Here is a 133,026-nt window from a genome sequence, read left to right as displayed (position 1 = left end):
ATTCTTTTGCAATTAAATACTGAGATGTTGGAGGACAGACTGGGACATTTGAAAACTTGTACTCCTTGCAAAATGTGGAATGATATAATATAGTGTCAGCACTCATGTGATTATAGCAATGTAATAACCACACTATTGGAACAGCAGGCTCACTATGTCAGAACACCTACATTGTAAGTTGTTCATATATTTTCAGGGGGACTTAAACAATATAATATTAATCTAACTCACATTCTTCCCTTAAGACTTTTCCACTAGTAGTGCAATAGGTAAGCTTTCATGTTTAGAACTTTAAAGGTGTGTGGAACTGCATTGTATCTGGGTCAGTGTTTTGGGACATATGCTCTGAGTCCAGGATATGCTGAAGGACCTAACCTAGAGTTTAGGTTAGGCATAGGGGCAATAATTGGTCATCTTGACCAACTGCTACACATCAATTTCTCAGCATCTCTTTACTATTGAGTCAACCGTGAACAAAGTGTCTCTCTATGACCTTAGATCTACTCATGACCGAATCAGATACCAAGTTTAGGTGATGGATGACTTCATCTCAGCAAGACAACGCCCCTTTGAGAATCCGGTTCGCCCCTGCATTACAAATGGCTTCCTAATAATATTCCATCACCCCATTCTGTGTCTGTCACTCATGTTGCCCACAATGCCAGAGACCTCCCCTGAACTTCCCCTGAACCTGTGTGATCAATCACAGCTCAAATCTAGCCCCAGTCATACCTGTCTGACAGCATTTAACACCCAGTGTGTACACAAGCATATGTGCATGTGTGTGTGTGTGTGTGTGTGTGTGTGTGTGTGTGTGTGTGTGTGTGTGTGTGTGTGTGTGTGTGTGTGTGTGTGTGTGTGTGCGTGGTCTGACACACTGACAGGTCCCACACTAGCTCCTACCTCCCCTCACCTTATCTCTACCAGCATGGACCCGCTCCACTGCTGCTGTTCACCCACCACTGACACCCAGCCTGACTTCATCTCCATCCTCCCATCCTTCACCCATTTATTCCCAGTGTATGTGGGTGGTGGTGGTGGTGATGGTGTGTGTCGGTATGTGTGTGTGTGTGTGTGTGTGTGTGTGTGTGTGTGTGTGTGTGTGTGTGTGCGTGCGTGCGTGCGTGCGTGCGTGCGTGCGTGCGTGCGTGCGTGCGTGCGTGCGTCTGTCTGTGAGATCAGTGTACAGTATAAGATTTTGAGTAACTTCATGCATTGATGTCAATGGGACATCAGCACACAGATGCTGTGGTTTCTTATCTCCCAAGTTTGTCTTGATGAGTGTTTTTGTTTCACACAGCTGCACTTCTCTCACCTGGCTGCGTAAGGATTTTCCGGCCCCATAGTTTTAACAGATTTTATTTAAAGTGTGTGTCCACTGCTGTAGTAGCATACTGTAACAAACATGTGTCTTTGTTAGTTTTTTCTTTTTTTTCTTACTGTATCCACTTGTGGCTGTGGTAGCCCTCCATCATTTTCTGCAAGAAAGCAATTAGACGCATTGTGTTGCACACCCGCTGTGAAAGCGGAAAACAAAGACACATTGATGTGCGTATACCTTGAGCTACATCTGATGTTATCAAAGACGAGGTATAATGAAATCAAATCATGCATTTGTTCCCTGAATTTTAATTGCAGACAATGTTCTCATATGTATTCAACGGTGAAACATGTTTCTTGATGTTCGACGCATACAAACATGTACTTGGACATCAATCAGTCCAAACAGTTTGTTTGTCCAAAATTGCATAACATGATTTCATTTAATCTATTCCTTTTGTCAATCGATGTACTGTATATTAATGCCATTGATCCATTCATGTATTCTGTAGTAGCCTGCAGTACCTTCGCACAACCATTAGCTTATCAGTCTGTAATCTCTTTCCAAAGTCAATGTGTCTAACCTAGGTTTATGAGTCTGGCATCAGAGACTAATCACTCTCGTTATGTAAATTACATCTCCCACAACAGTCTGTTGTGCTGTGTGTGTATAAGATCATTGTGTTCTGTAAACTAAACAAAAACCCTAGACACAACCTGTTTGTGGATTGACATATTTCAGCAAATTGGAGTTCCAAAACTCACAGAGAGCAGTTTCACCTCCCTGACTGTTTCCAATATCGCAACACAGTACTACTCATTTGCATCTTGTGGTTCAACTATTTAGTTACGCAGGCTTGCTACAAATCCGTGCTGCATAGGCAGTCTAATTAAAATGCACTACCCATGATGAAAGCAGGAAGGCCTGGGGAATCCAAACCTGTTTTTGATTCAAAGCTGAAATTTCATGTGAGACGGACAGCCGGTGATTGAAGTCTTGAGAGTCATAATTTTCAAAGTAGAACAACAACATATGCATACTGTTAACAGCAGATGCTAGGATTTAAAAAAAATCAAATACATATACAGTATAACCCAGTTAGAAAACTAAAAAGAACAAAGGGCTCAATTGGATATCAAACTGTATTACAGTACTATTAGTTATGCACAGGAACTTTGTATTATCAGGATTGCCTTTGCACAGTTTAGGTTAATTTGAAATACACTAATTTCTGACAAAGACGTCTGCACAGGAAGTCAGGTTTTGACTAAAGTCGACCATGTATATACTGTACAGTGTAGGATTTTAACAGAACATTTAAGTATGGCAAATGTCTTTGTTCTTTATTAATATTTGTTCTTTACTATGTCATTCACTGTAGTAAGCATACATTACATGATACTACGGTATGAAAAAAGCTAGTTTTGAAACAAAGGCAAAGATTGTCTCCGCCAGGAGAGGCTGGTGGTGGTAGAAATCAGAGGACGGGCTCATTGTAATGCATGCAATGGAAATAAGAAATGATTGATACTGTGCTCTGATTTCTACCTCCACCAGCCTCCTCTTGTCTCCACAGAAGTATAGTACAGTGTAACAGGCTGTTCTACATTCACAAAAAGTTAGGAGCGTGGAGGGACCCCAGTTTGTTTTGCCTTAGGCCTGAATGTAAAAGATGATCATTGGAGCTTTTTGGATAAGGAACAGTACTACTACCTTTGATTGCATATTCCCTGCACAAATACACCATGGACACTTCCACAAATTGAATCACATCAGTAGTAATACTTTTCACAACCTTATGGCAATGTTAGCGAGGGGAATTCAATCAGGTCTAGAACATTAAAAAGGCCTTCACATTGCAAGTCATAATGTACCTTTGTGGAGCCAATTTGAATATATGTTCCTTTATAGCACGTTTAAGGGTTACAGTAGTATTTGTTGGTGTGAGTATTGAGCGATAAAACTTGCAAATGCAATTCCAGAAGTAATCTGCCTTATTGAGTGCTTTGCACCTCTTGTGTACTGTACATTGCAGTAAAAGAAAACTAACATGCCAGTTTAATTCCTCCCACACACAAGGAACGATTATTCTTAAAAGCTCCAGTTCAGACACTGAGGGAGCCATTGAATAATGTTTTGTTGTTTTTGTTGTTGTTGTTATTGTTACATTACCTTACTGAACAGTTTAGGTTGAAGTTAAGTACTCTATTTCTACCATACAGGCTTATCCAATTTCATCAAACAATAGCCTCAATATCTACAATAAAATATACAGTATCCCCATATTGCTCTGGCACAAACTGACCCCATTAGTCAATGTGAATGTTGATTGTGGTGTCTGGCAAAGAGGAGAGGGTATTGTTTATCATGATGAAAAGTACATTTTAACCCCACAAATATCCATAAGAACAATCGTTCTAACATTGAGCCGCTTGACCTATTTCCTCTCATGTAATGTATCGTTAAAGCAGCCTGCTGAAAATGACTTAATTATTCATGCTTGATTTCAAAATGAAGCGCTTTAAGAACATGGTTCCACTGGAGGATTGACACACGCAACAGTGCTCTTACAAGCACACACACTGAGGCTCTCTGGGACCAGGCTGGTTCAAAAACACACCCTTGACTGACTCCATCCAGTGTGTTGTGCACTAACGCATTAAAGCAGGAGTGAAGATAAATGCCCTGTCAGTGTCTTTAATGATTTATTTTAGACGTTTCACTTGATCCTATAAGGTTACCCTATTGCAGGTAATTGCATGCAGAAAAAAAGGGCATTTGTTTGTTAAATCACTGAGCAATGAACACCTAATGAGCACAATGAACACCTAACCTAGAACTGGAAGCATTGTTAGAGAGTTTGTACATCAACCGACTGTACATGTTAGTACACGGTACACTCAGGTACTGTACAGTAAGTGTGTGTGTGTGTGTGTGTGTGTGTGTGTGTCTCTTTGGTATCTGTCTGTATGTCTATGTAGACATGGATGCATGTGAGTATATCCATGTGCACATCTATGGCTCCCTGTTTGCATGTAGTGCAGTTAGGTAAGGCATCAGAGCAGCCTGTCACTTGTCCCTTGGCATTGCTTTAGTCTGTGTCGACAGTGTGTCCACCCTGGGTTTGTCAGTGTCTGTTCAGACCTGACCTGTCTTGTTCAGCACATGGCAGAGGATGCTGATGGACATTTCCAGTTCTCCTTCTCAGTGTCCATCACTCGGCGCAGGATACATCCTTGACGTATCTTAGTTTGAGCTCCTGAAATTTGTTGACAGTTGCAGAGGGTGGTCTGCAGTTCTGCCACCCTCAATTACCGTAGATCTGATCTGATTCTGACTTGAGGAATTTAGGTTGCCTGCTGTGCATAAATGCTCAGTTGATGGTCAATCGATATTTCTCTAATATATTTAGAAATGTATTTAGAAAATAAATAAAATATGTGAATCCTTTTATGAGTTTGAATCTCAAATCTTAAGGGTGGATGGAAGATATGATATTATATTTATGTCATGATATCATAAGTGGAATAGACATCATGAGGATATATTTGATCCATATTCCATGTATATGTCTGTGTCTTTATAGTAACAATCCTAAATCGAACCCTCTGTTATCTTGAATGCTTTAGAATACAGAAGCTCCCTTAAAAAGAAAGAACTTTTAATCAGCATTGCCACTTTTCTAATAAAACGTTAATTTATTTTTATTGGACCAGGAAATGAATCCCAACTCTTTTATTTAATGGAGATGGAGGCAATCAGATTAGCGACACTACCACCCAGACTCTCTTTCCCTCTTCTTGAAGAGGACAACAACTCCAGCTTTTAATAAACATGTAATAAGAAAGGAAACAGCTGGTAGCTGCATCACAGATGGTGCCGTTCTTGCCATCTCCAAGGAGAGGACCACACATACAGATGGCTCATTATTCCAGCATTTGGTTATGCATATTGCACAAAATTTTATTCCAATGCTTAACAACCAGTATAAGCAATACAGGTGTTACTATTTTTCACGTGGCTTGAGATCTGCTGCGGCAAAGTAAGCAATCGGGGATCTTGTTGTGTTCATATCGTTGGTGTGGATCAATTGCATGTGTCCTGGGCTGTTCTTGTATCCATTTTTCAGTGGCGTCTCTGTTTTGTGAAGTGCACCACGTTAATCTTCAAAGGGGAGTGATTCATTGGAAAACTAGCTGTCAATCTATCTCTGACTGCAACTTTGTGTCTCAAGCTGCACCATTGTGGCTGTCATTAAGGCAGCAGCCCACACATCTCACATCCCAGTCCTTGTTTAAGAGGGGGGAGGCTGGGGGGGAGGGGAGGGGGGGATATTGATTACAGAGAGCAATAGCCAAACAAGTCAGCATGCTGTAGCTAGCCAAACACCAGCCCTTACTTCTGCTTATAACCTTGACCTCGTATACAAAGTTATTCATTCTCATTCTCTGTCATCTGAAGTGACTAACTTATAAGCTACTGTATCTACATACTTCTGAGCCTTCATTACCATAGTACTGTACACTTTATTCACTCCCATATAAAATGTGTTACTGGTAAAACTTAATTTGAATGAAAACAAGGCAAAGATTGAGTCCCATGAGGAAAATGTGTTCTTGGTTAAGTTTTTTTTTTGGTTGAATGTTTTAAATTACAGATGCTCTCTAATTGGCTACGGCCAAATAAAACCCGCCTAATGAGGCATTGCATTCGTTTGCTTACTTCCTTTCAAGTCGTCTCTCTTTGTATCTCGGAGCAAAAGTCTGCTCACACACTCACTGTAGCTCCAGGCAGGGTACATTCTTAGTCGACAGACTATTATACTTGCAATGAATATGTAGATAAACTAGGATACATTCAGAATAAATAAGACCTCAAGATTTGCACAATAACCAGGCATGTCTTTGAGCAGCCATGAAATTAGCCACTATGAACTATAACTGTTCCTGTGTGTGAATGCATTATTTTAATGACCCCTGGCAGATTTCAGCCCTCCATGGTGCAGACAGTGAAATCAGAGGGTAGTTGCTTATTTCACATACAGTCGTGGCACGACATCTCCTTTCTATGATGAACTGGGTAAAGACTTCTCCTTTAATTTGATGATTAAGTGTGTGTTAATCACAAGGAAGGAGAGAGAAGTCTGTCTCTGTCTACGTGTGTGTCCTGAGCGATCCAAGGGATTTTCTTTCAGACTTCCTCACACTTGACACTCCATGTATACTGGAGCTGTCCTGTCTAATTTATACCAGCAGCCAATGTGACCTTTATTGAGGCAATAACTATAATGCACTTTAGCACATGTCAGTCTTGAGTCAGGATCATCCCTTGTGTCATATGTTTTGTCTTGTATGCAAATATCATGGGGAATAGATTTGGTACTGCATTTACTTCACTTACTGTAACATTGAATTAATCCTAATGCAATTAGGTGTAATATACAGTACTACATACTGACTAGATTGTTTGATATATATTTGTATCATATTTGAATAGTCACTGCATCCTTTAAGGAAGTAGGAAGAAGAGTATCACAATACTCTGCTCTGTAGTGATGAGTTGTTGTTTTTTTTGTCACTGGTAGTGATTCCATGTACTACTGTATATAGCATACAGTATGTAAGGTGCACACAAAATAACTGTCACATGCTTTTTGGCTCTAATTCCCCCCCTCATGCTCATCCCATTGCTCATCAGCTACGTTGTCAGGTCTGCTACTTCCCTTTGATGGCATCACTGACAATTAGCAAGATGATGCCACACAAAACCATCTGGACAGGCACATCTCTCTCGTTGCTGAGAGAGACAGTTTCTGGTGTGACAAAAATAAATCTCAAGGTCACTCTTGTCACTTTAAAAGTATCAGATTCCTTCAGAGGTAGATTTATGAGATTGAAATTTATTTTGAGAAGGCTTAGTTACTGATGAGGTCTTTCGACAGTCAGTGTGCTTAACACACACATTAAAAAAAAAATGAATCAGATTAAGTATTCAATATGCAGTATTTTACACTTTCAGATATCTTAGATATAGTACAGTATACAGACAGACAGACAGACAGACAGACAGACAGACAGATATATACAGATATATACAGATATATACAGATAGATAGATAGATAGATAGATAGATAGATATGAAAACGTGAGACAGTGATATTGACACTTTGGAGTGATTCCAGCTCTGGTTTGATGAATGAGTGCATGCTCTAGGCAGTTAAGAGAGACACTGGGTTGCTCAGGGGTCAGAAGCCTCCAGGAAATTAGGCCTTGGCAGCTTTACTACCATTCCAAATATGATAGACCTGCCTTGTCATCTTTCCCTCCAGGAGCTCACTCAGAAAAGCCATCAATTACCAGGAGAGGCGGGAAATTGATTCCTCCTTCTCCATACGCAGCAAATGTTCCCTATAAATATACACTGGTTTGACATACCACGGCTGTATTAAACATGTAATAACGGCCATAGTGTAAGATCATAGTTAGGTGTACATACATGATGATTAGCTTGACTTGACTTTAGATGCCTTATTTGCTAAAAATGTCAATAACTGAACTGGATGGAACTAGTACAGTGTGTGGATGTGGGCAGTAGTATATAAACATTACAAATTTAGGCTTATTGTTCTACAGTTTTTGGAGAGGAATGTACTGTACTGTATGCCAGCTGGTTCAAACATGTGTGAGTTTGTGGTGACAAAGGGACAGAACTCTACCAGGTTAGACTAGGTAACCATTTAAACCATTATGGTGGGGGCAAGGACATACATTATTGTTGTAGGCTTTTAATCATTCACCCCACAGAAGCTTTTTGCTCATCACTTTAGAAAAACTCTGTTGAATGCAGATGGACAAACCTTCAATTTGTAAAGAATTCTTGAATACAGTGTTTGCTTTTTTTCTTTGATCGCTTTTTATTGCACATTGTACAGGCTGTACAAAATGTGCTATACAAATAATGTTTGAGTTATTGTTTATGAGTCATGTGCTACCCGTGTAGTCCTCCTGTCTGTCCTGTACTGTATGTGTCCATACATTGTACATCATGTTAGTACGTTGTGTACTCAGGCAGGGCCCCAGAACACAGGCACCTGAGGAGTGTCATCCAGACAGAGTTATCCCTCACTACAGGCTGACCATGGCATTATTCCGATGGGGATTGTTTGACTAATAAGCATTTTCACTTCACAAGTGCTGGCTCCAGTCAATGCCGTTCTGGGTGTGTACTGTAGAGGACACCTTGCTGGAGAGAGAGAGAGAGAGAGAGAGAGAGAGAGAGAGAGAGAGAGAAAGAGAAAGAGAGAGAGAGCGAGAGAGAGAAGGTGGCCAACACCATTAAATGCAGCCACTGATCCGGAAAACACACTGTGATTTCATTGCAAAAATCATTACAAAAATCTAAAACACAATAACGTTGCACTTCGTAAAAAAGAAAAGAAAGAAAGAAAACTAAAAATGCCTTAAAGAATAGCCCTCTCCAGACAGGTTTTGACAAGCTAAACCTGAGTGCGTAGCCTGACCCTTATTGAGATTTGCAGTAAGAGAATATTGTTTGGGTTTCTGATTTCTGAAGGTTGTTATCAATCATCTACATCATTGAATATGCGTAGGTTGCCCTGAGACAGACACTCACCCTTAAAAGTAATTTACTGCAGTAATGTTGTCAAAAAAGGGAAAAGTAAGGATCTCAATTTCAAAGGAATGTAGCATCCAATAAGAAAGCAACCTCAAGGACAAGCCTACAGTAGGTAAAGTACAGTAGGGTGCACATGTTTAATACCATCCATCATTCCATTTCATGCATTACAGTCAGCCTGTCCTCCGATTTCTACCTCCATCAGCCTCCCCTGGTAGGGTGGTCCTGTTTGGTCCACAGATCCTCTCTGCAGAGTTTCCTGTTGGTCTACAGTATATCTGTAACATTCAATACCTGCAGCCAAGAGACACTCCCTCCCCCCTCTCTCTCTCTCCTTCTCTCTCTCTGGAGTTCTTTTCAACCAAGGACCATCTTCTCTAACTGAAGTAAGGAACTTCCCTCCCCAGACTAGAACCTCAGCCATGAGACTCATTCATTCCAGGGAGGTTTCTACAATCAGATGGTGTACAACATGCCATAGTCTCTCATGGTAGGGCTTTGGTAGAGGATCAGCACACACGGGACACCATCATTTGAAAAACATCTGTCACTCTGACAAATAATAAGTGCACTGGCCCCCTAGGGAAAAGGAAGTGCAAGCTCCATGTTTTATTTTTCTCTTCTGTGACGCTAAGCCTGCTAGTGTGTGTGTGTGTGTGTGTGTGTGTGTGTGTGTGTGTGTGTGTGTGTGTGTGTGTGTGTGTGTGTGTGTGTGTGTGTGTGTGTGTGTGTGTGATCTGTACTTCATTCAGAATATAATATTTTAGGGACGTTACCTTTCTCAGAGCAACCTGGACAAATAAATACAGTACATTGAGCAGAAAGATTTGGTAGGAGGATTGAAAACATATTTACATAATTCATTTGTATTCTGTGATATGTCTGAAATATATCCCATAAAATGAATGCCTACACATCCTTGTATCAGGCCCAGTGAGTTGTCTTCATGTGTAGCCTGACCCCAGGCCTGTATAAGATATCTTTCCCTCCGGCACTTGCAAAGCCAAGACAACACTGCACTGCACTGCTCTCTTTTTCTAATTCTCCCAGTTCCTCCTGGCTTAATTGAGAATTTGAACAAACAAATTAATCATTCCAGCCCATAAAAATGACAGGATTCATGCAGTAGCATTCTTCATTCTCTCTAATTTGTTGTGCGTTGTCCCCCCCCCCACCCCTTTCCCATCCCTTTCTTAAACCCCCACAGCATTTTTTTGTGCTGAATCTGCGAGTTTACCCCCCTTATGAAAATTACAAATACTTGTCAAGGTTAACGAGTTAATATTCTCATTCAATATTTATTTTATGGGCGCGAGAGAGCGTCTCCCTTCAGCGCGTCCTCTTCCAGAGCAAGGATGGGTTTGTTAATCAAAATGACAAGGACAGTGTCCTTTTGATAATCCCCTGAATCATCGAGAATAAAAAATGAACTTTATTAATCAGCGGCCTCTGATTAATTGTTATGAAGTGTTGGTCGTCCATTTCCCCTGCATTTCCGTAATTTCCACAGAAGCCTAACAATCTCCCCAATGATTTGAAGCCTTTTGGTCCGTTGTTTGTGCACTCAGCAGCACAGCAATAAATAGCCGGGCAGCACCACTGTCTACTGCCTTGGCTAGGCTTATGCACAGTCGACTAATACAAACATGGTCTCTTTGAATAGCCCACTTGTACAACATTCCTGTACCTACTGTAGGGTACTGTACTATTATGTAGCCTACTTTACCTTCATTTGGTCCCCATTTTAAGTCTTTAACAGAATCAACAATGATGGTCCAAATCATTGTATTGTTCAATTGTTGTATTATTAAATTGATTAAAGCATTTGATCACTAAACTGAATTATGACATAATGGACCATTGTGACAGTTTGGTACTTCCTGTAGTCCATAGATAGGCTCAGTCTACATACTGTACAATACAAGGTGTGTGAGAGAGAGAGAAAGGAAGAAATAATATCTCACTGGTTTTGACACACTTGCATAAAGAATTGTGATCCAAAACTCTCCAACAGACCATCTTAAATGACAGATTCTTCAAGAAGTAGGGCAATTAATACTGCATACATTGAATGTTGATAATTAATATATAAAATGAAATGCCGTTTGCATAGAGAATGGCGCCAGGTTGGGGGGTTCTAATCTAATTTACATGAGCATTTCAGACGTGTGGCACTCATTTGCTCTGAAGTTCTGTCCATGAAACGGAATTTACAAAACCAAGGAAAGTTTTCATATCTTAAGGGTGCCCATCTTTCTTTCTCTTCAACGCTTATTATCACTGGAAGAGACCAAGATGAAGAAAGACAGCGACGTGAAACCTCCACTAAGAATGTGTCTCCCAAATATCTGAGATAATCAATTTTGCATCCAAAGAGATGTTTTCATAATAATGTTGCTGTTTTGATTAATTTCTAATAAATACCCTTCAAAAATGCAAAGATATTAGTGGAGAGACAGTATGCTGTGAATATCAGCCCTACCGTCGTTTAATAGGGTAGGTTGGCGGCACGCATGCAATTAATTGTGGAGGTGTTTTATCCATCAGAATGAATAATTTAAAGGGATTGTTAATAGGTATCTCAGACTAGGCTTGGGGAAGGGAGACAAAGCGTTGTTGAAGGACTTATCATTACTTTCCTTCTGATCAGAGACTTCCTCAGTCTCCTGGGTCTTTTTGTGTCGCAAGCCGAGATTGGATGGAAAAAAAACAAACTGAACACTAGGAATTCATAAATTCAAAAGAGGATATAGACACTGGGAGATGGAAACTCTGTTTGCCCATTGCAGTGAATGGTGTACAGCAAGTGTACCGCACTAACACTCACATGAAAGTCACTAAACTTTCTAATGAGAATGTGCCTTCATTCATCAATCACTCAAAATAGAAAGCAGTCTGAATCTTTCATGACTTTGGAAGTAGCATCAAGAACTGTGTAAACAATCCAGGTATACAGGTCCTGACTCCACACCGTCACAGACTGCCATAATAACAACAAAAGAAAGTGATATATGGACTACCAAGAAGTGAAAGGTGTTCATATTTATCACCCTAAGTCATTCTGTGTCATCTCTACAAACAAGATCCTCCTGGTTTGAATTATAGTACTATATATTCAAATCTGTTAACACTTCAAAGCATGATTTCAATTTCACAAAAGCAAAACACTAATTCAACGATGGACAAAGTTTTTTTTCTTGTGGCAGCTGAGCTCTGATTGATTCCTCCAGTGTGTGTTAACTCTTCTGGTGGGAAAGAATGTGAACTACAGACTTGGTTGGAACTCCCACATGTACTGTGCAGAAGATGATGACATTAAAAAGTCATCTCTGTCAGATGCAATAAAGGGAAGTCCACGGGCGCATACTTTCCCATCCTTCACACTTGTGTACACCCACTCCAAGACATAAATTAGGTAAGGTGATTATATTCCTTTTTATTAACCATTCAAGACAAAGACATCTGGAGAAAGAAAAGACCATGTGCACAAGGCCAAGTTTTTCAAATTTGAACAGTAAATTCAGCTGAGAAATTGCAATATTAATATTATGACAGCACAGTGTCTCTCAACTCAACAACACATGTTTTGTCCACTTTTTGTACTCCACTTTTCCCATAAAAGGTTTCACAAATCTATCAGTCCTCCCTGCAGTCCCTCACATGTTGATCTATGGGGTAAGGCTAAGGGAACAAAAGACACTTCTTCAATGACAAGTGCAAAGTACATCAGCCAGTCCCCTCTTTTCAAGTAATTCCAGCCCTGGCTATTCAGGGTTTGCCCTGTGGCGAGACCGAGCACTTCATTCTCCAGAAATAGCCATAGCTCATCTTTCACAAGGACTCAGGTCGTCTTATCAGAGAGATGGGAGGTTCATTTGAATTTCTGTCTCTTCAATGAGCCTGGAGATTGTGATACTCAGTTAATATTGAGGTTTTGGGAACGCTTGGTGTTGTCCTCCCCCAGGGTCCATGGCATGCAGAAGGAACACGTAGCTTGTCATCAAACATCTTATCACAGAACTTTATCTGCCAACAATGGCCGACATTTGCACTTTAGCATTTCCCCACTTTGCACAGTTGGTGATCTTCCGCTAATAACTCACCGTTTCCTTTCAGATAATTCTTCTCTAAGAAAAACTGAATTGAAGTGTTTATATTGTTGAATAAGCCAAGACATTTTTCACTGGGTGTGTATCATCAAAATATTAACATGAAAGTCTAAACAACAATTGACCCCGGTAAAGGAAGATTTTTAAATGATTGGCCTCAGGCAGGACATAGTTTCCTCTTGTGACTTCCTGTTTATTTGTTCTCCAATGGACCGTATGAAATTTGAATTCCCTCTGCCCCCCATTTCATTTACAGTAGAATAACAGGCCCAGCTTATCCAATACAACTTGCAAATTTGCAAGACACACACACACACACACACGCACACACACACACTCACATATACACATGTACGCGTGCACACACACATGCAGGCACACAAGCATACATGCACACACACACACACACACACACACACACACACACACACACACACACACACACACACACACACACACACAAATCTCATCAGAGAATAAAACATGCATGAAAAAAATCTCACATTTCCATCTGAAAAGAAAGCCATTTTGATAAATTTCAGATAAAAGATGTGACAGTCATTTTCCCTGTGACATATTTGTTCTTTAACAACAAATCAATGGCTCAGGAAGCTTGGCACCTGAATACAGAACAACGGAGAGATGAAGCAAAGATTGTCTTCATTAGGCACATTAATATTCATAGAAAGTACAAAATCTGACGCCAGAGAGGACTTGGTAACCTTTTCTCATATTAGATTTTTTTTTATTATTATTTTTTTTTACTTCTTAACACAATTAAAGTCCAGCAATGACTTAATTAATGCCGCTTTCTGTCAGGCGCTTTAAAGAACTGTCAATTTGGCCTCGGTCTGCCTGTCAGTGGGGAAGAAAGACAGTCATCCCACTCTTTCGGGAGACAGTCAGAATCACAGTGCCGGATAAAGTCACATTCCCAGACACCTTGCCAAATTGATTCTTTTAAGGGCTTTCTTGCAGATTATCATTTTTCTCTGTCTCTTCTTCTGCACGAGTGTCAAATCTAGCGTAAGTCTAAATCGCATTTTGGTTTTGGCCATTACCATTGTCTTCTGTTGTGCTCAGTGTTCCTGATGCTGTATTCTCTCAAGAACAATACGAAAATGGTTATAATGTCATTATGATGGCAAATAATATTCAACAATAACAGTATCATATTGTTATTAGCTATAACTAATTAGACATTATTTTGCCCACCATGCACTTTCACAACATTGTCTTCTGACAAAAATACCAACAATTGTTGTGTCATTAACAACAATGTATTGTGTATGGACAGTGTATTTCCTGATAAATCAGAATCCCCACTCTGGGATTAAATGGTTAAAAAAAACAGCAAGAAGGATGGAGAGGGTGCATTTCCTTGAGAACCACAACTGTCTTCAAGTGGAAACCACAAGCTGTCTAAACAAGATGACAGTGTGAATGGCTGCTGCTAATGACTTATTCTCCTCCTGCCTGGGTTCTGATCAAAAATAGCTCTTCACTTCCGCTTGCTTGGGAAATGGCAGTGGCCAGAATTGTTGTAATGGCTCCACAGACTCTAAGTGGTGGTTTGTTATTATACCCAGAGACTGGTCCCACTTACAATAGTCGACCTAAAACCATTGTAGTTACTTAGACATATATAATAGTGTAATTACAGTGTAGGTACTTACAACTGTGATACCATTATTTATAATTTGTGTAACTATTGTGTAACTGTTACAAACTAACATTGTTAGACCAAGGGTATCTATGTGTGTCACACTAGCCCTACAGTATCTTTTGATTGAGATTTTAAAATGGTGGCATGCTTATGATTTTGACTCCAGAGAAGCAATATTACATTTTAAACAAATTTTCCCATCCCATTTATAAGGTGACCCGAGGGACTCATACTCTGTATTCTGCCACTCTCTGTCTTAATGAACCAATACCTGTGATCATACTGTGTGAGGTGTAACTCACTTGGCAGGTGGTGGCATGGGGAAACACATTGAAATAGTCAGGGCTCCGTCCTTTCAAGACTGCATGCGAAATAATAATAAAACAAAAACAATGGCGGAGCCTTCTCCACAATGGTAATCATGCCATAGTACAAGAAGAGGGGCCCTAATTGGAATTATACTAGAACAGGCAGCGAGCTCATTAAAAAACCTTGAGCACTACCTCATGATAAACAGTCACTTTAAGGGGTGGCAGTAATGTGATGAGGCAAAGGCTTTATTTCTCACTTCCCAATGAACACATCTCCTGTTTAAGCTCCTTATATTCACTCACCAGCCACGCCGTTAGGAATGTAAGGCTCCTAATTGCCCACTGGAAATTAGTCAGATGCTTATAGAGGAACTCTCTCAATGCAGCAGCACTGAGAGATGTGTTATCATATTGTCTAGTGCATGGTTTAGCTCCACACCGCAAGCTACTGACAAAGAAAGCTTTTTTTATGATGTTATGGATCTGAAATAACATGTTATTCATGTTAAAACATTTTGAAACGTTTTTCAATGTTAAGATTTCAGTAGATTTGGTTTAACAGTTATGTTAAGGTAACATTGTAAGGTTAACAGTTTCCCAGTGACGTTGTCTGTATTGCTGCCAGTTCAAGTATACAGTTGGTCTCCATGGTGAGATCACAATAGTACTGTACACCTGCATTTTAAAATATGTTTTCAATGTGCAGAGCAGACAGTTCACCTATTAAGCAGTACAATGTCCCAGCATGTCCAATAATTTAATTCTGTATTTCATCACAGCGATATGATACCTCACTAATAACAAAAAATAACAATAACCACCATCATGTTACGGATTATAACAACCCACCATCAGGAAATTCAGTCATTTTGTTCAGTGAGAAATTGGTCTTACAACCAAAATAACTCCTTTATCCCCTGCATTTCAACCACACTTCATTAGCTACATCTAGCCTAGGCTGAATCCTTTGCGCCATTTTGACTGTATTCAAATCTCTTTAATACCATCTCATGTTTAAAGACTGGCTATAAATCCCATATCAGTTGTTAATGACCACTGCCGGCCAGCCGGTAATATGTCATTGTTCGCAGGCGATCACCCAGTGGGGAATAGACCATGCCAGTCTTTGTAATTGCACACACAGAAAGATTTATACCACCATTATGCACACCCATGAGAAATAATTCAAACATATCATTGAAAAAAAAGCCTGCCAGTTACTAATCCCCAAACTCTATTGGGCACACCCTGTACTGTACATTGTATTATATTCTATAACTTCAGAATACGCTGTATTACTTTTTCATGAAAAGATCCCTTGTTGAATTTGATGTTCTCTCTGTGTAATGCAAGTCCATGTTCTGCAAGGTAGTCTCTGAAATGAAAAGAAGAATGAAAAGAAAAGGAATGTTAGAGATTTAGGATTATTGCTTGAGGGATGCATACAGTGCCTACTTGTCTAAAATAACTATCCCAAGGAATAGGGGAAAAGCAGAGGCAACATAAACCAAAGGCCCTAAATGTGTTCCTCCTTTTTCCAGATATTTGGACTCCAATGGCTCTGAGGGAGGTGTTGTGATTGAAGGAGCGGTTAGCCCAACTCCCCCAGTGTGTCACCATGGCTTTGTTGTGCAACCTTTGCTGGAGCCTCCTGAGAGGGAAGGGGAGGCAGGTGGAGGCTGACGTAGGTTTGATCACCTTGGTGAACGTGGCTTGAGTGCGTTCCCTGTACCCAAGGGGAGAGCAGCAGCACAAGCTGAAGAGGACCAGTAGTGTTTGACTGTGGCTAATGAAGTAGCTCGTCGAGTACACTTTAATCATGCTTGTTGTTCTAACTGCATGTGACAGTTGCTCAAATGTTATTCGTTGGTTGTGGTATGAACTACCAGCTTGAGTATGCAATATCGACTGGTTTAATGTGTGTTTTTTAATTTTTCTATTTGTAAACCATGGATATATGTTTTATTTGTATACCATGACACTAGCAAGGATGATGCAACATGGCTAGTTTGTTACACAATCTGTCAAAGTCAATTACCTCCTGTTTCTACATTGTTTTTACTTCAATTTATCTATTTTCTACATTAATTATGAGCTCTAACCATATTTCCATTATCATTAACACAGTGGAGCGACACACTTTTGTATTTTTGTCCCTAGTCTCAGGCCAACAGAGGAGGAGTTTAGTACAGAAGAGAGGAAGTTGAAATGCCCTGTTGGAGTCAGCCATCAAAAGCAGGCCAGTCATGCGGACTCCTGTTCCTGAGTCTACTGAGACTACTCCCAGTCAGGGACTCAGTGTCCTTCCTTTGCTCAGCCCAGACTGCTGCTGCCTGTCTCCACGTCCCTGCTCAGGGGGCTCACTCACCAGTGACAGGCCCCAGTCAGATCATAGCCCCCACAATCAAATATACTTTTATTAGATCTGTCTTGCAGAGCGGCACTCCACTGCAAAAACATGTTTTGTTCTCTTTAACCTATTCCACCGGGGACGCAAACCAACAGTGACACTGTCATTTGTGAGCAATGCAGTATGACTCCCTTGTGGTACAAATGTCAGATTATACCGTGCAGTACTAGTTATCCTTCCTAAATATAGCTCCTCGGGTATCGTAGCCTGTCGCAAGAAATTCATGGTTTCACACACATGGCCTTTAGTGAAGCCCGAGACACTGTCACAAACCTTAAAAAGTCGCCAGGTTGAGACTAATTATGAATTCATTCAATTCAACTGTCTTCAAACTCTCCGTGTGATTCAGAAGAAGAGGTACTTTACCTGCTCCCGCTTGATCTTGACTCTTATTGTAGGATGTGCACTTTCAAATCCCTGCAGACATCCAATTGACTGCACATGGAATTGTCATCTCTTATTATGCCTGTATTTAAAATGTATTCATTTCAAATTATGCAGATGCATTTAAAATGAATGAATTCCGATTAGTGACTTGCTGCATCGCAATACGCATGTGACTGATGTGATGAGACATTGGTTTGATATTGGCAGGAGCCAATTAATGCCTTCATTACTTTTAAGTTCAAGTAGTTTTCATCTTAACTCCAAAATCGACAACCGTAAATACATACACTACATTACTCTGCTATTTGTAAACAAAAGAACATTAGGAGCTAATGAAAGAAATCAATGTCAGCCCAAAGAGTTTGTTTCTGCAATCCCAAAATGTGACAATCATTGCCTTTTGAAGATGTTTGTTCCCTCTCTCCCCCCCCCCCCCCCCCCTCTCTGTGACTGTCTCACTGTGGTAGAGGAATGGATAAACAAAAAAGGGGTTACTGATAATCAGCATGTTTTACACATTCTTCATAAATCATCCACTTTTGATTAGGGCATAAGACAAACATGTTTAAATCAGTTTTATGTTTGCGATTTACAAAAATCCAAGGATAAGGAAAGAGGGAAAGTTAGCTTTGAAGGCCTACTGTCCCATTTTATTCACTGTACATAATTTTGTGGGTTGAATGAGGCCTTCTAACAGCTAAAACACATGATAACCCCAGGGATGAGATTCTTTACACACAGTTCTGATAATCCTGACATATTTGTTATCTCCAAACTTCATTTCCTTGTATATTACTAATGTGAGATAATTCAAAGCAGCATATAGGTTTTTTCAGACATCCAGCCCTATAAATAATCAAGGCCTTCTCCGATCCCACCGAGTAATTATCTGTGTTCTTTGACAGCCACAGGCAGGGGGAAACTGACAGGCCTCCAAGAGGGAGATGTAGTGTAAATTTTATGAGTGACAAAGGAGATTAGCGGAGTGACTTTGTACATGTAACTTTGACCTCCATGGGGCTGCATGCACAGGCAGGAAGGTGAACAGGAGGCTGGGGTGAAGAGGGGCTGCTGGGTAGTGGGAGCACAGCAGAGCACCTCAGGCGTATTTCAAGGCAACGTATAAATTATTTCCAGAGACATTTTTATTTTAATATAAAAATGTTGTATGTAAATAATGTGCTCTTGATCTTAGGTTAGTTGAATAGGGAGTAAGTCAATAAACAAATGGAAATATTACATATTAACTACTATTATAATTGCTCATCAGAAACGATCTGATGAAAAATAATCTGATATACTGTAGGTCATTCTTTTCATTGTTTTCTATATTATAATTGGTTCTTACCATTTCTCTATAATTGTGTTGTAGACAATAGTCTATAACATTAGCATTGGGAGGTGTGATCCTGTCACATGCATTCCGTTTTATACTGATATAAGAGTAAGACATTATATCTCAAAAGACAAGCCACTCTTTTTCACAGATACAGCAATTCTGTAGAGGCACTCATCAGTTAAACAGTAACCTATCTCAATGATTCGTTCCTCTGAAACTCCCCTTCACCACAGTCCCATTGTGTTGTAACCATTGTGCCACCTCCAAACATTCTTCTCTTGATTTCCCATTGATAGTCTTTTAGAGTGACTGTGCTCTGAGCCGCTTTGTTCTCTGTGTAATTACAGGGGCCTGTGATTTCTTCATGTCCTGCCTCCTCCCTACCCTGTGATTGTCAGAGATACTTCACGGTGGCATCAAGCTCGGCTGACTGATGTGAACAAGGCCATGCCATGCCATCACCACTCGTCTGTTTGCCTGAGTGTCAGAGGGCCGATGTCACCCTGAGAGAGAACAGAAGAGGTGGATTCCTCTCTGGACGTGTAGTGGAAAGTGACGGTAACAGGGGTGGTGTGTCTGGCGTGTGTGTGTGTGTGTGTGTGTGTGCGTGTATGTGTGTGTATGTGTGGCATTGAACGGCCACGCAGCTTTGTAAATCTCCATGGCCATCTTGCACCGCTCACGCTGTTCAAACAGGTTCCACGTCGGTTTGTGTCTCGTCTTGTCAAGTGGCTGACGTTCTGATTTAATCAACATCCACGGCTGCCAGATGAATTAGATCACTATCAAAAATGCGCCGGGAACACCATGTCCCTCACTTGTCAGAACCAAACTCATCAGCTCATTTATTTATTACATTTTCCCCCCTCAGAGATTCATTGTAGCACCATCAGGGCTAAAGGTTGTCTGTCTTTATGAGGTGCTTTGTTAAACTTGGATGAGTTCCAGCCATTTCAGTAATTCTTTCACCAACTTGCATCACATTGATAGTTTAAAGGATAAACAAGCATTCCATTCCCACATTTCATCAATCTTTTCCTTGATGAATGATGACCTCATGTGATCCCATCAAATCCTAGTTTTACACTTGAAATCTGTATAGACCAAATATATTTAGACATATATCTGTTTAATAGCTCTATGTACTGTAAACATCTTTCAACTCCTCAGGGAGTGAAAAGCACCACTTTAAACATCTGAGAGTTTAATATTCAGATAGATCAATTGAGGCATCATTTACAGCACACCACCCCTAAAAAGAATGAAGTTTATGGATTTTCTTTTGAAAAACGTGTATTTGTAATATTTCATCAGAAGACATTGATTGGTGGGAAAATATTGACAGAACCAGAAGTTAAAAAGGTTAACTGAAATATTAAGCAGTTAAGTCAGCTGCCTTTTCTTTGTCCAACATCAATATTACATCACACTCACCAGCCCAGTGAAGGTTCATGGAAAGTGTTTGTCCATGGCAACAGCTTCAAAATATCTAGTGTTACACTTGAACTGCATCATGTTGTCTTTTAAGTCCAGAACATCTTTTTTGTCTGAGCCTATTTGGGCCTAGTGAGGTGGCTGCAGGTGGTTTTTGAACATCGTGACAGAAATTACAAGTACGGTATCATGGAGGAGGTCAGAGAGATTGAACATCAGAGACTGTCCTGGTTTTGCAGTTCATAACAGATATTATGAAATGGGAATGGATGATAAAATTTGGAAGCACGCTGGCCAGCAATTCAGAAAGACATGGATATCCTGAAAAGGAATGAAATTGTGTCATCTCATTCAAACGCTGGTACAGTATCAATACCAATAGCATATCTTCTGAATGGACATCATTTCTGAAACACAATGCTTTTTAAGAGAAGGTTTTTTTCCTGAGTGAATTGTTCCTCTCTGCTTTCTCATTATACTCAATGTTCAATATCTGGAAGGCATATACACTCCAGAGACATGAATGGCCACATTTTATGTATACTCACAGTGGTTATTTTACTCGGAACAATGACCATGTCTCACAAATGACAGCCATGTCTCACAAAATCTATTCTAACACAAGTTGAACAAAAGTAAACATCTTGATAATGTGATATCAGTATGTTATTGTGGGGAGGGCACAGCAGAGTAGATAGCCTGGCCGTGTGCTTGAAGCAGAGAGTGGATGCTGGTGCAGCTTTCGCCGTACTGTATGTGTTCCTAATGTGATTGTACATTGCATGAATTATCTGTTGGAGGACGGGCAGGCGGGCCTGTGTAGGGGCAGAGCTGAGGAGGATTCAGATTGAGACGTCCACTCACGGCTCACTGGGTTGATATTTCCATCATCGACAGCAAAGGAGACCCTGACAGTTGGGGCTGCTCAAAGCCAGCTGTTTTCATGGTTTGAAGCATCCTGAACATACACCCAAGTTGAAGGATTGCAAGGAGATTATTAAATAAAGTGACATCCAGAACACATGCATCCACAGTTGGGAAATCACTGGGTTTGTTTTCTCCACTTATTTGAACTGTTGCTCCTCTACGGAAAGTGCACCATGATTTTTCTGTATCAAATATGTAAGCCTATCTTGTTTTGAAACGTGATACGGTTTGAAATATACTGTAGCTTCTCTGATTAAATCATAATACTGCATCTCCCAAAACACCTCTGATACACACAAAATCATCAAATAATTGAACTACATAAGGCCAGATGAGATTACAGCATTGTGATTGGCCCACTGGCCACACAGGTGAACTGGCTTACTGACTACTGGATAACAGTGCCCCATCATGCCAAGTCTGGCTTCCATGGATACTCAATAAAGGAAACAACACAAATCCTGTGCTATGTTCTCACCTTGCAACACATCAATAATGTGAAAATAAACGCTGAAAAATCCTGTTTTTTTTCTGTCTGCTTTGCATGTTCTTCACTATGGCTCTCTGAGTCAAATACTGTTACTTTCCAAAGTGAACTCTGGGCAATAGACTTTGGGATTGTTCAAGACATTATATCCCAACCATGGCAAACTTTGGAGTTCCAAGGGCTACGGTTGTGAACACACTGTACCTTCATACTGATCTGTTCCAAATGCCTTACCCAAACAATAACACCTGCACTTTGTTCCAGGCACCTTGTTTTTTCAGGCAACAGCTTTTCCTGCTCAGTGAGTTTATGTTGAAATCCAGGTTATCATTGTGAAAGCACAGAGACAAAACAACGTCAGAAAAGGGATAGAGTGTTTTTGATTGTATCTAACATATCAGTGAACCTCTGCGATTGTAGGAAAAAGATAGTAGTCTCACTTACATTTCATTTTGTAATTCAGTTATTTACATTACTAGAGTACTACTGTACTGTAAATGTCACTAATGAATGTCACTAATAAACTGAATAATGAGCATTTACGAAGATACAGTACTCATGAATCCTTTTTATAAATGACCCTTCTGAGTGCTACATCAATGTTGTTCCAGGTCAAGTTTAGGCCATTCCCAAATATACTATACCTGAACAATAATACCACTACAAATCATACCCTGGGTCATGTTAGGGTCTGTAACTTTCACCGGATCAGCATTCTTCTCCAGCCCCGGTAAGGGAGTGAATAAACAATATCTGTCTTTGAGTGAGCTCTGTACCTAGACTCCACTTTGATCACCATGCAAAAAACAGAAAAAAAACAAAAAAAACCTTAAAGGTATCAGAAAGAAATGAAACCCCCAGCGCTGCTCACTCATCTAAGAAACATTAAATGTACGGTTTGTTTACGCGCGTGTGCACTTATGATTCCCGTGGGTGCCGCAACCGGTGTATAACTCACCCTTAGGGCCTTGGAGTATTTTTCACTATGAAATGAAATTTTATGGCATGCGAGATTAGCCGACACTAATGCAAGGTCAAAAATAATAGAATCAATAGGCAGGCTCGGCCATGTTAACATTTACAGAAAATAATGGGTTGAAAAGCGCTGAAAACACAATGAAATGAGTCTCTGCTGAATTCTTATTGATGGCTTTTCATTATTTCTAATCATTTGACTTTCTTTTGTGTGCTGCAGCGGGCCCTGCTCTGGTTTGTCTTAACCTTCTTTGTGATGTGCATGTGTGTGTGTGTGTGTGTGTGTGTGTGTGTGTGTGTGTGTGTGTGTGTGTGTGTGTGTGTGTGTGTGTGTGATGTGTGTGTGTGTGTGTGTGTGTGTGTGTGTGTGCGTGCGTGCGTGCGTGCGTGCGTGCGTGTGTGTACTGTTTGCATCATTATGGTCAATCAACAATTCTCTGCTGTCAATAACTTCCCTCAGCCAATCAGGTCCTCTATATGATTTAATGAATGCCAAAGAGAGAGGGGGATTGAATATATTAGCTAACATACAGTAGCTGAGGTGGGCTGTGTTAATTCTTGCTATGAGACTATGCTGACTCCAAAAACGTCTATGGAGCAATAAAGGATTGTCACCATCTTCCTCAGAGAAAACAAAATGCATAAAATGAAATGTACTGTACAGGGGGACCCAAATGAGCACATTCATTTTGACCTTCGTTTTATGGCCCATCAGCATAACCCCAGAATCTGCAGCTAAATCAAGTGCGATCACAGAGAGGTTAGAGAGAGTCGTCTCCACCCCCCCCCCACACACACACTTGTATTGTCTTTTTCTTGGACTAATGAAAATACCGTTATGAATGTTTTTTGTACACTTTGATTGTCACATCAACTGTTTTTATCGCTGTCATTATAGTTTAACATCGCACTGTTAATTCTGTTAATTAAAAAGCTGATTGCTTTTGCCAGTCTGTGATCTCCATTTGGTGAGTCCATATGGTAGACGATTGCTTGTTGTAAATTTCAATGAAGCCTTATCACATCGCTGCTATGTATAATCAAGAAGTGCAAGTACTAGAATTAACAATAAACCCCTATCATCTTCTCCTGCAACCCTTGTCCACAACTTTTTTTGCAAGTACTGTTTTCTCTTTGTACCTAAATAGGGTAGACCTATTCTCAGGTCAGAATCATGATAATTAAGAAGACATTGTGTGGTTGCTCTCTGAGCAAAGTAATCACAGGACAGGCTCATTGTAATACATGGAATGGACTACGGATTGGTATCTTGATTTCTCGATTTCTACCTCCACCAGCCTTCACTGGCATACATGTACAATATCGATCATCTGAGAAAAGAAGGTAACACATTTTTTTGATAGAGTCGCCCTACGGATGGTTTATACGACAGATGGTTTATACTTATGTTCAACTAACTATCAACTGTTCAACTATCCTTAACCCCTAACCCTAGCGAGTTGTTGCATGTCAACAGAGTTGCAGTTGTTAGTTTGTTGACGATGTAAGAGACCACCCATAGGGCATTATCTAAATAAAGTGTGGCCAGTGTAAAACTGTGTTTACAACATAATCACAAACCCTTTGATGGCCTCTAATTTGTATGTGTCCAATGGTATCTTTGTCTGTATGGTCATGATCCAAATGTCGGTGACAACGTTGCTAAAAAACTGGACTTCAAGATAGACAAACATCAATGGAGGTCTCCCTATTCAAAACATATGTGTTACTGTTGACCTTTACTGTCCCTAACGTCCCACGGGGCTGTAGGTATTTTTACTTAGCATTATTTTGTGAGGATAGAGAGCTTGTAGTTTTGATGGTAAACCATTTGTCTTGTACTGTAACTGTATGAGATGTCTCCAAGCTAATCATTCAACACCTGGTAGGCTTTTATTGTTCTGGAACTCCAAAATTGTGTGTTCTAAAAACACAAAGCCTGTTGGTGTGGTCCATGGGCTAGGGTTCTCCTCGCTCACTTCTTTGAAACAGAAAAGAGTTGTAAGCATGGTAGCACATACTGTACCAAGGACGTTGTGAGATGCCTTCAATTCGCTAAAGTATAGTGAAATGTCTAGATCGGGATACCTGCTGTATCTGACAGGGTCTGGTGAGGTAAGAGACTGACAGGAAGCAGAGCATTGTTCTAGTCGTTACCATAGTCTGCTCAGCACCTCCTAGATAGAGGTGTGTGTTCACCTAGGGAGAAGTGGTGAGTGACCTACTTTGGCTATTTCTTTATCTGGCCTCCTCCCGCTCACTCCTCTGTCTGCAGGCGGAATGCAGACGGAGAGAACGGGTGTCCGTCTGAAGGACATACCAGACCTATATATCCTCAAAACTGGATCCCTATATGTAGGTGTTGCCTGTTTTCCACCGTGTTTGATACATTCTAGGCAAAAACATGAGCATTGTTAAGTATTTTGCCCTCAGTAATTTGTCATGCCATGACAACAACATGTGCAGAATTCTCCAAATACGACTGTAGTAGGAGATGGAGCAGTATTGATAAGATATTATGAATATTTCCTGCAAACTAGACACTGAGAAAACAGTCATTCTGTCACTCAGCTTTATCCATTATTCAGTCCACTTTCTGACCCACTTTGTCTTTGGGCCTCATTATCCCTCTGCAGTGCTGATCTCAACTGCAGAGAGTCGACACTTCATGTCTGAGCTCAAACACGCTAGGCCCAACCAGCTCCATAACTCTTGTCCTTGCAGGTCTTTGAAATCTTGACGAGGATTTTGCCAGATGATGTTCTCATGGCTGTGGAATGCCCGTGTTTAGAGAAGAGACAGGGAGAGGGAGCAGCCTGCTGACACGTCTCGCTGCATCCGCCTGGACTGGTCTGAGACTGGACTGGAAGTCTCTCCGTTCAGAAGTCAGAGACTGGCACAAGCCATCCGTTGCTCCATTCCTCCTTCCCTCCGTCGCTCACCCTGACAAGCCAGGGATCTGTCTCTTCTCTACTGTATTTACAGAGGTGGGATCTGTTTATGTCCCACGTACTGGATGTAAATATTTATATTAGACAGATCGAGCTGAATTTTACTGTCCAAAATGATGTGCATGGTTTCAATTTGTTGGGACAGTTTGGTGTCATTATTAGGTATCTGAATGATGTCTCTGTCTGCCATGCTGGCTATTGCCTTATACAATATAATATGGGAATGTGTTTCATCCTTGAGTGAAGAATACCAACCCAGCAACATCACTGGTAATCTCTTATTTGCCAATACCATCTGAGGTGGAAATTAGCTGTTTGACTGGCTATTATGTCCCATCTAAACAGCTTATACTTTCTACTGACTGCTGGAAATCTAGTCATAAACTGGACTATAGTATCATTGGGGGTTGATATTTTGGTGAGAGAGGAGAGAGGGGACAATAACACCTTTAACTGAACACTGCAGTCTTAATTTGCAGGGGCCGTCGTCCTGTGCTCTTTTCAGGAGGCAGGTCATTTATCATGTAGGCGGCCGTTATTTTTAATGAGTCTGTTATCATTCATTTTAGGGCATCCCACCTTTCCCTGACATGGATAGTATTTCTTTTTATATAGGACATAGGATTTATGCCTCCCTCCTCCCTCCTCCCAGCTCCGCTCCTCTCCTCTCCTCTCCTCTCCTCTCCTCTCCTCTCCTCTCCTCTCCTCTCCTCTCCTCTCCTCTCCTCTCCTCCCTCTTTCCTATCTCTCTCCTCTCTCCCTTAGCTGGGAGCTGTCAGCTAGGCGCATCCTGATGGCAGTTTGTGTGGAAGGGGGTGGGGGTGGGAGTGAGGGTGTTGGGGGTGGGGGGGTGGGGGGGGTGGAGTTAGTGCAGGCTGACACCCCCACCCCACAGCACACAGAGGTCAGGGGGCTCATAGTCGCAGACTCAAAGCTGTCTTTGTGAATTCACTTACAACAAAAATCTGCCCACTCTATGCCTCTCACTAGTATATGAAGAGAACTCTGGTGTCGGAAGGCACAACAGTTAGAGATGTAGACCATTTTAGACATTGCTACTTGAGACGGGGTCATTCATTCTTTGATTTGTATAGCCGCATACTCAACATAAGCTGTGAGCTGTGTCTACACACAAGCTGTGTCAACAATCAAATATCTGTTTGATATGCTGTAAAATAAAGTTTTCTTGCTGGCATGGTGTTGATTCACAAAGTCTTGTGTCTTAACATCTCCCAGTGCAACATATCCTCAGTGCAGTATCCTGTTCACAGTCACGCTAGTGATGGACATGTGTTCTTCTGTTAGCCTGTTCTCCACAGTGTTGATCTAGGCCATATGTGGTGCTGGCTCTGTGGCACAGTACTGCAATGCCAGGTGATAGCATGTGCACTATGCATCATGCCTCTACACACACACACACACACACACACACACACACACACACACACACACACACACACACACACACACACACACACACACACACACACACACACACACAGAGGATATTGGCTCAGATTCGCCCGTTATAACAGAAATGACCCGACAGGTTTGCACGGCGAGATGTTTTCTGCTCTACTACACTTCTGGGTGGTGGTCTCCGGATGCTCCCACCATGCCAAGACTGCCTTCTCCACCTACTCCCAGGAATGAAATAGATCATTAACAGTAATGTAGTAGTGTATGTTTTGTTTGAAAGGCCTCAACAATGTTTATCTCAGCAATGATTAGCTACATTATCAAGAGACATACTGTCCTGTACATTTGCTGGGCTGTGTTTACAGAGGGAACAGCCTAGATTTGAAGTGGGATAGAAACTAACAGACTGTTTCAGTGGATAGGCAAAGCGCCCTTCATGGAAAGTTATTGCCAAGCAGTCCGGGGTAATATATCACGGCTTCTGTAAGGACAATGCTACGATGCTGAATCCCAAGTACAGATGCATCATTGTTGCACAGTGAGCATTTTGTTACAAATAATGTTGTCATCAATTTTCATCTTTTGTTTAAACATATTAGTCTTTTGGACAAGATAGGTCATATTTCAGCAGGTTGATAAATTCTCCCCTCTCTCCTTTTCACAGAATGTGCACTTAATTAATTACACAACCTTTAATTGGACAGATTATTCCTAATGGTGGTACAGTGCTAAATGTACAAACTCTGAGAAGGCTCAGGAGTAATTATTTTAATGTCACTTTCTCAGCTAGATGCAATCAGTATATTTCAAATAATTAGTCAGTTTCACCGCATAGGATAGTGATACCCTAAAATAGAGAAATTACATTTGCATGTATGTGTTTGGGGAGACTTTTTTTCTGTTGATCCACTTTCTAGTACAATATTTCCATTGCTGGGCTGTACTAAGGAGCGAGTGATCACTACTTGATTTGTTTTATTATATCTTCAGGCATTACGTCCTGTTTAATTACCTCAGTAATGTGCGTTGATGTCCATGATGGATTTTACGGAAGCAGACTTCTTAACTATCGGATGCAACGATATGAATGATCATCATCATCACTGACTGCAGTGCTCTTAAGAGATAAATTAATAATATTTTATGGAGGAGCTGGAATAGATTATGCCAGAGAGGATCCAAAGACAACAACACAAACATGAGAAGCTGCCCATCATTCTGTATGTTGTCACATGTTGTATATATTACATCATATATTATTAATATATATATTATCTGGAACATTTCACATTATAATACCAAATTCAAAACATGACCTAAAATAATAAACAAACAACACACTTTTAAAGTGTTTATCTGTGGAAATAATTCTAAAAAAAAATGTCCTCACGTTGATTTGAATCAAACACAAGAGTCAAAAGAGATGATGACCTTTTAAATGCAGTCCTACACTGCATACTCCTGCTATGGGACAGTAGAAGAGGAGGTAAAATGTGGAATGATGACATAGTTAAAGCTTCACAGCTTGCCTCTGCGATAAGGAGACGAGAGGAGAGGAATGAATGGCTGAGGCCTAAGTCTGGAGGTGCAGGGGCCTCACAGTCATATAATACAGTGCCATGCGTGTCAGCCTGCTCTCATTACCATGCATGATCATACTGTCTCTAGCAGTACCCTGCCTCTCTGCTTGGCACACAGGACCTGCAGGTGGCACTTCATCTCACACTGATGTCTGGCTTTCAACAGAATATTCACTGCAGAGTATGCAGGTAAAAAGCATGTAGGTAGATCTAAACTAACAAGGATCACTAGATGTTTTATTTTATAGGAAAACTCTGACTGCGCATTTGATAGTGAGTACATTCAGTTTTGCTATTCATGGGAACACCACCTACTGCATAAGCCTACTATACATAACACAGGGCAAAACAACTTGTTTTGTCACTAATTATTTCATAGAATCCCTACTAACTATAAATGACAGCACAAGGGCAGTGATTATGAAAGCATGCAATTCGATAAAGTCCATTTTGTGCATTGTGTGGTCAACGGCAAAATAAAGCCTCATTTCATATATCTAAGTGCTCAAATGCATAGAGATCATGCGTCAGTGACCATCATTCTTCTCCTTCAGACTGCATCGATGGATCTTTTTTTTGTTTTCCCCCCTCTCTCTCCCTCTCTCTCTCTCCCCCCCCCCCTCTCTCTTTCTCTCTCTCTCTCTTGTCCTTCTCTTTTATTGCTTTGTACAGCAAAGCACCATTACTGATCCCTTCCAAAGCACAAACTAAAAATCTATCCCGTTGTCATTTGCTGCACTGTGCCATCTATCATCGGGGGTGCTTGGCAGCGTCTCCGTACCAGAGAGGAGGTGCTGGAACAGGAGGCAGAGTCAAGGACTTTCACGCGAAACAAAAAACTTGTCACAATTATTTATGGCTCTTGCTGGGACACATAATAGGACACATCAAACTGCTGTTTTTTTTGTGTGATGAGCGCCCTCACATCGTCGGCTCCCTTGTCGAAGTGGGTCACAGGCATCTCTTGCCTTACACATACAATTTCCAAGACAATGGCGGAGCACTTGGGGAAGTGACAGTGACAAATACTGGAGCCCCCACGGAAAGCTGGGCAGGCTGTTACATGAGTGATTGCGCCAATAATCATGCAGAGTCGTCACGTGTCTGTAGAGAGGGAGGGAGATGGGCAGCAGGGGTGGCAGGGGGTGGATAGACAGAGAGAGGGGAGAGGAGAGGGTGGAGAGAGAGAGAGGGGGGAGGACAGAGAGAGATAGAGGGAGAGAGAGAGAGGGGGAGGACAGAGAGAGATAGAGGGAGAGAGGAGGGGTGAAGAAATAGAGAGAGGGGTGAAGAGAGAGAGAGGAGTGGAGTGGACTAGAGAGAGAGAAAGAGAGAGTGTGTGAGAGTGTGTGTGAATGAGACAGGGAGGAGGAGGGATGTGGGGGGAGCTGCAGGCCTTTGTAGAGAGAAGTGGCTAACAGGTCCTGGCAAATCATTTTTTATTTCCTTATCATCCATCTCCCACTTCCTCCCCTCAGATGAGTTGCTGCTAAATGACTGTCACTTTGGACGGTCCTGTGATATGTTCTGCTGTAGCGCCCGTAATTGGGAAGGGGTCACCGGTGCCTGTTTCTGTGTGCGACCTTTCTTAAACTCGGCCGCCCAGGGAATTGGGCAGAGTCTCAGATTAAATTACTTCTCCAGCGCCTCGGCCCTTCACCTTAAGTGCTGGCACTTGGCTCCAGTTCATGGGAAAGAAGCCCCTTGTTCCCGCTTCAGCGCTTCCCTTCTGCCTCTGCGCTGCACCAGCCACCAACCACCAGGCACCAAGCACCAGGCACAGACTTGCCCTGTCTGCCAGGTTGAACTAATGGGAGAGAGCATGGGCAGCTACAGCCCGCCACCTAAAACATAATAAATATTGTCCCACTTTAAATTGAATTCTGGAATGACAAAATAATTACATATTAATTACAGAAACAGATGCAGTTACAACAGCGTAGGTACACAAAGGGCATAGATGTGTCAACTGTGAAACCTGCATGGGGTTTGTGTAACGTTTACACGTTGGTGTTTTTACAAGCATTAAATGTGCAAACAAACTTGAATTAATGGTGTTCAAATCTGTCCTCACTCTCAAATTATTGCTCAGAAATACACAATTAGTCCCTAGTGGGTTAGTTGCAAATGACATTACAATTAGCAATTGCAATCGTAATGAAATAATGAACACGGTTATACAGTACTTCTTATTTGGTCCTTTGCAAAATGAGGACTCTTTCTTTGACAATCCCTGTCCTGTTTTACTGTTTGTAAATAGCAACAAAGAGTTAAATATGAAATCATCTGGCTGTCAACAGCACCAAATCCCCCCTCCCATCAGAGCTTAAAGAATGGCACATTGACCTGACACAGCAATGTGTGGAGAGAGTCTTCTATTCACTGTTCTGTTAGATATGATATAATGAGACGCCGGCACTGAAAGACTGACAGAAGAAAAAACATCACCCAATTGTTCTCCAAACATTGGGGGAACGTCTAAATAAAAATGTCACATTTTGACTCACTACCATGCAAATTAATGGCATCTCGAGCTGCAAAATAGACATTATGTGAAATCAAATCATCTCCAAAGACATAAAAATGCTCTGATCAAGTGTTCATTCTCCCCTTTGGAGTGCTCTCAACAGCTCGACTACCTCCTCAATTACTATGGGTGTCAACAGACAGCTATCTGCAACGGGGGCATGTTTTCTCACTTAATGACAACTGATAGCTGGTGTCAGCCAGGTTATGGGTTTCAATTTGTGTACGGCAATAATAACAATTACAGCACGCGCATGTCTTCATCATAATGATACACTCTTTCTTTTCTCTCACATAATTCCCTCAAACTCTCATCTCTCCGAGCAGCATCATTGTGCTACAATCCAGTCACACGTTCACACGCACGCACGCACGCACGCACGCACGCACGCACGCACGCACGCAGGTAGCGTGACAAATTGACCAGCGCGTTCTTACATACCGTGTTATTAATGTTTATGAAAGTACAGAGCTGGAGACATCATGCTGTTCGTAGCTAAATTCGGGCTTTATTCAACAACCTTACTTGACATGCGCACCAGGAACTACTGTATGGTGCTGTCCATAGGACAAACCTAACCACGTGTCCATTATCACACATACGACATAGTAGTGTTTACTTCCTGCTCTGAAAATTCCCAGGAAGTCACTTTAATCATGATCACATGACTAAGGGTAACCTGGGTGCTGGTGTGTTTCTTGTAGCCAAACCCTGTGTCGTGGACAACAACGTTATGCTGTTGAACACAGACGCTGTCTGGCAGCCAGGCTAGAGAGTCCACTCATCCTCTGTCACTAAGAGGGTCATTGTGTCTGTCACTGTCATTGTGCTGTGGCCTATTATTTCCACCACTGCCGGGCACCTTGCCCTGAGACCATGGTTAAAGCCTATCCTACCATCCCAGAGATTGGTCTTGTCTTCTAAATGGATGGTGGGGGTTTGTATGTCCTCCTAGACACGTACAGGCCTACATTGTATCTGATCATAATTATCATTAGGATGTCGGCTAAGTCAGTACATGTACATGTAGCTATCTAGCTAAATTAGGTTATGAGTGTAATGATAACAACAGGCTATGAAGAAGAAGAAACTGGAAATATGCTCTTTAGATGATACTGCCCTTCATGTATTTCCACATCCAAGCATAAAACCACTAGGGATTATTAAGAGTCGTCTCTACATCAATGCACTGGCTCCCAGAGGTCAGTCATTGCAGCGAAGGGATTTAGCAGAATCAGTACTCGTCTTCGCTAATTCTACCAGACATCATCTAAAGGAAAGATTGTATTGCGCGGGCATCCATGGGTGTCTTGTTTCTTTCAGCTCCACGGATGTGTGGCCAAAGCTGTACTCGACAATGACACAGAGTGATGTGATGTCCCTTCAAAAGCAGAGAGAGAGAGAGAGAGAGAGAGAGAGAGAGAGAGAGAGAGAGAGAGAGAGAGAGAGAGTGAGAGGACCCATGATGGAGCACGTCCCATGTGAGAGCAGTGTGTTAACTAGGACTTGGACTCTGCAGCATGATAATTTTCTATCACAGCAGCCTATAAGTATCTGACAGGCCTTATGCTGACTCTGCAGTCTGTTACAAAATGGCAGGCGTGCCCTTTTATCTCGGCACATGTTTCACGGCAATTGGACAATCAGCCACTGCAGTGAAAATCCATAGTATCGATCGGCCTGTATCTTCTCTATAATTCTCTAGCAGGAAATCCCTGATGACAAATTATATCTGCACCAGTTTTTGATTGGTGCTTTGATGTAAGCGATCTCCAAGGGCAGACACAGGGATTGGAACTAGCTGAGGCTTTATTAACTGAGTCTAGTGTGTGTGTCTCATACCTGCTCCAAAGAAAGGCTGTCACCAGACGCAGAGCGCAGTCCAACCTGCCTCGGCTAAGTTTACAGTCACGCTGCCCACCCATCCGCATAAACATACATTCATGTGTGGACTACTTGACTGTTGTAGGAGGATAGCTGGCTGTGAAGGTGACTGTCTAGCCTCTTGTGTCTGGAACACACACGCGCATACACACACCTACGCGCACACACACACACACACACACAGACACCTACGCGCACACACACAGACACCTACGCGCACACACACACACACACACACACACACATACACATACTGTACACATATAGACACACACACACACACACACACACACACACACAGAACAATAAATCTTGCATCAGATTTCAGACAACTTTTTCTGTTTATTTCTGGATCAGGACAAAGTCATTCCTGTATTTCATTAGAATTTACAACATGTGTACTGCTCTTTTACAAGACTATCCTGAGCCAGTCACTGCTTTTACTATGCCTTTATAAATTGCGCCGCAGTGTTAAGTTTCAATTTACTGTCACTGTAAGCGGTCATTTCTTCCTGCAATACAAGGCCAAATCCACTTTCCCAGAATGTGACATTATGGTGCCACTACAATATAACAAGCCATCCCTTTCAATTGCTGCTTCTGAATATCAATATCAACAAGTAATAGAAGAACTAAGGCAGGAGACAAATCAAATGTGATAGTGGTCCGTATGATTCTGAACAAACACACACACACACACACACACACACACACACACACACACACACACACACACACACACAAAAACACACACACACACACACACATACACACACACACACTCTGATTTCAAGGATCATGTATACCAATTGCCTTATTATTATGAGCATTGCTATTTCCTCAGTTGATAACTCTTTGCAACAATACCCTCCTGTACACTGGGGATCACACATCAAGAGCCCTTCTAATCCTGGGGTACTAAGCAGCATCAACATTGGCCAATCCCGTGTCATAAATCCGATGATATATATTTTTTTCTCTTCAAAAGAGAGGACCAGAAAGAAACCCCTTTATTTGCGAGTCAGGGATAATGTCGGCCGTAATCCAGCCTTCTGACAGGGAGGAGGGGGAGTGAGCCACATTTACAGAGACATATGCTCCCTTCACTGAGACATGAACTACAGGAAAGCAACCTTTTAGCAGCCAGTCAGAAGAGGATAATCTTTCCCCTTGCAGCACAATGCGGGAGATTACACGGAGAACATGTCAGTCTGCAGTGGATTTGCTAGACACCAGATCTGTTGTCCCTATCGATTTGCAGGCTGCTCATTCATGTTTTCACACAGGGCTCCCAGACGTTGGGGCCAAAAGCATATGGTTGGGGAGGCAGCCATTCTATGCTTTCCGCTCTCTTGCCGTCTCTAGCTGTCTTTGTGTGGTTGGGGAGCACTTGTGTGTGTGTGTGTGTGTGTGTGTGTGTGTGTGTGTGTGTGTGTGTGTGTGTGTGTGTGTGTGTGTGTGTGTGTGTGTGTGTGTGTGTGTGTGTGTGTGTGTGTGTGTGTGTGTTCGTGAGCGTTTGCATTTCTGAACGACAGTAACGGTGTCAATGCAACACCTGCTCCCGGGAAATGCATTTTGTAATCACAGGACAAGTTAACCTCGACACCACAGGCTGCAGATGTTGTAATCCCCGGTGCCTTTCTGTCGCTGTTCATTTGCTTCCACACAAGCCCAATCATGGCCTTCATTTTAGGGTTACAGTTCTCCCCAAAGAATCACATTATTAATCAATTATTCTATTACAGACCCTTAAATAAACAACAGCGGGCGACAATAGTTTACACAATAGTCAACTCAACATTGGACTCACAGACCACAGAGAGAGAGAGAGAGAGAGAGAGAGAGAGAGAGAGAGAGAGAGAGAGACCCATCTTGTCTGAATGTGTTGGGCCTATCTATTGGGATAGCAGTGGTGGGGACCAGGGGAAATTGGAGGTGAGAGAGTGAATCATGGCCTTCATTTCAGGGTTACAGTTCTCCCCAAAGAATCACATTATTAATAAATTATTCTATTACAGATCCTAAAATAAACAACAGCGGGCGACAATCGTTTACACAATAGTTTACTCAACATTGGACTCAGGTGGCCCCAAGTTTCTCACTCATAAACATGCATTCTGTTCTGTGGTGTCGGGAGAGATGTCTGGTTGTTTTACCATTGTCTGTTGACATCACTTACATCAATTTAGCCGCTGGATAAAGGAGCTCCATTGTCGTAGGGAAACCAAGCTCAGGAAAGCATGGAATCTTGGTTTAGTGAACACATCTGGGCCAAAAACACCCACACAGAACCTAGCAAACCATCTCTTGTCATCATGGTTGCACAATTGTTGCCGGTAAACTGCTCGTTCCATAATGAATCTGTTGATGGGGGAAAAATGTGCATGAAGAAATCTACTTCAAACAAGTTTGTGTCATAAATAGAGGCTAGATCATTCAAAGTGCGGATTGTTGGATTGTCCTGCGTTGGCATATGAAACACTGTTGACAGATGACCCCATCACAGATTGAAAAGGTTATTGTTACCCCCCCTTGAAACAAACTTTTTTTTTAAATTTGTGTTTCAACTGCATCATGTTTCTGTAAAGAAAACCCAAGTGAGCCTGATGCATGTTCATGGACCTGAAAGACAAACGACCTGTGTATATCCTGGCATTTAGCTTGAGAGATTAAAACCCACAGCAGTGGACACTGACAGGAGAGTCCAGTGGACTCACAATGCCCAGTTTAGGAGGAAAGTGGGAAAAAACCCACACAACTCCTCACTCGACCGGTTTCTGGTGATCAATATGCTAACTCGAGGAATGCTAAAATTGAGGCGGACGCTTGACAAAGATGGATAGATTTGCACCGTCCGTGAAATGTCACTGATTCAGTGGAGGATGTCACCTCAGGATCGCTCGGCTGTGTGATAAGCCTGACACATCAGCTAGGGGTGGGGAAGTGGCGTGGCTCTCTCTCTCTCTCTCTCTCTCTCTCTCTCTCTCTCTCTCTCTCTCTTTCTCTCTTTCTCTCTCTCGATCTCTCTTTTTCTCTTTCTCTCTCTCTCTCTCTCTCTCTCTCTCTCTCTCTCTCTCTCTCTCTCTCTTTCTCTCTCTCTTTCTCTCTTTCTCTCTCTCGATCTCTCTTTTTCTCTTTCTCTCTCTCTCTCTCTCTCTCTCTCTCTCTCTCTCTTTCTCTCTTTCTCTCTCTCTCTCTCTCTCTCTCCCTCTCTTCCTGTCACGGCAGATGAATGACAACGACCACCGCCAGGGCCGGCCCCACTGGGACCAGGTAAAAATGAACACAATTAAAAAATGGATGAGTTGCAATCTGTGGAGAAAAGTCAATGTGCACGTTTCAGGTGGTTACAGACAGCTTGAGCGGTCTTGAAAAAAAAAGACTCCTGTCAAACAAGATGAGGTGGTACAAACATTTTGTGTTGTGGATTTTGAAGGTTTCAGTAACTTTTCATATTTACATGAAGAGATAGAATTTCAATCCTTTCATTTATACAAGGAGAACAGAAGTTACCTACATTAACATGACTCTTTCTAATGCATTCTGATTGACAGACATCACTTGAAACCATTAAACCAGAATTGACTCTTTCTCTCGCTCTTGTCTGTTAATGCCCTCAGGCTGCAGCACTCAGACCAAATTCTCTATTTGTCTGAGATCAAAGGTCCAGGGAGATCCAATGATGCAGACCACAGAGAGAGGAGAGAGAGAGAGAGAGAGAGAGACCCATCTTGTCTGGATGTGTTGGGCCTATCTATTGGGGTAGTAGTGGTGGGGACCAGGGGAGATTGGAGGTGAGAGAGTGAGAGGTTTCTATTTACTCTTCACCCCCAGAACTCTGTCAGTGAAGCTAGGCTCAGGGGAGACTGAGCCAGTTTGTGTGGTCAAAACAAGAGAGTGGCACAGGGGGAAACTCGCTACTCTTGACTTGACCCACAAACTGACCTCGCTGTTTGAAGGCACAGATTCCCCACCTTGTTCCCTCCGGATTTCGGTCTTCCACGAGATATCTTGCGCTCTATAACCAGCTCTGCACAGCATGCTTTTCTCTCTGTGTCTAGGCCACCCCAGAGACCAAAATGCTGTACAATAGGCTACGTAATGTCTTGCTTTTCCCTTTTGTTGTCCCACCCTCCCTCCTTTTTTTCACCTACAGGTACGGACAAGGTCATTTCTCATGCTTAACACCTCAGACTTTGATTCCAATCCTGCTGGATTCAGAAGGATCAACACTAAGCCTGACAGAAGACAAAGGAGCTGCATGGTCACAGGTTCCAGTGTAACTAATAGCCAGGTCACTGTCTCTCCTTTTATTTATAATCCTCAACACCATGAAATATGATGGTGTGGATTGAGATGCATAACTTCCTCCTTTCTTTTGAAGCAGGAAGCCCTCGGACACCGAAATGATAAAATGCTGTGGCGGAGGGGTAAACTATTAATAGACTCCAGCACCTGAAACTGTCACAGTGATCCCTGTTCTAGGGCCCACATCCACATCAGTAGTAGTGCCCATGTGAGACCTGTGAAAGGCTGGAGAAGAAGGTTATACCTCATATATTAGGGTGGACAATACAACACACATTTATTCAGAGACCACTATGCATATCCTTTACATATTTTGTGTGTGATGTGTTGCTGATACTACTGATGCTGAAGATTGTGCCTGCGGTATCGGACATCTTTATATCGATACTGTACATGGATACATAACTGGAATGAACTGGATCAGTTGCAAATCATTCAACGTAATATTGCACAATTCAATCAGTGTTGTTGACTCAAACAGAGTATGACACAAGGTGGCACTACATTTTAGAAAGACCTTGAATTTGATATGTGCTCTTTGAAGCCTTACAAAATATTGTGTGTCACACACATCTGTTTGTGTGCGTAAAATATTGTGTGCACACACATTTTGGGAACAACATTCAGCATGTAAATCAGCCAGCAGTAAAGTTATGTCAGTGGGAAAAGTCACTGCCGGTAGCTAACACTTTCACAAATGATCATTTATTACCCCCACACTATTTTTAAAGGGGAAAGTGGCAGCCTCTCTTTGTCAAATCTAACAAGGGAATAGCTTTCAGGTGCTAACACCACTATAACTCATCCTTGTGACCTTTTGAGCAGAAATTAGGGCACTTTTATCCTTGCTCAGGTGCATGTGGAAGTCCATTAGCATTTTAAAAAATCATTAAGAAGTATAAAGAAAAGAAGGGGGAGTCTCTTACTAGTATACCCTAAAAAGCTGTAACTAACTATATGGTGTGCAGATTAAGAAATATCTGAATATATTATACAATTAATGATTTTCCAGGATCTGGCATTGATTGATGATACAAAACATTGTCAAATAATACAGTTGGTTGGTAAATAAAATAGCATTGATTGATGATACAAAACATAGTGAGATATCGGAGTTGGTTTACAACTAAAATATCCTCAACATGAAAAGGACTGTATGATATGGAGTCAAATACTGAAGTTGGTTTGCAAATAGTTGGAGCGAAATATCAATATGATAAGCACTGTATCTGCCTCATAGTTTCTCGAGCTTAAACCCACACCCTGAGTCACATCCTGTAGATGTCTGTTCATACTCCTTCACTTCAAATGTTCATCTTTTTCTTCATCATTATGCTCCAATTGAACATGCTCTTCCTTCAGGGAAATTACTTACCCAACCACCTAATCCCAGTTAGGGTGAATGCGGTTCCAGGGTACCAAACCAAATTAAATGTGTGACTGAGATTGCTGAAACAGAAAGAAAGCCAGCAGTCTTTTAAACCTCTAAATAATTCACTGATGAAACAAAACACAACAAATACCTCGAGACGCGTGCTAGCCAGTAAGTTAATCCCACAAAATGAAATATAACTTAATCTTGCGGCTAAAATTGAAACAATACCGTAATATTAAAGTGTGTGAGAGAACACAACCAAGGCAACAAATAACAACATGTGCCAAGGGGCCATGGTATTATGTTGGAGAAAATGGCATTTCATTTCAGAGAGTAAGCCATGCTTTCTCCTAATACTCCACTGTCTGTAAATTGTAACATTCTAGACAGTTGGAAACATCTTCACAACGTTCAGTTCAGTCAGGACACTCGCTTCAGTTGAACCATTTATTGCATGAAAATGGTAATACATTTAAGCTTGGCGTAATTGTTTGGCGTGAAACTCCCTGCCTGGAGTTAAACAACTAGAACATACCAGTATACAATACAGTGGGAGTCCATATCTATCAAACCACCCGTGGGTACAGTAGGCTACATACAGAGCATCAAAAGGGTGAGGATGGGCGGTGGTGGGTGGGAAGACCACACACAACATGTCACAACTGATGAATGCTATGAAGGAGTATACACTTGGCTGCTTTTAAGCCTTTGTCCCTTGTCCCTTGAACATTTAATAGTGTTGTTGCATATGTGTGAACCAGCTGTCCTGTCAACAGCTGCACCGTTCGGCTTTGAGTACCTCTACTTAGAGTAACGCCATGCTTCATTCCAGTCAGGACACGTCAATTTAACCATTTATTGCATGAAAATGGTAATACAGAACCATCCAATATGTGAATAACAAACTGTGTCCAGCGGCTTTACAACACTGGTCCTCATTCGAGGTGAACCTCTTAGTCTTCTGTGCAGACAAAATATTAGTACATGGAAATATTATACCTTATGAATTATATGTGTTAACAATGAATCCATCACTGCTTTCCTGCACATATTTCAGGATTGACCAAGGGATGTCATGAAACCACCTCCTGGTTCTATAGTCTGCTAGTTTGTTCTAGTTCACAGAGCACGTCTTTGAACCACCAGGGATGATTATCATGATCTGCCTGGTCATTCTACTTTTACTATGCAATCAGTACCCAGTCAACCACCTGCTTAAGTGAGCATTCTGCGCTCATCACACACTGGTCTCTACATTCATGCTGCCTGTATCACAGGCTGTGACTGCTGCACTCCATCGCAGACACGTCTCCATATCATTCATTAGGGTGCTCAGTGCCTTTGGGCTTTGACAATGTCTTGATATAATCTAAAGCACGTTTGGATGATGCTGAGGACCATAGACCCATAGACCCATAGACCCATAGACCCATCTTCATCAGGGTAGCTGTTGACACATCAGAAGTGAAGAAGTTATTCCAGTAAAACATCTACATAGTGACAAATCCCCCGCTTCTTAGAAAGGACGTGCTTGTGCACTAGAGGAAGAGTTGAAGGAAGATGTTTGCCATTGCCTTCGGGTTGCTTCTTCTTTCATCCGTTGAGGAGGAGACGTACAGAGGGATTCCCGAGCAAGCTACATGCTGATGAATTCATGCACCGATGATGAACTGAAAGCCTTCACTCTGAGTCTTAATAAAGGAGGCTGTAACCTGTGATTCAACACAGTATACTATGAAGCAAAGCCTTAAAAATATTACAACATAACACCAACTGTAAATGCAGCACATACAAAGTAATTAGGACTCATACGCAACCTGTCGACGAAGACAAAGAAGATTAGACCTAACAAGAACGACCAGAAGGTAAATCGAGGACTACCACAGCCTGTGACCCATAAACCCAACAGTGCAGATGACCACACCAAAATTACACTCATAGCCAGTGCAATCATGTCACAACTGTTGAATGCTATGAAGGTGTGTAAATTAAGCTCTTTTTAAGCCTTTGTTCCTTGAACATACGATGGTGTTTTTGGATACGTGGAACCAGCTGTCCTGTCAACCAGACGGGCAGCTGCGCTGTTTGACTTAGAGTGCCCCGCCGGAACGAACGCTATGCTTCATTTCTGTTTTATACATTGAATATATCAAGTGTGATATAGTAGTTAGGCCTGTAACATCTCATTAAAACAGGAATGTGGAGGATGGGTCGTTAACTGATCATATTCCATTCATATGTTACTGTATAGCTCCAACTTATAATGACTCTTTGAATGACTTTTTTCATCTGAAACAGCAGCGTCTTTATGGTCTTCTGTGCTCATGAAAGTGTCTGAATTCTGAACAAAGGAGGTAACATTCACTTTTTAACAGAATCCACGCCTCCAAGAGAGTGTCATTATGTCTCTGTATCTGATGAACAAGTAAATGATCCACAAAAGCGCAAAGCACTTTGTGTTCTTGGACACTTCGTCTAGCGTTACCAGTCTCACTGTGATCAGTAGCATTAATCTAAAACTAGACAATCTGAAGGAAAATAAAATATTATCTGTATATCTGCATTACTTATTAATCTTTATTGTTCATACCGGGGGCTTCTAAGTCATGTCACCTACAATGTCCTCTGAAAAGCCGATGGCCTGACAGTATATTGAATTACATGTTCCCCCTATTTACGGGAAAAACAGGTCTTGGAGATAACAAGAAAGGTGATATTTACAGTAGCCTGCAGCGGTGTGGTGAGTCCTGCCAGATCACAGCTCAGGTGGGAGGAGAGGAGGAGCTGTACAGACAAGAGGAGGAGGGAGGCATGAAGAGCAAAGAGCACAAAGAGAAAGTGAGACGCGAATTCATATCTACAGGATCCACTTTGGATAATTGTATCAATGAATTAGTCTCTTCAGGCAGTTGTGATATTAACTCTGCATTGGAAACAGATGTTTGGTTTTTGGGGATTGAAATTACATCTGATCCTTTGACCTCTAAAGCAACTTGATTGCCACACGATAATACTATGTCTATTAAGTCAGTAAAGACACTTCAATATGAATTGCTTCCCTGATATGGATAGTATATGGTTCTGATGACATGTAGGAATCAGGAAACAGATGCACATGAAACCTTCAGAACACATGGTGTGAGCCAGCACAGCTGTCTAAAGGCCCTGAACAGCATCATACATGCCGTCTCTAGAGCAACGAAAATAAGTTTGATCTCACATACAGCAAGCCTGATGTTGGAAATCTAATTATGCACAACAGACATTTGTCCCTTATAGGCCACCAGTGGTGATAAATGAGACAAGACTTTCTCTTTGTTGGATGAGGTGCTTATATATTTTATTTTAGTCTGTGCAGACATAAGCTCCACAGGGAGAGAGGAAGGGTAAGTAAGTACTGTATATGGAGTGGTAATGGCGTTGGTATAGCTTGCATTGTTTGCCCTGCTGTATCAAAGTGATGGTCCCTCAGGATGGAGGCAGCCAGGCTCAGGGAAGCTGGGTTTGTCAACCTTGTCTAAGGGGCTTAATATGAAAACAACACTAATGAGAAGCATTTCCATTGCTCTGTTTATTTCCAGAGATGCATTGAGCGGGGCATGCAACACGGCTCACTGATCGCATGTTGCATCGCATTCATTGTCAGCCCCCGGATGGGTTACCGATACTACACACACAAAACACTCATAATTGCATTTTTATTGTTATACGCTACTTTTCAATGCTCTTCAAATGGAATGGTCACCGTCTGACCTCCGCAATCATGACATTCTAAATTTTTATGAGAATGTATATGTATGAATTCCAATTGAGAATCCCTTTCATTGAATTTTCCAAAAGCAATTGCTCTCTTTATAGAATACTGTCAATCAAAGAAACACACAAATCTGTGGAGATCAATTAAAATGTTTTGATATAGATGCACAGCGTAGACATTCATCTCTGAGAATAGCCTTTCTCCACGTCAATAACAGTAAGCACAGACAGGGATAGGCACCATCTCCTCAGCCAAACAGATTTCCTCTGTGTTCATTTGGCCTATACACTCAGGAGCATGCTGCTTTAAAATGCCCCCTAAAGTGGCATTACTCTGTGGATTGAAACCACTATGTTTCATTGCACAGAAAAATAGCTATTGAATTTGGAGCTGAGTAATTGGAAGACATGTTCTAATAAAACCGACAGATGAGTTAGAGTTATGTTTTTGTGTCACACTCAAACCAATGACATTTTGAAGACATTTGAGTATAGCGCAAATGGTATGGGTATTGTTGAATGGGACATTGCTCTCCTTTGTATATGAGCCATATCAACAAGGAGTTGGAATGCAATTTGGAAGGATGCATTTCACTTTGATTTGATAGGAGGCCTTGAATGAAATCGAAAAATCAGCATTTTTTACTGAGAATATACAACCACTCTGCAGAGCAGCTGTATTTGTCACGGCACGCACATTCAATCTCAGGATATGACCATGTGTACAAGAATGAGGAAGCAATTACACAAATCTATTTCTCTGTATGTTTAACATTGTTTTTCAGCATAGGTATAACTTTATCCAGGATTAAAACATTTGATTTCATGGACAAACTATATACACTAGAATGTTTATTTTCATAAGAAACAGCAATATCTCTCAAACATGATAGATTTTTTTGAAATCCTCTTTCAGCATGACAAAGATGTATAATACATTTAGACGGCCAAAACCCCCTCTGTTTCAGAAACATAACTGCTTCAATAGCTCTCCCCTATCTATTCAGTGTATTTTTCGTGTTGAGGTTGGCTGCACTGACTTGCTGTCCTTTTCTCTGCCCCTCCCTTCAACCAATGATCGTTTTGTGAACCTGTTCGCCTGTCATTCGTTTAGAGACTCCAAACGACCCTGTGTCTCTGCAGAAGACTCATTCATCCCCTCCCTTTCCCTCCCCAGGCCACTGGCGATACTGATGACCAGTAGACACACACATACACACGCACACACACGCACGCGCGCGCACTCACACACACACACACACACACACACACACACACACACACACACGCACGCACACACACACACACACACACACACACACACACTGTGATGGCTTCTCTGGTTTGCTGGTGTAATGTGCTTTGTTGTGTGAAGGTATCAATCAGAGGGGAGCAGATTATTAGAGTGTCTGAAAGAGATCAAACAATGTTGCCGTCTGCACCCACACATGGCTGATTTACAGGCAGGCTGATAAAGTACTGCAGCTCTCTGTCAGGGGCTACATGACGGCTCGCCGCGCTCTTAGGATAAATTATTGCAGAGGCCCGCGGTAATGTCTCTCCACCTAGCAACCGCCAGCCCCAGCAGCAGCCAGGGGAGCCCAGCCTCGTCTGCCATAATGGTGCTGTGTCCGGGGTCAGCAGTTACTGTAGTGTAGGGGGGGTGATATACACACACACACACACACACACACACACACACACACAAACACACACACAAACACACGCACACACAGAGACACAGACACACGCGCGCGCTTACATACAGTACACACACACACACACACACACACACACGGCACGCAAACACAGACACAGACATGCACACATACACACAGACACACACACACCTTTTCTCTTTTTTCTCTCCGTCTGCATTGGGGGCAATGCTTAGAAACATTCATGGATGTCTGTGGGAGGGCTGAATGAACATGGGGAGGCATGCAACTTTTTGAAATACAACCTCGCCATAGATCAGAAAAACCGGCCATCAAGAAGAAGGCAAAGTATTAAAAAAATCTGAGCACATGACCAAACCTTATGGGCATTTTAGAAAATGTTGTATTAACATTGGTTTTTGGTTGTATCGTTGTATATCGATCATGACAGAAAATGGTATGGTCCAACAATGTCTAAATCCAAACATTGTATAAAAGTATGTAAAAGGATGTTGATTCACTGTCTTGTGCCATCCATAGAGAGATGGTGGAAAATAACTGTGAGACAATGTTAAAACCAAATGTTGCAGAGAAGAATGTGGTAACACCATCATACCATGTCGGTTTATGGTTGTCAATCATCCAACGTTGCTATATTGTTTATCATGGGTTGAAAATTAAAGTTTTCTTAACATTGACAGTTGACGGTTAGCCATCAGACCATCTCACAGTTAAAATAAAATAAAAATAACATTTCATTAATAGAATGTGAATGCTTTACATTGACATAAGCTATACAGTATGAATACTTTCTCCATGCACTACAATTGAATAAACATTGTTCTTTATGACACCATTTTTGGATTCAAACCCACAACCTTTTTGTTTGTAGTACATTGTTGGGTCCACAATGTCAGTAGTCCACTGATGCAACGTAATAATAGGGTTCAGATTGTGTATCAGAGAAATTAGAAATTTGGGGAAATACTCCCTTTGGGGTTGTAAAGACATTCTGAGAATAGTTGGACATTTGTATGAAGAAAATGTTTTTTTGTTGTAATAGCCTTTTCAGCATGGCCGGAACATTATTCTCTTTTACTACTATCTCTTTTGAAATAAATATTCATAATTTTTTTGTATGTTTTCATTCTAGTTTTGTTTTTAACCTCATGTGCATGTGCAGTCTAAATTAAAAAGACAATTGGGACTTTTAATTCATACATTTTTATCATACATTGAGTATTAAGAAATCCTTAGTATGTAATAGAACAGAAGTATACCCCACCAACATTAGACAACGATGCAGAAAACACTGACGCTGTTGAAATATATGTAGAAGTCAATTAAATCAATGGTTAGAGTGTAGGTTAACTGAAACACTAGATAAGAGTGCTCAGGCCAATGTATAAGTGTAGATGTGTGGTCTTCTCAAAATGCAGTCATGAGGGTGTAATTTGAAATCTGCACTGACTTTGCGGCGCACAAAATAGGGCAACGCAATTTCTTACAAGAGGTTATAAATGTAAAATGTTATCCTGTTTGTAAAATGCTAAATGGGGGGGGGACTAGAACAGAATTAGTTTTTGTGCCTAAGTATCCATTTGGTTAGGAAGTTCACGTTACATCATTAGACATTTAACATTCTATTTCTGTAACTAGACAACATTTAAACAAATATTATTTCAACTGTGAGATGGTTGAAAACTTTTTTTCAACTGCCAATGTTGAAAAGAAAACATACATTTTCATCCCATGTGTAATCATGGAGCAACATTAGCTGATGAGCAAAAAATGACAACCTTAAGTCAATGTTGAAAAATAACCATCACATAACAAAAAACTTGTCTAAAAACTGTTAATTCCAACCATGTGACTAACCATCAAATAACAATGTCAATCCATTCCAATCTTACACCTGTTGTATAACATCAGTTTGTTTTTGAATGTTGCACAACTTTGACACAATATAAAATGCCTATGGGTAACATTCAGTTTATAATGTGTTCTTGTGATTGTTTAGCAAGCTTCATGGATAACTTCCTTTATCACTATATTTGATCATACAATACTGTACATGTTGGTAGATCCGAAACAGCAACTCATAACCTCACACTCTGAGGTCAGTGAAGAATATCTCTAGTGACCAGACGAGTTCACATTCACATAACTGGCCAATGAAATGTCCTCTCCCAGAGTGATATCTCTCAGAGTCTCCCCGGAAATGCATACAGTATGTAGCAGCTTGCATCAGATTCAAGACCCTGTTTCTCACCTACAGGGCGGTAAAGGGTCAACAGCCCCTCCCTATCTGCAAGCAATGATCAGTCCCCAAACACCAGCACAATCACTCCATTCTTCCACCTCTGCTGGCCACTTGGCACCCCCATCTCTATAAGGACGTAGCAGTCACTCAGCTCAGTTGTGGCACTTCTCTGACTTGGAGCCCCAGTGGAGGAATGAGCTTCCCACCACTGTCAGGATGGCAGAGTCACTATTTATCTTCCACCATAGACTAAAGACCCATCGCTTTAGATGACACCTGGGCTCCTCCTCCTCAGACCTCTCCACCCCTAACACCCAATTGTACATTACCTAAGCTTTTTCATTTTGCATTAATAAAAAAAAAAGTAAAAAGAACACCCAAACAAGTTTTCTTCCTTTCTGTAGCTGTGACTGCCGGTACTACTATTATCAAAGGTTTTACTTTGACTGTGATGTGTTGATTCACTCACTTTTAATGTCTATGCTAAATGACTAAAATATAATATTTTGTGAACACTTGATTTGTCATGGTAGGCCTCAGTATCTAATTGACATTTTCACTTCACAACACAAGGCTGTCTTGCATATCATGCATGGTGCATTAAGGGACAAAGGTAAAGATAGATGGATAGATATCAAAATGAATAAGTCACTACCTGAAAGTGGATTTCACTCACAGATGAACCATAACTATTTCATGTTCTGTTCAGTTCCTGGCCTTTTATTTACTTAGGATGGTGTTTTTCTGGACACAGAGCAAGGTCAAAGAAAGTGTTCACCCTCGCAATTGGCAGGGAAGACAGTGAATTGCAAAAAAAGAAGGGGGGAAACTATACCTAGATGCTAAAAGATAGATGCTGTCAATTCAGAGGAATGAATATTTTACTGCTGCTTTCTCCATTAGAGCTTTTTGACAGCAAAAAAAAACCCTGAAACTGAGGAGAAATGAAAAACAAAAACAAATAAGAAATGTGTTTGTAGAGAGGGGACTGACTGGGTGGTAGAAAGGTAGGAGTTCAGTGCCTGACTTTGGCACTTTGCTGCCATTTTAGCTCTCTGAGTCCATAATGTCCTCCTCCTTCCCTCCCTTCCTCCCTGCCCCTCCCTCCCCTGTGTTATCTCCCTCAAAGCAGTGCCATCCCTCCATTGTAATAATGCTGCTTCCAGGCAGCCCTTGGAATGACCTTTCTTTAATTAACTGCATCTTGATGAGCAGATCTACATAGAATGTGAAGGTTAATTAATGAAGTATCACTGCTTAGTCTTAAAACCATCACCTAGCGGATGACAGCCAGCTCACTACTCTCCATTTTATACCCCCCGATCTCATTAGCAATGGTAGTACGACGGACAGCTCATCTTATAAGGCCGCTGGAATCCAAGCAAATTGTATCAGAGGAGGGCCTTTGATTTCTTCTATAGCTACAAAAGATGGTTCAGGGACTAGTCTATGCTTTGAATAATATATGAGAAACACTCACAAACACACACACACACACACACACACTTACACCTTACGTCACATAATGTGTGTTCGTGTTGTACTCTGAAGTATGAATCCAGTCAGAAAGCCATAAATAATTCAAACAAAGGTAAAATAATATTTCAATTAAGACCCATGTAATCTATTTCCTGCAAGCAAATACATGATGGATGGTGATGGATAATTCTTGTATTATTGCACAGTTTCATCTTGATAAGCTTTTGGTTTCAGCGTGATTTCATTTCAGGATGCATTTCAACTTTGCTTATCACCGCGATCTGGAAAGGGGATCCACATTAACGAATGTCCGCCAATGACTAAAAGTGTCTGACTTTGCCAGTTAAAGCTCGTAAGAGATGGAAATGACGGTGAAGGTGAGGTCTACTGTTACGGCACACCTCCACACATTGGCACCACCATTAAACAGGTTGTCTTATCTATCGAGTATCGAAGGGATGTCAGTGGTCCATTAGTATAGTCTGCAGTGAGTCCACCACTTTGTTCCCTCTCAATATTCTCCTCTGAGGGTCTGGGGGGATAGTTGGACCTGTTGACTGTGTATGCCTTCCCTACAGTGTACTGCTTATTTCGACCTCTATGGCCTATTCTGTCTGGGAAGGTCAAACAACAAAACATATATCCCGACGGACTCCTAACGACGCTAGTAGAGGATCAAAGGCTCAGTCAAATCCTGTCGAGAGATTACAGTCAATTCTCTTCATACGCAGATGTTGGAAACTAATTGCTGATTCGACATAGTTTCGCTTTGTTCTGCCACTGATATTGTCATACTGTTAATGATTATGGAAAGCCCAACAAGGGTCTGCATCTACATTGCACTTAAAAGTGTACTTGTAATTAGAAGTGTATTCTAAACGGTAGTTTCAAGTTGACATGTGCACTGAGGCTTCTACCAGAACCTGACTACAGGAGGTGAGTATCCAGCCTCAATGAGTACATGTAAAATCATCTATGAGTTCTGTGAACCCTCTTTCCATTCTTATACCAAGGTTCTACATTTCAGTCTTTTCCGTTGAAGTCTACTTTCCTTCTCTATGTAGCATGGCAGTCTGCTCAAATCTTGCACAATATGCCTCCCGCACACATCGCTGTCACCAAAGACAACCTGGGAGAAGTGAGTGTTTTGAGAGTTGGAAACTAAATAGCTGGTGCAGCATTTCCCCATTTCTGTCTGAAAGTCTTTGACACAAGAGGATTTACAATGAGGTATACTAGCGAGGGGGGGTGGGGGGGGGGGTCGTCTTCTCCTCCTCTCATCCTGACAGGGATCCTCCCTATAGCACCCTGGTTCTTTCCATTAGTTCTTTGCTCATTTTCGTGCCCCTAAGACCCAGGGACTGGAGAAGATTTAAGTGGCCAGTCAAGAGAAATCCCTGAGGTTTGGCAGGTGTGAGGTCTAGCTTCATTATCTCCCAACACCTCTGTCCAATTATGAACCTCGCTCCATCCGTGACAACACTACGCTGCCATGTGTGGCTCCTCCCCCTCCCTGGATGGATCCACAATCTATTGTTATCTAACTTGCCATCTATGTTCTCTTCTATATCATGACATCATCTTCAGTACAAATCCCTTTGTCCAGGCTTAGTTTAGTCTAAGCTGGTCTATCTCAATCACAGGCTTCAGTCAATGACCTGGTTTTACATCCCCTTTCCTTTCAATATCATTCATTGATAACAATGTGAGTATCTCTTGAATCTCTTGAAAAAGAGATTGTATCTCAATGAGACTAACCTGGATAAAGAACTAGGTTAAATAAATAGATATATAAGCATAGTTGAAACTGTGCTCCTAACCAGCTCACAGCAGCATTAATTAGGATTTACTGTGAGATAATTATATGAATTTGTATAATGATCAAAATACCCACTGCTTTGATTCATTTCTACTGCTTCACCATTTTGCTGACCCACTGGTTCCAAAATGTCAGCTACAACAACAAAATAGAGCAGGGCCTTCCTACTAACATGTAGCGTGCTCTTCTCTACCCTGAATTTGGACACCCCCTACTGACACTATCTAACAACACAACAAGGCCATTCCTATCCAGAGCTGAGCACACTTGAAGCACGTTGCTCTGATTCAAGTGTATTTTAACAAAAAAAAAATACAATTTAAGCTTTCTGCATAATCTCCATTTGTGGATTTTAAGAAATGTATCAGTGTTTGCACACATTGCAGTGAGTGATATGTTGAGGTTGATAAATTGAACAATACAGTAACTACTGCTGAAAGTGTCCTACTTTACTAAACAATACTGTAATTACTCAGGTCTCCTATTTACTATAAAAAAGTACTTCTTCAAGTAGCATAATGTTTATATATGTTCCTTGTCTGAGGGGACTCCCCAAAGGCCTTCCCAATTGTATATGAAGTCACACACTACCCCTCCAGTAAGTCCTCCTCTCCAGCCATATCATGTGCTTCACTTAGCAGATACAATGAACATAGTCCTGATTTCCTGATTTGTGTATATGTGAGCATGTGCATCTCTTTTGTGTGTGTGTGTGTGTGTGTGTGTGTGTGTGTGTGTGTGTGTGTGTGTGTGTGTGTGTGTGTGTCCGATGTCTCAGATGTTTCCCAGACTTTGGTTCTGTTTTATCTGATGCTAAGATGGCAGCTGTTGACCAAAGGAATTCATACATGTGTGTATAATTTGTCATGCAGCTCAAACCAAACATGGAACTTTGGGTCATATTTTTCCCTCCCCCTTTGAACAATTACAAATATCAGCTGGCCATATAATATATGTCTGGATTTCATGTTGCATGGCGAAAGTCAAGTCCAGCACCCCTCCAGAACGTTTACATCCAACAGGCTTATGATACAACATACAGTACAGTACAGTAGATTCACATAAACTAACTAGAATATATTTTATACGTTTATCAATGCAAACTAAGGAGTTATAAATCTACATCTGGAGCTTAGCACATTGGTTGCTTTGTCTTGATTATAATGACCTGCGGACTGGCAACTGCAAATGAGCCTGCCCTGAATCACGCAGGAGAAAAGAAATGACATGAATAAATTATGGGTAAAATTACTCAAACCCCGCACACCAAGACCTGCAGTACTGTAAGTAGTAAGCCCTGAGGTAACACTGTAGGTAAATATTTCATATCAAAGTACGTTTTTCTGGACTTATTCTGCTACCTGTCAACCTTAACTAAAATCCTGTCAATACATGACCAAGGCCTTCAATAGAAAAAGCCACATACACCTGTATCCAGTGTCATTGTTGAGTAGAGAACCCAACCCAAAGTTGTACCTATCTGCACCTACAGAAAGACCATCCCATGACCGCTTTGCCTCATCTCTCTCTTGAGCATTCAAGCATTCACGTCTGAGTGTGTGTATGGTGTTCCTCGGGTGCCCTCAGGTGGAAGCCTGCTATAATTGCTGTTGACAACCTACAAGTCAGTGTGCAATTAAAGCATCTGCCGCTCCTGTGTGCCGGTGGTCTGTGATGCCTTGTGACAGCTCGTGGCCATTAAGCAACTGTAAGCAGCTGGCGCGCCTTGGTAGGGGAAAGTAATGTGACAAGAGGCACTCCCCCCCCATTGTTGTCCTTGTCTCACAGGGAGAAAGAAGGATGTTACGTCACTGAGGGGGAATCTGATGGATTTCAATGACTGGAGATGGGAGAGGAAATGTGTTAGATAGTGAATTGGTGGCAGAGTTGGATTTCCAACAGGTTTTTTTTTGCCTTTTTTTGAGCATCTAAATCACAACACAAATGTATTCTGTTGATACTTTAACACGATAATCACTGGATGTGGAATTGAGGGTGTTAAACACTGAATTAATACTATCATTACCAGTAATTACAATGAAGCTACAGTTTAAAATAAACATTACAGGAAGTCATCAGCATGGCTCACCAGACAAGCTCTGAAATGTGCTGAAAACCGCCGCCAGACCACAGCACTATCATATTACAGTCACACTCATTGCATATCCACTGTCTATATAAGACAGGCTTCTTCTGAGTGTGAGAGTATTCAGAAGCAAGCGGCATGAATTTTAAAAATGGTTTTGTATAATTCTACAGTTTATTTTTTAAGACAGACTGTAGATCAAAGTAAAAAAAAATATATAAAAAAAATAAAAACACAATCGCTTAAGGCATGAAATGTGGTTTATACCTCTTTTAATTACTCCATCTCTGAGTCATGTGTCTGACACATGTGAGAGCCTTTTGAAGTATACTGTACATCCAACTGTTTGAGTTTGGAGGATTTATGTTCAAATAATTAGCACGGTCCTCGGTCAAGCGCATGGTAATAATTAGCATGGTCCTCGGGTCAAGTCATCATTTCATCTACTGTGTTTCACATTAAAACAGCTAGCAGTTGGAAGATCTTTGGGACTGTGTGAGTTAAGGAAAAACATCAACCTCAGAGCTAACAGAGTTATACTTCATTGTTTATCACATGATGTCTAGAGGAAATCAAGAATGTAAAAATAATAGTTTAATAATAGTTGCCAATTACCTAAGTGTCACAAGGTCACATAGTTACTACTATGTATAACCTTTTCATGGAGTTGTGAACATAGACCTGATGGATACAGACTCAATGGCGATGCTGTGGTAATGGACCAGTCAGCCTCATAATAGAGTGTGTGTGTGTGTGTGTGTGTGTGTGTGTGTGTGTGTGTGTGTGTGTGTGTGTGTGTGTGTGTGTGTTTGTCTGTGTGTGTGTGTGTGTGTGTGTGTGTGTGTGTGTGTGTGTGCCTGTGTGTGTGTGCCTGTGTGTGTGTGTGTGTGTGTGTGTGTGTGTGTGTGTGTGTGTGTGTGTGTGTGTGTGTGTGTGCCTATCTGTCTTTCAAGGATTTGCTGCTTCAGCAGGGAAGGAATCAGTGTAGCAGCATTGCCATGCAGGAAAGTCAACGTAAGGAAATGCCTGAGCTTTACAGTGGCGATCAGGCAGCTAAGGACCTGCCACAGGAAATGGAGCTGTGTGTCACTCACTCTCATGGATTACACTCACACTGGCATTACTGGACTGGCAATGCTATGACAAAAGCTTGCTCATTACAAAAGTTTGCTCATTCCACCCCTAACATGAGTGAGTGAATATAACATTTACAGTCCTTTATCATTTATTATAAAAGGAACTAAAAAAGATAACTAAACTAAATCTATTAGGCTTACCTCACACAGCCAAATAGCCTTGTTTGTGTACCTAGAGGACATTCCCAACTGAGTTGAAAAAGTGACAACATTAATTGCTGTAGGCTAGGCTTAATTGGTAATTTTGTAGAAAATAAATGACTAGGCCAGTTTGAAGGTCGTGCGACTTGTTGAACTTAAATTCTAAACGCTGTCTTCGTTCTCTGCCTTTGGTGTGGCCTCCAGTCCCACAGGTGGCAATGGTGCGCATAACGGAAAATCGAAGAGCTTTTTAACGCGAAGAAAAGTGCGGTGCCAAAAAAGTGACTAGTCTGTCGTAAAGCGAACCGCGACAATGTTACCACACGAAAATGCCAATCGAATAGTTAGTAGATAATAACAATGTGTCACTATATAAGGCGATCGATGTTGTATTCATCTACTTTATGTTGAATTAATTCATATTGAATTTGCTCTATAAATTGCTCGTCTACGACAAAGACACTGAACTGACATATAGCTAAATTATCGAGCAAAATGGCATCATTTAATGGAGAAGGTAAGAAAAATGATGATGGAAATAGTAGAATACTCCCTGTGACTTTGAAACCCAGTTGCCTACCCAATGACTGTTGTTATGTTCCTCGTTCCTTTGTAGTAAACAAGACTAAAACCATCTTGCTATTGGCCACAAATCTTGTTTTCTTTGATTACAAATTATGTTTGTTTACATGTTGCAGCAGACGCATGGGTAGTCTAGAATGTTGAATTGATCGTTCTCTCTTCCTCATTCTGCAGGGGGGAATCACGTACTTGTAGAGGTTAGCCCTGATATTCACATCTGTGGCTTCTGTAAGCAGCAATACAATAACTTTGAAGTCTTTCTGGCCCACAAGCAAAATGGGTGTCACATACCCTCCTCTGACATATCAACCCCTAACTCAGCTCCCACTCTCACAGGTATGACAACACCACAGTTTAGTACTTTGATTTAAACTGTATAAGCCTCTCAACTAGGCCTAATGCATATTATATTCTAATAGACTTCAACAGCTTTCAGAAACGTCTTGCTCTTTGTCTTCCCCAGATTCAAACACAGAGTTTGTTTTTGAGGAAACATACCAGACGTGTGTTATGAGAGGTGTCAAAAAGATCCTGACCAAAGCACAGAAAACACCTTCCAAGAAATTAAAACCGGCCCTGACTTCAAAGAGGCGTAGCTGCTGTTTCTCTGGTTGGTACCTCTTGCTATTTTATTGCTCTGACACATTCCTTACATTCAGCTGCTTGGGAGCAGATTATTTCCGAACAAATTAGCTCTTTTTCTAGGTGATGTTTACACTTTTATGGCTGACATTTACACTGCTGCAGTGGTGAAAATCTGGTTCAAACAACACACTTATAAGCAGGTTGCATAAATGATTCCCACTCCGCCTTCCTCTCTGTGATCTTGAGTTGCCAGAAAGATATGAGACAGCAAAGGAGGGGAATTGTATGAAACATGTCACTTAGCATCAATGAAAATATGTTCTGATATGATAATAATGATGTCTGAACTCTATGCTAAGGTATGATAATGCATAGTCATTGCTAAACCTGGGGTCAACTAACCAAATGCATCATTTATGGCCCTAGGTTGCTCTTTCAAGACTCAGTATGGTCAAAAAGACATGGAGCGGCATCTCAAAACTCATACTGGTATGTAAGAGGTTCCCAAGACGTTACTGTATACCCCTTGAGCTCCTTACGGCAGGTATTATTTCATCAGTCATATCACAAACTCTCTCTATTGCTCATCCTAATCTTTGTATTAACATGAATGGATATTTCCATCTGCTCTGTGTCCAGGTGAGAAGCCGTTTGAATGTGAGCAGTGCCACAAGCGTTTCAGCCGGAGGGACAAACTCAACATGCACAGCCGCTCGCACACGGGAGAGAAGCCTCACAAATGCAAGTACTGTCCCTACGCTGCAGCGGACAGCAGCAGTCTGAAGAAACACCTCCGCATCCACTACGACGAGAGGCCGTTCAAGTGCCAGATCTGCCCCTATGCCAGCCGTAACTCCAGCCAGCTCACAGTGCACCTCCGTTCACACACTGGTGGGTCTATTTCCCCCCACACGCTTGATTAGTGTAGAACACTTAGCATACAATAGATTTTTGAATATTGCTTATGCTGTGTGTTCATCAGTATTCTAGAGTATATTTTTACCCTGCTGTTGAGGTGTGGGTTCATTCCAAAATCGGCGGGCCATCTAAGTTGATGAAACTATACTTTAACGTCTGAAAACATTTGACAGATGTTCTATATTCCTCTTACTTTAGGAGACGCCCCTTTCCAGTGCCACCAGTGTGAAGCGAAGTTCAAGATCAACTCTGACCTCAAGAGGCACATCCGCATCCACTCGGGCGAGAAGCCCTACAAGTGTGACTACTGCGAGTACCGCTGTGCCATGAAGGGCAACCTCAAGTCCCACATCCAGATCAAACATGGCTCGGACAACTCCTTCCGCTGCCTCGACTGTGACTTTCAGTGCGCCAACAAGACAGCCCTGCGCCTGCACTCCCGGGAGCACCAGCCCACCCAGCCCATCCAGTGCTCCCAGTGCAGTTACTCCTGCTCCAGCAAGGGGGCACTGAAGGTCCACGAGAGGATCCACTCAGAGGAGCGCCCCTTCAAATGCGACTTCTGCAGCTTCGCCACCAAGCAACGCAGCAACCTGGTCATCCACAAGAAAAAGTCCCACTCAGACAAGCCGGAGAAAGGCCCTGGAGGAAAAGGTAGTGGGGAGGACCCTCCAAAGCCTGTGAGCTCACGGTACCGTGCTAAGCTGGACGCAACACGAGCCTTCCGCTGTGACCTGTGCGAGGCCTCATTCGTGAGGGAGGACTCTCTGCGGAGCCACAGGAAGCAGCACCGCAACTCCCAGCAGGTTCTGCTCCAGCAGCTCCCCAACCAGCCCGGTGAGGTGTGCCTGAGCCTCAGCCCTGCTGCACCCAGGCAGGACAGCAGCACCCAGCTTCAGGTGCCCCTCCCCCTCCACTCAGACCCCCTGGCCCCCTACAGCAGCGCCCAGCTCAAGATCATCGTCTCCCACCCTTTGGGGCAGGAGGGCTCCTTCATGCAGGCTGGGGTGGATGGGCAGCATCAGCATGGCAAGGCGGGCACGATCTTACTTAGCTCAGAGCGACAGGACATGGTGGTGAACTCCATGATCCAGCAGGTCAACCTCCTCACGCCTATGCAGCAACTGAGGGGACAGACAGAGGGCGGCTTGGAGCCCCAGACGGTCCTCCTGACGCAGCTCTCCCCTGGGGACAGTAACAATTCACTCCACCAGGCCCTGATGCAGACGGCCATCACCTCTCAGGACTCTGCCGGCACCACTCAGACCTTCATCACCACCTGCTCCGACCTGGAGGGCCTCAACGCCCTCATCCAGGAGGGGGGCACAGAGGTTACCGTGGTGACAGAGGGGAATGCGACCATGGTAACCACGGCAGCACCCCCTGACACGGTATGTGGGTCTTCTGGGGACCTTTCCAAGCAGGCGGTGACAGTGGTGCATGGGGACAGTACTAGTACATGTGAGGACAGCAGTCTGCAAGTGCCCAACATCAGTCTTGGGCTAAGCAGCCAGGGGGTGGTCATCCACAGTCTACCTCTGATAGTATCCACCCATCAGCAGACGGAGCTAGAACAGCTCTCCCCCCACAACCTCTACTCACACACACACACAGTCACCATTGAGGGCATCCCACAATGAGTGACAAGGTCCAGTTATAAGGACCAGGAGGTATTCCTAACCTCGTAGTCTGACCAGGAAAAAAATGTGGACCCTTGTTGATAAACTTTTACCTGGTGAGGCTGTGTGGTTAGGTTAAACTCCTTGGCCCAACCATTTTTTCTCCATGCCGGTCATTAACAAATAATATTTATATGAAACAGTTCAACAGCGGCTAATGTTCCTTACTCGTGTTTTCAAGTGACTCCATGCCTTTGGAGAAATTTCATGCTAAGATTGTTTTTGTTTGTGAATTCTATGTAACCACTCAATAATCGAAATAGATTCTAAATCTATTATCATCTTTGACATGTTTTATCAATCATGAACTACAGATGAACAGGCAATACAGGTCATTAGGTAGACCATTATCAGAATAATGTAAGAATGAATAAAACAATATCAGCTCTCTTTCCTGTGTAACTTGCCTAATGTTTATTTCAACAATGGAAATGTATTAGCCTTGCTGTTGTTTGAATGCAGAAACAGACGGACACCGTGACTACAACTGTATAAACTTGAATCAATAAACCTTAACAAATGTGTACAAAGAAGAAGAATAATCAAGTTATAAAGGATATATTCGTTATTCAACAATGTGTCCTATCCTAATGCTTTGAATGATGGTGTTATTGTAGTTCCTGGTTTATCCATGAGAGGGCAGTATACAAGTGAGATTTATATCTTTATGCCATTGCCAAAAGCTATTCATTATTATGAGCCAACCTGAACTCAAAAACTGAAATTGTTTCACTTCTGTAACTGAGGGAACAACAATTGAATTATGGTGAACTGGTTCACCAAAATAAATATGTCCTCTCCACAACAGCATCTGGTTGCAGATCAAAGGTTTTCAAACAAACAGATGAATTATTTCACTAATAATGGATGTAGTTTACAATTTCAAAATAGCAGCTCCTCCTATGTGTACAGATATTACAGATATCATCATTGAACATGTCATGATGTTGATGTTTTCAAAGCACAGTTTGTGGAGTAAATGAGTCGATACGTATTTGATTGAATGTCTCTTTTGCTTGTTGTTTGCTATTTTTCTGATTGATTTGACATTTAGCCACCCAGCCTTTTAGTATCTGTAGGAAAGTGAAGGTTGCTCTTGGAGAGGAGTCTCTCAGGGACAGTTGACCATTGATTTTTCTTTCAGCGCTAATAGCTTATGAAGCTCAACTGTGACCCCCTCTGCTTTCTCTGCCTTTGGATGGCCACAATCAAAAATAATCGTTTAGCAGAATGATGCTCTGCCACTAGTAAAGTTCAGCTCAGACTAATGTAAGATACCACATGTCACTTTGTCAATCTGAAAAAGGGCAAATAATTGTATCTTTCAAGGACGCAGATGCTGCTTTGTAGACATCCACAGATGACTGTAGGATTGCTGAAATCCCAGTCTTTCTAGTGTATGTTACAATAAGCATATGGTTTCACTGCTCAATTTTAGGGAATAAACATTCACTACACACATATACACTCACCAAGCACTTTAGGAACATTATACTAATACTGGGCAGGGCCTCCCGTTGCTCTCAAAACAGCCTCAATTCTTCGTGGCATTGATTCCACAAGATGTTGGAAACATTCCTTTGAGATTCTGGTCCATGATGACATGATTACATCACACAATTCCTGCAGATTTTTCAGGTGCACTTTCAAGCTGTGAATCTCCCATTCTACCACATCCCAAAGGTGTTCTATTGAATTCAGATCCAGTGACTGGGAAGGCCACTGAAGAACACTGAACTCATTGTCATTTTCAATAAACCAGTTTGAGAGAACTTTTGCTTTGTGACATGGTGCATTATCATGCTGGAAGTAGCCATTAGAAGATGGGTAAATTGTGGCCATGAAGGGATGCACATGGTCAGCAACAATACTCTAATAGACTGTGGCATTCAAGTGATGATTGATTGGTATTAACAGGCCCAAAGTGTGCCAAGAAAACATTCCCCACACCATTACACCACCTCCACCATGAGAAGGTGTACAGGTGTTCCTAATAAAGCATTCACTCAGTGTATATCTGTGTTGTTTTTTCAAGCCATTCATTTGATAGGGCATCTCTAGTGTAATATCCCTTGACTGCCTTCGGGTGTCAGTAAATATTCAAATTTAAAATCATCCTCACAGGCAAAACTATTGATCTGTTTCCAAAGCTGAGCCATGGTTAATCCTTTTTTCCCATGTGTAAACATTCTAATTTCTGTAGATCTTAGACCCCAGTCAGTGTTAAACAAATACATACTCCACCCATTTCTAATGCAGTGTTAACAATATGACTGTATATCAGTGCTATTAGTCATATATCATATTGTCTTGGCCCTTTAGTGTATAGTTGATCAGATAGATTATATCCTTTTTCAACTTTTTTTATAATGGGGTTAACAATCTAATTTAAGACTATTTTATGTGTTGTTTTATTACCTGAGTCCATTGGCTGAGCTGTAATTGCTGAAGGCTTGTAAAATGTCATTATGCATTATAAGACGACTGCTATGTGGGAAAAGCAAGAAGTGTTCTCTGATGCATCTCTTTGATCTATTATCTCGCAGACTTCCAGGGCCTAATCCCAAGCACCCTTGAGGAGGAGGGCCTGTCCCCCCCCCCCCCCCCCCCCTCGCACATTCTACATGTGACATCATAGCTGGGTTAAGTGCTTTCTCTGCAGGCTACAACAAATAAAGCACCCTAGCCTAGAGGTGTTCTGGTCGGCAGGCAGGGGGTTCAAATGTAAACCCCCTAAATAAATCAAACAATAATTAGTGATGTGAGGTTGAAATCATGTGCAATTGCATACACTAAACTTGAATGCAGCTATTGGATGAGTTCATGGATGAGTTTGAATTGAGTGACTAGTAGAGAAACCTTACACACAAGTTACTCATGCACAAAAAGACACATTCTGTAGGTTGGTGTGGTGTGGGGTTGAATCTATGAAACCAGGTCCCTATAATCCTGAAGTTCTGTTTTGAATAAAGGTGCTCTGGTTTGTGGGTTTTGTTGGAGAGTTAGGCAGGAAGTTGAAATGGACCTCTTGATACTGTATGGCACTTCTCTGTTCCTTCCTCCTTCCTGTGTTTGAGATGTCAGCCTTTGAATGGGGTCATAAATGTCTCCCCAAAAAGCAATTTCCACTCACAGCTGCTTAAAGAAATCGTATTTTGTGATGCATTCCTTCTGGACATAAACAGAGCCAGAGAAGGCCAAGTGATGGAGATGAAGAGAGAGAGAATGACAGGAAATACTATAGGGAGTATCTTCCGTAACACGAACAGTAGTAGTAGGCATTTTTAATAGTGTGAAAATGTCAAAGGTTCATAACCATAAAACTTAATGATTATAGTGTTATGGTTAATCTCGCCCCTGTCAGTAATAACGTGATGAATCTTAAAGACAGGAAGTGAGAAAGTTGAATTTAAAAAGAAAGTTCTATTTGATAAAAGAAGGTTGTATTTGATTTGTTGTTGCTATTGATATACCACATGATTTTAAAGCTGTAAATTGTAATCTGTGATGTCTCCCTATCTAAATACATTCCTTTACTGTTTGGACAACAATACATGTTTGACCTTTGATTTGTTTGCACACAATCTGCTATCCCATCACTTAATGGCATCGAATGCCTTAATGAAATTAACTGCTCTGTTCAGTGTTGATATGGATTTGTTTTCCAATGCTTACATCTTTTTGCCCTGACTTTATTGACATCTTAAGTGAGTTTCTGATTTCTCAGAACGATGAAAGGCTTTTATTTTGCTCCTTGTTCGATTATTGTTCTGTTAAAATAAACATGTGTATGATTGAAATACAAAAGAAACATGTTTTCGATTAGATATTGCTTGACAAGTGGCTAAAAGACAAGTTAATTGTCTTTTTAAATGCATTGCATTTATTTGGCAAGAATAAGGCTATGGAATAGCCTGTAGAATGTATGTCTTCAGATGTATGTCTTCAAAAATGTTGACAGTCAATACGATCATAGTTAAGAGCTTTATTTCAATGCTTTCACTTTGTTATCACTTGAATTGTTTGATCATTAGAGCAATTTTGCCATTTAGTACCAGAGTAACCATAAGGGGCTGTTAAGCTGCCATTTGTTTCTCTACAACAATAGAGAACATGGTGATTGATCATGGTGCTCTATTCAACTCTCCAAGCATCCTGTGATTAGCATACAAATTTGAGATGTTGGAATTATGAGAGCTGACAAAACAATAGAACAGCCAGTCACTTTCTTTAAATCCACACTTTATGTGCCTTACTTTATTATCTCATCTGAAACTTCCCAATTTAGATTTTCATATTTGTTTGAAAAAAATCGTTGAATCTTTGTCTTCTAACCTAGATGTACACTAACTTCTTCAAAAACAGATAGGCCTGAAAGAAGAATCACCATATTTTTTAAATAATTGTTTTAAATTTGAGGTTTTAAGGTGTTGTTTTTGTGTTTCCTGGGTTGTCAGGAAGCATTACACAAGACGGGGCTTTTGTTGTGGATTTTGTTTGTTGTCTTGAAGATTGAAAGCAGTGTTTTAAAGCAAGTCCTCCGGAGGCAGAAAAAATAAGTCTAATTTTGAGCCAACGAGGGAGGGCCTGAGTGTTCTGGCTAAAGCCCATAAAAGTCCTTTAATGGACAAAGGAATGCTACAATATCTGCTGCTCTCAAACACAGCAATGCCATCTATAATGACCTATAGGCTCCAAGGTTTTGAGATGCCCAGTGATTGTGAATGAAGCAACCTATTGTGATGCAGTGACTTTATGTAAAGAACTTTGGCCATTGTTTGATTGTCACTGTCTGTTTCTCTGTTCCTATAACAAATGACTGAATGAAGTTTTTGCTCCGCTTTCCCGTTGTGTTATCAATCTCAAAGGAAAGAAAAAAAAATACTCTAGCATTTTTGCTCCTGTCAGATAAACCTATCAACTGCATTCTCTCTGGTTAAAATCAGTTCAGATTTGTGATGAAAATCCATCAGAATAGATACAAGTCATGATCTTTGACACCTACAGTATACGTTGCATTTTATCAGCTTCAATGCAAATTGATTTAGAAGTGACTATTGGTTATACTGTCTCTTGCAATCAATTCAGTTCTCATTCCCCACAGAGATACTATTTGTGTTGTTTTATGCTTTGTTTTGTTACAAGCTCAGATCATTTTCACATGTCAGCACGTTCCTTTGTGTTGTCTGTATGCACATTGACAGTTTGGTTCGGAGGGACAGTCACAGTCACAGTTTTGTCTGGTTAGTCCTTTGTTGTCAATGCCGACCTATCCTCTCCTACACATACACTATTTCCAACACTGCTTTGGTGAAGTTATGGCAGAGCATATGGTTGTATTGATGGGAAAATAGAAATGGGAAATTAAAAAGAGAAAATAAATAATAATTGATTTTGGGTCCTTTGTTTGTTTTATTGAACTGCTGCAAATCATCACAGCAAGATGAGGTTTGTTGTAATCATGTAGAGTCCAGGTATATGAAGTGTTGAATGTTGTCTTTGTTCACAAGTTTCACATTTTTAAGTGCTATGGTCGTTCAAGCTTGTCAGTTTGGTCAGGCACTCTCACAAGTGAACGTCTTGTATAACATAACATTTACCATTGTTACCATGTCTCCAGTGTTCTCTCTGTGTGTGTGTGTGTGTGTGTGTGTGTGTGTGTGTGTCTTTACCTGCTTTAAAAGCACATTCATGCTGCAGAAAACACATGCATCCTTACCTAAGCTGACAGCAAACCCACAGGGTGAATTCTAGCTGTTTCTAAATAGATGTTTTCTACCAGTAATGGGCAATGACTGAATTAAGACAATTTGAAGAGGATAGGATTGCACTGGCCTCTCATATTATGATGCATATTTGCTGAGCACCTTAATGGCTCTACAGGAAGAATATCCTTTGTTCTCTATTTTGGAGACACTTTTGAACTGCCTGCATGCATGGATACCACATTAGGCCCATTTTGAAACTGTTTCATCATTTTAATTTCTATAGACCCTCACCCTCACAGGGAGATGAGAAAAAGAGCCTTGCTTTTGCCTATGTTACACAATATTTGTTTCATATTCACATTTCACACCTCATGTTTCACTTCTGTGTTGTTGAGCCAAGTGTGTGTGTGTGTGTGTGTGTGTGTGTGTGTGTGTGTGTGTGTGTGTGTGTGTGTGTGTGTGTGTGTGTGTGTGTGTGTGTGTGTGTGTGTGTGTGTGTGTGTGTGTGTGTTGAAGCCCTACAGTGGCTGTCTCTCGCCTCACTTCTGTCTACCGTGGCATGATGTTGATATGGCTGCTGTTTTAGAGATGGATGAGTGGAGAGAGAAAGAAGTTGGTATTTCAAGAATTGTAGGATTATCAAGAATCATTTTGACCTCATCAATAGTCAGTATTATGTTAGAATTCCTTTGATCAATGTTTTTTTCATAGTAATGGAGAACAAACAACAGCAGTCAGCAACAATCAATAATTAAATAATAATCAAAATTAAATAATAATAAAATAAAATAAAATAAAATAAAATAAAATAAAATAAAATAAAATAAAATAAAATAAAATAAAATAAAATAAAATAAAATAAAATAAAATAAAATAAAATAAAATAAAATAAATAGATAGATAGATAGATAGATAGATAGATAGATAGATAGATAGATAGATAGATAGATAGATAGATAGATAGATAGATAGATAGATAGATAGATAGATAGATAGATAGATAGATAGATAGATAGATAAATAAATAAAAATGATAAAGTGACAATAGTACTAGTGCAATAATGTCAGTCTGCAATAATGGTAGCCAATGGTAGTCATTATTCTTTAAGAATTCCTTTGATCAAGGATTGTTTCTCAAAGCAATGTTCACCCAACCCAAATGATTTAAGTGGTATTCATATTTACTGTTTGTTTGACCTCACAAGGGCATGAACTCTGGCTGTTCCTTCATCTGAGGACAAAGCTTATGTTTGCAGTGACATCATAAATGCCGGAGCAGAGAAAACAATGGCTGATGAATTCTTTGGGTGCAGGGCACAGTGGACAGAGGAGAAGAGACATGGCTAAAACCTCCAGTGTCAGTGGAAAGTTCCAGAACAATCCCACACACACCTTGACCAAACACACACAGCTCAGTGTGAAGGAAACACTGCCCAAGCCTAAGGGGGATCAAATTACTGTACTTGTGGGGGTAGTGGTGGAGACTGACCACTCAGAAAGCCAGTTTGATGGTTGTTTATATGTCCAGGCTGAGTGATTCTGCATACTACCTAAAGTCTGTTTGGTATGATTTTGATTCTTTGTGTGTACTTCTGAAAGGGTAGCAGGCCTAAAACTGAATGATCTTTTTAACTCTGTGAGCCCTCAGAGCAGATAGTCAGACTGTTCTGAAGAAGAAAGACGCTTTGTTTTTATAGGCTGCCTGGAATGTTTTGAGGACTGTGGACATCTGCTTGATTACCATACCTGATCCCACCCCCAATTATGAATCTGTTGGTGGTCTGATAACATTTGGTTGGATATAATGCAAATTATATGCAAAATACACAAATGCTGACTACTTTTACTATCTTAAGGGCTAATGCTGCACTCGATGATGCTGATGTTGCTGAATGTTGACTATCATAACATACATTTTTTAATTATTGTTGCTGTTATTATCACTATAATAATAATTATTGTTATTATTATTATTATTATTATTATTATTATTATTATGTAATAATTGCGTAATAAGTCATACCAATGTGAATATTGTCATTTAATCCATTTGGCTTTTAGTTCCTCTAGAGCTCATTGGTGTGTAAATTCTTCAGAGACAGAGTCATTCTCAGGTCATTTCAGATGCATCCCACCCATGAACATGTTGCTGGCCTACAGATTACCATTAGCATAACTTGCTTTGTTACGCAAATAACATTATTGTGGCTTTTTAAAGTTCAGTAAAAAGCCTGCATGTTGCTTTCAATTCAAGTTTAGTTTTTTTGTAAATGTAAATGTGACCATTTGTTTTTGGGGTTCTGAGACACCGAACTAACAAACATTTTGCCATGATTTTATATAAAGTTGTTTTGTATATCTAAACATATTACTTATATTTAATTGGTAATATATTCAATGTATAACTGTGAACTGACAGCTCTAACCATTCTTAGGAACTTTCCACCACTGTTGACATCTGTCAACACATGGCTTTGGGGTGTTTCCTGTTAGAACAATTTAATACAAGATGGTTAATTAGCTTATGAAGGACACTCCATTTTTCACAAAGCTCTGACTGATAAAGATCAAATGCAGAAGTTTGGAGACGCCCTTCGACAGATATCATCTATTAAATAGGGGCTTGTGTAACCCAACACCTATTGAGGAATGCACTCAATCATGTCTTTTGTTTCTGGTTACATACAGTTCCTTTTTGTTAGATAAGTATGCCCTGGCCCCGGAGATAACAACAATGCCTTAAAAGCATGGATGAGAAGTCCAGAGTCAACACCTCGGCCAGTAGAACTCCTGCCCAGGTTATTGTGTTCAGTCTCAGGCACAGTGGTCATCTGCAGAAATGGAATATCCAGATTCGTATAATGTATCTAACTGATATGTATGCATTGAGCTAAGCTGATGCTAGGATTGCCAGTATTCTCACAGAGGATAGCCTCGCTGAATGTATACAAATCTGTTGGATCAACAAATGCAAGGTGGTAAGGAAATACTCAGTATGATATATATATATATATACAAAGGAATAAAGTTCCAACTTTTCTGTTGGTTGCTTTTTGTTGGTAGTTATCTGATCATGTTGCAGTCACTGACGTTTTCTCAAACAGTGAACGTGGACCACAACGCCTTCAATGAGGACCACAAATCCGTCAATAGGATTAGATATTATTCTGTTTTACGAATCATGAGTAAAATGATTCACTGTATTACAGTAAATGTGATGAGTCATACAAGCCTGAAGCCTTTGGAATGCAATGTCTTTCTTTATCTAACAAAATACACTAATCATTAAATGCTGGTTAAACAATAACCACCTTTTTTTTGTGTGTGTGTTACCTGAAGTCTAACTAAACACAAAAACAGTCTCAAACAGGCCTGCACGTTGTGTTAGATTAGAGACTGTTAAATGCAACTCCCACAGACACTCCCATATTTTGACTATTAGTCAGGATTTAATGAGATCACCTAGTTCTAGATTGTGTGACTGGGGCCAGTTGATGAAAATGGCTTCCGAATGGGCAGCATAAATATATCCCACTGTGGCTGTGAGTCAGGAGATGAAAATCCAGTTGATTGGTCCATTGCTTGAGTTGAAAGGAAAGAGAGGAAATTGGTGGAAGATTTGTCACCAGCAGATTTCTCTGGTGAGGGGGGTGGTCTCAAGAACTCAGGAATGTGAAAATTAAGCCTGAGATGTTGTTTCTGTGTGATGGCAGAAGATAAACATTTAGTGATAGAACCTATTTAGTTTCCGATAATAGTTCATTATATTTCCCCATAGGAATAGTCAAATTAATTACATCCATTACACTGTATGTACATTCTGTAGCATATCCTGAACAATATATTTTTACATGTATTTACCAAGATGTTTAATGGACAGTAGCATAATGTTTTGAGAGGCCAGCATGCTACAGTCATCAGTGTTTACAGCTACATATGTCGTGCCAGAACCAGTATATCAGCCATATCCGCATTCTTGCTCAATGCACATCAGAGTCAGTTGTTGTGGGGCTGGTGGCTGGTGGCTGAGCCTCTCCTCAATGTTGGTGAGAGGCTGATATATCCATCTGTGGCTCTGAAGGGGACGCTAATCCCAGACAACTGTGCCCCTCTGGCACCATATCCGTTGCACTGCTGGCTGCATAATACAATGGAGTCCCTCCTTTGTCCTTGAAATTGTTTTAATTAGCCCCACAGCGGGGGTGGAGCTGCAACGTAGGAGTGGCTCAATGGGATTGACCAAATCAGAGGACCATGATACCACAGGCTGAGGCTTGTAAGACACGCGCGTGCTTCTTGCACCCCAGAGAGGAGAGGAGAAGGCCAGGATGTTGATGTGTATGCAGGAGTACAGATTCAAATCGTCAGATGGAATCCAATCCATGTTTTAGTCATCTCATGTGATCGTAGACTTGGTAGACAAAACATAAAACAAAAAAAATAAAAAATAATTTCAGTTTCTTTATTTTCTAATTGCCAGAGTTTTAAGTCCTCTGCTGTCACTTAATATAGTTTATGTTGATATTTTTTAATAATGCACCCCATCTTTATGGTTTAACAGGTGAAATTATATAAACAGACTTCCTAAATACTAACAGTAAAGTAAGGAACAGAGTTGGTGATATTACATCTGCTTGCAGTGTATCTTAGACACAAACAGTGGTGCTGTTGCAGCAACAAGAAATGTAACTGAGCAACAGAGACTATTTCATCATGGCAGATGCCTGTGTGTGCGCGCGTGTGTGTGACAAGCAGCGGCTGTAGTGTGTCAGCCCAGTGGCCCAGGGGTCTTCTCTCTCAGACAGCAAAGACCTTCCTCACCCGCAGGCTGCCAAAGCTGACCGCTAGCACTACTCTGACCTCCCACCAGCCACCTCAAGCTCTGCCAACGAGAGGGGTGACAGGAAGGCAAACAGTTCAACAGGAGTACCATACAGCCTTATGAAAGCTAACAGGGCACATAAGCAACTTTCTAAGACCCATCAATGTGGTGCAATCACAGATTTGCATTACAGATTGTTTCACACGATGTACATTCATTATAATTCGGACTGCTAGTCAGACTGTACATTTTACCATCATAATATGTTATCATTTCTGATCTAAACCAAGTGTAGCATAATTTAAATGTACAACATGTGTAATATCTAGAAAACAAGTATTCAATGTGTAATATCTAGAAAACAAGTATTCAACTGAATATCATGTGATTTAACAGGATTTAATAGGATTTATTGTGACTGTGTTTAAATTCCACCTTAAGCCAAAGAAAATGTTTATTTCTTTTTGGGAGGGTGGGTGTTGAACTATATCCAACTATATCCAAGGAATCAATGGTATGTTATGTAAACTCAAGGCCTGTCCTCCATTTTAGCTTTTTACACTGTTGGGCTTGTTAATGGGAGAGACAACAGCAGGCTCCCTTTAGAACATTGTTTGCCTAATAGCCCAGAGATATCTGACTCTGGATAAGCCATGGAGACTGAGATGTTTGCCCTTTTTATGTTGATGTCCCCCACCCCCCGTCCCAAAAATCAGCTCTCTCCCAAGTCAAATACACCCATCCCCCTCCCCTGGCCTGTCCCATTGGAGGAGGGGTGGTGGAGAGAGAGAGAGAGAGAGAGAGAGAGAGAGAGATATCCCATACCATCTTAATCACTTTTAACTAAGTGGCCAGAGAAGAGTAAGGGGCAATTATTTCACCATGATGCATTCCTTTTGAAAAAAGGATTCCATCACTTTGTAACATGTGGAATGCAAGCTGTGTCATGGGCATTCAAGACATGCTACAACCCCCCCCCCACACACACACACACACACACACACACACACCCCACCCCCCACCCCCTGTACTGCTCCTAGCACAAGCAGAAGAAAGATGTGCTTTAAACAGGTGTTCACAAGATCAATTATTGACTGAAAGGGTGTAATGTAAGCAATTTGTTATGAAAAAAAGATGCATAAAACCCACAGAAATGATGTTCTAATATGGGCATGCAGCTCCTTTTTAAATACATAAGTAGTCAAGCACTCACAAAAACGTATGCCTTGCAAACTCAATTTTGGCCATGTTTAGAAAATGGTTAGACTTACTTGCTTTTGTCAGTAGATCAGTGCCCCGTTGTCATGTGTTTCTCAATGTTTTGGGTTTACTTATTTGTCATTGAGTGCTGTTAGCCTGCTCGTAGCTACCATAAACACAGGACTAATGATGAAAAATACAGCTGTGTGACTTAAATAGAAAATAGAAACCTACAATTAGGAAAGATTAATAACAGTGCGTTTTAATGAAGCCCCACCCCACCACGCCAGCTCCCTCAGGCAACATTTTGTGAGAAAAAAGTATGTGTTTGTTTTCCCCTTAATAGTCATGCTGATTATGAGAAACTGGAGACACAGCATTCTTTACCACATGGAATTCAGACTCTTTTTCTCATCAGCTTTCATCATCAGTTCATTTAACGACAAGGGAGTTGAATTCCAACATAAGAGGCTTAATTCCTTTGTATTTCTCTTCTCACCTTCATTTTGCCCCGGAAATGGTGTATTGAAAAGCGTATGAATTTACTTTGTTTTACTTTTAATTGATTGTTTTGTCATTTGCTGATTACTAGCTGGGTAAGCTTGCAGCTTGTAACACAATTCTGTCAGGTATTAGAGACAGCGTTTTCAAAATTGGCTCTCCCAAGGAGACATCCCTACACTTCATTGTAGTGACATCACCACCCTTGTAGTGTAATCATCACCCTTTTGTACAACAAAAGATATGACACTTGAGTCTTGTGTAGCTCAAAGCCCACCTGTACCCTGTGTAATATAGTGCTAGCCTGAGAGGCCTAGAGGTCTAGTCTCTCACTGGCGTTTAATGAAGCTCATCGTTCCGCGATTCTCTCACCATTTCCCCTGAAACTGGACACTTCTTCCCATGTATCATCCACTCTCACCTTCTTAGGGAGGGAGTGAAGCATGGAGCGAGGGGACTTTACCACCTCCTTTAGAAGTAAGACAATAAGCACAAGGAGACACATCTCCAGCTGACCAGCTGGGTGGTGGAAAACAGATGCCTTTGTCCGATCCTTCCCACCAGGTATAGGGGCCGTCATATGTTGAGCATTTGTTTGACATTTTAGATGGCTTTTTGAAAGCATGTGGGGTGGAACAAAACACATTCTTGAGTTTGAACGGTAACAGAGATGGACACTGACAAGATAGTGAGAATCATAGCTTTATCCACCATCTTGCACGTTCTCTACTTCTATAGAGCCTGGTGCAAATAGACTTGACTTGACTTTTTTCAGGGAATAAAAGGGGTTTGGTAGGTGGTGTAACTGTCGCCAGAATTGGTAGCTTTTATTATTAACCTTCACCATTATAACCTTCACCAGAAATCCATTGCTCCTACTGTATGTTCTCTCACTTCCTGGGGTTCTACTCTGTTCCCCATGCTTCTGTTATCAGGTTCATGATGCCTTGAGGTGACTTCTACTCAACTTAACTGTGAGGAACACCAGTCACTCAACAATGATAACAATCTCTGACTTAGCCATATCCAAGGTTTGAATAAAATAGACCAATTCTATATGTAGATCTTGACATTTTCTCACAGCAAACTATTTTGCAGCACAGTGTCTTTATTGTGCTGGGCAGCAGATTCCCTGCACTGACAAAGGCATTGACAGCAGTTGTCTAAATGAGTTCCTCAGTGATAAGTACTCCTCTTTAGCCTTTCATCCCCGGCTGTTTGGAGAGACACAGACAGGTCAGGGTTAATGACAGACCTGTCATTGCACCTTTAATGTACTATGTGTTGATTCATAAATGCCCTCTGAAGCCTTATAGCTTCCATATGAATGATACTGGTAAAATCATGTTGGTGCAAAAGCAAGAGCTATATGTTTATCTATGTGGAACCTGAATGTTTATGTCCTGCAAATGTTTGGTCCTAGTCTTTGAAATGTTGTCTGATTACTATGTAATGTATGTTTTTAGAGTTATTGTTTAGCCTGCCCAGGGACTGCAGTTGAAAATGAGCTGTTAAGCTATATCTGGTACAACCCCACAGATCTCATCTTCTGAGCTATATGTTTTAGATATATGAGCTATATTTGTTGTACTTTGTCTCTGTCAAAGAAACGTAATAAATAAAAAATGATAATAATAATAATAATGTTCAGGCCTTTTCCACATGGAGGTACATGGGTACCACTAAACAATAGTTATGCCTGAGGTTGTGGTAGCAATATTTGCTACCACATACTTTATTACTCCTTTGACTCAACAGCACAAACATATGATAAGCACCATATCTATATCTGCCACTTACTACGCTCCTCTGCTCTTCTCACAGTCAATGACGTGAACATGTCCTTTGGTGATGGTGACTGACTGTAACGGTATACTTGTTCAAAAGAAAAGAATGTGCTTTAATTTGTCAAGGGGATCTGGGCTGACAACTTTAGTAAAGTCCACTATTACAACCTTCCAGGGCCCCTGACCCCGTGAGGGGGTGACCCCTGACCTTATTTGGGCCTCTTTTATGAGGACTTTTTTGGGCTCTGGCCAGATGGCTAAACTATCAAAGGGTTTTTTTATGAGAAAAATCTGCAGGCAAAGAGTGGGGTAGTATATTTATCTCATTGTGAATACGAAGCCTCTGTAACTTCTGACTCAGTGGGGAAATGGAATGGGATTGGAAACGTGGGTGAGAGTGTTCTGAGGTGGACACATTGTTGTAAAACAAGTAACCTTTTTCCTTTCTTTTCATCAACCATAATGGCGGTGTAATAACTTTTCTGATCAAGAATGCAACAATTACCCGTTTAACATATAACATTGTGAATTTAGTCAGTGCCTTAAGTCAGTGCTTATTTAAAATGGTAATGTTTCTGTTCTGTTTCTGGGTATAGTTACACTAATAACAGTAATATGAATGGAAGATAATATTATTAGGTATTATCTAATAATATTTATTTATTTATAATTATTATTTTTGTATTATTATTTTTGTTGTCATCTGTGACCCTGACCTAGGTTTACGTTGGCTATTCATTGACTATATATCTGTATATATCATTCAATACAAACACCAATCAAGAAACACCAATCAACCAATCAATCAGACTTTATTTATCACATGAACAAACCTGGAGGAAAGATTGATTGTACATCTTTAGATCTTTTGCAACATGCTGTTTTACATGAATAGGTTCACATTCACATTCTAGCATTATATACATCATACTTGAGGTAAGTTACGGGTAGTTATTACTATAACCCCCTCCCCCACACACACATACACAAGCTGCCATTTTTTATGGGCGGTGTAAAAACATTTTATAAATGCCACCCAGAAACTGATGTGACAGTCCTCTAAGATCTCTGATGTGCACAAATCCGAGGAATTTTTGTGTTTGGGGAGGGGAAGAGTTGTGTGTCCCAGGGTCACTATAACTTGCTCTGTTCACATTATTCATGTGGCGTCTTTATGAGCGATGGACCATTCGTTGGCCTGGATTAGGTTTCTGTGGAACCTCTCATACCAAGCACCATAATCTATAAACCTCTCAAAACAGGAAGAAAAGAGAGAAAATTGGGAAAAATATTCCTGGATGGTATTAGTGTGTGTGTGTGTGTGTGTGTGTGTGTGTGTGTGTGTGTGTGTGTGTGTGTGTGTGTGTGTGTGTGTGTGTTTATGTGCTAATGACAATGGAGCTGCTTCCCCTGTGCTACGTAGCCATGGTAGTGCACACCCCTTTTAGCAGGAAGTCGCTGTCTGTGTTAATAGCAGCTGCTGTAAACATTACTAGTTAGGTATCCTCCTCAGTCCTCACCAGCCTGACTTCAGCTGCTTCCTCTGAGACTAATCATCATCCTCTTCCTTAGACAAGTATGAAGTATGAACAACAACATCAATATAGCCCAACATCATTTTGATGTTACGCTAATCTCGGCCAGAGATCGATAATTTACCTCAATACCTCTATCCATTTGCCTGCTCTCAATCTGATTAAGTATATGATACATTTTGAGACATTTGTATGCAAGTACCATACAAATATGAATCTGATCAATTAATTCCTATTCAATTTAAACCCATTTAGGATCAATTCTCAACAGAGAGTGATCAATCGTGAAGCAAATTGCTGCAATTCTTAAGATGGTTATTACATTTTACTTTCTTGTTTTCCCCAGTTGTCATAACTATGGTAACCTAAGCTGTCCTTAGCCTGGTCTTTTAATGTGGCCATTCCTGCTCTTGATTGCACTCCGAGGTCGAGCAGGATCTGAAGTCACTGGAAGCAGTTAAAATAATAGGAGCTGACCATGTGTTTGAGGTTATGAGAAGTGGAGGGATGGAGGGATGGCCCCCTGACATGGACCAAACAAGCGCTATGGGAACTTGTACGGAAGCTTCCACTGTTGATGAGAATCAAGAGAATATTTTAAAAAAAAACGGTAATTATGGCTGTCATCGTGTGTGGTGGAGGTGTAATGCTGCAGTTTGTGGGTGGCAAGAATCTTTTTTTTATGAAAAAGTTGTTTTTAAATCAATCTGATTTGTGACTTCTGTTACAGTAAAACCAGAAGATTGGCTTTGTCTTTTTCAATAATCCCCCCCCCCACACCTTTTTGTTTTATACAGTAAGTGTTATACAGTAAGAACAGTCCAGTATGATTTAACATCCCCCAGCCTGCCGGAGGAGGAATTGTACAGTCTTATTGCGGCAGGGATATTGGCCACCTCCTCCACAGTGTCCAGGGTGACACCGAGGACAGAACCAGCTTTCCTAATAAGTTTGTTCAGCCTCTTGGTGTCACCTTCCTTGATGCTGCCCCCCAGCATACCATCGCGTACAGCACTGCGCTGGCCACCACTGATTGGTAGAACATGTTCAGCAGAGTCCTGCACATGCCAAAGGACCTGAGCCTCCTCAGGAAACAAAGCCGGCTCTGGCCCCTCTTGTACAGGACACCGCTGTTACCAGTCCAGCCCAGTTTATTGTCCAGGTGCACCCCCAGGTACTTGTAGCTCTGGACCACCTCCACTTCCTCTCTCTGGATGGAACCAGGAGACAGAGGGACCCTAGTCCTCCTAAAGTCCACCACCATCTCCTTTGTCTTGCTGATGTTGAGTAGCAGGTGGTTCTGCTCACACCACTCAACAAAACTGTCCACCAGTCCTCTATACTCAGTCTCCTGGCCTCCACTGACACTCCAGAACGTGTGTGTGTGTGTGTGTGTGTGTGTGTGTGTGTGTGTGTGTGTGTGTGTGTGTGTGTGTGTGTGTGCGTGCATGCGTGTGTGCGTGCATGCGTGTGTGTGTGTGCATGCGTGCGTGTGGGTAGGTTAGTCTGTGCTGCCTTCCTGTTTACCTTCCCCGGTGGGATGCTAACCCTATGCCCGCACGCGCATGCTTTCAAACTTACTCACGCACAACAACACTCACACGCACACTGCCTGGCTGTCTCCACCCACTCCCATTCACAAAGAGGGGGTATGAGGTATGGTGGGAGGGGTGGAGTCAATGTTTGACCCAAATATGTGTGTCAGTGCAAGAGCGCACCAATCTCATGTATCATTGAGACAGTCAGTAATAATGTTATTCTGCTAAATTACATGAGGTCCACTTCTCCCTGTCCTATATGTTGACTGATTAGTGTGTTATGATTGAGAGTATTCATCATGTCATATGCGGGTAACCTTTGGAGTCATTTCCCCCTCGAAAGACATAACATATTCAATTGATATCATTACAGCCTCAAATCATGAAACACACCTGCTGTCATTCAATAAAGTATAACCCGTATGTATTATGTGTCCTCTGAATGAACTAGGAGTGTGAGGGAGCTTTTCTCTGTTTGCTCCCTCCCTCCCTCCCTCCCTCCCTCCCTCCCTCCTTCACTGATGGACAATGTTATTTTTTTGTCACTGTTAAATCTCCTAAGGTTTGGGGGCACAAAGGCCCCTGGTCGCTGGCCGGCCCACCCTGCAGATGGCCCAGGGATCAGAGGCTGTCAGCACGCTTAAATGAGCCAAGAGTCGGGGCTCCTACCCCACGGGGGACTCCGGCGCATGAATGGGGCATTTCCACCAGTCTCTATAGCCCCCCACTGGGTATTTGTAAAATGATTTGTGGCAAATTTGTTTAATCAATATGGATGTGGGGGTTTGGGTTTGGGATTCCTCCTGTGCATTCGTCTTTTGGGATTTGTTTTGTCTCTGGATCTCTGCATCAACGGTCAGGGTGTATTAGGTATGCTCCGGTGTGTGTGTGTGTGTGTGTGTGTGTGTGTGTGTGTGTGTGTGTGTGTGTGTGTGTGTGTGTGTGTGTGTGTGTGTGTGTGTGTGTGTATGTATGTATGTGTCCATAAGGAGTATGTTTTCAACCTGTGAGGAGAGAAGGAGTTGCTGACCAGGACAGGAGGCTGGTGAAACAAGCTTAGCAAATTTATACAAGTTATGTCTGTTTGAAGTATTCCATACCATCCATATAAAGGAATCAAAATTCCTTATTCAGAGTCGTTTTCTATCAGTTAAACTAAAAAGTTGTATTGTGATACACATATACATGTGGCTGTCCTAACGCTGGAGGGACCATGACATTACAACCATAAATCTATGCAAATCCTTTTCAAATTCTTTCCTGGTCAATGGTAACATACTTAGGACATCATATTGATTTTAGCATCATGAAAATAGTGTCAACTGTAAAAGAAACTTTAAACGTCCTCACGTGAAACAAATGTAAGGATTATGTGCGCCACTTCTACACCCTAAGCTTAAATCCCTGCTGCCTCATGTAAGGGAGCAACAGGAGTCTCTGCCACTGAATGTGTGTGATGTGTTATGGCTTAGAGTAGCTACAGGCAGGTGGCTTCACTCCCAGTCTGTCTGTTACAATCAGCAAGGCTGCTGTCTTTGAGGAGGAACAAAGGACACCTATAGGTTCTTTTTTTTCTTCCCAACTCATACTTTGTACTCACCCTCTCTCAACCTGTTGGCCAGTTGAGGAGACGGACAAAGACTGGACCCTGGCTGAGTTGACCAGGGCGTTTTGTCTATTGTTCTTCATGTTCTTAGAGATGAATATGATAATTACATACAGCCCACCCTGCCATATAGTAACTTGAAATATAAGAACTCATGATTTTCAGGTTAATAGTTAATAGCAACAGCTATATCACATGTTTTATGGAGGAAAATAGAGGAAGACAATTAAAACCAATTTGTTCGTTGCTGTATGGAAGCAGGTGCCATGTTTTGAGAAAACCCCTTATTGGTATGATATGTTACAATATGATACAATACCATATGATATGATCAGCCTTTATAATTCAGCCTGTTTGAGGAGACAAGACATTATTTATTTTTTTCACGTCTATGTGATGCCATGTACCTTTTTCCTTTTTGAATGTTACAAACCAACAAAATTCATATGTCTTATTTTTACAAGAAACTGAAAACAAAAATGTCTGGTCGCTCAGGCTTGCCAGCATTTGTGATCGCAGAGGTCTTACACATCTCTAACCAAGTTGCACTTCTTAGACAGATGTTGGCAGAATTCCTAATTTGATTTTAATTTTCTCAGCCTGTCAGTTTTCAAAGGGGGAAGCAGGACAGAAAATAATCGGCAGAACATCCCATAATTCTGAATGGGGAGCAGCAGATGTGGATGTGAAGGGAGGGGGCTGTTAGGCCTCCCCATGTCCCATCTGACCATTGTTCAACCAAGGAGCCATTTATGTGGTTGCTATGACAGCAATAAGACACTTTTATCCATTTCCCCATGCCGGGTGCATGCTAATGTGAGATCAGATAGAAACCCAACCACAAACAATGACACAGAAACCCAGGAGAAAGTTTCTTTATATTCAATTCCAAAGTGCAATGGTATAAGAAAAACACAGTTTCCTATGAATTTAGGTATTTACTGTCCATTTGACCATGGCAAAGAACAAAGAACAAAATACAAGTGCTGTGATTTGTTGAAAGACACATATTTAATGAAATGTCAAAGAATTATCAGCTGGCAATATGACATGATTTAGATGCTTTCAGAGTGTGGGGGGAACATGCTGTGTAGTGAGTGCCTGTGAGTGGATGCAGTATGTGTTCCTATTGAGACCCCACTGGGAGCGGTACCTCAGAAGTTCAGGAGTGTCCTCCTCCTCAAGGACTGTTGTAAACCCACACTGAAGAGCCCAGAAAACCCACCAGGTGTCTTTGAGTCTCTGAGCACAACGATAATGGCATCACTCATTGTCAAGTGCCTTATGCTGTTTTTTTATTCAAGTCACTTCACTTCTGTCAAGCCCACCCATGAGAAAATAGATAGTCCCCAAGTTTATGCAGTTCATACTCATTAGGAAAAGTAACTATGCAACATGAAACCCCTTAATACACATGTATTGCACATGTCATGGTTTGTTTATGAGGTTGTATGTGTTAACATTTTGGCTTACATCAATGTGATTTTTACATAGGAATAAATAACAGGATAACCATCTAGATTTGATAGAAATGCAGATTTCTGGATTCTATATACATTATATCAATTAATAGTCCAAAACTAGGTAAACAGACATTTCAAAATTACCCAATACATCTACACTACCATGTCTAATAAAGTTATTTTTCACAACGTTGTGATGTGATGTTTGTGATGTTACAATAGCACAGAATCTGTCTGCCAACATCCCAGGCATGAAATAGGACATGGACCTAAAAGTGCTTAGTAGCCAAAACCAATTCAATGTGAGAAGTCCTACAGAAACAAAATGATGACACAATAGTAACTATAGATACTATGGGTTCTATTTCAGTATTGAAAATGAATGACTTTCACACAAACACAGGGGAGCAGCACAAGTGAATGTGGGCGTGTCCAAGTCAATTAGACCTTTTCATGATGCACTGTGAGAGTCTATGTTGAAGCAGTGTTGTTGAGATGATTGGTCAGTTGGCCACTCGGCATCTAAAACTTTGTTGAAATTAATTTGTTTCTACTAATTCCTGCATGGGACAGTGCAACGGTGATTTCAAATAAAGTGAATCATACTTTCTCCCTATCAACAGCATACTCAGAAGGAGATAAATGTTTTGGGGAAATAAAATCTCCATACATTACTTGATATGATAAATAGTAAATAGTTATGGGCTATTTTTGGTATATATACAAATAATTGTAATAGAGGCAATACCATTTTTAAACAGAGGGAAACTGTACCATCTGCATGTTGCGTGTGTAAGAATCAGTATGAAGTATATTGAGGAGAACTGAAATGACAATTTTGGCTTGGTGTTTGTATTCACAAAAAGTGTTTATAAAATCAGAGGGCATTTAGGGTATGCCTGGCAAATAGATTAAAGCGCTGAACCTAGAAGATAGATAGATGTGTGTTGTCTGTTTGTCTCTTATAATGAATTTTAGCCCCTAAATCTGAAAATTCCAAATTATTAGAAGGAACTCAACTGAATTATGATGACAGGTGGATTGTGTGTTTACAGAATAGTGCATGTAAATCATTAGACTACCATTTATGTGGTTCACACAAGTCAAGTTGTGTATGAACAGCTGACACTTTGAATGTTTATTTTCTGTTTTCTACAGACCTACTTTAATTTGGATTTGCTTGATGTAAGGAAACCACTAAAGTTGACAGACACAAACTAAATATGCAAAAATAAACATGCAATCTGATTTTGGAGGGTGGTAAAGATTTCTGAGAAGTTGGAGATTTGTCTCAGTTTCAGTCATTTATTCATTATCTTGGATTACATTCACATTCAACCGAGAGCCCTTCATAATAACAATGTTCTCCACAACATCAATGTCTTCAAAATGATACTCTACCTAAATAAAGTGTTAGATCGAATTCTACAATTTCACCGTGCAATAGTCATAAACAGTAGGCTTATCCTTGGTACCCAAATGTACATGTAACTATCATCAATGTTTTCATTTCACATTACCCTTTATTCAAACATGTGCATGTTTTTATGTGTGTGAGTGCTTGCCTGTGTGTTTGTGTGTTTTACGATCATCAATGTTTCGTTGGCATCACACTTCTCCAGATCCTGGTCACTTTGCCATCTGGCTGCAATTTCCATATAACCTAATCAATCAATGTGCATGACCATAACATGTGGGAGTGCTTGTCTTCATATGAATCACATCTCATACACCAACAAGGCAAACAAATCTTTCCTCTCCAAGAACTAACAAGGAAACTAAATCATCTCCTACGCTGGAGGATGTAGAATCCATGTACATAACTCTTTATCATTGGTGATTGATTTGATGAGGTTTCGACATTTTATTTGAGATTTATTTATTTCATTATGCCAGGAATCCCCAGTACTTTGAGTACAAAATAAATAAACAGGGAAAGACTTCATACATGCCTGATATCCTGCAGCCCCTTGCTGCCCTGTTATGTTTGTACGTACTTCCAGTGCTATGTATTTCTAAATTGTCTAATAAATTAATTACTTAATTAATTCATCCATAAATTAATTCATTAATTCATTAAGTTGTTCATTAAGTTGTTCATTCATCGTTCATTCATTCATTTATTCATTCATTCATTCATTCATTCATTCATCATTTCATTCATACCTGCAGCCCCTCTCCCCACCACTTCCCTCCGTTGGACACGCAGGCCTGTTCTGCTGCCCCTCTACCCCACCCCTAGAACACTGATCTGCTGCCCCTCTACCCCACCCCTAGAACACTGATCTGCTGCCCCTCTCCCCAATCCCTAGAACACTGATCTGCTGCCCCTCTACCCCACCCCTAGAACACCGATCTGCTGCCCCTCTACCCCACCCCTAGAACACTGATCTGCTGCCCCTCTACCCCACCCCTAGAACACTGATCTGCTGCCCCTCTACCCCACCCCTAGAACACCGATCTGCTGCCCCTCTACCCCACCCCTAGAACACTGATCTGCTGCCCCTCTCCCCAGCATATCCCACCCAGTAAACGTTTATAGCCCTGGCCCAGATTGCATCTGAGATTTGAAGGATTGGCCCCCTGTTGCCTCACAGCTTGATGGTGATTGCCTGGCTCTGTGTGTTTGCTGTGTCTCAATTCATCTAGCCTTTTTTTTCACTCTCCAACACCACATCTACCAATGCCAAGGTAGTGACCAAGCAAAGCTGTGACACTTTCACTAATCACTATAGCTGTGATATAAGCCCCTTGTGAAGGTATGTGTATAATGTTACATTGCCTGTTTCTTATCTTTTTTTTAAATCAGGGTTTATTTAAATCAACTAGGTTTAAAACTGAAAATGTAAATCCCAGTCTACTCATATTGTCACATTGCCTTCGAGATATAGACTCATAAATAATCTCTAGTCAATGATTGGGCGACTGAAGGTGAGAAGTGGGCACAGTAGGGGTCCCTCCATACAGTCAGTCCTTGTTCCCTCAACACTTTATTGTTTGTTGATGGAAGCAGTTGTCATAGTCGTGCAATAACAAAGGCCTGACTATTAGTGTGTTTACCTCTGCACAGGAACCGTTGGGCAATTCTCCATTAAATTACAGCCATGTGTGGGCTCCTGATCGCACACACACACACCCCACCCCCCTCTACTCTGTCACAGACACACATTCACACACTCCTGGGTGAGGTGCATACATGCTGACTGTGACCAACACTATAAATGAAAAGATAACAGATCATAAGGATTTTTTCCCCTTTTTTTCCCCTTTTTTTCCTTCTCAGTCAAGCCCATTGACTGAGAAAATGTATACATTGAAAGTATAGGTCAAGTCATTCTAAAGTAATAACACCTAGTAGTATCTAGTAGTATAGAGAGTCATTGCTGCTACTGTATTACTGTGTATTGCAATGCTACTGTATCATTTCAAAGAGGAGAGCTTGCAATGAAGAATGTAATTGTCATACTCTCCCTTGTATCACAGTACATATTGACAATAATCTTCTAAACTGTCTAAACCTACATACTCCCCCAACAACTCTTGACAAAGGCACTAGAAGTTGCTGAGTTGTTTGTGGAATGCTGGGCCACATAATTTCCTCTGGCCCAACCCCCACCCCCGACTCAATGGTGTGAGACAAATAAGCAGACATCTTGTTATCTTTGAAGACTCACATCTCTATCTAAAGCCTGTGTCATTTACATTTCCTGTGTGGAACTCATCCCACATTATGTTTCACCTAGGTGTTACAACCATTTCAGTTTTTCTGGAGAAATGAGTGAAGCACTTGCTATGCTATTGAACTGTATATAACCATTCTTAGACATATTTTCCACAATCCATAACTCTCTAAAACTCTTCTTTTAGGGGGAGTGTAGATAGAGCACATTACGTTTAATCTTCTTCAGTGGTGTGTAACAGAAAGTACTTTTCAATGGAAAATGTTGTAGAGCTTCAATACATTTATACTGTAGACAATTCAGAAACAAATGTAAGGTCATGTTTGTTTACTATAACAGTGACACAACATTGTAACTGCAAAGGTTTGACAACATCAGAGCTTCAATATGTGAATCCCATAGCTCTCACTTCAATGCCCTCAATATCTATTCTTGCCTGAAGTTGCCCAACAAAAGAACTAAATACTAAATACTAAATACTAATACTGTTCATGAAAAGGGAAGTGTTTCAATGGGTGTTTGTTGATAAATATATAAAACAACCTACCCATATAGTGGGGTCACTGAAAGCCTTTAGATGCTGGAAGAGGGAGATGGGAAAACAAAAGCAAATGGTCAAACTATGATTGAAATGAAAATCATTTTTCCAGAAAAGTTTTCCATAGAAAAGTTTGGATGGGCTACAAGCACTGCGTCACTGGTAGGACAACTGTATGGATACATTGTTTTAAAAAAACATATATTGTTTTAAAAAAACATATTTTGGAAGACTGCACCAAAAAAGTTAATGTGTGTGTCTTTTTTGCATGTTCTTTGCTACCATCCATTTAATAGGAATCAATACTTGCATGAAAACTGTTGCTCTCTCCTTTGTGTGGACTTAATGGTGTTATTTCTGGCTATAGAGAGGAGGAAGCATTTCAAAAGCAACCCAAGAAGGGCAAACAAAAGAGGAGAAAATCAAAAAATTTGATCTGACTGGGGACACACTCAATAATGGCAAGAAAATCAAACGTCAGTGATGAAGTACCTGAGCAACCACTAAAAGCTCCCCAAGACTGCTTGTACAGCTTCCGGCTCCAGGAAATAAAAGCATAACTCTGTTGAAATGGTCAGACGAGGACCCTGTCAGTATGGACGTCTCAGTATTTCACACAAGGTCAGTCCTCAGGAGAATGGCCTTTTCTTCATGTTTCTGCACAATAATAAATTGCCATTTGGCAGGCAACTTTCTGCAATCAATCACTCATCGAAGTGTGTGATTGAGTGCAGCCCTATAAAGACTCTCAAGGAGACAACTCTTTAAAAGTAGGCTTTTAGATGGACAGTCAGATCCCCTAAAAAAAGGATTTCAAAAATAGCACAAATACCACAACAAATGCAGTGTTAGAAAAAAAAAGAATTGTCATAATTTACTTAGAGCATTGTTATAACATGTTCATAGTGCATTATAAGAGTTGTTATAAGCATATATGATTGCATTATAACGTCTTATATCATGATATTTTCTCACCAACAGTCAATTACAAAGCAAATGAGGATGAATTCCAATCTATGCATAAAAACTCCAAACATAAGGAAACATGAGTTCTTTATTTAATTCAATTCCTGATCAAACAGTTTACAGTAACAAAGCCATGTACTCAATGTGGACAACAATTGATTGGTCGATTGAAGTCATTTCTCCAGATCTATTAATTTACCCTCCCGTTATTTGTGTTTTCTAATCATATAAGTACATCAAATATTCAGCTAAAGAGATTATTAGGCCAATAGGAGTATGAGGACCAAACTCCTGGCCATCATGGACAATCCCTCCCATCCCTGACATGACACTGTGGCAGAGCAGAGAAGCTCCTTTAGCGACAGATTATTACAACCACGTTGCACTAAGGAGCGCTATAGGAGATCTTTTCTCCCTGCCGCAATAAGACTGTACAACTCCTCCTCCGGCTGGCTGGATCGGAGTGATCAGAGTCAGGCTGGGGGATGTTAAACATGATGGACTGTTCTTACTGTATATAATGTTTCAGATGTCTATTTTAGTTTAGTTTTATTTTATTATTCTATTATCACTTTATTTTGTTGTTGTTGTTTGTGATGTGAGCTGCTGTAATGCCTTAATTTCCCCTCTGGTATCAATAAAGTACCTATCTATCTATCTATCTATCTATCTATCTATCTATCTATCTGTCTGTCTGTCTGTCTGTCTGTCTGTCTGTCTGTCTGTCTGTCTGTCTGTCTGTCTGTCTGTCTGTCTATCTATCTATCTATCTGTCTATCTATCGCACTTCTTATGGTGTTGATCCTCCCAGTTGATTGTTAAACATCTCAACACCATCATTAGAGAGCAACTTAATTTCATGCCTTGTGATGCAGTGTAATTGTTGAACTCATGCATGGCATTGTATAAGATTTGTTTGTTACAGTTTCTCTTTGACGTGTCCTTGCTATCTGACACAAAATATTGTTTTACAGACCACTATCATCTATGATAATCATTACAGGAGAGTTGTTCTTGTTCAAACTACTACAAAATAAGAAAGTTAATGGAAGAATATAATTATCTATCTATCTATCTATCTATCTATATTCACTATTTCACTCTGTTCGTATTCATCAGTGTATATTAGAGGCTGCGGTTGTAAACAAAATTGAAGCCCTATCCTGGTTGTCGGAGTAGATTGCCAAACTGATGTGAATCTCAGCCTTTCCAGACTGCTCTGTCTGTGCCTTTCATGTTTTACTGAGTCCTAAAAAACACATGTTCAATTTACAATTCCTCCCACAGTGTTAGAGTGTTATTGTTTGTCCACTACAAGTCCTAGCTGCCTGTTGCCATTGTCAAGGGTTGGTGAGTGGAACATCTGAGAAACCTAACACGTCTCCTCATCACTGCATATAGACAAACACACATTCTGACAATCACTGTGCAATTATTGATACATTTGGATGATCATATCTGTTCATTTTATTCAATCAGTTTTATCCAGTTATGACTGTTTTATATTCCACAATTAACTTTAAAGTGAGATATAACCAGGATGTTGTAATGGCCATGAAGGGTTGTCTAAGGTTGGTTTCAAACTGTGATGTTGTCTCTTGGTTTAGTCCTTCAATGCTGACCTATGTGCACACACATACAATAGGCAGATATTGGTCAAGGTTTTCTAATAGCAGAGAAATAACAGGAAGAAGAAAAAAACTAAGGCAGGAAAAAGCCATGGTTCAAGCAGCATTTCTGCCTTTCCAAACATGTATGTTTTTCACACACGGATAGATTTCTATATTTAACAAATTAATTGGGTGATAGCTTTGTGTGTGTTCTGCTTATTTCTCAACTGCTCTGGAAATGTAGATGTATTTCCTGGGCCAAGATTTTTTTGGCAGACAATTCACATCTGTCCTTCTCAAAATTAAGGGCTTATAGGTTATATCCCTTTGGTTCCCACCACCGCCAATTTATGGCACAACTGCACACAGTTTGTATTGTTTAGTTTGAACACAGCAGAAACAGTGTATTCAAGCAAAGTTTCTTATTGGGGCTATAAACCGTCTAGACAACACTCCCCTCTTTTTCACCTTCAGTAAGTCCCCTAAGTAAAGGGCATTTGTTTTTTGTTTTTCTGAATATATTGAGTTGTCTTTGTCTCACAATTATCTGAGGCTCCTTTTAACTGGTCAGTTGTTGTTACTGCATCAACAACAAATAATGATAGACTGGAGCTGATATATTCATACTGAATTCAATTCCAAGATTGTGATGATATCCGATTTCACTACAGTAATGTACCAACTGCCACAAACAGAATGTAAGCAACTCCATGACCATGGAACATGGAACACCTTGAACACCTTGCACCACATAAAACAAAGTTGGGATGAGACTGAGGACAGCTTTCAATTCCATCCTTACCTGTGAGCATATAGAATATCAGTGGCACTGATGAGCTATGGGGTTCTCTGATATTAGTGACTAAGTTACAGATGTCCTTACATATAGTCTTTGTATGTGTTTCCTTACATTATTGCTTTGAAAGCCACTTGTTTGTCAGTATCAGTCGTCTTTTTTGGTAGATATGTCTGACAGTGTGAAGATGGAGGGAGTAGGTGAAATAGGTGGGTCTATCCTCTTTTGAGTGAGGGCAATCCTTTCTCATCCTAAGCATTTACCAAACTCACATGGTTAAATGACAAATGACGGAGGAGCTTCAGGGATTGCAACTCTGACAATGTGTGTGGAAATATGAATTAAGCTGAATTGCTTATGCACTTTTTCCAAATCTGGTTACACGAAAATTGCACAGTAGGTCTATATATTGCACCTAACAGCCATACCTTTATGACACACTGTCTCTCTATCTCCAAGACATCTCTACACAGAACGTATGTTGTGACATTTCAATCCACAACATACACATGTTTATCATGACAATATGTGAAGATTTTGACCCTGGAATAGCAGGGGGCTCTAAGTGACTTTCTTAACCTCTGGGTCAAATATTTCTTGAACCAAAGGTGTTTCTGTTGATGCAGTCTATTGTCTGTAGTGTCCTTGCACATGATTACCAAATCAACTTTTCTAAGACAAAATGTGTCGCCAAAATCACCAATTCATTAGTGAGTTATGGGAAATTGTTCAATCAATTATGTTGTTCTGTAAGATGTCATTGTTCACCCATCTACTCTTATGGACGGTTGTATTTCTGGTTTCCGCAACAATGAAGTTATGAGGTGTAGTATATTTATTCTCTCAAAATATTAAAAGTGATCCTAGGGGTGCTTAGCCAACATCAGTGGGTTGCTGTCTAGTCGCACCTCCTCCATGTTGGCTCTGCTATTGTAAGTCTTATCTGATACAGTGGTTATGTTGTTGCTCTGCAAGGCGAGGGCATAAGAAGACATATGTCTTTGAAACTACATTTTTACAATGTTGCTGATTCCTCCTGGAATTTATTTAATGTAAACATGTCAAATCTTTACTTACTGAAACTTAACAAACATTTATACTACAAATTGGGATTGATAAATATTTGTCACAAAGTGGTATTGCTGTAATGTGGTAGTGATGATTGTTAAGAGACATATAGCTGCACTATGTGAATGAAGACTCTCTGGAAGTTGTGGGATTGCCTCCAGTTCATTGTTCCCAAGGTAGAGATATGACAGTTCGGTGAGTTTCTGTGATGAGAGATACGATTTTCACTAATGTTCCCTTTCCCTTTTCTTCAGGTTATTTTAGGACTGCATGTTGGCCTGTACACTTAGTTGAAATGAAATTGACATTTAAGGCAACCATTAATCAGAGTGTAAAAGTTTACTTTATGTTATTCATGTTGTACGAATCAACATCATTAATCATTATAAAACTGTATTTTTTGCAGTAGAATTTAATTTAGCTTGTATTACTAGGGTAGGTAAACACATTTCCACTAATGCAGGGTTCTATATATCCAGGGTTTTGTGGATCAGATAGATTAAATATTTGTCTATGGCACAGTTTAATCCAGGTAGCTAATTACATTAGGAAAAAATATCAAATGAATTTAGTAGACTAAACGTGGTAGAACGCATGTGTTTAGGTCCCCAATAATCATATTCCTGTTTGTGAATAAAAAAATGCTAAATATTGCAGAAAAAAATATATTTGAAAATCTACATAAGGAACCACATTTTCCAATCAATAAGCAAGATGTGTGAGTTGCGTGGCTTACAATGAATTGTTCAGATGAGGTGAATATTTGTCATCGATGAAGTATGAAGTATGGCAGATTTGGTAGGCAGGTTATGGGAACTCCTTTACTTCGCTAACTACCCTCCCTCCGTCGCGCCTATCCACTAGTATCGCATCACCCGCCCCCTCCCGGCACTCTGTTATTCTCATCAATGGGACCTATTTGAATAATGTGTAAGCACTTGGACTGGAGCCAATCAGCTGCCAGAGGACCATGATAAATCGCAATGCATTATTGATAATAATAATTACTTTGACATGCGCATTTCTACTTGAGGGGCTAATTTTCCAAGTCGAAGAATTTGTAAAGAAGGGAAGAAAATTGTGTTACTCTTTGCTCCCGATGGTTGTACCATGTCGAGGCGCAAGCAAACCAAGCCACAGCACATCAATTCCGATGATCCCGGTTCGTCAGAAAATGGTGAGTTTGGACTGATAAACTTTTCGGAAAGGTTTGTGCGGTGTTGCAATGTTGCAAGCTATCATCATTTTCTTTATTTGGAAGTTATACATTGTTTCCTCGCACTTTGACCTGAATGATGACCCTTGGAACTGACCATGCTTTTTTCAAGAATAAGCATTCGAGTTATTTTATAAGTAGATCATTCAACGCGGACTAATTCATTTTTGCCAAAATAGTTAGTCATTTGGAATTTATCAGCGGGTTTATACGTGTGAAACGTTTCGTCAAAGAGTCCATGTGGATGACTGGGTCATCGTTTTGACCAAGTAATTGCATTTTTATATATATGTGACCCAGGTGTTGAGTTAAAACGGCATTTCATAACCTACAATGTAGGTTAGGTTGACGAGTTTGTCTGTTGGAGAGTATGAATGGTTAGTTTGATATTAGATTAGTTTATCATTTAAGCCTATATTTTGAATTACTTTTTCGGAATTAAATATTATTAGTTGCACTCATTTCACCTATTAACATCTATTTCAGTTGTGCGCACTATTATTCCAGATAATGGACCACATTGTAGCCTGGTTTACATATTTATTGCAATTTTATTTGATAGCCTAAATGTTTGTTCCTCTTGATTTATGGAAGTTTCGGGACTAGATATCAATATTTCTACACAATGTGAGTTATACTTTCATGATCAAAACACGATTGTGTCTGGTGTGATGTATTTTCTGGTCAATTTTAAACAAAGGTGTCCGACTGTATGAAATGTGACTCGGGAGTAAGCTGAACTAAAGGCAATAAATCCCCCAGTTTAATGCATGACTGTTTCCTTTCGTACATATGTGGTGGGGGATGGAGTACTGGTAGTTTTGTAAGGAAGGAGTGGGGGTGCGTTTGGTGTTGCCATATGTAGTTCAAGCAATGGACATCACCTTTATGATTACTTTTGTCCAATGCTTCTAGCAATTAATATTCTAAGCAGATTTTGCTCTTGCGATATAAGTTTCCACTGTGAGAATGGTTAAGTGTTCGGCGTATTCCTACTGTATCAATTAAAGTTACCCTTATTATTAAGTGAGAACCACTGTGTAGTTTCACCGCGTGTCGTGATGAACAACCCTGCCAATAGGTGATCTGATACAACTTATGCGCCGCCAAGCGGTCATATTTGTGAGTAAGGCAAAGGGGGACAAGTTTGGATAGGCATTACTAGGGCAAGTTGTGCGCTGGTAAGGCTCATGTTCTTTTATTGTAGATATACATATTTCCTATATACCCACTATGGGTAATTTCTTTCCGAATTTGATTATTTGTCTTTACTCTGTATTCATAGTCAAAGATAAGAGGACGATTTTCCTGCCACCGACTGCGTATGCATTCATTTAATTTCACTTGTTTGACAATGAACGGATTTTGAATACAATTCCATTTGCAACTTTTTCACCCCACTCCAATCGCCTGGTGAGCAATTAACAAGTCCAACAGTTTCGTTGGAAGAATGCAAACAGGTGGTCTACCCCCCCGCCTGTTTTTTTTTTTTTTTTTTTTTTTTTTTTTTTACAGAGCGCATTAGCATTTGACAATGCGACCGGGGTTGTGAAATGGCCTCTCAGTGCGCAGACAAATTAAAATGCCCACTTGAGGTATTTATTCCGGTTTGACATGTTCCTCGAGTGGCTCAAATTGACTTTGCATGTAAATGATCTGATATGAGATGATTGCTCTCACATCTAAGTGTGAATGTTAGAGGCGCATTTCTCCAAGGTGCTATCAATAGCCTTCCAGGGTAACAGAATGCAATGGCATTTTCTGATTATTAATAGTCCTGTGGTGTTGTCCGTTACATGTAATTGGCTTAACCAAGACTCCCCATTGTGTTTATGGTTAAAACAATACATTGTCATAGCAATTCAGGATATTTAAATCTAGATTTTATTCTGAAGAAAATTGCCACAGACTGGTCTTTGTCTTGTGTATTTTACTAGATACAGCGGTTGCCCCTATAGTGCTTTTGTCTCAAGTTAGAGATGATGATGCCATCTGCTGGCTCTGTTTGCACTAGCCGAAACCATACAGAACCGTCGAACTGAAGTAACAAACCCTTTTCAATCACCATTATTTGTTAGAGTATGTTTGACACAATATTTTACTTGGCCTCTCCTGTGGAAAACGTGGTTATAGACTTGATTGAAAACTGCTATAGCAGTGAGCTATATTAAAAATACCCACAATATGTTTTATCAGTACTTTTTTGAGGTCTTATCCATTTAAATGTTTTTTTTTCTTCTGTGAATTATTTATTGGAGATTGTTTGTAATTTATATAGGTTGAGAAGTTTATTTGATTTGAATGACTAGGCAGTGACTTCAATTGTTTAGAAATTGAATTGTGATTACCTCATATTTCCTTTTTTTTTTTTTATAAGGGATTCTACAAGATGGTCAAACTGAAGAGGATGGGAATGAGATGAAAAGGTTCAGGATGGATGAGACCAGGGTTTGCAACAAATGTTGTGCAGAATTCTTCAATGACACAGAGTTTCTCAAACATCAGAAAAGTTGCACTAAAAGTGAGCACCTAGTTGTAATGAAAGACTGCAATGGGAGTGAAGTGCCAGATGAGTTCTCCCAAGGCTCCCCTGGTGGCTATCCAAGTGACCACGAAGACGGCCTTTCCAGCAGTAATTCTCTATCAAAGGCCAATACAGCGTCAACAGAGAGGATGGATGAAGAGGATTCCAAATCAAATGGTGAAGAACCCTCCAAACAAGAAAAGACTGAGATGTCTGCCAGCCCTGATATGAATTACCAGCACTCATCTAAGCGCCAAGATTCAAATGTCACCCTGGAGTCCATGGCTGCCACCAAAGTGGCTGTCACTCAGCATTCATCGAATCGCAAGTCTCCACTCTCCCAGGACACATTGCGAGCCATCCCCATGATCCTGGAACAGCTGGTATGTCTCCAGCAGCAGCAGCTCCAGCAGATCCAACTCACTGAGCAGATCCGGATCCAAGTTGCCATGATGGCGCCCCAGAATCTCCACTCTGCCATAGGGGCTGCTGTGGACCCCCTGAAGGCTCTCGGTGCTCACCTCTCTCAGCAGCTCTCTGCTGCAGCAGCCCTCATTGGGAAAAGGACAGGCAGTCAGAGCCTCTCTATGGAGACCATGAAACAGGGCAAACTACCTCACTCCAATGGCATCCCCAACTCTATGGCTGGAGGTCTGGGGTCCATGCCCTCTGAAGCAGACATGTTAAAGGGACTCCCAGAGCTGGCTAGCCGCCTCCCAGCATTACTGCCTCAGTCCCCAGGGGCCATGGCCTTCCAAAACCCCTTCACTGGCCTTCCATCAGGGATGGATCCTTTGAAAAAGGTGAAAGGCAAGATCTCCAACATGATGCCGGAGTCGAAAAACGTGTCTGGTGGTGACATGTACAAGCACAAGTGTAAGTACTGTGGGAAAACTTTTGGCAATGACAGTGCCCTCCAGATCCACTTGCGCTCTCACACCGGGGAGAGGCCCTTTAAATGTAACATCTGTGGAAATCGCTTCACAACCAAAGGAAACCTCAAAGTGCATTTCCAGAGGCACCGGGAGAAGTACCCACACATCAGGATGAACCCACACCCTGTGCCAGAGCACCTCGACAACATTCCCACCAGCAGCGGTATCCCCTATGGCATGTCCATGCCCATAGAAGAATCCAACATGGTGGACATGAAGCCCATGACAAGCCTCCCCATCCCCGGTTTCCAACCATCACCACAGCAGGGCTTCAAACCTTCATTCGATGGCTTTGGGGATGACTCGTTCTCCCATGGGCCCTCATCAGGAAGCAGTGGTGCATCCATCTCCTCAAACATGTTGAACCATGAGATGGGATCAGAACAGAACCAGGAGCCCAAAGACCTGATGGGAGCGCTCCATCACATGAATGGTAACTCTGAAACTGCTAAGCTACAGCAGATGGTGGATGGGCTGGAGAAGAGAACCAATGACCCCAATGAGTGCTACATCTGCCACAGAGTGCTCAGCTGCCAGAGCTCCCTCAGGATGCATTACCGCACCCACACAGGAGAGCGGCCCTACAAGTGTAAGATATGTGGCCGGGCGTTCTCCACCAAGGGTAACCTCAAGGCCCATTATGGCGTCCATCGGGCCAACACCCCCCTCAAGATGCAGCACTCATGCCCCATCTGCCAGAAAAAGTTCACAAACGCAGTAGTGCTCCAGCAGCACATCCGCATGCACATGGGTGGTCAGATCCCCAACACCCCTCTTGTAGAGAACCAGTATGAAGCCTCTGAGGAGATGGACTCTTCTCTGCCTGATGAGAAGTCCATGGAGGCCAATGATTTTGATGAGAGCATGGAAGGTCAAGACACTGAGCTGGATGCCCAGGAGAAGCCAAGTGTCACCTCAGATTCTCTTCCACTACCTGCCTCTGAAGAGCAGCAGCAGAACCAAGCTCCACCCTCCATGTTCTCTGGCATTGCTGCTCTAGAAAACCACATGAAGAACCTCACATCAGCCCTCAACCTGCAGCGCCAGACCAGCACAGCTTCAGAAAGTGACGGAGCACCCAAGAAGTCCCCCTCAGCCCCCGGGGAGCAGGATTACCAGAACAGCCGCAGTCCAGCAATCTCCGACACTCTGTCCTTTCACTCCTCCTCCCCAGTAAACAGTCACATAGGCAGCAATCAGTCCAAGTCTCCTGAGTCTGCCATGCATGAGGATTTTGCCCGGAATGGGCACAGACCAGATTCTGACGGTGGCAGCCAGGATGCCAATGAGTCCAGTGGAGCTCTGGACTTGACTGCACCCAGTCTCACCCCAAAATCAATCAAAGAAGAGCCTGGCCTGCCTTTCACTGATGGCGAGTATTGTAAGTGTATAACCCTTCTTTTTAATTAATCTAAATTACATTCTGTTACATACACATTCAAATTTAAAACATTATTAAAATGGTCTAGTGGCTAGATGAATTGAGTTTGATTATTCATTGGAATATTGTAATTTCCCCCCCCCCTCAACAGCTCCCAGCCATATGCCTTTCATGAGGGTTCCTCCAAGCCTGGTCAAGCTGGAAATGCAGATTCCTCCAGAGAGCCCCCTGGGTGGCCATGGCCTGTATGGCTCCCAGATGCCCCAGGGGATGGGAGGGCAGCCCCCTAGCTCCAGTGCACAGCGCAGATCCACCAGGCAGCACCTGTGTAATGCCTGTGGCAAGAACTTCTCCTCTGCCAGTGCCCTGCAGATCCATGAGCGCACTCACACAGGGGAGAAGCCCTTTGTCTGCACCATCTGTGGCAGGGCCTTCACCACCAAGGGAAACCTCAAGGTAAAGCAGAATATCAGAGGGAAACTGTTAGTGTCTAGCCTGAATGCATTGTATGTGTGTATGTGGCTGATGTAAAAAAAGTTTAAAAAAATAAAGCATTTAAAATACATTTTAGAATTAATAATGGGCTATGGTCCTTCCATGTGATGTACAGTATGTGTTTTTGCTATTGCTTGTAAGTCAACATTCACTTTCAGTGCATGCTTTTGTAAACAAGTCATTTCTATTCCTGATGAAGTTTGAATATGTGGTGTTTGTTTTCTAGGTGCATGTTGGAACTCACATGTGGAACAGCTCAGCAAGGCGTGGCCAGCGCCTGTCCTTGGATAATCCAATGGCCCTCATGTCAATGGGTTCAGAATCTCAGATGATGCCAGAGATGATGCCTCCCCCTAAGGAACTGGGTCCTCCAGCAATGAACTTTGAACAGTCTTTGTGGAACCAGTATGCTGCTGCTTTCACCAATGGGCTGACCATGAAGACTAATGAGATATCTGTCATCCAAAATGGAGGCATCCCCTTCCCCGGGAGCCTTGCTGGTGGTCCTCTTGCTGGCTCCACTGGTGGGCTTATGAAGATGGACAGGTCCCACTCTGGCCTGCCTGCCACCATGGCCGAAATGGAGAAGAACGGCTCAGCAAACGGGCCGAAATCCCAATTCCCACATTTCATGGAGGAGGGAAAGATTGCAGTGAATTAGTTTGAAAATACGAGGCCTTTTTTGCTTATTGTTTGTTCACTGCAATGTACAGATTGAATGTTCATTGTAGCACTGTTGGTACTAGCCACTTGCTCCTTATCGGGTACAATCAATACTTTTCAAGCATAGATGGAACTCTCAGTGAATATAATGGTGCAGCTCATACCTTTCCTATCCTTTAAACAGTTCACCCCTTAAATAAATGTTCTCTTTTGTAGTTTTTTTTTTGTAAGTTTTTTTTTTTATACTTGATATAACTACTGTAGTTGTATTAACTGTTGTTATTTTTCTAACATGCGGGTATTTTTGTGTGAATCCTTTTAGTCTTGTATCCAGAAGTTGAATGTATGGCTTACTTGAAACTGCTTTAAAATTCAGAATGTCTCCCTGATGACGCATACTTTGAAGGATTTTGTCTAGCATTAGAAAAGCTTCAGGGTATGGTTGATATAATAGACACCATTGTTTTAGTGTTTATGATAAACAACAGTGTGGTTATCCTTTTTCCTCTGTACATGACTGACTACTTGTTCTCCTAATTGTGTGCCATGAATTTTTATAAAATTGTACAGTTTTGTAATGGTGAATGTTGTTGACATGTTGCCTCAGAGGGAAGCTTTTTGATAATTCAAAATGATTGGAAGGTTCTCTGAGGTGCTTGACTGAAAGAAATACTCTTCAGGTGTCATGTCCTTTCCTTGAATGCAGGCTGGCTTGCTCAGTCATCCATTTTGGATGTCATGGTTATTTCCTAACTGGATTTCACATGAAGATAGTTTGTCTTCTCTCTAAAACGAAAACCTCATGCAAAGTGCCTAGCTTGAACCTGAAATGTTGCTATTGTCCTTTTTTTAAACCACCACAAGATTGTAATGAAGGTTATATTTGTCTGTTTGACTGATACTATATTGTTCCCAAGTAGCATTGCATTGTTTCTGGATTTATTTTTTTCCTCATTCTTATTTACAAAGACCTGTTAAACATGTTCTTTCTGCTCCCAACATTCTCTTTTGTAGAACTTCTAGGTCTTTTTGGTGGGTTGTGTTCTAAAGGCTATAAAATGCTGAATGCTCTCATGCCTGCACTTTATATTTCTTAATTTTTGTTGGCAAGCTATCATATTCTACAGTTACATTTGAAACCAGTCATCTCGACTTTGTTATTGTGATGTTTTATATTAGAGAGGGCACATCAGCTTTTCTTTCCCAGTTTCTTATAGGACTTTGAAACATTCACTGCAGAATTTGACTCAATACTTTTCTCAGTTATGTTCAAACTTAAGATGGAATCTCAAATCCTTGTTAAGTTTCACTTTGAAATAAACGTTTTCTCTACATTCTTAAATTGTTATAGCTTATTAACTTTGTTATTTATGTTGCGTACAATGCCAGTGCTTTTGGGGGCGAATCTCTACCTCATTTTGATTTGTTTTGTTTTTTTCCCACTCCCAATGGTCTGTACATTATCTGATACATTCTGAGTAAGCAATGATATGCTTTCATTCTTATCTGCTGTGTTGTATAGAAATGAATGTATCACTGGACACTTTGCACAACTCGGAATGCTCAGAATAGCTGTAGACTCCTGCTGTACATTCCCCATTGATATGCATTTACCAAGTTGTGCCTTTTAAAAAAAAAAAAAAAAAAAAGAAGAAGAAAAAAAAAAAGCAAACCATGTCAGAACTGCTTTGAGGTTGTCTCTACAATTCAAGAAATGTTGAGCCAGTTAGGCTTGTTTACAATGTAAATGTTCTCTTTGTTCTTTTTCATTTGTTTCTTTCATCTAAATGTCACGTTCTGGTCTTTTGAAAATAAAAATCAGGATGACTTTTCCAATGTTGTTTCCTTGGTTTTTCTACCACTCCTAGAATTGCTCCAGAAGGTCTCTGACATGACCATAATAATATTTTATATATTAATATATTTACACACTTTCAAAGTGAATTACTTTGACTGCTCAACCTTTAGTGTGTTGCATCAAAAATCTTAACCTACTCAGGACAGAAGAACAGCACTTATTTAATCTGGTTGAGTTTGTGTTGCTTTACTTTAATTTGCATATGGGACAACTGATTTCCATCTAGTCTCCTTCAGATGACTTTCTTGGAGTGGTTGCTGATCTCACGTGTCCCAGGAATGGAATACACCCTATTATAATGTTCTGTTTCCAAGCAATTTGCATCGTAAACCAAATCAATTTGCATCCTCAACTAATGCTGTGTGCTTTCTGGTCACATTGTATATCCCACAATCAAATGTAACAATTACAGTCTCAACTAGTGACCAAATACATTGAGGTAAAAAATAATGAAATATTGGTCTTGGTTGTATTTATCTAACACACTGTCCTAGAGAACAATATAGTTGGGTAGGCAAAACAATTATAACTGGTTATCAAAAGAATCCCAGACATAACTCTAAAGCCATGTGTTTCAAGTAGCCTAGAAGTATTTTTCTAATTATCTCTTTGTAATGGATTAGATGTGGGGTTTTTTTAGGGAGGAAAAGTCATCGATCCATGATCTATAGCTTATGGTTTTTAAATGTGACATTTTGCAGGCTTTCAACATCTCTTAGTGGTTTGGGTACTACATGGTTTCTAATGATGGAGAGGTGGGGCAGGTGCTCATAGGCAAGTGTCTCCTTAAGATAAAGCCAAAATACGTCTAAAGCAGTCTAGGGTTAATGAAAACGCTTTTATTAGAATTGCATCTTACTTAATTGCACTCCACATCTATCTTATTTGATAAAGTGACATGGCAGCAGCACTGATAGAGGCCAATGCAAGCCAGTCCAAAGCAGCCACTGACAGCTGGGAAAGCCTCCGCCCAGAACGCAGACAGACAGCGGGGTGGATTTCGCCAAGCGTCAACGGGGGCTGCAGGAATGACGGACAATATTCCTTTACAACCAGTGAGACACAAAAAAAGACACGACAATAAAAACAGGAATGGGTAAGACTGGAATGGGTAACACTAAGGGCGTTGAATACAATGTAAATGTAAATACCGAGAAGGATTTTAGGCGGGGTGAGAGAGGCTGTTGTTTCGCTTGTCTTCTAATAACATTAGAATGAATTGTTTACAATAGCGCGGAACTGTAGCCGACATTATATATATATATATATATAACGTTCATACAGAATATGCGTATTGTAACCTATTGTGTAAAACAAGCGAGGTTAGGGAAATACATGTGTAATAGAATTTGTGTAGTTCATTGTCGCACCTCAGAGAGAGAGAGAGGACATCCTTGTTCCGGGTGCTGGCGGTGATGGTGAAATATAAGCGTCTATGCCAAATATTTATGTTTGTAGGCTATAGCCTGGGACTGGGGAATGGGACGACCAAAACACGCATAGGCTATGCCTCAAATTTAGGTGGAGTAAACCTCCATGTCGGAATTATTTGTGTCATTGCGTCGAACCAGCACAGGGCAGGCCTCAGAAGAATATTCAGGAGCACTTGTTTACTATAAACGACAGCAAGCTATGGTAATACACTGATGATGTAACTACTTAATGACACATACATTCATCATATGTCCTTACGTGAAATGGAATGGAAATAACGTTCATAAAAGTGTATGTATGTTGGTGAAAGCTTAAAATACTGTAACACACCCATGATTACACACGCTATTATCCACCTGTCATTTGTCGATCCCTCACCTCATCTCAGACAGTAGGCTGGTAGATTCAGTGGATGGTGCTTTAAAAAGCATTTCAATTTTAGTATTGAAATAGATTGCACGTTAGGCGACATCAATTTGTAGATTATTTATATCTTGAAATAGGATTTTTCCCAAGGGAATACAGTAGGCCTATAGCTTACTAGCTATCTTGATTCAAAATATAATGGACACAGGCCTACTCATTATTTTATTTTCTATTGAGTCAGATTATTATGTTATAAAAATGAATCAATTAGACATGCATTCTTTCTCCAAACTCTAGGACAGAGGGAACTTTTGATAAGTTGTGTCTCTGGCATACGGTTAACTTGATTACATTGCATGCCTAGGAGATCAAGGGCTGCATTCATCCACTCTTTTGCAAGCAGTCCAAATTTGAACACATCTCACTGTATTTGGAATTAAGACAGGAGTTTGTGAAATGATCACCTTCTGGTGATGAACCATCATCACCCTGAATGTTAAATCATATGTATAAGCAATAAGCATATGACATTTGCATAGGCCTGAGTAGGCTAGATGTTCTTGCATAGAATGTGGCTTTCAGCTTTCACCCAGAAGTGAGGCATGATGTCAGAAGAAACTGAAGGACTGCTTCACTGTGTAATAGATGCCTTCACATACAACATTTGAAATGTAAAAGGATGCCAGTAGGGTATTATGACACAAAGCCATATCAGATCAAGTCACCTGGCCACTTGCTAAGATCAAGTGCAATGCTTTGTTTGAGAAGGGTGGGTCAAACCAGGCAGTAGCAAATGAAGCCAATATTTACTGAGTAAGGCCTTAACCTTTCTCATCTCTATAGTTATACTGATGGTTGACCTACTCTTGACTGGGGCCATGTAGCCTGGAAACGGAACATGATTTCAGATTCTGGTGGTATTTCAGTGAGAGCAGAACATGTAGTAATGGTTTGCATTGCTGTTCCTCAGGTGCTGCTGCAGTCAGTTATTGCTCTTGACTGAAACCATGTAGGCAGGATTTATTTGTATCTTATTCCTGTAGTTTATTTGATTAGGGACAGATACAATCAAAACATTGGCACATTGAATTAACAACAGTCAGATACATTGCACCATAACACTTTAGCCAGCTAATTTCCAATGTAGGAAATACGTGTTATTGTGTTATTCAAGTGACAGGAGAACACTAATGGTGTGTATTGCTCTTCCTCAGATGCTGCCCGTGGTCAAGGTGCTGTGGGATGGGGGATTTCCGGCCCCGCACCGTGTGGCTGGGCCACCCAGAGAAGCGGGAGCAGAGGTACCCCAGGAACGTTATTAACAACCAGAAGTACAACTTCTTCACCTTCCTCCCTGGGGTGAGTGTTAGGGTCAAACCTTCAACAGTTCATCTGCTTCTCGTTCACAAAAAGCTTGGGACATTTTTTTGGGGATCCTGCATTTTTGTTGTTGTTGTTACTGTTGTTTTTGACTCAGAAGACGGACATTTGGCATGTGGTCTACACCTCTTGGTTAGCCATCGCTGCAATAGTCTGTATCTCTATATAATCTATATTTTCCTTTTTTTTTCTTTACCTGTTTTTGTAAGTGTACCTTTTATTGACGTCTCTCTTCGTTCTTCAGTGTCATGGAAAGGATTGACTAAGGAGCATTCTAACTTTAGGATTTTCCTGACCTAATTTTCATATTAATTTGTTTTTTAGACATTTGCTCAGTCTTAAAGTCGTGTTCCTTTTTTGTATATTAAGTCACGCATTAAAAGTAGCCCAGATTTGTTTTGAAAAGGCCTCACCCTTTTGCATTGCAAATGGTGATGCTTCTGTATTTAATTTAGATACTGTTAAGAAGATTTTTTCAGACAAAGCCTCAAATCAAAATATTATTCTTGATGGCTGTGTCCTTTGCTGTGAATTGTCAACAGTAGGGGAAATACATAGAATACAGCAGCAATGAGAGTACACAAGCCTTCCCTTTGTAGTAATCTTACACATTGGTGGTAATGAAATCCAGCTAAGATATAGTATGACTGTTCCATCTATACTTCCCTGTGGGTGAAGCAGGGAAATCAAATGTCTTACTGAGCTGAGTCATATCAGTGTGTAATGTGTATATATAAAATCTAAAGTATATGTTAAGTGTGTGTGGAGATAGCCTCTAAGCACTATGCATTGAAAAGTAACTGTTGAAGACACAAAATTAGGAAATACCCAATTTGATTTCTTAACATTTATTGTTAGTTAGTTTGATATATTATCTTAGTTGATAAATTAGTGTCCCCATATTCACCATGATCAGTTCATGGAACAATGTTTACTGTTTCAGTGAAACATCTCTACTTATTACAGTAGCAGGAAAACGTACACAACTAAAACCTATTCCAAATTCACCATTGTGAAGACAAAGTCCCTGTTGAGTCTGTGTTGTACTGTTTTGTTTTGTGTTCTCAGGTGCTGTTTAACCAGTTCAAGTACTTCTTCAACTTGTACTTTCTGCTCCTGGCCTGCTCCCAGTTTGTCAATGAGCTCAGGCTAGGTGCCCTGTACACCTACTGGGTTCCGTTGGTAAGCTGCATGTGTCAAGGAATGTAGCATACTAGTACATAATATACATAGTTTATACTCATATAGAACTGAGACTGAGGTGACTTTGCTGTCAAGAGAGAAAGAAATCTAAATCTCCTCACAAATTGGCTAATTCAAAAAACTTCACATGACCCACAACAACTCACTTGAGAAAGATACGATTATCTGTTACAACTGTTAACCATGGAGGCTTGTTTTATTTGTTGTCTACCAGGGAATTGTTTTAATCATTACCATCATGAGAGAAGCAGTTGAAGAGATAAGATGTTTTCTTCGGGACAAAGAAGTGAATTCACAGATATATAGCAAGCTCTCAACAAGAGGTGAGCTTTTTTGTTTTGTAAAGAAAAATGGGTCCAGCAGCTGGGAAAGTACTTTATAATTACTATGAATTGATATGAAACACTGTTGTATTTGATCAGTTTTACAGATTGTCCTGTTTAAGCTGAAATGGGTTGGCTGTGGAGTGATGGTTAATTCAAAGCAGAGATGTAAAAGTGTACATAAGAGGGCTTGGGATAAAGTGCTACCAGCAATAAAAACCTGGATACCTCTTGTGTTTTCCATCACTTTTTCCCTTTGATGTGGCAGCTTGTTTTACCCATAAACACAATGAATGGTTGCTTCCATGATAGTGGCCCCAGTGTCTTACTGCATGGCGGGAGAGACCCAAGGGCATTTACCATTTACCCAGCAATTTATTTGATAAAAAAATAGATCATTTATATTATTCATCTGTTGTTTTTTCTCTCTCAGATATTGTATATAGATAGTAACGGTTTAGGGAAGTGTAAGTCCAGATTTTGTCTGCTCCATCAGATTTGGATGCAATGTTTTTGAAGTCCCATGAACTTAAAGTATATCAATATTAATGTGCTTTAATGCCTTACATATGCAAAAGCCAGGGGTCACAGCAAAGGGTAGGGGTCAGTGACCCCCCTCCAAACAATTTTGCCTGTTCATTCCAAATGGAATGAGAGAAAAGGCTCAACTCCCCCAACATTCTTGCAGATCTGCATGGAACATTACTTTATCTAATGTAGTGGAAGGACATATCTAACAACAGTACACCATTTGGTTTGTAACTGTGAGGATACACTTAGATATAAGTAGTGAAATGAATAGTGTTCAGTATGAGCATGAGACACAGGGAGCATATGACGAGTTGGGTTTTTACTGTGTCTTTGAATGACATTAATGGTACCAGGATGTCTCTCCGCCATAAATTCTGTCAAATCCATGTGAACGTTTATGTGGATTTTTACTTGTTTGTGTAGTCCTGTCGTATCCCTCTCCTTAAAAAGAGAAAGAGAATGCCATATGATAATGCATAACTGAGTTCCAGATCTTTAGTTTAGTTCATAGTGCCTTATGAATATAACAACACATTCGATTTTGAGTCTTAATGTTTCAAGTTATAATAGTAGCAGTACATGGTTGTGTATCATGGTTATGTAAGCTAGACAATATAATTATTTTGGGTGATCTGAAAATGACTATTGAGTGTTAATTGCAGTTTTGATTTGATCTCTTAGGCACAGTGAAGGTGAAAAGCAGTGGGATTCAAGTCGGAGACCTTATAATTGTGGAAAAGGTTTGTATCAGGTCATAGATGTTGCCTGAACTGCGTCGATGAATAGGCTTACTACTTAACAGGATCGTCAAGTTGCCATTTATATGACAAACAATAATGAGTGCCTTGTTAATCTCCTGTGCTAGAATGGTGACTCATGTGAAAGGAGTTAGTAAAGATTTTGTAATCTTGTGATCAATGCTGAGCTTCAGTCTGTCAAACTCAAACTGACACCAACTTTAAATGCTCTTAATTGAATCACAAACCAAAATGAAACAAACTGTTATGTATTGATACCATCAGAAAGTTGAATGACACACTGTTAACAGTATGTTGTTAAAGTTATCTTGGTAATTCTTCAAACAGACTTTCCACCCTAGTTAGCAGTTGCTTCTTGCTATCTGTTTTATTGCTCTTTTGCTCCTCTTGTAGACAGAGTGAATTCTCTGAGTCTTTCTACATGAAATATGATAAGTGAGTCCTGTCTTCAGTTACCAACTGAGAACTTCTTTCTGAATTGCTCTGTTCAACACAGCTGAAGGATAGGTCACACATGTTGCTCTGCACATTCCCATGACTATTGAGAGATTAACATTTTCTTGAATTCAGAATTCTTATCTTTTTCGTTTCATCATCTTCCGAAATTAGATACATTTTTGAAAAAGAAAAAATCTTTGTAACAGTCAATTTCATGAATCTTTAAGTGCCTTAATATATCTGTACGAAACCATCAACTACTTAGAAATAATCCTGCCCAGCTCAATGTTTTGAAGTCTGACATGATGAATAGCATTGGGAATTCATCTTCCAATAACTCTGACCAGGTCCCATAGTAAAGAGACTGGGTCAAACAGAGTGTAAAGCCCGGTTAGGGTTCCATTTAAAGTCAGGCAGGATGATTTGCTGGAGGGCTTACTATTTTGACTAGCTTGATGCAGGTAATTCGGCACATTAAAGCAAAAGTAGTTTGACTTCTACAGTTAGAGAAGGTGCAGGGGGCAGGAATCAGGATGTAGTTGAAGCCATGTTTTTCTTTCTGTCTTTCCCTGTAGAACCAACGTGTTCCTGCTGACATGATCTTTTTAAGGACCTCTGAAAGAAATGGTAAACATCTGCTGGTCATTCATCCAGATCTCCACAACAAGACTGTTATAGGGGGGGAAATGGCATGTTTAAACAGGCGGCGAGGTGCAAGGATTAGCCCTGAGCCTAGACAGGAAGTGGAACAATGTTTAAATTGTAATTGGGTCCAGTAGTAGGCTATCTTTCAAACTGTGGTCACTGGTCACTGAATTTCCGTTTAGGATATGTGTGATGGTGATGACGGGTGTGGTAGCCAGAAGAAACATGGATCCAGATTCCCATTGTCAATTTTTGTCTTTTAAATCACAAGTTAGTCCTAATGAAAGACTTCACCAAGACATGCAAAACTGAGTATAAAAAGAAAATCTAAAATGCAAAGACAAAACCGGAGATACAAAGATGGCCCTTAATCTGAATAAACAAATGTGGAATTTCACAAGATTTGTTAAAGTGATGACTCAAACACTATGCAAAACAATGACCTCTGCAACATGCTTGTTGACTGCATAGAAAATATATAGGGCACATTTGGAGTGCCATAGTATCAGAATATAGTATCTCAATTTGGAGTAGTAACTCAAACTAGATGCATGCTGGGCTTAGCTTTCCTGTGGGGGAAGAAAAAACAACAGCTTTGTTTTACTGGAAAGAGTGATTGGTTATCTCTGTTACACATGGAGGCCATTAGGTCAATTATGAAGAGCCTATAGGCCCAGGGTTCTGAGGGGACTGGGCTCCAGGCAGGATGACGCAAGCAGGCCAGGGGGGGAAGGGCCAGGGCCAGGGTGGGTGGATGTATCTCTGCCCCTGCCCCTGGTTGATCCCCAGAGTTAGTAATTAGTAGTAACTATTAGTAATAAGCAGATGTTTAAACTTTACAGATGCTTGTAAGCAGTTTAATTTTAAATAATAGCTCATCGGTTGACAATTCCTATGTTATGTTAAAAAAAGATTAGTTTGTGGTTTTGAATTGAATGTACCAAGTAAGGCAATTTGAGATGTTTGTGAAAGAAATATATTGACAAATTAAAACATTATCAGAGATAGAGAATATAAATGAATAGGCCTAAAGCTCTGACAAAATGTAAAAGCCTATCCAGTGGCGCCCCCTAGAGGTGAATGTCTATCCATTCTAGATCAGCTGCTCATGTTCTCCTCTCTTCTCCCAGGCTCCTGTTTCCTGCGTACTGACCAGCTGGACGGAGAGACGGACTGGAAACTGCGCCTCCCAGTGGCCTGCACCCAGAGACTGCCTACTGCTGCGGTAAGTCACCAGATGGCTGTGAGTCACTGTAAAACATACAGGCAGAACTGCACCATCAGCACAGGGACCATATTGAGGACACTTACTTCCTGTGTCCATAAGGGCAGTACACTGTTTTGTAAGCCAAGGTGGATACAGTAATGCTGCATCTCCTCTTTATCTGCTTGTGTGACCATAATCAATTCATCAACTGCCCTCTCATTGTATTTTTTCATTATTGATGCAGGTAATTTGGTCCAATTTCAGAATTCGTAGACTTTTTGATATTATGACATCCTGACCTAATCATTGATTCACATGAATCTGATTCTGATTCTCTCCATTGTTCTTATCCCGTGTTGTGATCGCTCCCCCAGGATCTTCTCCAGATCAGATCTTACGTGTATGCAGAGGAACCAAACATTGACATCCACAACTTTATTGGAACTTTCACCAGGGTGAGTGTTTAACCGGTACTATTCTCTCTCACATAACGATACCTGGGGAACTTTCATACAAGACGATCCTCTCCTGTTTTCTCAGTTTCTCTCTTACTCTGTGCCTCTATGTTCTGCCCTATATCCTGTAGGAGGATGGAGACCCTCCAGTCAATGAGAGTCTCAGTATTGAGAATACCCTGTGGGCCAGCACTGTCATCGCCTCCGGTAAACACCAACTCACCCAGTGACTTTCTCCACTCAAGCAGCTAATAATGAGGGAGTTATTGTAACAGCCCCCAGTCCCCCCCCCCCCCACACACACACACACACACACACACACCCCTCCCCCCACAGAGCCGCAATGAAGCGTTACTTCCTCCTCTGTTGATGCACTGATGATTTGTTCTCCGTCCCACACACAGGTGCAATCAGACATTTGGTCATGTAGACAGTTCAAGACCAGTTAACCATAAAAAACATGTACATCTCCCCTAAAGGAAAAGAGACTGCATAGAGATTCCGTAGTTCAATGTGTAACATATGGTAGTATGGCTATTAGGTTGTTTATTTCTACTGTCATTATATTCTGTATTTGGAGAAAAATCCCCTCATATTAATAAAAGTCCATTAACCTGCTGCTCTATACTGGTGTATAGATGGTGTATAGATGGTCCTCTGTGGCTCAGTTGGTAGAGCATGGCGTTAACAACGCTAAGGTTGTGGGTTTGATTTCCGCTGGGACCACGTATACTGAAAAATGTATGCACTCACTGCAATGTAAGTCGCTTTGAATAAAAGCGTCAGCTAAATGTCATATATTACTGGTGTGATTGATGGTTAGAGACTCGTTTGAGTTGACCTGTATTTTCTCTCACTGTAGGCACTGTGGTGGGGGTAGTGATATACACAGGCAAGGAGCTCCGCAGCGTCATGAACACCTCCAACCCCAGGCACAAGGTACACCAGTGTTAGCCACAGATACAAACCCAGTCCCAGAGTCAGTGAGAGGCAGGGAGCTTGTTTGTAAGCCCCACTGCCATGGGGAAGAAACTGTTCAGCATGTGCTACATGCAGTTGTGTTACTTAGATGTGACTTCAGGTGAAATTCTGCTTACATGTATGCCATGATTATGCCAATCTGTGTTGAGAGTGTTTTGTAGGAGCTTTACTTTCTCATTTGTGTCTGTCTTGTAGGTGGGTTTGTTTGACCTGGAAGTGAACTGTTTGACAAAGATCCTCTTTGTGGCGCTGGTGGTGGTGTCTCTGGTCATGGTGGCCCTCCAGCACTTCGCCGGACGTTGGTACCTCCAGATCTTCCGCTTTCTTCTTCTCTTCTCCAACATCGTTCCCATCAGGTGGGAATTGAATACATTGTCTGTTTCATTTCGTCAACTGAACTCATTTGTCAAAGTCAATGTAGAGTGGATCTTCTGGAATTGAAAATGTAGTATCCCTTGTTTTTCTTACCAGTTGCTTGCGTACATATAAGATGGTCAATTTAGAATCATTGCTGTGCAAAAATAATTTTATAATAAATAAAATAAAATAAAGAGTCTTATTTTTGTGCTATGTGTGAACTTTGCGGGCAGCTTGCGTGTCAACCTGGATATGGGCAAGATGGTTTTCAGCTGGATGATCAGGAGAGACTCCAAGATTCCTGGTACTGTGGTCAGAGCGAGCACCATACCTGAGCAGCTGGGCCGCATCTCCTACCTGCTGACTGACAAGACAGGTGAGAGGCAGCTACAGTCAGGTGTATGAATGGGAAAGAGTCAGAGCTGAGAGTGTCCCAATGAACTGTGAACGTACACAATAACTTGTAAGAGGTGAAAGTTTAGGCCTATGGGAATGAATTTCAATGATCTAAGATGATCTAAGAAAATTCAGATGATCTAAGAGAATGAAAATGTGCATCAAACTGCTATTAGAAAATATTGGGAGAGAATGTATGATGCCAATGCTTGTAGGTTGCTCTAGATAGATAGATAGGTAGATAGGTAGGTACTTTATTGATCCCCGAGGGGAAATTAAGGCGTTACAGCAGCTCACATCACAAACAACAACAACAAAATAAAGTGACAATAGAATAATAGAATAAAATAGACATCTGAAACTTTATATACAGTAAGATTTAGTATGATTTCCAGTATGATTTAACATCCCCCAGCCTGACTCTGATCACCCCGATCAAGCCAGCCGGAGGAGGAGTTGTACAGTCTTAGGCAGAAAAGATCTCCGATAAGAAAAAATCTTAGTGCAACGTGGTTGTAATAATCTGTTGCTAAAGGAGCTTCTCTGCTCTGCCACAGAGTCATGTAGGGGATGGGAAGGATTGTCCATGATTGCCAGGAGTTTGGTCCTCATCCTCCTATTGGCCACCTCCTCCACAGTGTCCAGGGTGATCCACTAGAAGGAGTGAACCCATCATGTATGGAGTAGTGTGAGAGATGATAGTGTTGAAGATTCACTCAAGTTGCAGCCACCACGACTGTGCTAGGTCTCGCCTGTCCCTGGGGTTTTGGGCTGTGTGCTACTCTCAGAGACATGCTACTTATTGGATGCTTAAATCAAAAGGAGCCTGAAGGCTATCATCTCCACACAGCACAGCTGAACACCTTTAGCAGAGCCGTCCTCAGGAACTGGGCTTCAACTCCCATTTACAATTTTTAATTTACAACCCTCGGACCCAGAAAAATGATTTTCCCATCCAGAGCGTGATAAGGGGGGTGGGGTCTTGGGGTCAAAGGTCACTCTAATGTATGTGCAGGGCCTCCCAGGTCATGAAAATACTGCTGAGAAAGGCTTTTAAAGTGAGTGCGGGGCACTGATTGGCATGGAAATGGTGTTTGGTTGAAAAAGCTACTATCCTTTTCTTGTGGTGCTACAAGTCATAACTTCCTGTTTAAGCCTATGGATATACTTTGGGCCTTTTTGTTGATACTGTAGGGTATTGTTCTGACAAAATTCATTATTGTTTCACCAAATGTTTTGAACTAAGATGGTTAAATGTTTTAATGAAATATTTGATTCATTGGCCCTGTACCATTATGGACTTGCATTATGGTAATATGTTCAACAGTAAAAACCATCGTTGTATGTTTCCTACAGGGACTCTGACCCAGAATGAGATGGTGTTCCGACGCCTCCATCTCGGAACTGTGGCGTATGGGATGGACTCTATGGATGAGGTGCAGAGCCACGTGTTCAGTGCCTACACACAGGTAAGGAATAGACATCAGTTCATGCAACTCTTCCCCAGGTCTTTGCTGCAAATGAGAATATGTTCTCTGTCAACATACCCGGCATGATAAGTAAACATGTTCCTCTCTGTATCATTCATGGAGACAGCAGGACTTACAATGCGGCGGAAAACCAACAGAAAACTCAGTCACACATTGTTATAGAAACATATCAGTTTGTGATTATTGTAGGGTTGAATGCTTCCCGACCTCAAATGACTCTCTTTGTACCTTTGACACCAGAGGTTAGTGGAGCAGGAAACAGGATTACTCACTCACGAGCCCAGCACTGACTGGACTCGCTAATGACGCTACCATTAACCCCTAGGAAAGACAGAGGCTAAGAATAGCACTGCCAAGATGCACAAGCTAATTGGTCATATTTCTTCTTCACACATCTGGTTATGTTTACATCAGGGGAGGCTGGTGGAGGTAGAAATCGGAGGACGGGCTCATTGTAATGCAAACACACCTGTTTGATACCATTCCTCATTTCATTCCATGCGTTACGATAAGCTTGTCCTCCGATTTCTACCTCCACCAGCCTCCACTGGTTTACATGCCCCTCTCTCTCGCTGCCCGTCGTATGACTAGCGTATGACTCAGCCAAGTGAGTTTGTGTGGTTGGCATTGAAGAACTTTAATAAGGTTGCCATGGTTTTAAGGCAGCATTCAGGTAGATCTCTCTTCTTCCCACATACAGAATTATTGCATATATTTGGTGACAAACCTAGGATTGTTTGACAAGCAAGGGCAACGTTGTTTGAGCTGTTTATTCTGTTCACTTCTTTTTTCAATGTTAGACCTCACAAGGAAAACCTTGACAAGAGTACGATGCTTCTAAACCTTTTCAGCACAGTATTCTTTTCTTCTTCCTCCTATCCTCCTCGCAGCCTGCCCATGACCTCCCGACCTCCAGAGCTCCTGCGGCCACTAAAGTACGCAAGACCATCAGCAGCCGTGTGCACGAGGCAGTGAAGGCCATCGCCCTGGTGCACAACGTTACACCCGCGTACGAGTCCAACGGCGTGACGGACCAGGCCGAGGCGGAGCAGCACTACGAGGACACGTGCAGGGTGTACCAGGCCGCCAGCCCTGACGAGGTAGCTAGCTACACAACCGTAACCACTCCCCCCTGTGGGCAGTGGGACAGGGCTGGCGTTGGGGTCCACTGATCGCTCCAATCAACGTAGGAAATAGAATTGTAGTCCTATGGACACCTTTTTTCAATTCAGTAGGTAGGAAATGGACCCCAACTCTGTAGTGTAGGCACTATAGACCAACATGTTTCAAAATGACCTGTTAGAAATATGAGAGTTTTAGAGATAATTGTCTCAAGGCCAATTACAGTAGTGACAGTAGCATAGAATCCAGTAAAAAAAAAAAAAGGAGAGTTCTTGGTTTTGTCGTTCTTCCTATTGATGTCTTCCCTGCCTGCTGCCTTTGAAGGGAACCTTGAAAAGACAAATGGCATTCCGCATGGATGTGCTTGATCAGTATGAATCCTTTGAACTTCAGGAAGGGGCCTGTGAAATTCCGCTTGATCCATTTCCCGCAGTGTAAATACGGATTTCCTTAATGTGCTCCCCAGTCCAATGGACGTATCCCCCCTCCCAATCTCTCTGTCAATAATAGATATTTGACCTGATTTGGTTTCTTTATGGTGATTTTCTAATTGTATTCTCAATTTCATGCCGTGTAAGCATTTTATGGCAGGATTATGTCACTGAAGTTCCTGTTCCATGAAAATTAATTGTGACTAATAGAGGAATTTCCTAGAGGTAGTTAACAATGTCAGTGTCAAAAGCTTCACCTAGATATGTTTCTATTTCCGCCCTTGTTTGAATCTCTCTGCTACAGTGCAAAAGTATATTCCATCATCTTGATATGATCTAGGCTCAAAATTCAGTTGACTTTCTTATGGCTGCTCGGTGCTCAGGAAGGCTAAATATAGCTATGGTTGCCTGCTAGTGTCAGTGGTCAGGATGCCAGTGACAGTTGGATGCATGGTTTGTAGTACCAGAGACCTTTATTCTCTAGCTTGTTTGTACTGGGGAATGTGATACCAGACACCAGATTGAAGTTTGTATACAACAGATAAGCAGAGCCAGACTTTTTATGTTTCCAGCAAATGAAATGAAGAGTGCTGGTGGTTGTGTGCGGTTGCTACTTGCTCAGTTTATGTTATTAGTTATCACATCTCCTTATCTATGCAACTTTTTGATATTCAAAATGGGATATATGTTAATATATGGAAAGTCAAATTAGTGTCATGTGGCCTATTTCCAGAGTGATCCATCTAAACAGGAATCTTGAACTGTCACCTCTTAAATCATCTCTTTTTAAACAAATCGGCCCAGATGGGGCCTTGACTCAAGCCAATTGGAAGCGGCAGATCCAGCTCAGCCACAAACGTTCGATCCTAGACATTCTCATTGCTGTTGCGGTGTGGGCCGATTCACTGGATGCCTCAGAAGTGAATGTGCCCAGACTATGACTAAGGCGAGGGAGGAGGTGGCTCCCGCCCAAACTGGATGACAAACACACAGAGTAGTCACAGCGCTGCTGACTTTCTGTTTGGCTTGACAACGAGGAGAGCTGGCTGCAGCTCATACAAATCTGGGATTCAGATTGTTCAGTGACTAGTCTTATCCAAACATAGTCACAAGTCAAATATTAGCATAAAGAAGTAGTACTCTTCTTAACTGAAACTGCCTTGTTTTGTGACTGAACGTGGGGTGTGTTGTCCTGGTTATGTTGTGGAAGATTGTGATAATTGATCAACTGATTATTAATGCTATATTCATACTTTCAATTAATAATATGATATATTGGATACTGATCATTTGACCTTTACACATACATATGTATAGTGAACTTTTGACTGGAGACTCATGTTGACTTTTTCTGGCTACTGTTGTTGCAATAACACATTCCTGAGCATATGTAGGGGTGAAAGGTTACCTGATTGTATATGGAAAGGTGAAAAGTTACATCTGGTTTTAAGATTGAGAGGTGAAAAGTTGGGATCAAAGAAGTGATTTGGGAATAAAAAGGCTGCCTACAGAGGAGATCTTGGATTTTTTCTCTGCCCTGAGTCGTGTGTAGAGCATCTCTCTCTGTGCATATGATTTTGGTGGATTGAAAAGTTTCTGTCAACTTGGCATAATAAAATGGGCTTTGGTTTCATGATTACAGAATATGTGGTACGCTAGATTGTGACTAACCAAGAAGAACTCAAGTTTGGAGGGTTTTTCCTCCACAAGGTCTCTGCTGTCCACTTGGCTCTCTTAACAATACGTTAATGGATGTCATCTGTGTTGCCTTATCCTTATGTGCCTTTCAAAAGAGACCAGAGAAGAGGGCTGTGTCTTGTATAGCAAGATTTTTAAAATGATTATCTCCCTAGTTTTTCAATCAATAGCCTAAAGTGCTGAAAATGCTTTGGTCATCGATTTGTACTGAATTAGAACTGTGCACTTCAAGCTGTGCTATTCAATGTGATATTTCCTGTCATATTCTGTTCTGTTAACCTATGTCTCTTTGGTCGACACGTGCATCATTGATGAGAAAGGTGAAGGTGTACCATTAGAATTCTTGTTTACACAGTCTGTTGTATCCATCGACTCTTCGATTCCATCTCTTACCAGTACAGATGCAAATGAAACTGTTTCAAAGCAGTATATGTATTTAAATTAATAAAATGCTACAGTAGATGTGATATGAGAACAATACATGTCCATGTTCCCTCCCTAACTGGTCTAGAGCTCTATAACCACCTATTAACCATTGTGTCTCCTTCTCTGCTGTGCTTTGCTAGGTGTCGCTGGTGCAGTGGACTGAGAGTGTTGGACTGACCCTGGTGGGGAGGGACCAGTCCTCCATGCAGCTGAGGACTCCTAGTGGACAGATCCTGAACTTCACCATCCTGCAGATATTCCCCTTCACCTACGAGAGCAAGAGGATGGGCATCATAGTTCGAGTGAGTGCTAAGAGATTCATAATATGGTTCGGAGGTTATCAAGGTATGATTTGCACTCTCATTTTCACAGGTGTTTGCAATCCTGAAATGATTGTCGATGAGGTTTTGCATGGAGATGTTTACGTGTGATTGCAAACCAACTGTTATTTACGACCAACTGTACATCATGCAGGCCAACAGAGAAAACTAAGATAAACATAAAATATTCAACGTCAAACATCTAAGACTTATCTGAGAAAGACATAACCCTGCTATGAACTTTATGACTAAGCCTCCACGCATGCACCGATGACTAACTATTGTTGTTGGCTTGGCTAGACCTGCTAGACCTCTGCTTCAGGAAGCCTGGGACTCACTCTTGGCTTCCTCAAGATAATATTTTCAAACACTTTTGAGATCCCCAGTGAATACCAAAATAAGTTTCCCTTTCTAGGCAACAGACCATAATGAACTGCATACCACACCTTTACCCGGGGTCCCCAGGTTTACTAAGCACTGAAGAAAACCTTATAGACTTAACATAGTGGGGCATACTGAACATACATCAATGATGAATGTGAACATTTCTTTTCCAGGATGAGTCTACAGGGGAGATAACATTTTACATGAAAGGTGCGGATGTGGTCATGGCAGGCATCGTCCAGTACAACGACTGGCTGGAAGAAGAGGTACGAGTATGAGTATGTGTATGAGTTTGTACGTTTGAACTGTCTGACGTAAACGTTTTGGTGTTTCTCTCTCTCTCAGTGTGGAAACATGGCCAGGGAAGGCCTGAGAGTCCTGGTGGTCTCCAAGAAATCTCTGACCGAGGAACAGTACCAGGACTTTGAGGTAAGCAGCCCTTCATTGTGTAGCTGTCATCATCTTCATCCATAAAGGCCTGAGACTGTGTGCCACGGGACCGTGTTGGAACCGACGCCAACAGGAAGACAGGGTCGTTTAGACGGAGAATGACTCCTGAGTAACCACCTTTTGAGATTTCAGTGGGTTGTGTTCCATATCTGTTTGGCAATCTCACTGGTGAGGAAAAGAGCAGGAGGGGCCCATGTGTGCCAGAGGCTGGAGCCAATGGCAACCTTGTTGGCTTGAGTGGGCCTCTGTAACAACATCCACTCTGCACCAGGGGAGGCTGGTGGTGGTAGAAATCGGAGGACAGGCTCATTGCATTGCATGGAATGGAATGATCGGAGTCTTTGATTTTGACATTTGAAAGCATATGGGTTGACTCTTGGTTCTTTGTATAGTCCTCCCACTGATAACCAATATTTGGATAACTTTAGGCTGTGTTTTGTCCATCAATTTACTATATTATCATGTGCCACGCCACTATCTTTATGAGCCCAATGCTTGAAAGATAAGAACAAAATACAAAAATACTATAAATCGTCTCTCTTAACAATACACACACTGTTGAGGTGTTGTCACACCCTCAGATGTCCTCAATATCTTCTCACCTGCCAACAACAACAAATACAAAAGCTAAATTGTTTCCACAGATACTTTCATTGTTATTAAATGTCAAAGTGTGTTGTTTGGTGCTTGGATTATCCCCATACACATAGACACACGCGCACACACACACACACGCACACGTGCACACACACACACACGCGCACACACACACACACACACACACACACTGTCTCTCCCTATGCAGCCCCAGGCCCATTACTGGGGTGTGTAATTGTGTGAGCGGGTGGGCGGTGGATGGGGGTGAGTCACTAGCTCAGTGAGTCATATAGTTTGTGTTCCTGTGTGAGTCACCCAGATTGTTTTTGCTTTATCTCACTCTAAAAATTGCCCTCTGAGCTGGAGACGGGTGTTTGCCTGCTGATCGCTGCTGTTATGGCTCTAAGCGCAACAAAAACATGTAATTCAGGATTGTCTGCATTGGATACATGGATACAGTTATTTGCATATGTAACCAGTGTTACCCCATACACACCCAACGTACATTCCTATCCTCCTGTTCCCTGTCCCCAGGCCCGGTACGTCCAAGCCAAGCTGAGTGTCCACGACCGCTCTCTGAAAGTGGCTACAGTGATTGAGAGTCTGGAGATGGAGATGGAGCTGCTGTGTCTGACAGGGGTGGAGGACCAGCTCCAGGCTGACGTCAGGCCCACACTCGAGATCCTTCGCAATGCAGGCATTAAGGTCAGGCCATGGCAAAAACATTGACATACAGTATACTCTACTGTACTCATACTGTATGTGGAAGGTGTAACGATACAGCAGTGATTCTCTAACTAGACTTTTATTCAATATTTGGCAGATGTAACAGCATTTTTGTTTGTGTTTTCATTTCTATGGATATGCAAACATGGTGAACAGTTGATCATTTGTCTCTGGATTTTGTCAGTAAAGTATAGTGCTGTCTGATTTCTATCCAGGTGTGGATGCTGACAGGAGACAAACTTGAAACAGCCACCTGCACTGCCAAGAACGCCCATCTGGTCACCCGCAACCAGGACATCCACACCTTTAGATCTGTGAGTGAAACAAGCGAGATAACCCTTTCCTCTTCAACCACAGAGGGACGGTTGCCCGGACACAGATTAGGCCAAGTCTTAGATTCAATGGAGATGCTTTTTTTAATATCGGAGTGGGTAGGCTCAATCTGTGTCCAGGAAACTGTCTCCTCAATGTTAAATGTTGAGTGTGAATCAGAATAAACAGGCTTAGCATACAGGGGTCATCCAAAGATCAAGAGGACAGTTTCCTGCCTGTGCTGCCCTTTTGGACGTGTTTTTTTAATTATTTTTTTACGTTGGTTATGTAGTCCCAGAGCCACGCCTCTACGGCCGGATCTACAGCCCAATAAATCACCTCTCACCATATGGAGCATCCAAGTCGGTGTCAACCTAGAGGCAGGCACTGTGAACCAGAGGAGAGCCCAGCTGAACCACTCCCTCAGGGAACACAAACAGGGGCTCACTTCCTAATTTGTTTTGCAGGTTTCTCTAAACTAAACTGCACAATTGCTTTGATAGTCCCCTTGGCTTAGAGTGGACTTCCCTTTTGGCCTTTTGCCAGTGTAAAAAAGGAGAGCTTGCCTTAGGGAAGGTTACAACTTGCGCACAAGCGTGGTTACTGGAAGAGGATAACAATGGCTGGCACAGCATGAAAACAGCCCTCTACATGTCCCAGTGGGTAGGGGGCTGTGTTCAGTGGACCTATAGCACAGGCATCTGGAGGGGTTTCCTGGTGGACACACATTGCATGGTCTGGATTGACGTCTAAGAAGTCAATAGCAGAATTATAGCTATACCAGACCATGATATTGGTTGACAGATTGATGCCTGCCGGTTCAAATCCACATTTTTTGCATTTTGAGTCCATATTTGAGTTTGACACAGTTGAAAACAGGAACTATGAGGTGTTATATTTAGTGTTTTTAACTTTAGCTTTATTCTTATATCAGCATGAGCATGATAACTAGTATAATTCTTCATTAGAAGTCGTTGTCAATAGAAGGCCACAAAATGAGCCATGGTTCTTCAGCTTCATTTTCTCATCCTTATGGTTTTTCACTTTCCTTTGAAGCGTAAAGTCATATGTTTAAGAGTCGATGGCCTGTGGCTTAAATGCATAGACACTCACTGGGGGATAACAGTTGTTCAGTTACTCTAGTCCTGATGTGGATGACAGTTACAATAAGAGGAGCGGCTACTGCTGCTGTGGGTTAGATAGCAATCTATATGCTTCTGTGAACCAGACAGTGAAACTATGTGTGTGTGTGTGTGTGTGTGTGTGTGTGTGTGTGTGTGTGTGTGTGTGTGTGTGTGTGTGTGTGTGTGTGTGTGTGTGTGTGTGTGTGCGTGTGCGTGTGCGTGTGCGTGACCCTAGGTGACAACGCGAGGAGAGGCCCACCTTGAGCTCAACGCCTTCAGGAGGAAACACGACTGTGCTCTGGTGATATCAGGAGACTCACTGGAGGTAAGCGCTCTCTCTCTCTCTCTCTCTCTCTCTCTCTCTCCGACCACTTAACGTCTGTGTAAACCAAGGTAATGTGGTTGTTTCTCAGTGGGTGCCTGTGGTATTCAGAAGTGTCAAACCATGGCAAGAGCCTAACTGTAATAGGCTACAGAGTTGTATCAGTGATAAAGGTGGATAAGCCACGCTGGTCCGAAGACCTCTGGTTGCTCACCTTCTCCCCCTCTCCTCTGGTTTTGTGTTGCAGGTGTGTCTCAAGTTCTATGAGTATGAGTTCATGGAGCTGGCCTGCCAGTGTCCAGCGGTGGTCTGCTGCCGCTGTGCTCCCACACAGAAGGCTCAAATTGTCCGGCTGCTGCAGGAGCGCACAGGCAAACTCACCTGTGCTGTAGGTGAGAAACACACACACACACACACACACACAGGCAAACTCACCTGTGCTGTAGGTGAGAAACACACACACACACACACAGGCAAACTCACCTGTGCTGTGGGTGAGAAACACACACACACACACACACACAAATTCATTATGTTACATTCATGATAGAGTTAAAATGGATGAATATTACATCTCAGTCCAGATGTGTTGAATAAGGTCATTTTGAGGGCGTCACGTGCATGCTCACGCACACGTGCACGCACACACACATGTGCACACACACACACACACACACACACACACACAGGGTCTCTATGGTGAGTCACAGTCACATTTGTGCTCCTGACACTTCCATTGCTGTTGTTTTCTCTTAGGGGACGGAGGAAACGATGTCAGCATGATCCAGGAAGCGGACTGTGGCGTGGGAGTGGAGGGCAAAGTAAGAACGTCTCGCCCTCATCCCACCACTGCTCTCACTGTTGTCGCCTGGTGTTTCCTGTCGCGATGGGGCCATCTGCTCTAGAGAGGAGCGTCACTTATATCAAAGGACACTTGCTCTTGTTCACGGATGATCCCTCTCTGTCCGTAAGACAGCATGTCAAGTGTGTTGAGGAAGTGAAGGCCACAGAATGGCGTTGTCGTCCGATAGTGATGACGTGAGATGTTGACAGCTCCCACCATACAGAGTTACCTCAACTACAGCCTGTGCCTCTGACCCATTCATCCAATATGGACCATAACCACCACCTATTCACTCAGTATTGAATAGATATTGATTTAACGGTGGGAGGAACTGTCTTTGTTTACTCAATAGGCAGCTTGGCATTTCCATTTTCAGCTCCTCGCTTTTTTAATATTGTGGCTTTGCATTTGGATCCACCATTTCTTTTATAAACACTCGTAAAAAAAGTGTTATTTTGGTTGCCAATGACCTTCGCTAACCTTTCTCTTTTTTTCCCCCCATGTCTTTGACAGGAAGGGAAGCAGGCATCGTTGGCTGCCGACTTCTCTGTGACTCAGTTCAAACACTTGGGCCGACTCCTCATGGTCCACGGGCGGAACAGCTACAAGAGGTCTGCCGGCCTCAGCCAGTTTGTCATCCACAGGAGCCTCTGCATCAGCACCATGCAGGTACTGCAGGCAGGGTCAAAAAGGGGACCCAGGGGTAGTGCAACCTAACCGGGATCGAACCTTGGTCTCCTAGCCCGCGGTTCCAAACCAGCACCTAGGGGGATAGTCCTGGTAGGGCCAGCCAGTGGGGGACCCAAAGCCAGGCTACCCAGGGCGTGGTGGGGCAGAGTGGGGTAGTCAGTGAGTCAGAGCAGGGGGTTCTGAAGCTCCTTTGGGTTAGTGGGTAAGCCCTAGTGGGTAAGTATGTGACTCACTAGGTTGTAGACTCACTGGTTTGCTGAGGAGGTCCTACTCTACTTCTCCACATGTCTCACATTAAACCTGCCCACAACCGCAGCTGTGATGTGTTTGTGATGGAACCTGGCTGGGCCAACACTGCCTGAGTCTCCCATACACGTAGTAGAATGAGACTGATATTAGTCAGTGTGGTATATTAGCTACTAGTAAAAGAAATCTGCGGATCGTTTTGGGGGAAATGAAGTCACTTATGTGTTGTGGTATAACAGTGCACTCAAAGCATTAATATGAGGTGAAGAGCCAGAGGTCTGAATGATGACTCATGTATTATCTCTCTTCCTCCCCCATCAGGCTGTTTTCTCCTCCGTCTTCTACTTCGCCTCTGTCCCCCTCTACCAAGGATTCCTCATTATTGGGTGAGCTGGGCTCTTTCTGGAAAGTGGTGACTTGTCTGGATGGCATTTGAACTATGTGGTTGCCATGTTTCTTTGACATTTGATATCTGTTGAAGTATTGTCGCATGGGTTTAATGTAGAAACATTGAAAACTGAAATGACTTCAAGCCTGCTGAGTCATCGGATGGCCCTTTTGCTCAGTGGCACTGCTGTGGAATCTCTGGGAATTGATTGTACATGAAGTTTTAACTTTAAAGAAAAACTCCCATACATCTGGAGACAATGAGATCGTGCTATTATCCTGTCCTATTTTATTTTCACTATTTTTTAGCTTGTTTTATGTTGACTTCTACTGTCTCCAGTCATCACTGATGTAAATAATGGACCCATTTAGCTAATTCATTTTCTATTATTTATGAATATTTCTTCTTATAGCTACTCCACCATCTACACCATGTTCCCTGTGTTCTCACTCGTGTTGGATAAAGATGTCAAGTCAGAAGTGGCCATGCTTTACCCAGAACTCTACAAGGATCTCCTGAAGGTAACATTTTGTCTTCTTTGGCTGTGTATTGTCCTTTCCATTCCTTAACAACCATTCCACGACCTCCAGAGTAGTATATACATAAACACATTTGCTTCAAACGATGCATGTATGTGCAGTTTCCATTCAAATTCATTGTGGGTGTGGAATAATTATTATTTTTCTCATTCCTTCCTCAGGGTCGACCTCTGTCTTTCAAGACATTTCTGATATGGGTTCTAATAAGTATCTACCAAGGTAAGGAGCTTTATCACGATATAACATGAACAGAATGACATTAGATTGACTACAGTGTTGTAGTATGTTGTGTGTTTTTGTTGTTGAGGACAACAACAAATGCCTTTGGCCGCTCTCACGAAGATAGAAACTCTGCTGCTCTGCGGTGTGCACCCACCCAGCCCACACACTTTCTTCTTAATTACCAGTGGTGGTTAAATACCAGTTTATTTGTGTCTGTGGTGGTGGTGGATAAAGGTAAATAATCCAAGGTGGTTTTCCAACATGGACCATTTGTATTGAGAAGGCGTTACCGCCAGGCATCCAAAGCTAGCTCCACCCCTAAACCTTTGTCTACCATTCGCTCCCCACCTCTCCCTGTCATAACAGTTTGTTTGGCAGAATATTCCAGTTTATAGAGGATCCTTTCCAATCCTTTATACTTTGCAATTGAGTGGGCCTGGTTTCTGTGTTTTAGGCCATTGATGGGTTGTTAAGCATTGGTTCCATTACAGTTTAAGGTTTTCCATGTAGGCAATGTTTGAAAAAAATGTCTCTTAATGTTTGATGTGAATATAGTACAATGCTGTATTCAGTAGCCATATAACTATAATGCGTCCCAGGTCAGATCTGTTGGTATCATTTACATTCTCAATCCCAGGAAGCATTTGTGTCCTGTTTTAAAGGTCACAATAACAATCTACGAGAGGCGATGGGAAAAGTGTCAAAAATGATGGAAAAGTGAAAAACTCCTCTTCCTCTTCCTTTCGGGGGGGAAACCCTGCATGAAAACCGGACACGGATCCTCTTACATTTTAAATCTGAAAGATATAGATCTATGTATTGCTTCTGTGTAGCGTCTCTTTATTGTGTTGAAATCCGCTAAAAGCAAAGTGTTCCATAACAAAATAGCCATTGCCATGGTTCAGGTTGAGTGTTATGATTGCATATTTGGTCGCATGTGATCTTTAATAAACCTTTATTTATTCAGGGTGTCCAGGAGCTGAGGTTTAAGTGTTAAAGAGAGTGTTAAAGTGTTAAAGGTTAACTGTTATCTGTTAAAAGATAAACACCATTGCTGTTTGCTCACCACTGTCCAATGCTCTTGACATTGTGTTGTCTCTGTGCTCCTCAGGCAGTATCATCATGTACGGGGCTCTTTTGCTGTTTGAGTCAGAGTTTGTCCACATCGTGGCCATCTCCTTCACCTCCCTCATCCTCACTGAGCTTCTGATGGTGGCATTGACCATCCAGACGTGGCACTGGCTCATGATCGTAGCTGAGCTCCTCAGCCTGGCCTGCTATATTGCCTCGCTCGTCTTTCTGCACGAGTTCATAGGTGGGTGAACACACACACACACACACACACACACACACACACACACACACACACACACACACCTATGCACACACACATACACATTGCTGGCATTTTTATTTCTAATGCCAAGAATTCAGTTTTGGATACAGATGAGCAAAATAATGCATCCACATTTGTACCCTCTGATAGATTGATAGTATTGGGCTTTCACTGCCCTTGGAATTGTGCGTCAGCATGCAGTGATGACCGGGTCCTGTCCATTCATACTATGCCTCTGGTGTCCAGTTAGCGCTGCCTGGGCCTGGAATGTACTGCCATTAGGAAGGTTAAAGGTGAACACAGTGACAAATTGTCCAGGAGTCTCTTAGCCAGAGGCATGCTGGAGTATTGAGGAGGAAATGCCAAGGCCTGATGTTAGTTTCCTGCTCCGGCCAAGGCTCACTGCCAAGGTTCCCTTGTTTATGCAGAAACCACCACATCCAGAAAATCATACTCTGCCCATATTAATCTATGTATTGTGCAAAAATGAATGGGGTGATGGCACACCTTTGTGTTCCAATTTAGAGAGAGACAGATACACACGTACAGTACATTACAGAGGTGGGATATATATAGTATATATACAGTGCCCTGCGTAAGTAATCGGACAGTGAAGCATTATGTCTTCTTTCAGCTCTACACTCCAAAAGTTGGGATTTGAAATCAAACAGTTACCACTGTGGATGTCTGCCTTGGCCTACCAGCACGTTTGTGATTGCCGAGCTCATCAGTGCTTTATTTTTTATTTTGTATGATGTTCCAAACTGTTGATTTTGGCGAGCCTAAGGTTTGGCTATGTTTCTGATAGCATTCCTCATATTTTTTGCCTAATGATGGCTTCCTTGACTTTCATTGACACCTCTTTGGTCCTCATGTTGACAGACACCAATAGCAAAGGCAAATCTCAAGCCTAGAATCAATACTACACAGACAGCTCTCTTATTCCTGCACAAATGATGTGACGGAACACACCTGACTTACCAGAAATGATAATGCACCATGTCACAAAGCAAAAGTCGTCTCAAACTGGTTTCATGAACATGACAATGAGTTCACCGGATCTGAATCCAATAGAGGACTTTGGGATGTGGTAGAATGGGAGATTCACAGCTTGAAAGTGCACCTTCTGCAGGAATGGTGTGATGCAATCATGTCACCATGGACCAGAATCCAACATATTGTGGAATCAATGCCACAAAGAATTGAGGCTGTTTTGAGAGCAAAGAGAGCCCCTACCCAGTATTAGTATAGTGTTCCTAATAAAGTGTTCAGTGAGTGTATATCTCCAACAGCCAATGTGTTGTCCAGCTATGGATAGTTTCCAACTAACAATTACAATAAAGCTCATCTTGAGTGGTGTGACACATGCAACAGTCACACAGTTTTTCCAACCTTATTTTAGGGCTTTATGTGGGGTGTAGAGTTCCATTTTCACCCTGCAATCTGGAACACTGAGCATGATGACCTGCTTTATATGGTCTAAAGTGCCCTTTTGTATATGTTGTTTTCTCTCTGAGAGGGGACCCAGTTTTAACAGAAGTGACACCAGGGTAGACTGTACAATCAATATGAATTGATTGGATTAATATAGCTGTTGCTTAGATGTTTTTATTTCTGCTATTCAACATTATTTACATTGTATATAGCCCTATGTTGTTGAATGAAACTGTTTGAATGAACCCTCCATCCACCTTGCCCCCTGTGTTCCAGATGTGTACTTCATCGCCACGTTGTCGTTCCTGTGGAAGGTGACTGTCATCACCCTGGTGAGCTGCCTGCCCCTCTACATCCTCAAGTACCTGCGGAGACGCTTCTCCCCGCCCAACTACTCCAAGCTCACCTCCTAGAGAGCCAGGAGAGGCCACTGTCACCACCGCCCATGTCCCATGCCTCAGTCTTGCTTCTGAGTACAGGGAGAGCTCTCTGCTTGCGCCTCCCTCTCTCTCTCGTCTAACAGAGCTTGCGCTTTGACCAGGGAACTTAATGGTTGCCTGCCCTTCCCCTTTAATTTATTCTTAAAGGTTCATGTGGAAGAGACGTTGTGGGGGGGGGATGATTGTTTTGAGAAGAGAGTTGTTTTTTTTACATGAGGTCTATGAATCGATGTCCTTTGTTTCATGTGTTCGATGTGAAGCTGATGAGAAGATGTGTCGAAATGGTTTTTATTAGTGGTTGGATTGGATTGATTGACTGATCATTGGTTGAGAATGCTGTTGGTTAAAGCCTGAGGGCTGTGTTTTATCAGGGTTACAGACATAGAAACGTGTGATTCACAACAGAGGAATGTGAATAATGGACTAATAGAGGACTATCTGTTCCTCTTTATCATGTAGTGAATGAGTCAGCTACATGATAGCAGCTGAGGAAATTATAGGAATCATACAGGTTTGGTATCTTAACATTAGGTCTAGAACTGTATCAAGTCTGATTGATTTGAGAAATCCTAACTAACAATATGTACTTGACAGTCTGGAATGCAAACCGTATAATAATTATGTTTTTAGCGCTTTACGAAACACATGTATTGATGGTACTAGTGGTAGTTACATTGGAAATAGTGTGAAATAAACTGGAATATTTTTATATTTTCACAATTTTCTTTAATTTTTACAATTGCATAGTTAAATTACAGATTGTAAGACTCTAGTATTGGGAATAGCATTTCTACAGCACTTGATTCACACTTTTCTCAAATTGTGATTGCTAAAAAAAGTTTGAGGGTTTTAAGATGATGTTGTTCTGATCAGACTCATCGTAAACACACGTCTGTGAGTTTGTGTACGTGTTTGTGCGTCATTTAATTACTACACCCCAAACCAATGGAGGAGGCTTGGTTGTTTATTTAGCATGCACACACAGTCTCAGATGTTAAAGTTGTCTTTGTCTTTGTGTAAGGACGCCGAATGGTAAAGTCGTTGCTGTCTGTAGAGCATGGTCAATATTTCAGCCACAAACGGGCATTGGCTATTTGTAGCTAAGGGTTCCAATGATTACCCCGACTAGCTGTGTGTCAGCCTGGGAGTGTGTGTCCTCTCATGTGGCCACTCCTGACGACAACACAGGCCACCAACACTGGCCACATTCTAGAACTGCATGACTCACTTTAGTAGTGACCTGAAAGAAGCCATAACTGAAAATACTCTGACCACTGTCCAGCTAGGCTAACCCCTCGCCCCCTCAACCTCCAAGCCCCCACAATTCTCACTGCTACTTCTGTACTTACCCTCACAGACGACTAACACGTCTGTGGTAGAAAAGAGAACAAATCACACCTGCTAAGAGTTCATTGCCACGCAGAGAGTGAAGATATTGAATAAGTATTAGTGCACATCTGGAAAAAAAAGAATACATCACACAATAACTCTCAATTCCTATCATATAGCCACTAATGATACTACTACAATAATTATTCTTCATAATTAAAGTAATGTAAAAATAGTGTGTTTTAATCTTCCCATTTCTATTAATTTGGATGTTGAAGCATTATCAAGATGTAATGAGATAAGGTGTTCACTTGTGTCTCAGTGAATTAGTGTGTCAAAGAGAACCTACTGGGTGCCATAGATACATAATGGGTGCCATAGATACTAGATCACTGCTTCAGCTGTTCAGTTTAATTTCTCGATCGTTAATGAAAACCCCTTGAAATTGACATGCTTTTTTTGCACAGAATTATGTTTGTACTGACAACTGTTCTTTTTTGTTATAATGTAGACCTAGGTATGAAACCATGAATTGTGGTAGAATGACACTGACTGTACTATTTGATTTTGAAGTTTAACTGTAAATATCCTGTTTTATTTATTAACCTTTGTCATTTTGTGTTGGTAATTGCACTCAAATTTGCAGAACAAAAAGGGAGGATTGTGTGTCAATGTGAATATCGGTGGTGAAAAATAAACCTCATGTTGTTTTCCTTTCTAGTTAATGAGTCTTCATTTTCATTTCTCTGAGATGTTTAGCTTTCTGTGGGGAAGGGTTGGTGTGTAGATGTGTGTGTATGTCCTACTTCCACCAGAGGAGGGAGTCCCTGACACTGAACACAAGCTGATCTCTTCTCTCAGCCACACCTCCCAGTCAGCGTGGTTCAGGGTATTCCCTGTCTTTCTTATCCTTTCATCTCAGATAAGCATTCCTTATAATTGGAAGTTATATATTGGCTATATGTTACAGTATGTATTTATATTTATTACATTGATGTCTTCTTCAGTTAGTATGTTTGCTTTTCACTTTGTCTTTTGAAAAGTATCATCATATATATCATCATAAGATGACTGAAATCTCATATGAAATCAAGGTAGAAACATGATAATAATATTGCACATACACAAGTTTAAAAGTAAATGATCTCTCAAGATATTGTGGTCTTCCCAGAAATGGTTTTAGTTGGAGTCCAACTCATAAAATCATTTAGAAAAAAAACACTATGTTCATATTAAAATTCTGGTTCTCTGTCCAACTTTTCTGTTTTCTTGTTCCATGGCCCAAATGCGTAGGTTATATCATTAAAAGAAACCATTTAATTTAATCAGTCCCATGAAAACTGAAATTCCACCCGAGAATCAACAGCAAAAATCTTACAGTTTAAGCTCTCTCCTCAGAGCAGCAAGCATTCTACAGAGCCCCTCATTGGAGCATTGCCAAATCTACAATCCAATCAGAGGAGGATTGCCTACATTCTCACAGAACATATCATTAAATCTTGTATTTTTGCATTGAAAAATATAAGAATGTGAACGCACATTATCATTGGCTATTTAGGAAATACATTACAATTGTTTCCACTCAGGACATTTCAGACATGTTGCCCTCAATTGAAGATGTAATGAAATCTACCCCCAGAGTTTGTCATGTAATAATGTGTGGTCACTCTAAATCATGCATAATGGAACCACATGGAATCCATATTCATCTGTCTGGCCAGCCACATCAACGGGATTGGCTGTGGTGCAGGAAGTTTCCTCGAGAGAATACTAATGCACGTCCTCCAGAGACTTTCTGGCTGAGGTCTATCGTATCCCAGTGTCATTTTTGATTATGAGGCCAATTAACGCTCTTGGATTAATGTACAGCATACCTCAATCAAAAGTGACACGGACCATAAAACCTAACAAGTCAATGCACTTCAGCTGTTTACTACACATGCTATTTCACACTGTGTTTACAAAGGATTATGGTGATGACAAGCTACTCAAGAAAACATTTGCTGAGCATGCACTAACACCCTCTTCAAGCGCTATTTATAGCTCGGCAAGACTGGAATGCTTTGATTTGTCTTAGCACCTAGTACTGCTAAAGAAGGGCCACTAAACAAATTCCCCGCCTATTGTGATCTTTAATGACACCTCATCCATGCCTTACAGGCAAGGGAAGTGTAGTACAGTACCCTGTTCAAACAATATCATTGGAACAAACCTGAAAAGTTCTAACATTATTACTATAACTACATTTACAGTGCCAGATATGGATATATAGGTAGAGCTGCTAGTAGCAATAGTGGTTGAAGCTGTAGTAGTGGAGTACAGCTCTCCCAATGCAGGTCAGATTTTGTTGTTGTCGTTGCTGTTCTTGTAGTTGTTGTTGTGAACTGGGGCCCTGAGTGGCTAGACAGGTCTCGGGTATAGCACATGGGAGGAGAGGCAGCACACAGGGGTGACTGAAAGGTTGGTTTCTGCTGATTCCCTCCAGCAATGTGAACTGCTGAATAAAGAAGTATCACTGTTAATCCACACCTATTTGCTGCCGTGGATACAAACAAGAAAACATGTCATTTGCTCTGCATTTCGAATGAGTGAGTGATAGAGGGAGTGATAGAGGGATGTCTAATGTATGGGTTAGAATTGGAAACTTGGTAAGACCACTCATTGGTAAGACCCATAATAGTGTTGACTGGGGGGGATATTGTTTCAAGGGATTTAATAACGCTGTGCTCAAGAGGGAAAAATCCATGAGCTTTTTCCAGTGGACTAAGCACTGAAATTAAACACAAACATTAGAGTATCGATCAAAATTCTATTACATAACCATGTAGTGTGGACGTACAGTCCTGCTGGAAAGTATGTGAACCCCTTGTGCAATTATATGTAATTAATAGATTTTTTTTGTTTTTACCATGAAATCTTTATTTAATCAGAACCAGTCTTTTTTATCTGACATAACAGGTTTATATTTACGAATTGGTTAAGAGGAAATCATGTGTGTAGTAGAAAAACTAAATTATAAAGAAATGAGTGCAGGTGCAAAAATAAGTGAACCCCAAGTTGCATTGGTTAAATTAAGTAGGTAAGTAGAATCAGGTGGGTAAATCATTGAGTACCAAATGAACCAATCAAAGGAGAGATCTTTAGGAAACAGTTTGGGCGGGAAACACACCATGCTGAGAGGAAAGGAGATCTCAGAGGACATCAGGAAGAGGGTAGTGAGAGCACATCAGTCTGGGGAAGGCTATAAAATCATCTCAACAAGATTTGAGCTCCACCAGTCCACTGTGAGGCAAATCATTTACAAATGGAGAGCATTTAACATGACAGCAACTCGGCCTAGAAGTGGACGCCCTTCCAAAATATCTCCAAGAGTCACAAGAAAAATAATAAATCAGGTATAAGCCAACCCAAACATAACATCTAGAGATTTGCAGACCTTCCTTGCTGCATCTCAGGTAACTGTGCATACTTCACCAATAAGAACACTGAATTGAAATGGCATTCATGGGAGGGCTGCTAGGAAGAAGCCTGCTGTCAAAAAAAAAAAACTGCCCATATTAACTTTGCCAGAGACCACCTGAACAAGCCCGAAGGTTTCTGGAAGTCCATTCTCAGACAGATGAATCCAAAATTGACCTTTTTGATCACAATAAAAACCACTATGTTTGGCGAAAACTCAACACTGCCTACCACCAAAAGAACCATATCCCAACAGTCAAGCATGGTGGTGGGAATGTCAAGATCTGGGGCTGCTTCCAAAATTGACCTTTTTGATCACAATAAAAACCACTATGTTTGGCGAAAACTCAACACTGCCTACCACCAAAAGAACCATATCCCAACAGTCAAGCATGGTGGTGGGAATGTCAAGATCTGGGGCTGCTTTTTCTCCTCTAGATCTGGAGGACTCCACATCATTAAGGGAATCATGAATTCTGAGGCATACCAGGAGATTCTTGAACAGAACGTCAAGCCATCAGTCAAGGAGCTAAAGCTGGGCTGAAAATGGGTCTTCCAACAAGACAACAACCCAAAGCATTTAAGCAAATCTACCAAAGAATGGCTCCGGAGAAAGAAGATTTGTGTTTTGGATTGGCTAGGTCAAATTTCTGACCTAAATCCAATTGAGATACTGTGGCAGGACCTGAAGCAGGCAGTTAATTCCAGACACTACTTGGCTGAGTTATGTAAGGAGGAGTGGGCAAAAATCCCTCAAAACAGATGTCAGAGACTGATTAGTGGCTATACGAGACGCATCGCTGCTAATGGAGGTGCCACAAGCTATTGAGTGAAGAGGTTCACATATTTTTGCACACATGAAATCTGAGTTTTTGTTAAATAAACCACTTTCATTAAATAAACAATGAAAATATATCATATTTTTTTGTTTGTGTCCTTTATTTGGAATGTCTTTATTATGAATTGGCGTTTAGATAAAGATTTTACAAGTTAATTTAAATATTTTATACAAACATAATGACCATCCCTGTAGGGTTCGCAAACTTTCAAGCAGCACTGTATGTAGTTTCCATATTGATGGAAAATATGACTTCATTGTGAATTGGAAAAAAGGAAATGTTTTCCACAAGTTGTGGCAGGAGAGAAACAGGTTTCCTTCTTTCACAAGAACATACCGGTACTATCTTCTTTTCTTTTTTTTTCTTTTTTGTATCTACACAGTTTAGTTCTGTTCCATCAGCAGTGTTCTGTCTGATTTTACAGCAGCAACCTTGAGGACTTTTATAGGATTTGAAGTGGCTAAGACAGGAACGGGTCTTGAAATTATCCTTGGATGTGAATGTTTGACAAGAGCTTCAGTTAGTTTAGTACTTGTATAACATCCATTTACAGTTGAAACATGATATAACATTAAGATATCAAGCTCTATACCTGTGTAATAACAAGTAAGAACATTTGCAACAACAATTAGCTTTAAAATTACACAGTAATGAAGCTGGACAGTTTTTATTGTACAAATGGAAATAGGTACCATCCCTACTCTATTTCAATAACAACAACCACTCACAATCCATTACTTTACTATGTAACAAGTTCATACAATGTTGTTACTACAGTTAGAGTACAGAGTTCCTCCACAGGTCTAAGATCAACTTAATGTCAAGTGGGATCAAATGTGCATTAACAATTGAATACAGTAGCCAAGCACAAGGCAACTGGACCAAGTCAAGGGGACAGTGTCTTTGCTCTTAGGAATCTTTAGGGCAGTTCAAAATGGAGCCTGACGTCCATGCTTCCCTTTGCCTGGTGAATTTCCTGAGAAAGATTTCCATGAGACATGATATAATGTGCCATTTCCATATCAAAGTTCCATTGCTTGGTTTAAAAATTCAAACACACATGTTGCACTTGGAAAACTAAAATGGGGTAATGCTCTAATCCAGACAACGCAGCCTAAATGAGCTGTTTTACAGTGATGGAAAATACTGCATGAACTTGGAAAAAGTGGGCTCTTCTAGCAAAAAACGGAAGTGCAAACTGGCCGTCTGGACAGAGTTTTCCTTTCTCAAACCTTGAGCCGTATTCATTGACTTATTCATCATTTATGTTGCATAAGGGTTCCGTAACAGTGGAGGAATTTACATCTGGTAGACAATGCTTTCTTCGGCTGAGAGTTACCTCACCTGTCCTCCGGTTTAAAGGTAGACTCTGGGGTATGACGTCAAAGCAAAACAAGTGGGGCAACACTGCCAGAGACTTTCAAAAACAGAGATACAACAGACTAGAGAATAAAGCGTGTTGCGACAGTGAAAATTCAAATCCAAACCAAAGACATTTCAGAGAAGGGAGGAAAAGATGACACTGTAGAGTTGAATGCTATTGGTGTGCTCATGAGCTCTGCCATTTTATGTCGGAGGGCAGTGAAACGAGTGGTTACTCTCATTTGCTCTTGTTCACTACAATATCTTTGATTAAAGTTTCTCTGTTTTCACAGGCATGACACCACATCCCAGAGTCTACCTTTAAAGTCTGTGGTTTACAGTAATTTCAGTCATGCTGTTCACCCTGCTAGTCTACCAGAAACGCTCACCCATCCTGATCCATATCAATTCAAAACAGATCTTCTAGACCTTATATAGCACATAGTTTTTCCAATGAATGGTTCTGGTGCCCACGTCACGGATTACATCACTGAAGCCCATCAGCTTCATGAGTGGACACTGAGACAAAACCTTTTCATGTGTTCCAAAACTGTTTTAGAGAGCATTAGGTTTAGTTTAGATTAGAGATTTGTGTGTGTGTGTGTGTGTGTGTGTGTGTGTGTGTGTGTGTGTGTGTGTGTGTGTGTGTGTGTGTGTGTGTGTGTGTGTGTATGTGTGTGTGATATTAGAGGTCTGATACAGGCCTGCATAGACACGGTGCTGCAACTGTAGCGTCTCGTTTACCTTGGCTTCTCTGGATGGCCCATTCCACCGCTTCCTTTACTGGGCAGCACATGAACTTGTTAATGGGCTGAATTAGATTCTCTTGAAACATTTATTGGTTCGGGTTACCGGATCCCATTGATTTAAACAGACCTCTACAGCATTATATGCATCTATTTGACCTTGATTAGGTGATTGATTGGTAGTGTATGAGTGTATTTCTATGTTAATAGAAATACAGCAGCTAATGTACTGTAGTGTAAGCCTACAGTCATGGCTCATGCATTGATATTATCACCTCATTTATGATGTCAAATGCTACAGAGACAAGGCTAACTTATTTCCAGCAACTTTCAATTAGCTGGTATAATTGGTGAAAACTATGGAATTCTCAAGAATATTCCATGTTCAAAGAGACAAAATAGCCTCGGCCATTTAATGAATAAGTAAATAGCCTAGTCTTCTCCTCTCAAAACTAGACAAAAATAAAGACAGGCTACTGCTGATTTTAAAACTAATTTTAAAACTGTGTAGCCAAATTTCATGTCGTGTATATAGTAATAAACATTGTCCCTACTTTCATTTTTTTCAGCCCCTCTCCTACAGTAATTTTTTCATCCCTACAATGAAGTTCTTGTGTGCTACTGTCTGAGAGAAGCCGCAGAAATGCCTTGGCGCAGGAGCCGGAGACGTCATGGATTCCTGAGTGTGGGCTTTGCAGGAAAGCCCTGAGTCTCCGAGATGGAGCGGCTCCAAGGTTTCCATGGCAAAGCGCATAAACAGGAGGAAACACTGAGGGAATCCCGTTATTTTACAGCATTGGACCATTATAAACACCCAGAGCGGGGAAGGAAGCCGCTCTTGATACTCAAGAAATCCTTAGAGCAAGGAAAAGAAGTTTATACCGTGGCTAGCTGGTCTCTTTTAGCTCCATGTTTTTTGAATATATAAAGGAGTATTTTGTTGTCTGATACTTTAGTATACGCGTTTATTTCGCTTTTACTCAAGAGGAGTTCTACTGCTATGATTTATAGAGAAGAATATTTTTTGTCATAGATTTTTTTTAACTTTCTTTTCCAAATGTTTAGAGAGACTTGGAGACTGGCACAGTATCACACCATGAGGTCGATGGATCAAGGTATGGATGCCGCGTGCTGAAGTGTTGTTATCTGGTAATCAACCCATTTGATTTTCATCGAATAGCCTCGAATTAGTTCTTATAGTGCACATGTTGATTTTAATTTTTACATTGAATTAGTCCTTTCAGTCAGACAAAACGTATGAGGTATAAGTGTGTAGTAACTTACATAGGCTATACGTTATTCGGACAGTTTTGATTGATTTGGAGAGAGCGCTCCATTGATGCGCAACAGTTGTTAAGTGAATGTGGTGATCACGCAATGGGAAACCCTCGCGCCGTGTAAGGTATGGTTTATGTCATTGTTAACGCATAGAGCTCGAAGTTAGAATTGTATAGCATATAGTATTTGCATGATACCATCATTGTACATCACCATAAATGAAACCAGCACTTAACTATTTCTGACTGCTAGTACGCACTCAAAGGCGCACAGGGGGGGCTTGATTGAGAGCCAAGGTGTGTGTCGCTCCTGAACAGTTTGGTCGGGGTGCACAAATACTGCTTGTTTTCCATGTTCTACTTTTTCTTGAACCAATTTCAAATATTCAGCTACAGTATGGGAATAGGCCATTGGCCATCTTGACATGGCTTCACGTGGGACTCAGTTATTGTAGCCTATGGCAACGTGCCACTCAAGTGAAGGAGTCACTGTCATTAAACTCAGATACACTTTAACTATTGATCAATGTTATAACAATAGTTTTAGTAGGCTACTTGGCTGATGACTAAGGGTGCCGAATAAAGATCCAGTTCTACTGTCAGGCTGGCAATAATAACAATACTGTACATGAGTAAGACATCAAAAAGAGTATATTGGTCATATATGTTATTGGCCATGTTTCAGCCAGGCAGATCTGATTCAGGGTCATAGAATGTAGCTTTTTAGTGGTTGCTGACTGAGCATATTGCCCTCTGGGAGGTGCCATTCATTCCTAAGGGCAGTATTGGAACAGAGGTACATTCTGTGCTGTTTCATGACTACAGTACACTGTTCTCTAACGCTGATGTAGACCTGCCTACAGTGCATGGTCTAGACTTGCCTACAGTGCATGGTGTAGACCTGCTTACAGTGCATTTAAACATATACTGTATTTCCACCTAAACAGTTGAAACTTGATCTTTAAGGTTGAGTCTTTAGTGATGGAATGTAGTTTGTAGGCTCTTGTATTCATTCATTCATTCATCCATCCACCCATTAATTCAGCCATTCACCTATTCATTCATTAACTCATTCATTCATTCATTCATTCATTCATTCATTCTTAGCACAACACAATTGTGGCCTATGAGAAACTGTTGGTGACAATAATATTTCCACTATGAGTTCAAAGTTACAGTGAGATACCTACATGAGTAATTGCTTGGTGTCAAACACTCGGGGGCAGCAGCACATCAAGTGTGTTGGAACAACCAATTCATCACTTTGAAGCTGTACCTGCAGTTGTTCTGTGAGTGATCATAGGGAGGCGTGATCACTCCGCTTTTGACACCTTGTCGTATTTATTTACTATATGAAAATAGACACGCCTTTATCTCTCCATGCGGTGAAGTTGAAACAGGAAGCATATTTTACGTTCCTCGGGTTCCTCGTTCTTTTCGCTCACTGATGCACCAAAGCGCGCTCAGTCGCCTCAGTTGAGCGAGTACATATTCTCCCATCCACGGCAACGCCTCTGACATCGTATGGCCTTACTGAGTGTGCAGCACAGGGAACGAGTCTAAATATTTATGTTGATTTTTAAATAACATTAACTGAACTGAAAACCTTAAAATAAGACAGATGACATCGTTTTACGGCGAAAAAGAACTGGAGGAGGAACTGAGTCAAGTGAACTGCCAAGATGAGTTGGAGTTCGATTACCTGTTTGAATACGAACCACCTTGCAGCGACTTTCCCGGGGGAGATCAAGGTTTGTCCAATAGTGTAGTATGCAGTGCAGGAGTTACCTACACATTTTCAGGGAAATGACTTCCACTATATCCTTAAAAACAACAACAGGCATAATTCAGTGGCGCCAAAGCATACAGTTAAGACAGGAAGTCCTTTTGAGAAATGTGATTTTCTTGTTTTAGAAGAGATGAAATTACACTTTGTCCAAAAGAAAATACTTGAAAAGTATTTGTTAGACATAATGTGTATTCACAGGTGTGAGGAGAGCTGTCTTGTGTTGTACATAAGTCGCTGTAATAATGATATTTTAACATTCATAGGTATACCCTTGTTTTATTTGAATGTTCTACCAAAATAATGTATTTTGGTAAAGCACAGTAATCATAAGCATAACAATTATATGTTATATGTCTTTGCTTTTGTACCTGTGTAGTGATGTTGGAATTTTTATAGTAGCAACATGTTCATGACATTTATGTTTTACAGGATTTCCTCATCTACATCTTTCTCTATGCTTTTTTTTGTTTGTTATTAAAACAATACTTTTCCTTGGTTATTTGTTAAATAATTGGAAAACACACAATATTTGTAATGGTGAATACACTGTCCTGTTGGGGGTCCTGTTGTTGCCCCTTTTATGATAGTAACCCAATTTTTATGTTATATTTTGTTGTGCTTTTATCTGTTTTCCTGATTGTTTTCCCTCTTTCCCTATCTTCCTCTATAGATGAGCCAAATCTCTCCTCACACAGAGTCCTCAGCACTCCATCTGTTCTGGCCTACCCTCTGGAGACCTACAACGATCCTACCGCAGAAGGTCTCGCTGGCTATGAGCACCTGGAGGCCAAGAACTACCTGGACCACTCCCGGCCCGGGGGCCTGGCCCTGAGCCCCAGGATCGAGATCACCCCCTCGCGTGAGCACTACATCCATGGACGGGACTCCCTGCAGAACCACCCCCTGAACATCAGCCCTAGGTCCACCCTTCCTGTGCCCGGCCACGAGAGCCAGACCTACCGCGAGCCGCAGTGCCTGAGCCCTGCCAGCAGCAACTCCTCCACCAGCTGGCACTCTGAGAGCTACTCCCCTTGGGCCTCACCCTGCGTGTCCCCCACCAGTGTCCAGACCGCCGGGGACCTCTGCCCCCGCTTCCAGAACATCCAGACGGGCTCCCCCCGCACCTCCCCGGGCACCTCTCCTCACACCAGCATAGCTGAGGAAGGCTGCCT

General features: G+C 41.3%; 4 protein-coding genes across 5 annotated transcripts in view; all 4 read left to right on the top strand.

The window, feature by feature from the left end:
* Window positions 1-53,701: 53,701 nt before the first annotated feature.
* On the top strand, window positions 53,702-57,952 carry zfp64 (zinc finger protein 64 homolog (mouse)). Its single transcript, XM_083676081.1, has 6 exons — window positions 53,702-53,901; window positions 54,141-54,302; window positions 54,430-54,576; window positions 54,978-55,040; window positions 55,191-55,442; window positions 55,668-57,952. Exons 1-6 carry the CDS (start codon window positions 53,880-53,882, stop codon window positions 57,107-57,109), a joined length of 2,088 nt encoding a protein of 695 aa, XP_083532207.1. The 5' UTR covers window positions 53,702-53,879; the 3' UTR covers window positions 57,110-57,952.
* Window positions 57,953-86,980: 29,028 nt separating this feature from the next.
* Window positions 86,981-93,178, top strand: sall4 (spalt-like transcription factor 4; the record flags this gene model as incomplete). Its single annotated transcript, XM_083674525.1, is given in 5 exon segments — window positions 86,981-86,995; window positions 86,999-87,143; window positions 89,560-92,022; window positions 92,174-92,478; window positions 92,744-93,178. Coding segments are annotated over 5 exon segments (3,363 nt in total).
* A 2,859-nt stretch (window positions 93,179-96,037) lies between these two features.
* atp9a (ATPase phospholipid transporting 9A) lies at window positions 96,038-123,095 on the top strand. The gene is made up of 28 exons (XM_083675040.1): window positions 96,038-96,134; window positions 98,053-98,197; window positions 99,287-99,400; window positions 99,636-99,744; window positions 100,957-101,015; window positions 102,047-102,098; window positions 103,247-103,341; window positions 103,698-103,778; window positions 103,910-103,985; window positions 104,641-104,717; window positions 104,955-105,115; window positions 105,350-105,492; window positions 106,869-106,981; window positions 107,893-108,102; window positions 110,820-110,981; window positions 111,557-111,649; window positions 111,729-111,812; window positions 112,965-113,135; window positions 113,372-113,470; window positions 114,828-114,917; window positions 115,162-115,306; window positions 115,671-115,735; window positions 116,272-116,427; window positions 117,016-117,080; window positions 117,495-117,603; window positions 117,783-117,840; window positions 118,955-119,158; window positions 120,890-123,095. The coding sequence occupies exons 1-28, from the start codon at window positions 96,067-96,069 to the stop codon at window positions 121,024-121,026; spliced, it is 3,141 nt and encodes a 1,046-aa protein (XP_083531166.1). The 5' UTR covers window positions 96,038-96,066; the 3' UTR covers window positions 121,027-123,095.
* An 8,441-nt stretch (window positions 123,096-131,536) lies between these two features.
* nfatc2a (nuclear factor of activated T cells 2a) overlaps window positions 131,537-133,026 on the top strand; it is a 21,536-nt gene continuing 20,046 nt past the window's right edge. For both annotated transcript variants that reach the window (XM_083674628.1, XM_083674627.1), the window contains exons 1-2: window positions 131,537-131,816; window positions 132,525-133,026. The exon at window positions 132,525-133,026 is cut by the window's right edge and continues 399 nt beyond it. In XM_083674628.1, coding sequence (XP_083530754.1) covers window positions 131,687-131,816; window positions 132,525-133,026 — 632 coding nt within the window. In that variant the 5' untranslated portion in view covers window positions 131,537-131,686. The remainder of the gene's footprint in view (window positions 131,817-132,524) is intronic.

The sequence above is a fragment of the Argentina silus genome (genome assembly GCF_951799395.1).
Source record: "Argentina silus genome assembly, chromosome: 8".
In the NCBI taxonomy this organism is placed as follows: Eukaryota; Metazoa; Chordata; class Actinopteri; order Argentiniformes; family Argentinidae; genus Argentina; species Argentina silus.
This window is presented reverse-complemented; position numbering and strand designations above follow the sequence as displayed.

Coding starts and splice junctions, on each gene's coding strand:
- zfp64 (XM_083676081.1), top strand. CDS start 53,880: ATGGCATCATTTAATGGAGAAG. Junction 54,303..54,429: donor CTCAGCTCCCACTCTCACAG/GTATGACAACAC, acceptor TGTCTTCCCCAG/ATTCAAACACAGAGTTTGTT. Junction 55,443..55,667: donor GCACCTCCGTTCACACACTG/GTGGGTCTATTT, acceptor CTCTTACTTTAG/GAGACGCCCCTTTCCAGTGC.
- atp9a (XM_083675040.1), top strand. CDS start 96,067: ATGACGGACAATATTCCTTTACAACCAGTGAGACACAAAAAAAGACAC. Junction 99,745..100,956: donor TAGCAAGCTCTCAACAAGAG/GTGAGCTTTTTT, acceptor TTGATCTCTTAG/GCACAGTGAAGGTGAAAAGC. Junction 108,103..110,819: donor AGGCCGCCAGCCCTGACGAG/GTAGCTAGCTAC, acceptor GTGCTTTGCTAG/GTGTCGCTGGTGCAGTGGAC.